Source organism: Buteo buteo, chromosome Z, assembly GCF_964188355.1.
Source record: "Buteo buteo chromosome Z, bButBut1.hap1.1, whole genome shotgun sequence".
NCBI lineage: Eukaryota > Metazoa > Chordata > Aves > Accipitriformes > Accipitridae > Buteo > Buteo buteo.
The window spans coordinates 40,714,679-40,858,857 of NC_134204.1; the positions used below are offsets into that span (position 1 = coordinate 40,714,679).

A 144,179-nucleotide genomic window follows, 5' to 3' on the forward strand; every position below is an offset into this window, starting at 1 on the left:
TTACAAGACCACATCAAATAGTAGAACAACAAAGAAGCCCTTGGGTACAAAGTGCCTTCTCCATGCCACCTGCTGGTTGCCTGTTCTCAGACTTGATCACAAGTAAGGGGAAACAATCACAGTCAAAGTAATAATAAGGAGGTTGAGGAGAGGAGCACTCCCAGCTCATATACCCAAATTCCATCTCCACAAAAAGCCCAACATACAGGTTCTTTGTTAGTTTCCCTTTATGACATCTAATGTGCAATGGGAAAAGCAGTGAGTTTTCCACTACTTCATCCTCCTTCTTTTGATGCACATACTCCCTTGTGCTCCATGGCTGCCTCTCTGTTAACACCTACATAAAGGAGTTGTTTAATATGAAACTAACTTGCTATGTTGAATGCCATAATAATTTCAATATGATTGAGCAAAACAATTGTGGAGTTATTTATATGGACAATTAGCCATGGCACTATAGAAATGGGCAAAAAAACCAGTCCTCTCTATAGAGCTAAAGAAATTTCACAGTCTAATAAACAACATGTTTCATATCTTCTATTTTGCTGATCTGTTGATGGAAAGGTTAGGTTTCATTACGTTTCTCTCCAGACCTCAGCAAGCAAACAGAAACAATTGGTGCCATTAACACTAAGGAAAGGTCAATCTCCATGAGAAAGTATCCCAGGAACCTAAACCTTACACTTAGCAAAGCACGTGTGTGTTTCATTCACAATATGCTTCCTCAGCCTGTGCTCAGTTACTGTAGTCCTCTTCAGAGAGGTCTTAATTATCTTTAACAAAAGGAAAAATGCCCATGCATTACACTATTCACTGATACAAACTACTTATTTAGTATTTGTCAGACATATGTCAGACAGATCATGTCTGACAATATGTCGCTATCTCCTACTGTTTTCTTCTCTGTATGTGATGTTTTAGCCCCCAGTAAACAAGGGAGCTCTTGCAAAACCATCAACATTTTATCTGTCACTTTTCCCTGCCTCCATTAATATGTAGGCTTAATAGTTAACCTCCACTGGCTTATTCACTGCTAGAAATTAGGCTACTTAAGTATGTGGCTTTATGGACACTTGAAGACACTTTTTAAACTTTATTTAACCAAGTGATTAATTTTTTATGAGATCTATTTGTTGCACATGTTTACTGCCTATTTGCTTCCTTCTTATTTTTTTCTGTAAACACTTTGCTCACAAAAAACTACATTTAAGTACTAATCTTGTGCAAATGATATAGAAATATAAGCTTATATGTAAAACATTGTATTATGGAATATATTTACCAGAACAGAACATGGCAGAATTTGGTTCATAAAAGGAGATTATGAAAGTTTAAAACTTTGACATACTGGATGTATAAGACAAATACATATGCCTTCTCCTTCACACCAAACATACCTGTCAAGACCAAGGTCATAGCACTTTCTTTGCTGACTTCTGTGCCTACCTCCCTAGCACACAAGCAGCTGCCTGGGAAGAGAGTGGGGTGAGTCAGTTTGACTCAGATTTTTGTGTGGTTTTATGTCACTATTGCAGCTGGAAAGAAGAGATTCACAGCTCATTAGGAGTTCCTTCATGTCATATGAAGAACTGTATAGGAGAAGCTACCTGTGTGTTAAAGTGATCGATTCCTAACAGGCGGAAACTTTCCACAATCACCAAATCTAGAAGAGTCTGATGTAATTTTTGACTGTTAAATCAAGCACTCTGCATTGTCCATGCTGGCACTGACTTGTCAACGACAGAGACCAGCCTGCATACTCTATAGCCTGTACAAAAACTTCAGTATCATCCATGAAGAGACTAAACTGAAGATTTCTAGTGGTGTCAGTTGTCACTAGCATTAATTTTGACAGGTCCGGATATCCAAGTGATTCAGGTAAACATCTCCTGTGAGCATTGCTATGCTCTGAATAGAAGAACCAGTTATTCATTGTGGTCTGGTGCTTTACTGCCTCAGGGCTGCTTGCATGTTGTTACTGCTTTAACTTCCAAAAGCATGTTTTATCTGAAAGATGCATTTTAGCTCTTTAATTTTTAAACAAACCAAATGGACATCTTTAAAACTAATCTTTCTCCTGAACGCTGCATAGAATAAATTATTTTGAAGGTGAGACTTTTAATAATGGTATTCAACCAGGGAAATGTATAACATATGTGATGACAGAAAAAAGAGTACACCAGTTGAGAGAATCCAGAAACAAGTTAAATATTTAAAACTAAAATTCTCATTGTATAAATAAGACACTACATTATTAAACAGAAAATATCTGTTTACTTTTTAGTCATTGCTCTCTCTGTGAGAAAACCCGCTGGTCTAAAGTACTGATGCAAAAATCCATGAGTGTGAGTGGCAGCGAACTACAACCACCTAGCAAAATCTATAATGCCAAGGTCAAATCTTGTTCATAATAACCAGCTGAAGGCAGAGGGGTTCCATTGAATATGATGGACAAGATTTTATCTCCCCAAACCTTTATGGACTTAAAAAGTAAAGCTCGAAGAAACAATCAAAGCAAAGCTACAAAGTAAATTAAGAAAGCTTACTGAGAAAGGAGAAAATATATGCCCACAGAAAAGTCGATAGGGATTTGATACAGAAAAACACACTGAACCTTTTGCAGAGATAGAAAGATAATGTTTCATATTATGTAATAGGCTGGAAAATTAAGGCAATTAAGATATTTTAACATTTGTAAGAATGAACTTCTGGTTACAACATTTGAAAGTGACAATAAATTAAACATTCCACCCTATGATATTTTTCTGTCATCTTCGAAGAAGTCCATCTCTTAAGCTTTATAGCACTTTCTTATATATTTCCTTAAGAAATACATATCTCAGAAGGCTAGAGATCAGCATATATAGGAAGCATTCAGAACTGAGAAAAAGAATTACGTAGAACAAACTCAGCATAATAGGCAGATTCAGAGAATTCATAGCTAAGCTTAGACTTAAAAGAAATGCAAGTACGTAAGGCAAAAAAGTCACAATGTAGCCCTTGGATATCAGTAATATTTAGAGTGATATTCTGTAGTTAGCAAAGGAGAAGAAGCCGTTTGAGAGCCTATGTAGCCAAGTTAGAGGAACTGATTTATTTAATTTAATTTATGTTTCAGCTTTTTATATTTTTCTCCCTTCTCCTCAAGGGGAGAAAATTGTTAAGAAATAGCTGTGTAAAAGAGTGGAGTCATCCACAGATAACCTACTAATGTGTAGGATGCCATTCAGCCCAATCTTTGATGTAGTTATTAATGTAGATCTCAAGAAGGTTTTGAACAATGCCTTATCTGTGAAATCTGATTCTATTGCTATGACATTTGTGACAGATGGGTCTTGTTTGCTCTTCACAGTAAATACGTTTTTCCTTTGCCATAATGCAATACAAACACTTCCTCAACAAAAAAAAAAATATATCTGTATATGAACAAAAATCATCTGTCAAAAGAATACCTGCAGAAAGTTTTATATAAAGGAAATGTTCTTAGCCTCAAGGAGTTGATGGCACAACATTACTTTAACTTGCCTGGTCTGTCAGTGAAATAAGAAACACATGAATGAACAATGATATAGTTACTGCAGAACCAGAAATGATCCTATTTTAACCTAGGATTGAAATATTCTTTATTTCATTGTCTGCCTGAGAGAAAATGGTACTTTTTATGCCACAATCCCATATAAATTATGTGTAGTGCTTCACTACAATTAAATTAAAACTTAAAAAAACCCCAACTTTCTTCATTGAAATCCCTCCTAGAACACACTTGTGAACTCCTAGGAGACTGACAAAACAGCACAGAATTTCCCATGCTCAGGGCTGCTGTCTAACTAGAAGGCACCATGCTGCCCATTAACATTTCCAGGAGGTGCCCTGAGCTCTCAGTATCCAAGTGCGCATATTAAGAAAATCGAAATGAAATCTGCAAAATCTTGTATGTTAAGCACTGAGCTAACAATTGCCAAACAGTCAAGAGTAATGGGACAACTAAACATAGTACAGACTAAGGGCCAGCTTCCTGCATTTGTAAAGAATATTCAGTATAATTACTAGGCTCTGAAGTCATATTGGCTCAATCTCTGGCACAAGGATGCTTTGTTGCAAGTGAAACAGGAGAAAAGGAGAAAGTGCCACCTACGGAGCAAGTCGCCGTATTGGCGTGTCCTGGAGAGAGAAAAGACTGGGAAAAGTCTGGTACCAGGCATTTGAAACTGGAGTCCTGCACATCAAAACCCATTTACCACCAGGACCCTTGTACAGAAAAAAGGAAGCGCTGGCCTGACTGTTCACACAGTGTTAGTCACACTCTGCAATGGTTACACACTTAAAGCTGGTAGGGTTTAAACATGAATCTGAGTTTTTTACTCTCAGTATAATTTAGGCATATGCTGGGTGACCTGGCTTTTGGCACTTGTAACAGTCAAGTTTTAAGCAGGTCTATGCATGTCCTAGTAGACATTTGTGTACCAGGGTAACTTTGCTGGTGGAAAGATGTTTTCACAGAAAATTCAGATAACTTCAGGCAAGGCAGCAAGAAAGGGAAATTTTTTTATTCTGTAATTCTGAATACACACAATGAAAGTGCAAGTTAAACGCCTGTCTTTGTGGATTCAGCTACTGCTCCTTACTTTGTATCTCTCAGCTAGGAGCAGCTGACACAGGAAAAGTATCCACTAATTCCTTGACCATCCAGCAGAGGGGTCTCAACTGAGTCACTTTGGATGGCTGTGTATTTGTTTGCAGACAAATCCTGGAAAGAGAGGCCAAACTAAAAGAGCAGTTTCAAGCAGCAGAGTCTCCTGCAGCCTTGCTGGGATGTAACCAAAGTTCACCTCATGTGCAGAGATGGTACCATCACTTAAAATGTAGCGTAAGCATTTCTGCTGTGTATCTTTGGCACATCATAAAACATTACAGAAAAAATACCATACATAAGTAATAAAATATTGATAGCAATGAATACAGTGCAGAAAATTATCCTGATGATGCTGGGGTTTGTATTCATACTTCCCTGGAGTTAGCTTTCCTTGTTACTTGCTGTGAGATTCCCATACTATTTTAGCTTGCCTGTGACCCTTAGGAGACAGAAAGTACTTACTCCACATTGTGAAGTGATAGCTGGAGTTAAGGTGATATTTCTCTTTTCTAGGGCAATGCTAGAGGTTTTCCAGGGGCAGTATTGTTTGCTGCTGTACATTTATTTGTTGTAGTTAACTGAAATACAAAGTGGGGACTGGATATACCACTGCTGTGCACAGAACCTGGCTGCCCAGCAGCCTTATATTACATTGGAAATAAGATCCTTCCTGTACCTTCATACTTGTTTTGTGTTAGGGAACAGAAAGGTGTAGTCTGAGGTTTTCCTGATCCTGTTCATTCATGATGTGGAAAAGAAGGGATAGGTACCTGTAACCTCCTGCGATGGATGTTTCAGCATTTGAAGCTGTGTTGTACTTACCTACATGGACAGTTTGTGCGAGGCAGGACCATCTCTCCCTCCACCCTATTTTGTCACAGTTTATAAAGGCCGTGGCTTTTTCTTTAATCCTATCTCTGCATGTGATTTCTCATTATTGTGGTGTTTGGGCCATTACAGATGCTCTGTGATATGGAGTAGTGCTGGTTTCTTTGCAGAGCTATTTGCTACCTGCACCGAGGGAATAACAATTTAGAGTTTTTCCAAACATCTTTGCTTTACAAAAATGTTTCCCAAATTATTCTGGAAAAGGCTTTTCTATTTGAATGTTTCCACATATCTATGCATTTGTCCAGCAAAATGAAAATCATTACTCAGTTACTTTAAACACAACATGCAAGACAGTAGGTATTACTTTTCCTTCCCAAATAGAAGCTCCTGAAATGAAAACTCACTTTGATGAGTTTAAAGTTTGCCTTTTTCTATGTACTTATAAATAATGTTTAAAACTGGCTTTTTGAACAAGCGTTACGTATTGTCATGTTTGAAATGAGAGAATAGATGGACTATTTTGGCCTGCAAAATACCTATGGGTGAGACTATATGATTCAGCAATGCTGCTTTTAAAAACAGAAACCAACAGACTTATTCCCAAGCAGTTATACTGCCTGTTATTATATCTGAAAAACACACTAATGTTGGAAAGATGATTTTTTTCACTTAATTTTCCCATGCACTATTTCAGACGGCCTATTAAATTCTTTGTTCCCTTTAGATAACAACAGCACAGAAAATCTTGGACTTTAGTCCAAACATCGCATCAGCAAACTTCTGGTGTTCTCACGAATTCCTAGTTGATCTGAAACCCTACTAGCAGCCTTAGTTCTGTCAACTTTTAAGGGATCAAATAGTAAAGATTTATCCTTCCCTAAGGCAGTTGCTCACGTGGATACAGAGCAATATCTTATGTTGTTGTGACCTCTGCTGGAGAAAAGACCAAGGCACCTGTAATTTTTTTTTGGGGGGGAGACAACTGGAAAGGAAAGGAAAAAGGCACTTTTTACTTCACTGTAAGCTTTAAAACCATGTATTATGCATTTAGGTAATAGATTAATTCATATCTGATGGCACATTTCAATGTGAAACTAATGGTTAAGTACTTACACACCTAGATGTTCACTGTACTAGTAGCACTCAAAGATGCTAGTCAGATTTGGAACAGCTCTGCAGTGGGAGCCTCACAAACAGATAAAAAGGCCAAGCTACGCCAAAGGGTTTATATGGGACATGATGCAGCCTGTAAGTTTGACAAAGAAAAATAGCTGAAAAGGAAGTGGCTAGGCAGATTAAGGCAAGAGTAATATTTCTTTTTTCATGAGTTAACATTAACTTAAATTCAGCAGTTACTAAAGTGAGTACACAAGCCATCCTTCTGCAGTCAGTGAACTATTTACTACTTAAATGCTGGATTATGATCTCTCTATCTATAGCTTGCAGTGGTGGAGTGAATAAGGTAGAAGGTAAACTACAAGTGATGTCCACAGTTAGCAAGGAGAAAGGGCAAGGAGCAGGATTTCAGGAGAGGGTTGAAGGTTGAGAGAAAGACAGGGAAGAATTCAGGGACACAATTTCATTAAGTTCAGATACTGACAAGAAAAATGTGACATATTTGTCTTTCTTCAGTTAAAGCTGATGAAGTACTGAGACAAACTATCTCCTAGTGCTTGGAATATAAAAATGCAGACTCTGGAATATAAAAATGCAGAAGGGATTTTACCAACCTAATTTAATTTGGTTTAGGGGCACAGAAACAGGCTAAATATTAGAGTCATGTTGGAGATATCATATAGGCTTTAAAAGTAAATCTAAGCAGCCTGGGCTTGCTCAGATAAAGGCCTAAATAACCCCACATAAAACCAGCGGCTTTTTTTCTAATGGTATCCTGCAAAATTGCAGCATAGAAGTGAGTATGGGAAGTATAAGGCAATGCAGTAAACTCATACATTAAGTAAGCAAATATAATTTTAGCCTCTGACTCAGTTAGATTCTGCTCTGAACTGTAAAGTGAAACAGTAGAAAAAGAGTAAGCACAAGAGTACTGGGCCTTCTCTCAGCAGTTCATCAAAAGAGGAATGAAATGCTGGAGTCTCCCACGTGGGAATGACTTGGAGAAGACTGCAAGCAAAGAAACCACTATCTAGATGTGGTGAAGAAAAAGAAAAAAGTAATTTTGAATTGTCAGGGTTTTTTCATCAAAATGCAGTTCAAAAGAAACTTTCTCTACTGAATAAATCATACACATCGTATACAAAAGAGGGAACAAAAAAGAGACCTACACGAAATTATGTAAACAAAACATTGAGCCCTGAGAGCTGATCCCATGTGTGAAAGAAGGAGGACTTCTGATGTCAGAAAAAGACTGCCTGGCAGGGCTGCTTTTTCAAAAGCATTAGTTAAAAATAGGGAACCTCCCCTCCTGCCTCAGCACCATCCTAGCATAGTGCCACTAGTGTAATATGGATAGCCTAATACACAGGGATTGCCAGTCTCGTGTTTCACAGAAGTAGACGATTATGCAGCATGAACAGAGAAGAAACATGAACATACCTCCCCTATCCCAGCTACGGGGCTGAGCTGTGGCATAAGGGAGTAGTAGCTGCAGGGCTGGGAAAGGTGGGAAGCCTCTTGCCATGCTGCAGGCAGATTGTGGCAGTCTCAGAAAAAAGAGATCCTGCTTCTGCTGGGCCGGGGTAGTCCCACAGCACATGGCTGAACCACCTTGTCACTAGGGTGCTGGGGCTACAGCCAGAGCTGCACCACCACAATACTGTACAAAGAAGGGAAAGCAATTTACTTCCCTGTTCTTGTTAGTGTCTGTCTGCTCTTCATTGTGCCTGCTGCATCCCTCCACTAAATTCTCATCAAAATCCTTGTGCAAAGTGCAACCAAACCAGAGACCAAGCAAAGGTTAGAGGCAGCTCTGTATGGACAGTGATGCATTCGTATATTCACTGAACAAATCTGCCAGGAGGCAGACCAGCAATAAACAAAAGAATGTTCCTTGTGGCTTAGTTTCTATTAATTTAACTCATTCTTCCACAAATTACTGAACAAAGCAGGACAGAGAGATATGTCCTGTGTTGATGCTCACTTTGCTGAATCAGATCAGGCTCCCTCTCTGATTTAAGGCAATATTTAGAAGAGAGGGGCCCACAAGCTGATGACAAGGATTCCTAGTGCTATCAGCACCCTGATGTGGAGGGGATGGCTGGGGTAGAGGGCAGCTGCCTTTACAACCTGCCTTAATCACAGGTGATTCGGAAAACCCCAGGGAGACAATACTGAAGCAGGAGAGGAAATCAGATGTTAACACGTAATGTGCTTTGTGTTCTTTATTATGTCCTATTTTCTAAGCTGTCACAGAACCTTGGACACAGGCTGTTAATAGGTAGGCAAACAGATAAATAGATAGATAGATTTATTCCTAGTCTTGCAGCGTGATGAAAGTAACTTGGTATTATACAGGCAGACACTGGGCACTCAATTTCTCTGAAAACTGCTATTTATACTAATTTGTTACCATGCCCCAGAGTATCTCACTTCCAATGCACGTTTGTCATGGTTTAACCCCAGCCAGAAACTAAGCACCACACAGCCGCTCACTCCCTCCCACCCCCATCCAGTGGGATGGGGGAGAAAATCAGGAAAAGACGCAAAACTCGTGGGTTGAGATAAGAACGGTTTAATAGAACAGAAAAGAAGAAACTAATAGTGATAATGATAACACTAATAAAATGACAACAGCAGTAATGAAAGGATTGGAATGTCCAAATGATGCACAGTGCAATTGCTCACCCCCCGCCGACCGACACCCAGTCAGTCCCCCAGCGGCGATTCCCCCTGCCCCCACTCCCCCCAGTTCCTATACTGGATGTGACGTCCCATGGTATGGAATACCCTGTTGGCCAGTTTGGGTCAGCTGCCCTGGCTGTGTCCTGTGCCAACTTCTTGTGCCCCTCTGGCTTTCTCACTGGCTGGGCTTGAGAAGCTGAAACATCCTTGACTTTAGTCTAAACACTACTGAGCAACAACTGAAAACATCAGTGTGTTATCAACATTATTCTCATACTGAACTCAAAACACAGCACTGTATCAGCTACTAGGAAGACAATTAACTCTATCCCAGCTGAAACCAGAACAACGTTACACCGCTTTCCTGTGTGTGGAAATGACAGAGTATTTGCTTTCCACTGTGCAGCAAAGTTCATTTTGGGAAAGGAAATGCCAAGTGCCAAGGAGCTTATCTTAGCAGACAAAATTAGTGAGAGCACAGTTTACCATCTGAGAATACCCATCTCTATGATGCTAATCCAGCACATGAGAGCAGCAGTGGCACAGACAGGGCTGTCAGTCTGCTTTTGCACACTACGTAGCACTGGGGCTGATCTTGACAAAAAGAAACTGCTTATTAAAAAAAAAAATACACTTCCATATTTTTAATGTGGTTGCAGCTGGAGCATAAGCTGATTTATGGTCCACTGGCATCATTGCTATGTGTGGTCATCAGAGATACTTGAAGGTGCCAGACTGGTGCTATACACTGGTGACAAGAATAGGCCTTTAGAATGGTATAAGAGATTTTAGAGGTTTTCAGACAGTTGTTTACAAGGAATAACAAAGCTTACAAGGTGTTTGGAAAAATGTCCTCAGTGTTTCAAATGGTTCCTTTAAACATATGAATTTAGCTTGAAGACTTTCTAAAAACATCCTTTGTGCAAGGTACCTGGAGCTGTGGCTCTGTCTGTGGAGTGGTCATTGAGTGATTTAAAAAAAAAAAAAGAAAAGAAAAAAAAAGGAAGGGAATGGTCTTGACAAAAAACAGTACAACACTGAGAATACATTTGCTTCATCCTTCTAGCAAAAAGGAAGAGCGAAAGAAAGGTAAAAGTTTTGAAATATCACGTTTATCTTCAGCTAGCAAGAAATTAATCCCATATTGATTACAATGAAATTGTGCTTCATACTGTAACACTATAAGGATTGAATTGTTACTTTATATAAGATATGTATTAGATTGATATCTTCTTACTGGTGGATATTGGTGTTTTGCTGAAGATTTGGCCATCATACTTTGAGAACCTCTGAAAGTATTTTAGATTTTTTTTCCTACATTTATTACATAACACTTTTTCTTCTATTCACTTTTCCAGGTCTTAAAAAAGGCTTTTTCTAGTGGAAAAACCAAGACTTATCCCTTCTCAGAGATGCAAACTAATGGTTTTAATGATCTGTTAGCCATTTGACTCTCTTTTGCTTAGCTCATTGCATAAAAGTAGCTTTTAGCTTTTAGCTTTGTGAGTCAATCACTTGGGATAAGCACAGGTACAGTTTTGTAGTCAGGAAGTTCAAAATTTTAAATTAATAGTTTTCATGAGTAGAATTTATATTGACTGAAAACTATCTGCTCTAAGAATTGTGCAATTTAAATTTCTCCAACATAATTGTTTTGTTTCCTGCTCCAGTCTTTTGAGATAATGGGTTGTAACTATTATTGACAACAGATTACATATTGGAATTTTTTCCTGATCTAATTCCAAGGGAAAAAAATGTTCTGATTCTATTTTTTAGGAAGTTCTTCACAATGGGTTAAGAGTTTGAAATATTAAAGCTTTCCCCACAGCTATGGAGAGCAGGCAAGGACACAGACAAAAGAGTCAAAAGGTAACTGGTAAATATAATTTACTGCAAACCTCATTAGTTATTGTATGGTAGCAATGTGCATATGATAAGAAAGGATTTAAGAAAGAAATCTACCACAAGTTTTAGAAATTCTCTTTTCTTGTGCAATTTCAAAATTAAATAACCAACATTTTTTCAAAATATACTTAACTGTGACGTTAACTGCACAGAGTAGTATGTACAAATACACGAATAATCTTTTTCATGACCTGACCAGCACACTACCCTGGGTAGTGTGGAGGTCATGGAAAGCTTGAAATCCCCTCGGAGTAGATTAAGGCAAAATGTTGCCAAACAACCAATCAAATTGTTTATTGAGCACAAACATAAACAAAACCCAAACAATCGTGCGATAACTCAAGAAATTGCTGTCTGCCAAGCAAGTCACAAAATCAAAGGGAAAGGGGATGGGAGAAGTTTGCCTGATTTTACCAAAATGATTCAACATGAAACTTAAACTATGGATGAACTATTAAGATGACTAACAACATCAAACTATGTACAGAAAGTGAGATAAACACGGCGAAAAAGAGCAAGAGCAAAATAAGGTGCTGGCCGCAAAGAGAAAAAGAAGAGCAAAGTAGGAAAGAGAAAGAGAGAGAGGCAGTGGTAAAAGGTATCAGCACCCTAGGATCCAGAGGTGTTCTGTTGGTCCTGTTGATTGCTGGTGTCCTGGTCTTCTCAGCTGGGTGGTGGTGGGGTCTCCCTGTGTGTCGACTTGGTGATGGAAGTCTCCCCGTGTGTGGGTATCAGAGATCTCCCCACTTCTGTTCCCGATGGTGCCCTTTTATGCAGTCCAAGTCCCCAAAATCTCCGCCCAGTTATAACTTGACTAGTCAAGGTAATGGAGATCCATGCAAAGATCGTGTCGTGTCTCCAGTCCAACACGCATGTCTCTGCAACTACCCACCGAACTTTGTTGCACCTGCACTGTCAAGATTGTGACAGATTGCGCCAGGCTGTGGGTATCATTGTTGGGGTACAGGTAGACTGCTCTGTCCCTATGGTTTCCTTCATACCAAGAAATGTTTATACAGTCTGGTGGTTTCCTCAGTACCAAGAAGACAAATGTCTGACACCTGTCCCTTACAATCTTCCAACAAAAAGTCAAGGACAAAAATAAGCCTCAGATAAATTCTGCAATACTCTTTTATTATTATTTTGCTAACACTTCAGCAGATGTGGTTCACAGCTTTCTATGACTATGCACTGCAGCTGAGAAGTTATGTCTCAAAGGAAAGAAAAAATTCTGATGTGGTATACAAGCTCCTTTCTTTAGATCTTCATGTTAAGCAGCATAAAAGAATCAGACCCCTGAAGTGCAGGTCAGTATATTCAGGTGTACCCCAGACATGTAGGGAGGTGATATTTATTCCTACCTTGAATTATTATTAATGCCAAACATCTTTCAGCTCTTTACACTAAACTAAAATCTTCTAATAAAATAAACACAAGCAAATATTCCACTGAGAATGTTTATACCCAAATATGATACTGGTAGTACATTTGAATCCCAGCCTTAGCAACATTTCTATTTGCAAGCTGTCAATAGGATCTGTAATTTCTGACACAGTGTCCTCCCACAGCATTTAGGCAATAAGACAAAAACTTACTGTGGTAAAAATATCTTGGTTCTGTGGCTTTTGTTAATACAGACACATGTGAATTCCCTGGATAACCTTGCTATTTAAGGAAATGGCCACCTGTCATGTACAGTATGTAGACAGGAGCTGTGTGTAGGACTTGGTGGCTGCATGTGATGGAGTATGACCATGGAGAGACAGCTTCTTGCTTGTGGTACTGAGTGAAAGAAGCTAAACTAAAAGGGGACAGGAAAGAGGGGGACAAGGTGGTGACTTGTTTCCTTTGCTGAGACCCTGGGAGACCAGCTGCCTGGGACCAAGATGTGACAGCCCTCATTCAGAGACACTGCTCCTTTCCAAAGCAGTTACTACAGTGGCCAAAGCCCTGCTGTTTCACACAGTCCAGTTTCACCCAGGAAAATGTCTTAGTAAGTATCTGACAAGCAACCATGATGGCATTTGAATCTCACAAACCATTACCACAGCATCCTAGTGACTCTGACCTTGTCTCCTTTCCCTTGCGCACAGTTTTAGTGTCACTGCATGAATCGGCTGTGTGAGAAAGAGCTCATCTGCACACAGCTGTGGCCCAAGGACCTGAGTCTCCCACTCCAGCACTGCAGGGCAGCATCACTGAGCTGTCAGAGGAAGCTCTCTGAGTCTCCTCCTGTGGCTTGCAAAGCCCTCTGCTCTATGATCCTCTGGAAGAAGCTTGCTGCTGAAATCACCTCCATGTTCTCTTGAGCCAGCAGGCTGAGCCACAGCCGAACTACCAGGGAGTCGCACCTTTCCACCTTGCTGTTTCCTCTGACACAATGCCCTGGAAACACCTTTACTTGCACCCACCGGGCAGAACAATAAAAGTGAAAAAGTTTCTCCCAGTGGTAGCTGATGCACCACAACGGTGTAGCAGTGTCTCTCCATGGACTATGACAGTCTCCCTGTGGAAGGAGAATGAGAACTGCATCCTTTCCCTCACACCTACAAGTTGGGCAGCGGGTGCTTATGTGTTTTGTCTCTCCAAACTATGCTATAGTTTGGTCCCACATCCGTAACGTAACCACAGACCACAATGGTGAGTGCTGCTTCCTGATTACCAGGTGATAACTAGGCTCATGAATGCATTAGAAACACTAGCTGATCAGAAATAGAGGGAGAAAACGGGCAACTCACAGAAAAGTATACATTACACTATTAACCTGACTTTCATATCTTGAAGCACAGCTACCACTGAGTATGGTTATAATCTGGTAGGTAGCATCAATTATACAGCACAATCACACACTGATATTTTTATAGTCTAGTGTTTATGGACTGTAAACAGCATGTTTGCCACATCCATACAGAAACTTCTGTCACAACCCCCAGGTCACTGTTTAGTTTAGGGAAATACTGGTTTTCATAGCTTTCTTATAACCACTAGGCATGGGTGCTCTTCGGATTATAATGACCTTTTCTACAGGAGGTAGGGGAATATTGTTTGTGTCAACATATTGTTATGATTCTTTTTTTTTTTTTTTTTTTTTGTCCATTCAGTGATTTCAAGGAATTAATACAGACTGGTTATGTGGCTTGGACAGCAAATAGCTCATAGTGAGCTCACAGCTTCATTTTTTAACAAAAGACAGAGCAGATGTTACCTGTTTTTGAAGTTAATCTCTAACCATAATGAGTTTAACAGCCTGGGTTTTCACAGAGGACTAGAAAGTGAAGCGAAACACAGCTAAAAACTGCACCTAATTTTCCAGTGAGCATTTTGTGGTTTTTTTAAACAATGTAAGGTAATAAAATGATTCCTTTAATTTAAATCTCTATCAGCTTTACAACAGCTCTAAATTTCCACAGATCTCCGTGGATGTTATTATTGCATGTATTATACTTGTTATTTTCAGGTCCCAGCTACCACAAATCTAGTGTTGAAAAGGCTATGTTATAAAACGTCCTGTCTCTCACTTGTTGTGAATTCAGTCAAGACAGGACTTGTCATCCTTATGCTTCCTGTTCATCTGAGAGCATTGCACACTCCCAGGGTAGGACTTTGTCACTGAGTAAAAATATTTAATTCAACAGCAGAAAAAAAGACAAATAGGAGAAGGGATATATGTTCAATAACCATCATTTCACAGTAATAATAATTTTCACAGATCAGTAAGAAATTAAATCTTTGGCAGGGACTTCAAAATATTTTGAAGGTCCCTCTGTACCAGTACATTAATATAGTGAATTGCGCTTTTATTACACAGAACATTATACTAAATGCTCAGCCAAATGTTATGAACATGGCATGTAAATTGTGCAGATGAAGATGTGGGACATGGTAAGATGCTCTGAGTCCTGATTTCACTGAAAATAAATGCATAATAGAGCTCAATTTGCAGGTCTAAAAACATAGAAGAAAGAAAATGGTATAGGTGTCACCAATGAAAACAAAATATATTTCATTTCCATAAGTAAGACCATTTGCCATGATTTGAATCACAGTAAGTATTATTCCCACTGTCAGGAGTATTTGTTACCTGTTCAGCACAGTACAAGAATCAAACAGAGGAGTAGCTGTGTGAGTAAGCAAATGAAGGTTGCTTGAGGCACTTTTTCAAAAAAAAGCAGAGACAAAAAAATTTAACTGAAAGACTTAAAATTTAGGAGAGATAGAGAAAGGTTGTACAGAAAGGAAATGTGACTTGAAATTTGATCATGCAAAATTATTGTAACAATCTCAAAATTACTTTTACCAAGTAAGCAGCATGTTTTCCTAAAGGTAGACTTAGAATAGAACATTAAAATGTATAAGATCACATTTTGTCAGCTAACTCAATGTTATGTTATCAATAAGATTGCAGACAATGAAGCAGAACTAAGCTAGGAAGCATTGAAAGCACAGCTTCATGAAACACAGTGATGAAAGGCCTTTACTTAGAAGTACCAAAGAATAAGAATAAATATTTCATTTTCAGTCACAGCAGTCTGATGTTGATCACAGTGCATGAGCAACTGTGTCTTGTTGTTGTTATTCATTTTGGCTATTAATGATCATCACTGCATATACAGGTGCATTCTGAGAACACTTTTATTGTTGAAAATCAATACAGCATACAGATCTAACAAAAAGTTCCTCAGAATAATTTCAGCTGGTGGATTCCTTACTGTGTCGTTCTCCCATTCATGATGTAAAGCAATCCCACAGAATGAAATACTAAGCTTGCTAATAATGAGAAAGCCTTTAATACCCACAGAAAATTTTCACTCCTAACAGAACAAGGAATCCTTACTAAGATCTGTGTACATAGCATAAAATTCCCTCTACATTTCAGGGAACCAGACTGCATCAAAACCAGTTTACAACTCCAATTCATTCCAACACCCCTTGAAAAAATCAGATGGATCACCAAGCCACAAAACATCTTTAAAATCAGTTTCTTCACTTCTATAAACAATATTCCTTTTCCTAAGGAATACACTTTTTTTTTTTGTTATTATGAAATATTAACAAACAATGAGCTAAAAACTCTATGCAAATCAGTGTCTCATGACAGATCAATCCCAGCTTCTAGAAAAAGTTTACCTTAAAAACATGGACACGCTAGACCACTGGGGCCCATGCTTAACTTCAGTAAGACTACTGATAATCTTATGTTTCTGGGCTAAAAACATAGGCAGTTTAAAAATTAATCATGTTAGAAGAAGATTTCAGATTAATAGACAGTTTGTATTACTGTACTTTTTCCACGTCTGAAGTCCATAGATTAGAAATCTTATCTGAGAAAGATGAAACAACTTACACTGCACTTAGCTGTACTTTCTCTAACATAAAATGCAAGGCTCGCTGCACCCCGGATGCAGACATGTCTTGGGATCCAGTCTTAACTCATTTGTCCTCTCCCCTGGTAATAACAAATTTCCAGTCTGTCAGCTGGAAAAGGCCCTCCCTTGTAGCTGTTGCAATACACTTATCTCTTGACTTCATTATCAGTGCTTAGTGTTTACATGCAGAACAGCCATGCTGGTCCCCACTAAGGTCTGACTGATCTAATATCTTCTCTCCAGCTGATAGCAGATGCTTATGGAAGCAGTACAGAGTTAAGTCAAGTATAAAGTGAACTTTCCCTTGCTTTACCCATCCAGGTTCTGGCAATTGTTAAAGACTGCTGGAGCTGTAAATTGCATCTGGATCATTGTGTTTTATGGGGATACATAGTATATACTGTAAGCCTTTTTCAGTAAGTTCCACAATTTAGTTACATGGAGGTTGTTTTGTGATGTCACAGACTGGTTTTATACTGAGATATGGTTAAAGTTTTTCCACTGTACAAAATGGACCTCTATTTTACAGAAGGCCCCCAATGGAATTACATTTCTTTTTTAGAAAAGAGTCAGTTACCTAAATTTGTTTTTATTAATCTTGTGAGTCTTAAAAATAATTATCAAAGCCCAAATTCTGGACAAGGACATAAAATCAGACATAAAAATAAAGCTATCTCATTGGAAAAAGTAACATCAGCTTGTGCATGGGCTCATAGCTATCCTGTGTTTCCACAAGACCTATCAGACTAAGGACCTTTTCCAACATGGACTCCATAGAGGTCAATGCAAGTATACAATGATAAATTCCCAGAGTAGATTATACAGCACATAATCTTACGCAATAATATGAGTCTCTGTGCTATAACACAATCCTGCAGAGTACTTGGGGGAGATTATTGCATAACTGTCTTACCTCTAATCTTCAAATACGTTTTTCTGCACAGGAGAGATTTCTTCACCACTTTGATTTTTTTAAATTTATTTTTAGTCTTTCAGAATGTGATAAAACTTATTAGCTAAAAATGGTACTGTAATAGGAGTTAAATTTACTTCATAACAACAGGCAGAATATTGGTTTTCTTTTTCCTTTTTAATACTTTCTCAAAGACTTTAGAGGTGATCATCCAGCTTTTGGAAAGATCCTAGTTTTCCCATGTAAAATCTGAAATCTTTGGGTAAGCATATCTGACGTGCACAAGACAAGCTGTATGCAGTGTTTAAATATAACTGACTCTCACACACTTTGTAGGAAGCTATGTTGTCAGTGAACTGTGCTTCTAAGAAAAAAGAAAAGATGTTAGGGACACACTTTCAGGCTTTTAAGAAAATAATCAACTGAATACAAAATTTTTTTCATTCTTCTAATAAATATCTTCCAATAAAAATCCCTGTTTAGTAACCTATTGACACAGATAACACATTTTTACAATGCCTTCAAATGCAAGAAGATATATGCAACGTTTTCTTCTGAAGCCTCCAATCCTGCAAAAACTGAAGCTCATGGGTAACTTCTATGAAGCACATGAAGATTTAGAATAAACACAGCAGGGTTCTGCACTTGCAGGAGTGTGTTTGGGTTTAGGATGACTCTTCTGTCCCTCAGCATCCTTCATCATATCACAATGTGCTTGAGGCTTCTTATCTGTAGTTGGCAGAGCCCCTGGGCATTCCTGGCTGCACCCCTGGGAAGCGTGGGTTTCCGGGTGGATAACCCATCATTCCATATCCCCTGGGCCCCGGTGGCCTTGTCACAGCTATGGATGGGGGAGGAAGATTTCCTCCTCTGCTCTGGGGGGGATAGTGGCCGTTTGGGGCAGGGCCTGGATGCTGGAGTGCCTCAGAGGAGCTGGCTTCAGGTGGCTGGCCTGTCTTCTTCGCCTCGTTGCCACCCTGTCCTTTCTTGTTGTCTGAAATGTGTTTGGAGAACAGAATTAAAAAATTAACATGCAAACCAGAAATCCCCTGAGACAAAAATCCTGCAGCCACCTGTCCACTCCAGAGTGTGCTGGAAAGTCTGGTGCCTCCCCTGCTAGCAGCCTGAAGTCTGTGTTAATGGACCTTCACGATCTTTGCACCAGTATTTTCTCTCCAGTCCTTTCTTCAAGGTCCCAGTGTAGGAAAGTGGAGGCTTTTCCCAAGTAGCTAGCACTTAGATATCATCTATAAATGATGGTAAAGGTAGCTGTTTCAGAGTTAAGTGGTCAGGTTTTGATGCTGAAGATGTGCCTTGCACGTGGTTCTTCCAAAGACAGTCATCTCTACTCTTGTGTTTCTCTGCTAGGTGTGAGCTTATACTGGCTGTATGACATGCATGCATGATGGGGAATCTCTAGCAGTGTCCAGGGGAAAGGAAACAGCCTGCAAAATCCTTCAGGACAGACTGAAACCTGCCTGACCAAGCTAGGCTTTCTGATAAGGGTTGCTACCAGTCTGTGTTCTCACTATACCTTCTCCCAGTGAATCTGGCACAGAGGACAAACATTGTCCTGAGCAGTCTTGGATCAACAAAATATAATAGGAGGGTGCAAGATTTGGTTTGTGATAGGTAAGAGGGATCACTGACATTCAGACCAGGCTTTAAGTGGTTTTTTTATGGGACTGGGACCTTGCGATTCATTATAGCTGTATTACAGGTTTTTTTATTTTGGTGTTTGGTGTTGCCTGGTATGGAATAATGTTACAGTATTTCTTAAATGAGCCGAAGAAAGAAAAATGGACTGGAGATTAGGCTAATACTTGTGATTCAGTATTGTGAATCTCTTTCAGGAGATTATGGCAAAGGAAACAGTCAAGGCGGTGAGGAACACTATGGTCTGGCATACATTAATTCCTCATCCTGAGGAGTTCAAAACAGTCTTTACCTTGGTTTGGAGTGGGTTCATCTTGCTCGCCTCCTTTTTGCTTTGGCTGCGGTGGTTCTGTCTCAAATGGATTTTCCTCCTGTTCATTTGATTTTTGTGCCTTTTGTTTATTTCTTCTTTTATTTTCTTCTGCTTGCTAATGGTGGGGGGAGAGAGAAGGCATCTTTCAGTGACCTGAACAACTTCTCTGATATTTAGTAAAACTGAAAACCAGTAATTCTCTATTTCTTACACTTTGTAGCTTCTTTTTAAGTTCCAAGTTAGCTTCCTTGTAGGATTTGGATGTAGCGTTGAGATAATAAATACTCAAGCTAAATTTAAAGAAAAATAATTTATTGTTATGTAATGATTTAAATATAAAGACTCTTACAACTTTCCTATAGCAACAACTACAGTTGTGCTAATATAAAGTCTGTATATTTTCCTCATTTATCGTGCCTAATCAGTAGTAGTATTTTGACAGCGAACAATGTGCTTCCTTACAGTATGAAGACGACACTGTTATTTCAGGGTCAAAAAAAGCTGAAAGAAATTATTCTGTCTATTAATACTCTACATGCAATCTTACAGTAGTTAAGGAAGATGTTCCAGAAAGCTATGACTCACTATGAAGTGTGTTCTAAAGAATAACTTATAAAAGTTAATTAACTTGTATGACATACCTCAAAAATGAGTAAATCATATTTATAAAAGCATTTGAACTAATACAATAGGCAAACTCAAGTACTGCCAAGAAAGCAGCCAAAAGCATAAGTTTTCATTTTTGTATTAAATTATGACCTACACCTTCTACTGAATAAAAACATAACTGCATAATGCAATTTTCATTTTTCAGTGTATTGTATTACTTCTTTGATAACTCTATGAAATTAATATTTTTCACCATGCTGACTTAATTAGAGAAATTCTGATATGAAGTCTTTTACTGATGTAAGCTGTAAATAATTAATCTGCATATGTTTTTTTCTCTGTTTTGCCTGATTTTGCCTTGTATTTTCCTTCTTTTTTTTTTTTTTTTCTTTCTTTATTTTCAGTATCTTTGCCTTGGACCATTCCAAGAAGAGAATAGTGCTCAAAAAAATATTTCTAGGAGCTGATGATGTATTTCAGAGGACAGCCTCGATTCTTTGTTTTTCTAGCCAAGAGTTAAAATAGAATTTCATGTTAAGTGAACCTTGGAAAAATTTCATCTCAAATTTCATTTTGCTCATGTAAAATCCTTCTGCAGTTTCTATTGTATTCTGTAATCTTCTCTATATTTATTGGCAGTTCTACAATGGAGGGTTAAATCCCAGCTCACCTCTACATAGAATTAACTTTTAGTTCAGCAGTATGCTAAATAATCCGATATACGTATACAGCAGTTTAAATGCCTTTATAAAACAGGACTCAATACAGTCTCTGAGAAAGACTATTCTGGGGTCATTATTCTTTACCAGGTACTGACTTACAAAAAATCTTTACTAGGCCTATGTCATAAAGTCTCCAACACCCTGTCTCACACTTCTGTCCCAACACCATAGAGTACTTCGTTTATCAAGGAAAGGCCAAGGCACTGAAGATCACTCACCGAAAGTTACTGACAAATAACTCTGCTTCTTGGTGGTCATGTTTCTATTAAACTTGCTAAGGATTTATGATACGTTGTTCTGCCTACTGGACAAGCTGATAAAAGTCACAGTATTTCAGATCCCCTATAGGCTTTTGCATTTTAATAGCTTTGCCGTTATTGTGGCAACAACAACATTTTTTAAAAGCAATAACAAGACCAAAAAGAAAGCTATTGAACAAAAAAGAGATATTACCCCTTGTTCAAAGGCATATTAATCATCATGAAATAAAAGGCTTGTGAATTTTTTAGGTCCCTCACCATAGAGCAATCAGGACTGTATTTAATTAAATATTCACACAATGAAGATTCAGAGTGAAAGATACTTAACAGACCTTAGATTAAGCAAGCTTTGAGTTAATATTGTATACGTACACCATCAGCAATATAAAAGGTAGGATGAGTCCAGGGTTAGAGGCATAACCAAATACCTTCCCGAACCAGGAAGGGAAGTCATGCTCCAGAGTTTCTGATATGACTTCAAACATTCTAGTCTTCCCACTATTAAACAGAAAAGTTGACAATATATCACACACAAATATTATGACATTGTCAATGTAGTAGTAAGAATATATAAGTTAATCACATCACATCAAACCTGGGTATAGGTCAATGAACTATATGTTTACATTATTTAAAACTTGACAGTTTGAAAGGAATATTATTTAAAAGAGTATTTATGTATTTTAAGGGGGGAAATGGACACCAATATTTTTATCGTATGCTAATAGATTTTGCCTGCAGTTACCACCAAGATTACTCCTCAAAGAATCAGTGTACCGTGTTGTGAACTTCATGCCACCAACCAAAGAGTGAAATGCAATTTGTGCTCTATGAATTCCTGGTGAAAAATTCAAATCCCACCTTTTTATGGTTGATGAGCAAAAACTGGTCTGCTTGCAATTAGTTTCCATCCAGGAGTGTTCAGTCTAATTCTCCTCTCTCTGCCATATACCAATGCTATAGAAGCCAGTGGCTGTGGTTTAGGAGATTTTTGTTATTGTTACAGCAATCTAATAACCTTCATGCATAATTGTTCCATGGCCAGTTTATCTAGAAAGTATTTTCTCCCTAGACTATTAACATTAAGTTTTTCTTGCAGAAGCATTTTAATGGATGTTCCAAAAGTCGCTTCCTGTTTATTTTGCTTTTGGCTGTGCATCACAATATAGAGTTTGAAGTTTTTTACCTGAACAATACCAGCAAAATAGGTCTTTATATGTATTGATACTAATTGGTAGTTTTAATTGGTTGAAGGAATTGTCACAAAATTGCCACCTGATATTTCAGTCATTGAGGTGTCCTGTCACCTCTTTTCAGTTCTTGTAAAGCATTTCTGACAACCTTCCTGGTAATCTAAAATGGCTGCAGGGAGAATTCTTCAGACCAATTCTTTCTCTCCACTTCCCCTACCCACCCATGGTAGATGAGAAAATCCACTCTGTGCTCTCCTTATCTTTTCCCCAGCACATACAAAGCTTCTTCTGTTGCAACTTTGCTAATTCTGTCCCGGCTTCCCTACTCCTGGCAAGTCTCTGTTGATTTGTGTATGTTGCCTTTAATGACAGATTAAAAAAAAAAAAAAAAAAAAAAAAAAAGAAGGAAAAATAACCCCCAAAGAATCAGAAGTTTCATAATAGATGAGACAGCGAGTTACCAACAGGAAAGTGGTTTTGTTTTGGTTTTTTTTTTTAATATAAAGCCATGCACTACCAATATTTATCTACTGGCTGTTCAATAGTAATATTACCTATACTCAGCTTGAATGAACCTTCATTAGTTTCAAATCCTCCCCTATTAAAAGTTACATTGAATATTTCACACTTTTTATGAAGAACAGAGTATCTCTGCATTTGACAGAGAAAAAGTTGCAGGCACTATTATCTTTCTCGTTTTCAACAGTAATCCTGCCATTTCAGTAATATTCAATTAGTAACTGCAGCTACTCAGATCTGACTCCAGATGTCTCCCTCTGTACTTTGTTTGCTATGACTCAAAAAAACCCTTACTTTGCATCACTTGCTTTGTTATCATGCTTCCATAAATAAAGTAATTTTCTGTCTCATCAGAAATTTTGGCATGTCATGCAATTCTCCCTCTTAGGCGACTGCACTATTGCAGGTGGCTGGAAACTATCTCCCGGATATTTTGCCTTTGGCCAAAGCTAATGTGGCAAGACTTCTGCTCATTTACAAAGTGCACTGGGGATTATGCAGATATCATTTTACTCACAACAGTAATGTATTATTCAAACCTTTTATTGGAATCAGGATGTCTCTTTTACTATTCTCCTACTCTTTCTTTGCTAATACTTTGTTCAAAACCAAAGACAAAAGTCTTTAAAAATTTTTAATTTCATATATTGAGTGTTGTTGTGTATTCATTATAGTTGTATGTCATGCTACCTGCCAAGTAAAGATGATAGAAATGGCCCTGGACTTTCCAGGTAGTGTGCACAGAAGGAGAAAATGTGGCAACATCTAAACTAGCTTGAATGTAAGGCACATGTTTCCACAGGCAAGGCAGGCCTAAGTTTTTAGAAGGGACTAATGAATGTTGAGGTCTTGAAGACTGAAGAAACAGAATCATCATCACAGTGGTAATACAGATGCATGGAATACTGTGTCAGCTGGAGAGAGTCACAGCAGTCAAAGACTACACCACCATATATTTAGCACACCACCATACGTTCTGATATGCCCTTCCTACAAGGCATGTGCAGACATTTCTTGAAAGTCACCGCTCTCAAGCCAGCAGACCAGAGATGCATAACAGGTCACTGGTCTACTTCTTAAGAATAATTTCTGGCTTAATTACAGCAGTAATGACAATTTTTTTACATTACAACTAAGTAAAAGAAAATATATTCTACTCTACACTTCAGATAAATCTTTCCAAAGAATTACTGAGTTTTCTAGGATTCCAGCTTCAGGAATTATCCATAATTAAACACTTAGCTTATCAGGTGCTAACACTCTTTTTCATTACTGCATCATTCACTGTGATGTGATGATGCAGTACATTACACCAACAACAAAAGATGGATGTAAAATGCAAAAAACCTGAAAGGACCACAGTCAAAAGACGGTGGGATGGAAACAATGGTGTACACAGCAGGAAGTGTAGAGAGAAAGAGGATGAAAAGCAGCATGGCCATGTAGAAGTTATTGGATCTGGAAGCTTTGAAGACCCTCTCTTGGGGGACGTTGCAGCACATCACTGCCCAGCACTGCAAGTACATCGAAGTGTGGAGGCGGAACACATTGATTGCTGGGAGACATGGAGCATAAAAAGATCCCATCCTAGAAAAGAAGCAACAAAAAAAATAACCACTTTTTTGTAGCATTTCTGTCTTCCTAGATATGCCAGCCATTCCCTATGTCAATGTGCTTTACAGCCATACACACTGTGCACTCAGAAATCAAGTTCATAAAACCATCTTTATACTTTTTTACTGGTCTTGTCTCTTCAGTCTTGCTTTAAGAAGAGCAGAACATGTATGGAGAGAAGCTACAAAGACCTATTTGTCTGCAAATTAAATGATCATCTGATGAAATGTTATCCACTCTTACTTCGTCCCTTTAGTTCAGGTAGCATCTCACTTGTGTTTTATAAACAAGGATAGTCCTAAAGCTAGGTATTACCAAAATAATCTAGTTTATTCTTTATTATTTTTTTTAATATACTAGCACCATTTTAGGAAGGATATTTTTGCTTAGTTGACAATTGTTTTACTTCTGTTATCATGATTGTTTAGTGCTTCATTCCAACAAACTGTTTATTGATCCTGCTAAATATTGGGTTTTTCCTTATTATGTATGGTTGCATGGTTATGACACTGAAACAGTTGGGACCATTTTATTTTTATCACACCTTGTTTCTTGTGCCCTGCTGATTGAAGAGCAATTACTTTCATTTGCCTGGCCAAATGATCCAGAATGTAAGAGATCAGGAATCTACTTTTTCTTTAATCATTGTCTGGGTGACAAAGGGTTGAGCTGCTTTGCCTCTGAGTACCTCAGTTTCTCTGTTATATTAATATCTCTTCTGTCTCTTTTCATATATCTTCAGTGATAAGACAAAGGGTTTGCTAGTCTTACAGTCAAAGGGAGAGAGCACCTCATGGCTCTGTTCCTTACTCTCATGGAAATCAGTTGCTAAATACCCCTCAATTTCAACAAGTTCAGAATCTGGGTAACTTATGGCCATTATCATATTTCAGTATAACATTTATTATATGGTAAACAAATTCTTGCCAAAGCTTATTAATATGAAGAAGACTTGCAAATGATTTGCATCCCCCTTGCTTTGTGAAAACAGAGAGGGAGAAGAGAGGAGTTTTCCTAACCACGTGGTCTCTCTCTTGTACACAAAAATAAATGCACATATACATGCCTTTTGTATCCTTTCTAGCTGTGTGATAGTGCCAGCTTACCAGCTGCACCTTAAACATTTTTTTAGTCCATTTCAGATGAGCATGAACATGTGCACTAGAATTTGTAAAGCTCAGATGAAACAGAAACTGATTTATCCTTTGTATGTATTAATGATAAACATGGTTTTGGCACTGTATGTTTATTATAAGTCAATCTACCCTTTTTTACTCATCTGATGTATTTGGTTCAGTTTAAATCATCAGACATTATTTTGAAAAACACTACACCTCTAGTGCCTTACTCAGCCCGGCAAATATCAGTTAGCGTATAAATGTGGTCCCAACCCTGCAATAAGCAGTAAACCAAAGGATGCTGTATCTAAATAGCATCACAAAAGCACAAGTCACAGTTTCTGTGCCAGAATGTGCCTATTGGGTCATGGCAGCTTATAAGTGCACAGAGTCTGTACATGTAATGAAGTATAAAAATGATAAGTAGGTATAGAAGTTTCATTAGAGAATAATCAGGAATTGACTCCCTCACCCAGTCCTCAACATCTCTCAGGTAGAGAATGATTTCCAACCTATCTTCCAAAGTGTTAATTACAGCAGTAGAAAGTATGAGTGCCATCAGTTGTGTATAAAATTGCAAGGAGAGTTTATGCTGCAGCCTCATCATTTTGATGAACAGCAGCCTTAGAAATGTTTCTCATCAGAAATTAAAATGCCAGTCCTAAGGCAGATAGCAAGACGTGAATTGCAAAGCTAAGCAGCTTTTCTAAGTTGCAGCACACAATATAGGTGCTCCACGTGCCAGCAGCAGGTCTGGACTCCCTCCAGCCACACTCTTATGGCATGCCATCACTACAAAGCCATAGGTGGTGCCATGCTCAACCCCAGCGATATACCCTCCTTCTGAGCAAGGCCAGAGTGCTGCTGTTGGGCCCCTCAGTGCATCCCCCCAATAGGGTTTGGTTGTGGGGACTCTAAGATATTTGCAGCCTCTTTCTTTGCCATATTTCTGCTGCATTTGTCATGCACAGAGCACACAACCTTTGGCTTTACAGAAGAGAGGACATTCATGAAGCAGAAAGTCAGATCAGCAAAGTCATATTAAAGGTGAAAAATTAGGCCTTAGCAACAATTTACTTTGAGAAGTCAACAGTGCTTGAGGAGGACAGTTCCTGAGGAAGACTGAGCGTCTTGCATGAGGACTCTACACACTGATATTCTTTACCTCTGGTGTAAAGTCCAAAAATGGGATGAAACAGACCTCTTCTCTAGAGCTAAGGGCTAACAGTGCAGCAGAAGCATTTTATGCACGTTCACATGCCTGCACAGATAAGTGTACATACTTTTGTTTTAAGGCCTTTTTTCACAGGACGTGTGGGAAAAGAGTGGTAAAGTATTTTGAAAGGCTGAAATTCAAAGCAAAACAGGACAGGACAGGTGCTTGCTCTAGCAAGCAGTCAGTCAAAAAAAGGTAAGTCATCTATACAGCTTTTTATTGATTGGTCTTACCAGCTTATTGCAAAATCCTGATGCATCTGGTCTCATAATCTTAGCCCAGAACTAGTTTTGAAGTAGTCCCACTGATTGCAGCGTACCAGAGTTTGATATATATTGGATTACACTTCCATCAAACTAAAGCAATGGGACAGGATCAGAATTTCAGAAGAATCTTTCACAGATACAGCTAAATCCTGCAGTCCTGCAGATGCAACATGCTTTGCCACACCTACCAGATCATGCCTTGGTTAAAGATCAGTCCCAGCACATTTCCACTTATATCAAACTCAGAATATGATGGCTGAAAGAAATAATACAGATACTTTCATTAAGTTTGCACAAAGGGTTTTAAGATGACTTACAGTAAGTTAAAATCGTTGCTTCCAACAGCAGCAGCATACTGGCATTGTGTTGTAAGGCCTTTTGTCACATTGTATCAGTGAATCATGAAACAAATTAATATGACTAAAGGCCAACAGGCAGACTTTAATACAGCTTGCTGTATTTTACTGAAAATCTTTCTGAGATTTGTTCTAAGGAGGGTGCTAATGGAGACTTAAAAATAGTTCTGGATACTAGGTAACTTTTAAAACAAACAGTTAATAAATTTTCCATTGAAGTGGCTAGTGGTGGTCATCTAATGTGTCCTCTAATACAATACCAGCCATAAGGCTGCTGTGATTTAATTCCTGTTTGAACTATAACACTGTCTTTCATATTTTAAGAGTTACTGTTGAAAGATTCTTTTTGAGCAGTGATAGATATTGCCAATCATTGTCTTCCCTCCTTAATATGAATATCTTATTTCTAATTTAATTGTGTTTGATTCTAATTTTTACTTCAAGATTGAGCCATGGTGTCTCATTATCACTTTGTCTGCTGAAGAAAGCACTGTATCATAATTTTTTGTTTCCAGTACAGACACATACATAATGTAAACAAATAAATCTTTAGTCTTATATTTCTGAACTATTCATCTGACTCTTTTATTCTTGTTTTCCAAATCTTTAATCATTTCCACATTTTCTCTTTTACCCTACTAATTAGTCTCTAATTCATGAACACTTCCATCTGCAAACACTGAATACAATGTATGTGAGCGTTGATTGAAATACACATATACATGTTTGTTTGTGTGCGTATGCACCAGAACAAAACTTTCTTGATAAGAAATTGCGGCTGTAAACTTTTGGGTTACACCTAAATGTCTGATTCGTGCATATTATTCAAATGGTTTTGCATCATCACAAGATTTTGTTTAATCAGCTTTCTGATAAAAAAGAATTTTGCTACACCATAGCCAGTGACTTGCATGATTCACCATAGTGGGTGGACAAAAAGATGATGAATAATGTGTGTCTTGCAGGTATTAATTACATAGATGACTGATAGATGGAGAAAGGAATATGAGATACAAAAATAACTATTCCTATATGGCTGAACCAAGACAAAGTTGTTCTATTAAAATCACCAATTAAAGTCACAATTTTGAATTGTACTATGTTATAATGTCAGAATATTTGGAGCCCCTACACTCTTTCTGTGTAGTTTTGTGTATATACGTAAACGTTTACAGCAACCTTCTATATTTATCTTGCATGTATTTATGAATCTGCTTCCATATGAGGAAAGATTAAATAGATTACTAGTATTCAACTTGCAAAGCAGTTGACTAAGGAGGGCTGTATAGAGGGATAGTATTTCATAAGTGTCATGGAGAGATGAACAGGATCATATGGAATCAAATAATGTGTGACTGTTCTTCCTAACATAGGGGCTAGCATTAAGAAATAAAATAATTTGAATTTTAATTTTTAAACAAACAAAATGAAGTGTTTTTCCACACAACATGCAATTTAACTTCTGGAATTCTTTGTCAAAGGACATTTTGGTTGTCAAAAATATTTAGGGTATTAAAAAAGTTTAAAAATTAATGGATGATAAGTATATCATGGCCACTAACCACAGAGACACAGGTACAGCCACTTCCTAGGGAAGATTTTAAGCTCAGATATTTCCAGAAATTCAGTGATTTCCGGTTTGCATATCCACTTCTGGCTGTTGTTTCAGGCAGCCTACTGGACCTGAGGACAATATTTGACCAGACCATTATAGCCTTCTTATATACTGCCAAATAAAAATGTCAATAATAAATTGGTTTTAGCATCCTCTACCAGCAGATGTGTTGTTGACAGTTTGAGAACAATAATTGATCATGGAAATAAGTGTACCCTCATTGCTGGATAAACATGCCACAGCTTCCATTAACAGTGTTGAAGCCCTTGTGTGTGGTCTGTGAGGTTCACTCTCACTGCTTATCACGTCTCTCTATGTTCTTTACTTTTTATATGGGTAAATGGCTAGAAAGAAGGATGGTATCTGTGCAGCTCTTTAGTCCAGACCCTTCATTAAAGCTCCTTCCTTTATAGGCTCTGTTCTATTGATTGAATTACTGTTTATATTCCATTAACATCCATACTGGTAACAAAAAAACAAAGAGCAAAAATTAAGTCTGAAGTGTTAATGGATGAATGTATGCATCTTCACTTGACAGCTGGCACTCCCAGTTCAAGTCAAGCTGTCCTACAGTTCACTGTTTGGCTCCCAACACTGGGAGACTTGCAGGTATCTCACAAAAAAATACATTTAGCAGCCCCAGCCAGCTATTCTGGATACCCAGGATCATTCAAACAGCACTAGACACCTGTGGTTGGGCAGATCATGCAACAAAAAGTCCCTGCATAAGAGACAGCTGATTCAGAGTAAGTAGCAAGACAGAAGAGGCTTCAGGAAGCCCAAATGGAAGCCATATCATCCTAGGTAAAGAGTCTGTCCTACAGTCTTCAGAGTTGGTTTCAGTCTTACATGCATTCAGGCTCTTTCATTGATCATGGATATCCTGACAGGGAAAAGATCCAAGCTATCACTTCAACATCTTTGGAAAATACAATGTCTGAGCTATTTCCTGTCAGATGTAGCACTGGCTACAATGATTCATGTGTTCCCCACATCCAGCCTTAGCTATTGCGATGGCTGTGGAACATCTGAAAATGTGAGGAAGCTCCAGATGCCACTTAAGTATATGAAAATAGATGGTTCCACAGTTGTACTGGCTCTCTGCCCATGCTGTATTCAACTTCCTACATTTGATTTTGATATTGCAAGGGTTACAGCTTGTTTTTCCACAGCCTGGCCAGCTGGTAGTCTTTGTCTTCAGGCCTACACCAGTCCTGTTTGAGACACACCGTGGAATTAACAGGTAGAAACCTGAACCTTGCTATAAAGGCCAAAACTCCATAGGAGCCAGCCAGTAGCAATGAAATTGCTATACCAGAAAAGTGGTTTTCTATAGCAAACACCAAAACTTTCTCTTCCTCTGGAAAACTATCATTTCCTGAGAGGGTCTTTTTAGTAAAACAAGAAACTTGTACAAATATGAAGGTAAAATTTTGAGGAAAGGAGGACAAAAGAATGGCAGAACAGCTACAATGGCTGTTTATGCAGGTGTACCCAAGACAGCTTTAAATGGCTTAGCTCTTTTCCATACCTCTCAGTAAGTATAAGAGAGGCTTCAGGAGCTTCACAAGCTTTGCCAGAATGCTGACTACTACTTAACAGGTGAAAAAGTAACATCAGACTTTACAGTGTAGGTATCTTAGCTGGCTAAGTTAAACTAGCTCAGACCTGTGTAAAAGAGTGAAAGTGTCAACTCCCAAGTGAAGAGCTCTACACCCGCTTAAGTTATGGGAATTACTAACTTTATTTCAGCTAAACTAATTCTAGCAAAAAATATATAAATAATAAGATTTCTAGAACAAGTTATTTCCTATTTTTCTCCACAAACACTGTGTGCTAGAAGACCCTGTCCAAAATCCTGTAGAAATCAATGAGATTGTATTCTGTGGAACAGGGAATGAGTCTTCAAATTGGAAATGTGTGAAAAATGTGTACCCAGTTTTCTTATACAATCAAATGAGAAAAAAACAAAACAAACATTTCCTGAAGTTACCAAAGTCTAAAGAATAAGACACATATTAAGACATAAGGAAATTCTGAGAAAAACTAACACAATGTTGTTCACGGATTTTGAAGGTGATGTGTCTAGCTAACTGTTAACTCTGTAGGATTGAAAAGAAAATGTAACTTATTACAAAAATATGAAGTGATAATCTGAAAAAGACATTTAAAATAGCAAACAAGATACTTACAAATCCATACTCCAGGTCCCAGCACCAGCAGTAATTGAAAAACCTAACAAAGACAGCTCTCAAGAAATCGCCAATTAGAATTGTGATGTATGTTGTCATCGTGTCGGAGACTGTCAGCCGCACAAATTCCTGTTAGAGCAATATTTTCTTTTAAGAATATGTTTAAGCAATTAATAATTATACTAGTAGTGAAATACTGGACTAGATCCCTAATTATGCTTACCCTGCTTCAACATGGAAGACTCTGCTCCTCCTTTACATTCACCGATTCTGAAAAATGCCAGGAGAAAAACTGCCCCTCATTTGCTAGAGGTATTCTTTGCTCTAATTTGTGCTCATATTATCAGATGAGACTTCCAGGGTGTGATTACACTGGGAAAGGCTTCCAGCCAAGATTGCTGCTGTAACAGAAATCTGAGCTGATATCTTAAACTGCTTTTGATCCCTTTGACTTTGGGAAGATTAAAAAAAAAAAAAAAGTGAATGGTTTTCTTTCTCAAGGAGCACCACCTCCCAATGAATATGAAAAAAAAAAGAAGAAAATCCTAATGGAAACCCTCACTCCTCTAGTTTAGCAAGTCCCACTAAACTCTACTGTAACAGGCCTTACCCCAATAGCCCAAAAGGCTATTACTCTCCCTAATCTGAAATTAAAGAGAAGGTTAGTGCAGTGATGAGCTCTTAGTGTTCTTAGCTTATTATTCCACATCAGTGAAAAGAATAGAGGGGCTGTTTTTCTTGCCTGTCTGCTCCCTGCTGGTGATTTATTCAGTCAGAAGGTGAGATTGTCAGAGTGATGGAGCAATAGCAAAAGTTGTGATTCAGTGGTGAATTCATTCTCGTGCACAAAACAAGAACAAAGGGGTATGAACAAATAGAGGAAACGGGGATCTTAGAAAATTCTTTGGAAATTATATTATATATTAATAGGTCAATAAGAATAAATGTTCAACTAAATCAAATAAAATGACTGAGCAGATTTACCATTAAACCGTGACTGTTCTTTTGCATCATGTTACTTAGCTAAAGATGGAGCTGCTTTCTCAAAATCACACTTCTGTAAGAGCTATCTTATACCCACTTCCTTGTCGAGGTACTCTTTTTTTTAATCTTTTCTATAGGTCTGTTGTAGCTACAAACTGATATTGCCTGATCAAAATTCTAATAACAATTACCACATTTATTAGGGGTTGTAATGAACCCAACTTTTCAAAATTGCTAAACATGTTTTGCAATACAAAGATAGGATGAGGAAGAGGAAAGTAAATGAAGAAAATAGCAAAAGGGAGCAGAAAAAAAGAAATACTTTCAATGCTGTCAACTACCAGGAGAAAGAATTCTTGGCTAGACAAGGTCCAAAGAAATGGTATAATTTTTTCTTAACTTTTTAGCTTAAGAAAAAGTCCCACATCTGCTTTCCCTCACATTTTCCCACCTTAATGCCACTTATTAGCAGAAATAAAGATGGTTTAGATATCATATCTTGTAACAGACTATGACCTGTTTTCAAATATGAATTCAAAGCAGTTACATTACCTGTCCTACCATTGTTTCCCAGCATGGCCCTCTGGGGACATCTGCAGGGTCTACCTGTATTGGAGGAGCAGTCGAATTTTCTGGAATAGTACCATTGTACAGATTGGCTTCCCATATTGACATGTTATACTTGACTATCTTTTCTTCTTCCAACTAAGTAAAGAAATAATTTGGGGGAAAAAAAACCAACATAAGCTTGTTACCAACTCAACCTTTTCTACTCCAAGAATCCCATTACCAGCTCAGGCATGGACATGATTTACAGTACTGAAAGAAAAGAACATCTTTCACTGACATGTCTGTGACTAGCTGGAAATCCTCATCCTTGCCCAGCTACATGTTAAAAATAGTGAAGGGAAGTAAATAGCTTGCCTTGAGATTGATTTCATCCATTAGGGCAATAATGAAAGTGTAGAGATTGCCAAGAAAAAGAGCAAAGATTCGTCCCAGCTGCCATCTTAGAGCTATTCGAGGGTGGTAGTTTTCCAGAGAACTGATTACATCAAATAAAGTTGGACAGAACATTCCTAAAAGTGACATAACCATGTTCACCTGAGAGGGGGAAAAGAAAATAAAAAGTTCACAATTAAATATTGGAGGCAAGTTCTTTTGTTGTTATTAATTTGGGCGGAGGGTGTACTTCCATTACTACTTTTTATATGTTTTTTGATTTAATGAAAAACAAAATTCACTTTGGGAGTCACAAGATGTTTTCACAAAGGAAGAAAGGGCTGAAAAGCCAGTTGCAATCTACTGCAGATGGATATATGAGATAAGCCATACTAAGCCATATGATTAAGACTGTTGTCCAGACACTCCTTGAACTCTGACAGGCTTGGGGCCGTGACCACTTCCCTGGGGAGCCTGTTCCACTGACCAACCACCCTCTCAGTGAAGACCTTTTCCTAATGTCCAATCTGAACTTGCCCTGACACAGTTTCATTCCTTCTCCTCGTGTCCAGAGAGAGGACATCAGCAGCTCCCCCTCCTCTGTCCCCCTATGAGGAAGTTGTAGACTGTGAGGAGGTCACCCCTCAGCCTTCTCTTCTCCAAGGTGAACTAGCCAAATGACCTCAGTCGCTCCTCAGAAATTTTGCACTCAAGGCCTTTCACCATCTTGGTCTCCCTCCTCTGGACATGCTCTTAATAGTCTTCTTATATTGAGGTGCCCAAAACTGCCCACAGAACTCGAGGTGGGGCCTCACCAGTGAGGTGTAGAGTGGGACAATCACCTCCCTCGACTGGCTAGCGATGCTGTGCTTGATGCACCCCAGGACACGGTTGGCCCTTTTGGCTGCCAGGGCACACTGTTAACTCATATTCAACTTGCCATCAACCCAAACCACCAGATCTATTTCTGTGGAGCTGCTCTCCAGCCTCTCATCCCCTAGTTTGTACATATAACTAGGATTGCCCTGTCCCAGGTGGAGAATCCAGCACTTGCTCTTGTTAAATTTTGCATGGTTGGTGATTGCCCAGCTCTCTAGTCTATCTCAGATCTCATATCCTCACTGCATAAGCAAATTCAGATCAACCATGCTTCTTTCTGTATGATTTTCTTAGAAACCTCTAGTAAGATTAACTCATCATCTTAGCAATATGGAAATGGAACAAGTTTACTGAAAGCAAACTGAGAAATACAGATAACTAGCTTTTATAGAAAGTTTGAAATACAACATAGCCTATAAATTCTACAAAGTGAGGCATTCTAGTAATGTAACATTCCTAAATGATTGCTGAAAATTATTTCAAGTCTACCTGAACCTTTTGGTTCTAATTCATTGTGTCAGCCAAAAATGAAAATAATTGAAAAAGTTTAAGAGTGCAGCTATTCAATTTAAATTTAAAATAAAATTGCATTACAAAAAGTGTGCCTTTAAGGAACTAAAAATAACAAAAAAGAAACAGAAACAATTGGCTCAGTCTAAGTCACAAAGGTTGTTGGAAAACACAAAGATGTTTATTTGAGATGGCTCATATTAAAACAATTAAGTAAAAATAATTTATTTGGTCACAAAAAAATGTAATTGTTCACACAAGTCTGGTCTTCCAGTTGGTCTGAAACTAGCATTTCTCAACCATGCTGGAATCCATTTTGCTAGAACTATTATAAATTTTAATAAATTTCTAAATTCCTGCTGCTGAGAGAGTTAGGACTGCTCTTGCTTCTCAGAATTAATATGGCAGAAGAAAGGCACTATGCCAACAAATAAATTCACTCACTTACAAATATGTACATTCCCACTCTTAAAAAGTTTCATCTATGTGACTGGTGTTCTTAAAGCAAAGAAATAAATGGCTTGCTTTCTGCTGGTTTTCTATTCTTGGTTTTTAATGAGTTCTAGAGCTAATTACTGGATTTTTGCATTTGTAAGCAATCAGTATTGCATCCTGTGCATGGCTTGTGGCACCCTGTAAAATGGGGGGGGGGGGGTGTGTGTGTTAAATGAGTACAGGAATTCACTGATGTTTCCCATGTATTTAGAAAGTGTTATTTGTAACAAGGATTACCTTGTTAAAATAACAAGAAGTCATTGTTACCTCGTAACACTCAAAAAAGAAACAACCAACCAAAAACTTGTAGCTATCATCTCTTGCAGCACTTGGGTTTATAACAGAAAAGGGCAGAATTTATATTTGAATCTTCTGCCATCTTTTACCTCATTTTATTAACAGCTGTGTTGGGTTTCATACATTAATGCTTTGAATAAATTTTTTCTTATGAGAATTGTGGATATTCCTACTTTTTGGTACTTCCAGAATGTGATGAGATGTTGGTGACCAAAATATTGGTTATTTTTTCTTCATAATGAACTGTGTAAACTTTTTTATCTTGAAGTCTTTGATGTATCTAACATAGTTTATAACACATATTGTCTCAGTCACCATCAAACCAAAGACTTTATGCTCAATATGGCCCAAGATGGTAAAGCTGCAGGAGTCACCTACAGCCAACATGACCAATCCTGAACTCTCAAAATTCAAACTTATTGGAACAGGCTGTACATTCTGTTTTTCAATAGAAACATTCAGTCCTGTTGGGATACTGCTGAATCTCAAATCAGAATCCTCACTTGCTCTGGTGTGTCATATCCGCCTGAGGCAGCAAGTTCCAAACACAAATATGTGCATAAGAGGAAATATCCTGGGTCACCCCAATGGTTGGCCTAGCCCAACAGATGCCCAGGGATGAACAACAGGGCAAACATACATGAATAATAAGTCCTAGACTCCAACTATATTCAGTTTGGGTACTTGTCAGTCAGGTGTGTTTTTTATGTATTTAGCAACCCCCAGAGGATTTCTTTTTCATGCCTTAGATCAGTCTTCCTTCAGTCAGATGTGCACTGGCACCCACCATCTACCATTCCCTCTCTTTTGCTTTTTCTGAACCTGGCTTTTACTCAATTCATTTGATGTCCTTAGTTCTCATACTGGAAGACATACTGAATATGAATTTTGGAAGAAAAGTTATGTTCTTTGGGCAGTTTTAAATATAGCACCTGGTAACTTTATTAAAAGTTTCCTTGTTGCTGCATGGGAGAGGCAGGACAGAAGTCACTGCTTTTCTTTCTCCTGAACATTCAATATCTTCTGTATTTGTGTTATGTTCTGCCTTTTTTACCACTTATCTGATGCAAGCATATTCTTTCTGATTTGCTTTCTATCTGCATTTTTCCATGCCTTGACTATTCATGCTCCCCATCTCAAGAGCATTTCTAATTCTGGTGGAAAGATATTATTAAGATAAGAGGTGAAATGAGGCACAGAAACTTGCAAAGCTGAAAAGTGAGAAATAATTACAAGGAAAAATGCAATGTTTTACTGAGACAAAATATAGCACATTGAGTTTTCAAAATCCAAAAATTATGATGGGTTCTATATTTCAAAAGCATAAACATTTCTCATATAGTTTCATAGATATATTATCTTTATACTTTTTAGTTTCTTGTGAAGGATTTTGCCATTGTGCATTGAATCATACTTTGAACAGTCTATTGAATTTTAGCCACTTTAATCTAGTCTGATTTCAGAAAGGAGCTGATTTATATTCTGGACTTCTTGTTAACTTGAAGCTCAGGTGCTGGAGCTGATTTTCTTCCCCTGTTTTTATCAGTGACAAATTCACTGTTCTGTGTTGACTTACAAATTGTAGAATGATATGCCAGAAGAGGGGCAGCATGCCAGCATGCATACATGGTGGAGTCATGGCTGATAACCAATGTGGTCTTATATTCACTATCTGCTGAGTGAATCTCAAAAGTCCTCTCTGCCCTACTGAGATAGAATTTCCCCTAAGTAAGCAACAACAATCAAGAGGCACCCAATAATTACTAAAACTCTTGTTCAAAACACAGATTTTTATCTCTCTGTGACATTAACTACTCCACATACTAAGTTTCTGCATTACACTCTGAAAGCTAGAAAATTACTGCTTACACAAGCTTTTCCAGCTGCTATGAATCTGGTAAGAAATCCTGTCACTGCAATCGCATCTAAACACTAGCCCCCCTGGCATATTAAACTCTGTCAACACAACATTAAATATTGAACACTGACCCCTTGTTGGTTAAATGATAAGTTCATCAAGTGTAAGTAGTCTAGCTGAAATATATCTTCCACTAAAAATTATTGCAATAGTCATAGATTTGTCTAGCATCTGCTGCAGAAAGGACTGATAAAGACCTGTTTTTCCAGTAAATGCAGTTTCATTTTTTAAAAAGAAATTAGAGTGAAAAATTATATTTCATACTAATAAAAGTTGCCTGATGATTTCTAAAATTAAACAGAGCATTGACAACATGGCTTAATAACTTCCATATAAATGTACTCCATAGCCACTACTAGCAACATTAAACTAAACAGCAGGATGTTTTTCGCAAAAGACCTATGGGTTTGTTTCAGCTTGCAAGACCTGAAATGTTAAAACTATACCTTTTTTGTTCCTGGGGAAAAAAAAAATGATGGGTAAAACTTATCTCCTTTTTGCCCAAATGTTGTTAATGATTCTGTCTCAAAGAAATCAGTCTGTCTCCTCATAAGTTTCCTCTGCTTTAAGTACCTTTCTTTTTAAACAGTACAGGAATATATTTGAGAAAACATGGTACCTCTGTACCAGAGAGATGTTCATACTACTATATAGCTCTGCAAACTATCCCCTGTCAAATGAGAAAAGTAAATTTTGTTCAGCAATTTTCATCCAATTTCAGAATTTTAACATGGGAATCAGTGGCATTATTCTCCATTTTACCAAAATTTCCACAGTCATGGGGAAATTGTCACATGATGCAGAACCATCATTCATCCATGAACAACCACCAGGCCACAGCCATGTATGAGGAGCAATGCAAACGCTGATTAAATCCCTTAACAGTCCTAGTCTGCCTGTTTCCACTAATTTCCTGCTTTCCATGACACACTAGACAGCTTTGTCTGAACTGTGATCTGACAGAACTAGGTACTGCCAATATGGAGAGGGAGTTTAAAAATTTACAATGCTATGACAGAGGAGGATAGTCAGAAAAAGGTCTTGTCCACAAAGTCACTAGTGCCACTTCATTAGGCTGTGAACTTCAGGAACAGATGATATAAAATGTATTTACTTCAGGTTGCTCCAAGGACACCATAACTACATGTAATAATTTTTTAATCCCTTAATACATTCACTGTGATGAAAAGAAATTTCTTACAAAAGGAGCTTAATATTTTTATGAAGAATGTCGAATTTTACATACTGTTGCTTGAATTGTATATAAAAGCTGCACTTTCATTTACTCTAAGTAGTACATTAAGTGTTTATGGGGTTTTCTTGCAATCAAAATCTCAATTCAGTTATTATTGATAAAAACATAAGAGAGCTTGATCTAGAAAATAAGAAAAATGTTTAAATGGCTATTACATAGCAGCCAAATATATTTATGTAACTAAATGTTAATATCCAATCAAGGGCAATATTTTGTGCCTCACAAATATGTTCATTACTTGTCAATAAGAAAAATTCTTTTACAAAATAATGGCAATGTTGCTTTATCCACTCTCCTTTAGAGACAGACTTGCTCCAGATCTTAGTTCTGTGATACAGAGTCTGCTTACCAGTTTATTTTTGTAAAGCAAACAAAAGTAAAACAATGAATGTAAACATGCATATGTTTAACTACTTTCCAGGTTGCAGCATAAGCTAATATAACAGCTTTTGGTAGCACAGTTCTTGTTAGTACAAATCTGTTACCACACCTTTCAACTGAGAGAAAGCTGAATTCCTCCTGAACTGTCTTCATCTGCTAGTCTGTTACCACACTTAAAGCTCATGTTGCTTTAATCTAAGCAGCTTTGTACACAAATTTTCTTTCCCTTCAGATCAAAATATAATAACTTTTATAAGTAATTTAACCCAATCTCTATAGACCCATTTCTCTGGATTCCAGAGGTTGATTGCTGGAGTTTTTTGTGTTACTTTCTCAGTCAGGTTTTGGTGCTGAAAATTAGGGATTGACTTTCCTCATTCCATTGTCACCCATCCCAGCAGCTTTTTGAGGCTAGCATCTTTTTGCCTTACCTTAAATCAGGTATCTACTTCACACTCCAGCTCAGAAGATGAGCTTTAAGTAACAAACAGCTAGTTTTACAACATACACAGCAGCATCTTCACTAAGAAAGTCAAACCTGCCCAGGTTTTCATATAGCAACACTGACTTCAGGTGCTTACTGCACACTATTACAGCAAACACAGTCACTACCAGTATACACCTCTATCAGCCAGGGCTGCATCTGCTCTAGAAGGAAGCAGATTAAGCACAAAAAAATTGGTATTGGACTGGGCAGCTGGATCAGGAAGGCATGACTTTCACCCTGTTGCTACACTGCAGAGTCGTATCCGTGAGGCCCCATATAACTTTGAATATGCCCACACACCGGTCACTTTGCTTCAGCCAGTGCCAGGAGGAAAGCAATAAGAGAGCAGGCTCCTTGAAGACATCTTGTGAGTCCACAGAATGGCTGGAAAACAGTCTTAAGAGCACAGAGGAGGAAAGGTAAAGGCCTCAAATGAAAACTAAATACAAAGGGACATTTGAAAGAACCAACCAAGGAACAACCATTTTAATGAAGCAGGAAGCAGACACAAGAACAATTCTTTTGTTAGACTTTTACCATCCACACTCAGAGTATTTAAATTCTCAGGAAAAAAAGGCAACATGCAAAGTAGAGAAACATAGTTTCAAACCACATCTATTTTAGAAATGTGATAGCACGAACTTCATTTCTTTCCCACCACCCGTAGTTCTCCAGACCTTCCAGGGCAAATTTCTGGGATCTTCTGACAACAAAAAAGATGAGGTAGCCACTTCCAGCAAGTGTGCATAGGGCTAAGAAGTTAGCAAGAACCCTCAGGAATCGAGTCAAGTGAATATTTTCCTCTTTTCGGCTCTCCTGCTCCTCCACGATAGCTTCCTGCACTTGTTAGAAAGAAAATAATATTATGAGTATTTTAATGGTCAAGACTCCACCTTGCTTCCCCAGTTGTTAGAAGTCAGTTAAATAAATTATGAAGACATGAATGGACACCTGGTCATCATGTTTCGAGAAGACTTTAAATTGTCTCATAAAATCTGTTTTGGAGCCTCGTGGACCCTGAGATTTTGACTCCCCAGAGTTCACTTTGCTTCAATGGAGTGTGTCCTCACTGAGTCTCATTACATCTGCACTTGTGTGCCGAAAAGAAACTAGCATTTTCTGTCAGCTTGCAAGGTGCTCTGAGGCTGAGTGACCCAGTAGGATAAATGTGTGATTAGCTGCCAGAAAAAGAACTGTCATACTTTAAAAATGTGCATTTGTGAGAAAAAGGTAAAAGGTTTTATTCTGAAAGTCAGCAGTTCAGAAGGAATGAAAAGACAGTTCAGTTGTAGGAAGCCCAGAAAAGGCAAACAGTGCACAGCTTCAGACTGCAGAATAAAATGTTTGTCCCACATTTAACCTTGGCCAGGACTGATAAATACTAAGGCTCTGGTGTAGCTATAATGTCCAGCTCCCATTTTTGACAGCAGAAAGAGCTTTGCTCTGATGTGTCCTTGTGAAAAGAGAGTTCGGTTACAGCTTCTCACTTTGGTATAGAGATGAGTTGCCCAGAGGGGAAGCTGAGCTCCAGCACTGTAATAATTACTCTGCATTGCTCTGCTTTTCTTACAACTTGTGTTTGTTACATAAATGAAAGGAGATTGCAGCAGGTCTTGAGCAAAACTCCCATGACCTCACCCAAGCCAAGATTCACACTTTCTCACAGAGGTTCCTTGCTCATTTGCAAAGATCACTGTAAAGCTTCATGAGTTTATTTCTCAAAATTCAGTCTCTGTCCCAAATGATTTGTGTTCCTCTCCCAATAACTTTCAGCAACTGGCCTTAGTAGGCAGGCAGGGAAACTTCACACAGTTTCAGTGCTTTCAGTCAGTATTTCTTCAATATTTGTTTTCCTTGGACCTTTTCTTTCTACTGACTTTGAGTGTAGTTATCTTTTATGCCTGCAGTTGGGATGGTAGGTTGGGTGAGATGCTATATTGGCTATATCACCACTGTAGAAAGGAAGGGTGTTGTGTGTGATTGGATGGTGCAGCTAGTGCTTGGTCCTCCAGCTCCCATCCTACATATTGTCAGTGTGACTGCAAGACTAGCATCTTGTTCATCATGTGGCAACGCCTTGCCAGTGTATTCCCTGTACATTACTACATTGAAAATTAGATTTTCCTTTACATGCTGCACTGGCATGTCCCAGTGACCGCAGTGTGGAAACACACTCTTTAACATTCAACAGATACAATATATCCCTTTCACTCTTTTCACAGCAGTGCATTTTACATCCTGCACAGATTCCTCATACAACGACTCTTGAAATCAACATACCCTATAAACTGAAAAGAGGCCTAAGAACACCTTGTATTTCCTTGCAAACTGGGCTACATTTTGTAATTAATTCAAAAATAAAAACTTCATATTAAGCAAGGTAAGTAACATTTTTCTTACTGAAAAATGAGTTTACACTCAAAATTATGAGGCCAAGTCTTCTGACATGATGAATAGCCCTTTATAGATGATCCTATTGCTTTATCTTATGATATGTCTTCAGTGTAGCAAGAGAAGATGATAACGTGAGGTTGGCAAAATGTCACCAGCATTTTAAAAATAAGTTTTTCAGACAAGCACCATAGAAACTGGAAGCCATCAGAGATGAGAAAAGGGAAAAGATTATTTTTACAGTAGAATTATTTTTCTAAAACTAGTAGTGTAGTCACAGAGGACACAAAAAGATGTCATTAATGCTTTTTCTTCCACAATCAAAAGGAAAAAGTTAAGATGGCAAGGCAGAAAGTCCCAGACTCAAAAGAGTATAGAGCTGCCAATTTTAGTTTAAGTTTCTAGGCCCCAAGCACAGCTAATACTTAACCTTGGAGTTCCATTTGATTCACAGCAGTGTGAAAGACAAATCAGGTTACCTCTCCTTAGTGAGCTCTATTTTACCTTAAAGCTTGTTGTGATGGAGGCAAACTTATTATCTGCTGTCTCAGGATTGCCAATCAGGTAGTCCCAGCTTGTGAACATTTTCCAGCTGAAATTAAAACTAGTATCATCCCCACCACCTTCTTCATTTGCATTCCTTGCCATTCTACAAAAGCCAGAAAGACACAGGAAGACCTCATTAGAACTAGTTCTGCTATGTAAGCATGATTTTTAAATTGTTCCTAAATTCTAACATTGTTCTGAAAAAACCCCTGTATTGTTATTACAGTCAGTCATGTTATACTAAATCTGGAAAGCTCAGTCTGAAACAAGAGAGGAAGATGGAGATTTTCATATTTAGACAATTTATGAGCTCACAACACACATTTTGATGAGAAAGAATGAATTTATTTCATTAATATCTCAGAGAAACTCTGCTGGAGAAGAAACTCTATGGGTAAACAACATCAAGAAGATCTCTCAAATAGAAAGCTGCAGAGCATCCTGACCTGCAGTAGATTTTATTACAGACTTCACAAAGAGAAAAAAAGAGTTCTAAAATAACCAAATAAACAACAACAAAAGCCAAAACAAACCCTGGTTATGCCATAGAAAAGTATCACTAATACAGCTTTCTATCTTCATTTTAATCTCTTATGCACTTATAAACAAGATTTCTAACAGTATCCAGAAACATCAAATTATTTCTTCAGTGATCTGACTTAATCTTGACTACTAATGTCTCTATTTCAAAGTGTTGTCACTTTTGTAATAATAGTGGTCTTGCTTCTGCATACTATCACTTAATTCAAACAATTAAGCACCAGGATGGTGTATATTGGTAGGGTAAAAACCATTTATCCTTCAGTATTGTATTGATTTCTTGGTCAGGGAAAGGCAACACCTATTTTAAAGCTCACTAATGCAGCAGAGTTATGTTATTAGTGTCAATATGTTCTACATACCACATCTTTAACAGTTCAGTAAAATACACACTCTCAAATCTAAGAAGAGAATAGTAAGTAAATAATACAGAAAAATCTTCTGACCTGTCATAAACCAATACCAGGGTTTGTGGGTTTTTTTTGCTTTTCCTTCTATATATACAGAAGGGACAGAGATCATGAAAGGTTCTTAGTAGGATCTGCCCTGATGCTGTTTTCTAGACTAAGATAATTCCTTCTCAAGGGTTCCTAATGAAATAGTGAACAGTCTTGTGGTTGGAATATAATTTCTTTGAGACCAGAAATGTTTCCATTTTATGTTATGGACTGGAAGACCTGTAGAGAGGAGCCCTAAATCTAAATACTTCCCCTAAATAAAATAATAATGCTTATAATCCTCACTAACTCTTTCACGTAGACATTCCCTTTTCCGGATCTCAGTCAAAAGAAGAAAAATTGTTGCACCTCCTGTTGCACTTCTTTTAGTTGCTGTGCCCACTGTGTTGCTTTCTGGAGAAACAGCAAAGAGCAGAAGATTGCAGGAGCTGCTCATAAGGTTATAAAAATATTGATCAGCATTAGTGTTATGTGGCTGGATAGGAGGTCAACATGTACAAAGTATTTTTTCCTCAAGGATATTCTTCTGTTTGGGCCACAGGCATTTTCTGCTAGAAGGATTTTTTTTTTATTATTTTTTGTTGTTGTTGTTCTGGGTGTCAGTCACTGAAATACAATTGTCTGATACTAAGACTTTTCTAATCTTCACAGCTACATTATCAAAAAATATTTTAAAATATATTTTCAAGGTAAACCAATTACTTTTTTATTGCAGTAGTCTGTTCCTTCTCCAGAAATATATATATATGTATCTGAAGACTTTTTTTTTTTCTTTTGAAATGCTTCTTGCCCTATGCAGGAAACCACGTAATATTTGAAAAACAGAACATGAACTAATCTAGTGCTCATGCACTCATTCACTGTAGGGATCTTTTAAAGCTACCAATATAGCTAGCTGTATTGTGGTAGGTAGTCACCTTGCTTCAGTCAAGAGTATTAAAGATTATATTTATTGGTGGCCGATGTCCTTAGAAACTATCAGAATTATCACATTTTATTCCAACAGTGAATTATTGTGAATAACAGTTTTATAACTGTGTTTAATAATAGTGAATAATAATTTTATTTCATTTAAATTCTGACCCTAAGACAAAATTCAAGTCCAGAATTTGAAAGCAAAAAGCTACTATATCACCAGCTGAACTGCATAAACCCTGTTTCACTGACCCCTGTGCTTCCTAATGCTTAAATGTTATGTTCTTAACATTGTAGTAAGCATAGTTTTCACACTGCTGGAGATTATTTTGTGTTCCACAGAATATTAAACCCTTGCTATGGCCAGTAGCATTAATTCTTCCCTCTACACCACTGTGCAAATGTGACCTAACCACCATAGTCTTGCTGAGGATCATTTACTGCTGACTGTGAGCTACACACAGAATTATTTGCCATGTTTCTTTCTTTCTTGTCTTCTTCTTTCACAGAAGAATTTAACTCACATAAGGTATCATTAAAGGTAGAACAATTGAATTTCCTGGATGTTAGCTGACATTCTGCTAGATGCAGAGTATTATGAAAAGATGGGCTGACAGCTCTGTTCCTTACTTTATGCATTCATTTTTCATTTTGAAGTTGCAGCAAGGAAGTGTTATGTTATTTCAGTAAGGATTTTTTCCCACTTCCACAACACTGCAACGCAGCTGCTGGTGCAGAACAGTAGATGAATAAATACAGGCTGAAGGAATCTTGCCTGACTTTGACCTTGCACTTGATCTAGCATTGTCCTGCCCTTACAATAATCATATTTTTAAAAAGATAGTCTCAGTGGTCAAGAGAGGAATTATCTGCCTTTCTGAATGTACTGTACTCCAGAGCCAAGGAAAACTTACGTTCGAATGACAATCATAAAGCTGTAGCCAATAGTCCCAACTCCGACAAGGAAATATGAAAGAGGCATCCTGAACTTGAGCCATCCAATTGTCCTCTGGTTATTGTAATAACCATAAAAGAGTACAGAATACTGTGCAAAGCCCTGTAAAGTCAGCAAAAATTATAATGTCACATCTGTTAAATATGCACATATTCAGAAATTGTACCAGTAACAATGTACAGAAACATTCATTTCAATGCATTCAAAACAGTTGTAAGCATCACTATAATAAATATCACAGGATGGAAAATCTCTCCTTTCATTTAGAAAGACCTACATATTTCATGTCAACTTTCAAATCTTTTATATTTAAAACTCTTCATGGGCACTCCATCTACGATTTAATGAGTCAAAATTTTTCATCTTTACTTCTTGTAAAGAAAAAAACATTTCATTTTACAAAATTTGTTTTACAAATTACTTGCAGATAAAATGCCAGATTCTTAACTTAATTTTCATGTTTCTAAAATTTATTTGCATAGCCTATTTGATATAAAATTTTCATACACCTTCTCTGTCTAGCAATGTTGTCTGCTGTTCATTGGGTGATCATTCTATATAGATTAACCATTAGTTAACTGCATTTTATGGATCATTATTCAGTATGCAGTGGTTTTTAATGCTTAGACTCCAAGGCTAGAAAAAGTGCAATGTAAGTGTACTTTCCTTCTCAGCAATTCAAAGTATATCTCCTTTTCTAAAAATCTTAATGAGAATTACCCTCTCTTCTATGGGTTGGATTGCTGATTTTTTGAAATAATTCAATGGTACATTATTAAATGTAAGCAATTGCTGGTATCTAAAATGATTCAAATACCTAAAACTTCCTGATAATCATCAGGTTAGAGCAAGAACTTGCTTCCTAGAAGAAGACTGTATCCAGAGCCTTTGCAAGGAGATCTCAGCACATGCACAGCAGTGGCAAACCTCCAGCTGGGTGTAATGACTTCAAGTCAAATACAGAGTATTTGACCATGTAATTAGTGGTTAGACCATGTATTATTTTGACACTAGTACAGTAAGCTGAGGGTTTTGTGAATTAAAAAAGCCATTTACTTCCCTTCTGCTTTTCATTTGCTCAGTTTACTTAAAATAAATAATATCTTTCTCACATATTATTGCAAAACATGCACTTAACTTATTTTAGCCCTCATTATATATGAAATGAGTCATGGTGTTATCTGGAAAACCTAATTCACAGTTCTAAGATGAAAATGAAATATTAATATATGATAAACAGAAATATTATTCAAACTGTCTTGCTTTGATAATCAGCATATCTCATTTTTCCTCCTATCAGACTAGGTTTGAGAGATGTGCCTAGACATAACAGATAGTAGTATGTTCTTCTCTGATAAGGGAATTATTGTTATAGAACATATTTATAACTAATTACTGGTAAAACGTCTATAGCAGTCAGGACACATTCAAATTCAATAGTATGTCTTTTGCATCCTTTTGCTCATTAAAGCATCCTATAATTCTGTCTTAGCCCAGGTTTCAATACAGCCTAACACAGTTCTGGAGAGCCTTTTGGATCCCTCAGATTATTAAAATGCTTTTTAAGTTACTGTGTTCTGAAAAGTCAGAGATAATTCCTCCACTGCCTGTCATTCAGTATGTTGTTCCCTGGGGTTTGCCTACTGCATTTCACTGTGAGACTTGAATATCTTTAGCTGTGTAAAGGCAAGCATGCATGGAAGATCTCTCTCACTCCTTTCTGAGCCTAACATAAAAGAGGGGTGAGATAAGAATATTGGTCAAATGCTTTATCGTAATGACCCTTGAGAGTCTGATTTTTTTTAAGTTTGAATTAATATCTGAACTGTGAAATACACAATGTTAAAGCTGAATTCTAATTAAAATACATCAAAATCCAAAACTGTTTCTCTTTGCCATGTCAGTAAAATGAGTACAATTTTAAGCACAAAAAAGCAAAAGATATGTTGAGCTCATCTTTTCTTTACTGTCTTAAAGATTGGTGGGGTTTGGGGCTTTTTTTAGGATGAAATAATGTTTGCACATGTGGGTTCATTTATTTGTAACTTACTTGGTAGCATACAAGAACTGCTAGCAGATGAAGGGTACTATTTCCTGTGCTGCTTAATTAAAGATGATATTGTCTTCAGCGAGTATTTGTCAATCTGACACACCTCAAGAAAATTTTTTTTTTCCCCTCAGTATTTCACAGGATCCATCTCTTTCACTGCCCTATTCTGTGTTTATTACCTTTGCATTTGCTCCTTGTGTTAACTGCTACTCTCTTATTTATGAAACTTTCTTCTTCAGAGCTGTCTGATCCTGTTTCTGACAGTTATTATAAACTTTCTCTCTCTTTCCACCATCTGTCGTCATTCATCTTTTCTCAGATATGTTTCTCTTTAAACCTTATTCCCATTTGCTGTGTAAAGCTCTTCAGTCTCTACTCTTTTTACAAAATATCCAAGTTAATATGGTTCCTTTTTCTCTGGTATCTCACGGATATTTTAATTTCTTATTTTGTAATGTCATGATCTAACTTCCCAGCTACATGTCTAGATGTATTCTTACTGTCACTCAAATACACAAGTCCTGATGAACCAGACACAATGTTATTTTATGCAGCAGTCATTGCAAAATGTTACATGTGTGGCCTTTTAGAAAGATCTTTTTATCCTTTTGTATCCAAAGAGGGTCCATCACTTTATGTGGCAAAATAAAGAAATAATCTGTTCACTTTGCATACCTTTATAGTCAAAAGACAAACATTGTAATTTCTACCTATTATTTTATTATTTTCTTTTAATTTGGTTTTCTATAGTTAATAAACCTGAAAGATTTGCTTATAAATGAGAAAATGGGTATATCCAGCCAAGTTTTTTCTGATGTTCTGTCATCTTACAACATGATTCTTCCTCCACTGATAGCTGAAGATTGAAAATAGAGCTAGGGAAGCTAAAAAAAGGACCAAAATCTGGCATCATCTGAGTCTCCACATGAAGGTATTAAGCCACAAACCAAGGGATCCTGTTTGAGATCTGCAAGTCACAAGGTTAGGGGTCTCTCCACCCCTTAACCATACTAAAAAATGGCAATATTAATGAGAAGCATAGACGCTGTACCCTTTTCATCGTTTTTTCAGAAGAGATCAGAGCTGGCCTCCTGTTGGAAAAGGGACAGGTATGAAAATCTGCCTGTGCCCCTCCAGGGATTGCCTGTGTAGAGCTTCACAGCCTGCACTGTTCTCCCCACTGGCACAGCTGGAATGAGACCTCACATGGTCCAAAGCTACATGGAGACGCCACTTTAGATGAGTCATTCTGCAGACAGCTGGAGAGTCTGAACTGTAAACTGGAGGAACCTGCGCCTGAGTTTATTTTTCCAAGAAATGGGTCTGCTTTCAACATCATATTCATGTTTGCTGTTGCTAAAACAACTCAAGTGCTAAAACATACGTGTATTCATAACTCTTTAAAAGTAAAACTCTTGGTACTTCTTACAGAAGGGAAAGAGTGCAGGAGATTGAGGGAGAAATCACACTTAGTTCAATGGATGCTGCTTTGATTAATCTGAAGGAAAACCTTAACTAGATCGTTGCACCCTTTCACAGGTGAAGAGTACCTTTTGATGACATTGACTGCATGCTGTAGAGAAACCTAAGAGCCTTCTAAGCAACATACTGTAATACCAAATTTATAATCAGCTGACTTTATGCAAAGTTGTATCATCTTTATATAAAGAGGCCGACTATAGAGACGTGTCACATGCAAAATTAGATAAAACTGTTGTTTTCAGGAAGAAAAAGCAGTATGACATATACCGTTAGCTTGTCAGCACAGGAGGTATAGATCCACAGGATAGACTGGGCATCGCATCAACGGTAAAGAATTAAGACATGCTTCTCAATACAGCTAAAATATCTGCATATTCTATAAGACTAAGAAAAACTAAAGATAGAATTCTTTGTTTTAGAAAAAGCCTACAGAGCACATTATTGGAATTTCTTTTCTTTTTTCTAATTCACACTACATCCTCAAATTTGGAACCATAATCATGTAAAAACAGAGGACCAAATTTACCCATAAGAAATGGAAAGTCAGTGCCCAGGGATCTGAATCCAGCTTTGAGACTTTTTCCTATGTGTCTTTGGATTGCTACATATACTGAAAGTGTGTGTGGACATTGAGCTTCATTATATGTTTTGTCTGAAGGAAGTATCTATACTCAGAACTTGTGAAAAATATATGTAAATTAATTCTATTGCCATTTCCTCCTGAAATATTTCATATAAAATTTCTGAATATTAAATAATGAAATAAAAGCCCATAATAATCAAATAGTCATGTGAATATACAATATTGCAAGTTTATGCACTTACACTAAAATCCCAGAGAGTAGCAAAGTTCATAGCACTTGCTTCTTCAGCTCTTGGGACAGTTTTTCTAGGTAAAGAGCCATATGGCTTTCCCATCAAAGCCTGGAACCAAAAAAATGAGAGCAATTTACATTTTAAAGCAAAATACCAACAAAGGGAAGGGACAGTGATCTGTCATTTCTTAGGAAGACTTCTTTTACGCTCCTGAACTCCTTAGTGAGGATGACCTACTTCTCCAATTCTTTTGATCGCTTCTCACATTAATGATTGAAACTATGCTTAAAGTATGCATTTATGGTGTTTTCTAAATTTAAAGTGATGTTCCGCTAGTATCAATGGATTGTCAAACTACATTCAAAGGCAACACAGAGGTCCAAATTCCTCTGATTAGTGGTGTTTGTCTTACAGACAAGACCAGAACATTCATTTTTCTTGCTTTATGAATTTTATTGGGTTTTTAATTGAAATGTATGTGAAGATGTTAGGGATTCAGGTTTTGGATTCTAAGAGTCCCATTGGTGCTGGTGAGATGCTTGCTCAGCCACAGTATATGTCCTCACAAGGTTCTTTCCAGGCTTTACCCTGAAAACTCTTGAGCATTTTCTCTGTTTTGGCTTCAGTGGAAGATGGGTCATACTATTGAAATGCTGTACTAGGATGCTGTTGGAAATTCCTACCTGTTTCGCATCTGCTTACTAGAAGATAAATAAGAGGATGTGGAATAGTGAAATCAAGGAGATGGCACAATACTTTTAATTCCATATAAGCCCTCTTTTTAGAAAGACAATATGGTGGCTCAAAGGAACTAGAAAAATATTATATTTCACAGAAGTGATGTCTACCTGAATTACACCTTCTCTGAGCAGCAATATTAACAGTTATGCTGCACACAGTGCAAAACCTAAGAGTCCCCTCTCATGATTTTACAGCCCTGTTGGGCCTTATCAGCATGTGAGTATTAAAGCAGCTGAAAAGGATTCATGGTGCCTCAGAGGCCTGGAGTGTATCTTTCTATTGCAATGCACATTTCAGTCAAGATACTCCACTTGGTTGCTTCTTAGTCTCAGATCCTCTCCTTCTTTTCTACACAGGAAAAAAAAGTTTAGCACCATCCCAGACCATGGACAAATATTTTCAGGACACAAGCCTATATACTTTTTTCTGTTGTGTCTATTTGAAGACACCTCTCTGTATAGACAACTGTCCACAATCAAAGCACATTTTGACAGCCTTAGTATACATTATTACTTTAAAATGGAGCATAAAGAGATTACAAATTTATTTAAAAGTCCAGTCCTATGAAATCTCACTGCAAAGACAGAAATTCACATAAGAATTTTTAATGAAATTTAAAAGATTCCCACCTCAGGCACCATTACAAGTCCAAAGGTCAGTCCAAAGAGAATCATGTTTATCCCATACATCCAGCGCAAGAATATGAAATAAGATGCTACTGATGAGCCAAAGTGACCTATGAAAACATGAGATGTGAAGAAAGGGCAGATAAGTTAGTACTCTTATGTTATTTTACCTTAAGATGAAGATGCTCAAAGTTTATTCAAAATAAATAAAATCAGGGGAGGCTTTTCATTTTCTTTGTTACCATAATTCTAATAACTTTTTTCTAGATTGCATATTAACATTGACTGACCTGGCAGATAAAATAAAAACAAAAAATAAAGTATTATTTATACAGAGTATTTAGGGTCATGTAAAAGCTGTGATATTTACTAATATTAAATCCTCTAACAGCAGGATTCAAAGCAAATTACTTCTCCCCCCACCCCGCCGTGGGGATAGTCTTTCCAAGGGCACAAAATACTTCTAAGTGCTGTTGCCAGAGTGCTCACCAGAGTTGTTCACCAGGGGACAACAAAAAGATCTGCAAGTGTTTGTACCTTTTCTTTCTCTTACTCTGCTATTTATGTGTTCCACCTGCACCCAGGCGTGGAGGCAGTCCCATCACCAGGTGCACAGATGAAACCTTGGACTCCACTCAGTCTAGACCCCTGATCTAGACCTGTGCGAAGAAGAGGAGGCTGCAGAGGAAGCAGTGAGCACTAAGTGCCTGATTTGACCAACACTCTGCAAGTCAGGCCAAACAGAAATAACAGTCCAAATTCAACGCCATCTTGCTGCAGCACAGCTCTGCTGAATATCAAATGGCTGGCAGTCATGCTCATCTGTCTGCCAAAGTTAGCAAAATACCAGATTTCAATTCCATTACCAGTCAGTCACAGGAAAAAAAAGTGACCTTTCAACAGATTTTTCACACACAGTCTAGTTAAGTAGCCTGATGGCAAATAATGAGAAGAAAATCTCTTTGTTCAGAGGAGTTTACGTTGGTATTTCCACACTGTTTTGCAAGCCTTGTATTAGATTCTTCCATTCTGTAAAATGACATTAACATGACTGGTGCTATTTGGGGCATATACTTATGCAGAATTTACTATAACAACAAAATCAGTAGAAAATGTAATACACTTAAACTGGTATAACCTCAGAGTATAAAGAGAGACTAACTAGTAAGAGGTTTTTATCAGGCCTGTGCAAAGGGAGGAACAAACCATTCTGTCAAGGATTTCAGCATTTCAAAATCTGCTTTATTCACAGTTCAGAGTGGAACCAAAATTTTGAAATTGTTCATGAAGAAGTGGCCAATCTTAGTGACCTACATACTGGGAAGTCTAGGTAGAGGCATAAAGCAAGAGACTTTGAGTTAGTTAATCTGGCTGTGATATGCTGATTACCCAATTACAACCCAGCTACAGCCTGCAGGGATACTATGGACTCAAAAAAATGAAGTGCAGGAAATTAGGAAGATTTCTGATTTCAATACGCTTTTGATACTGTAGACATCTCCATACCGCATTAGTTTTTTTGCTCAAATCCTAATATCCCAATTCTTTTGGGAATGGCTTCTTTTCATGCATTGAGTTATAGTTCTTGTATCAGTTAACCTGATGAAATTACTGCCATGCATCCATCTGGAACATCTGCATTAAGGCAGTGTATTGGAATTACATGCATCAGTATAGTTATTGCAAGTCACAATGCACAGACTGTACATGGGCTTCATTCCTTTTCACCAATGAGGCAAGAACAGCAATCTCAAGTGAAAAAGCTTAGCTGGGGATGAGGATAATTTAGCTGTGGATGCCCTTAAACACATTTCCAGAGTGGGCAGGTCCAAACAGGGGGGAAAACAGGGAACATGGAAAATGGTACAAACAGCCTGCACCATCTGTGGACAAAACCAGTCCAAGTTTCACCAGCGTCTTGAATCCACTCTGGGGTGCAACATGTTCCAGGTATGAAGGAAAGAGTAATACTTTAAAGTAGACTTCACCATCTTTTCCCACATCCACAGCCTTACCATATTATGCATTGGCATGCAGATTGGCATGCACAGTGTAAATTTCAGCAGTGGAATGAGGAGGTTCGCCCTGTTGCAACACAGCAATGGGTGTTCCCATAAGGTCTTGTTGTACAGATATTACTGAATGTCTATTCCGTAATGAAAAGAATCATCTCTTTTCTAAATACAAATACTTCACATATTTATCAACTTCTGTCTCTCTTAAAATCAAAACCCCAGCAGCAGATTCACCAGTTTCCATCACAAGGATGCAGCACAGCAGAGCTTGATGCCTGTTATTCTGAAGCTGAGCTCCCTGTGCTAGAAAGGACTCTCATCTTGAAGCAGGGAGCCTATCTGAGAAAGCCCAGCACTTCATGTTGATACCTGTTCTTTCTAGATAGCTAGCGGCTGGGAAAAGTCAGACCCAACTGAAGAGGGCTGTGGTAAGAAGGGCCCTATTTATTATAATAGGGACCATTATGAAACTAAGCAGAGATTGAAGATGAGTTTTCTTGGAGGGTTTAGATGTAGTTAATACTTTCCTTTTTTCTTCTTTCTATTACTCTCTTTATTTCTTTATTCTTTTATTTATTATTATTAAATGACATTGTTGATTATAATTTTCACAGGAAGGAAAACTCTTTCAAGAATTTTAGTATCTAAACATTAACAACCGCCTGCTGCCAGTCCATAGGCCCATCAGAAATGATCTCTGTATAAAGTTTAAATGTGTCATTAATGCAAGTTTGTAGTTTAGGACCCAGTATGAAAAATTTAAAACAGGGATGTGGCTTCTCATGCCAATGTTAATAATGATTAATAGTTAATAATATTTATTTATTTTTCCTATACCTTTCTATAGCACATCTAAGGCACAGTAGTGTGACTGTTGAATTATCTGACTTGATGTGGTGAGGGTGGTTCTTGGGTCTTGAAATAAAATCAGAATTGGTTTTTCAAAGCAGACCAGAGCTCTTAGGTTTACCTATAACATTAGCTGGTCACCTTAGATTAGTCCAACCTGTCCTAAAGAAGCCCTTTGTTTATCAAAAGTATCTTCTTGAAGTCTGTTTAAACTTTCCCATCAAGCCAAAACTATGGTAACAAAAAAAGCTTGATAAAACTTGTGATACACCTTGGGAGTTCCCAAGCACACCAGCACAACTCCAGATACAGACAGTTTGTTCAGTATGAAGCTCTTTCTTCCCAGGTCTTTCTAGGATAGAAGTAATAACCCAAGGAACTTTTCAGTTCAGTAGCACTGCCAGGCATGTGTGCCACTTGCCCCAGTCCAACACATTCTTCATTTGACCTCTTTTTTGCCAAAGCTATACTATTTCTATTGACTTTATGTGAATTATCAGTTCTGTTGTTCTCATAAAGTGTGTTTATTTCAATGTTGCTTTTCCCATTAAGTTTCCTGCATCAGTTGGCAGTGGTTGGCACAGCTACCTATCCTCTTCAGTTTGTGTGAGAGAAAACTTTCTATGTATCTTACATTGTTTTACCAGTACAGTATTTTCTTTTGAGTCAAAGAAATCTTCCCCAGTACTACCTAACTGATCTTTTACCTCTATACAGGACCTCAATTCACTTTTCATTTGCAATCTGTGCACAACCCTGGCTTCGAGAATGGACCAACACGTAACAACACTACAGTATAAACATCAAGTTTTCTAAAAAAGAGCCTCTATTACATGTTAACTCCTGAACTGCATCACAAAGAAGACAGATCTTTGCCATTCTATTAATATATGGCTTGATTTCCTTTGGTTTGTTGATCCTTTAGATTTTAAGGTAGGTATCATGGTAGTCCTGCATTAATTCTAATTTATAGGGCAAAAATTGTTAGTGCTCTGAAAGTGTCTTCTTTTGGATGAGTCATGCTAGGTTGCTCAGATGCAGTTTTTTAGAAGGACTGAAGAATAAACATCAGTGTTTCTCAGCAGTCAGAAAATTAAATTTACTTCCCCCATTTTCTACTGTAAACAGCTACTGCCTTGTTTGCTTGGGATTTTTTTACAAAGAGCTCACTTTAAGATCAGAAAATGCAAATCATCTTCATATAAGAACACAGACATGACTTATGCTGACAATTTAATTGGTTGGAAGCTAACAACTGTAAAGGTTTGCCAGGCATAAACTATTCCCTCACACAAAGGTATTTAGCCAAATGAAGAGGTTACCTATACAGAGTACTCTGCACATAAGTGTTAGGCTTTTGTTCCATTCATGCTTCTGCTGCTTACAACTTCTTTTAGCCAGGATCACGCAAGATTCAAACAGAACTTGAAATTTTATAAATTCTTGCCTCTCTTTTAGGTGCTATTGGCGTGACATCTTCTTATGCCCTGTTAATACTTACACTTCTGTGCTTAGTGCCTGTCTTTGGAAAGAAAATAGCTCATAGCATAGTATTAGCAGTGATCATGGAGGATTATATAAAGGTTTTACCCCTAGGTTTTGGGGGGCTAAAAGGCTGTTCATCTGACTATAATCTTGTCTGTTGGAAGGAGCAGAAGCTACCCATGAACATTTCATTTTCAAACATGTTTAACTGGTGAATTAAATATACCAGATACTTACCTGTGTGTATGCATGTGTTCTGGTGGAAAAATTACCACAAAAGAAACATTAGTTTAAAAACACTAAGCTATGTAGTGACATGGAAAGCAGTTGTACAGACCCAACTCTGTGGTGGAGAACTGGGCAAGCATATTTTGCATCATCAGATTTCCAGGAGTGGTCCAAACAGCCTACTTTACCTGTTACAATCTTACATAATTTGCTGCTTGTGTCACTGTACTGTCTTCTCAAAAAATGACCTGTCACGTAGACAGTGCTCCCTCCAATTTCCTTTATGCAATCATATTTTGCCACATGAAACTGCAGCCTGTGGGAACTGACATCACTAAGGATGGACCACAAACAATGCTGTCCAACAACAGTATCTTTTTAAATATTGATCCTGGTGTCCAAGTCCAGTGTTCAACCACTTTCTTCAAACACTCCTCAGTATTTTGGGTGGACTGAAGGATCCAGTGGCCACATGCAAGTATTGGGTCTGGCTGAGATGGAGTCAATTATCCCCACAGCAGCCCTCCTAGTGCTGTGCTCTGTATTGGTAGGTAGAAAGGTGTTGGTAACACACCAGTGTTTTGGCTACGCCTGAGCAGTGCTCGCACAGCATCAAGGCTCTCACCAACATTTGCCCCCCTCACCAGTAGGTTGGGGGTGGGTGAGATCTTGGGAGGGGACACAGCCAGAACAGAAATGGAGGATAACTCTTTACCATTTACTAAACTTGATACAATATGACCAATGTAGTACACGTCCTAGCCACACATAAATTCAGATGACAACTAGGTTTCTAGAAAAAGTTGAAGCAGCAGTCTTTTTGTCTCTGTAACTCAATGTGTCTTAATCTCTACTCTTCCATTATACACAGACTAGCTTTTTTCCATTTCAATTTCCCTCACTTCCACTTTTTTAATGTCTAAAACCCCCTTTTTTCTGGGACTTGGCATCTTAGCAGTGTCATCATTAAGGTGACCTTGATCTTAGTACTACAAATTCACTAATATGAGGTACACACTAAAAGCTACTGCTTGGATTAACCAGAATCAAATATATTGTGACTTAAAATTATTTTCCTTAGCAATATTTCAGAGCTGTTCCCTTAAAATCAAGCCTTATTCTAGACTACAAATTTCTGGACCAAACCATGGTTTAACTTCTTAAATTACTAATATTCAGACAGAGCATTGTTTCTGCAAGTAAAAGCAACTGCAGCTTGCCTTAGCAATACTCTGAACAGAACAAAAAATAATAGAAAAAGAGTAAACTTCACAATTTTACCTCCTGAGATTATAAAAAGCTACTATCTCACTGTGATTTTTGGACCTTCCAGGTGACAGCAAAAAAAGTCATTCATTTCAAAAGAAAAAATAAATAGATATAAAGGCAGGACTGGAAAAATTATCCTGTTCTATTTTTGCATTCTGATTTTATAAGGAAAGAAATGTGTCTGTTGGAAGCTATTACTAGCAGAACAGCTTGTGCCAGGACTAGTCCTTTACAGAGGCTTGCAGAAATGTTGCTCCCATGAAACCTCAAGTCTGTTATGTATACCGACCAATAAAATACCACATGCATCTTGCTACTGAGTTTGATTTTAACTACACATATGCAGCAGCTTCTTTCTAAACTCCACCTCAAGTGAGTAGATCATCTGTTCAGCAGTCTGTAGACCATATGTTTAAGGACATTATGTAAGTTCTATTCAATGGTTATTTTGCAGTCCGAAACTCCACAATTCATCATTTTCCTGTTCTTCTACTGTTCTCGTTATTGTCTTTTGTTGCAATCCACAGCTTCTTCCAATGGCAACTTCTCTAAAATCAGTTTCCATTGCGCTTTCATCTGCATTTCATCAGTGGCAGAGCCTCACTCAGGTACCCATGCAGTTAAGCCAAATTTCCTTCAAAGAAAGGGCTGCAGTTTGAATTCATCACTGGAACTGAAACATAAAACTGACTTGTGCCCAAAACCTACTCTCAAACATACCCATAGTACTTACTACACTGTTTTGTTTATATTTATGCCTAATATAAGGGGATATCCGAGACCAGTATTGTTTTCTTTGTGTTGTATTACACAGTTGAAAATGAGAGAAATAACACTAAATTACCTCTTAAGTAAGGCTCAAGATGATGCAAAAACATCACAGAAATAATTATAGTATGAATACAGACAAAATAAACTGAAGGTAGGCAATAGCTAAATCCCAATTCTGCTTTTCTAGGATTAATTTAAACACTGGTTCCTGACCTGTTACCTGTGTATTGAGGATTTTCATCTGTAACTAACTAACTAACTAGTATAACTAACACTCAAGGATATTTTCAACTAGCTATAATATCAAGCTCAATAAATATTAATGAAAAATAAATAGTCATTGGTTTTATACTACACATTGAATACAGACATGTATTTCTAAAGTATCAGAAGTAATTTACCATTTTGGCATGCGTCAAGAATATGATACTAGAGACTATTCTTTATTACCTTCCATAAGTACTTACTTTCAATCTCCTTAATTTTCATTTCCCAGGGTATGCAGGCTGTCTTAAAATTCTCAAAATCTCTTTGAAATTTCATCCATTTCTGAAAAGGGTCAAGATTAAGAAAAACCACCATCATCTCAGTGCCCAGATGCTCAGTTTCCCCTTGAGCTAATGTAACCCCTCAATCATTCACAGTATCCTTTGGCAGAGCCCACTGCAATAGAAGCACTAGCTTATGAAAAACCTTCTCCTTTTGTTTTTTCTGAATGTGTCTCCTACTGGCTTTGTGTGAAGTCCCTATTTCTTCCACAGGAAGAATGACTAAAAAATCCCTTCCTTTCATGCCATTAATTTTTTTTACAATTGTTTCTGAGAATTTATTTAGTTATTTCCTTTGCTATTCAAAATTCAGATCTGGAGCTCAAGCTCTGTCATTTAATAACAATTTCTCTACCCAGTAGTTTACCTATTGGATAAGTATAAATTCTGTAATTGAGCTTCCTGTGCTCAGCTGAGTTTGAAAGCCTAATTATTTTTTTGTAAACATTAGTGTTTATGAGATGTGACTACACAAATGCTTGCAGAAAATCCAGTCTAAGTAAGGGTAAACCTGGCCATAGCAAGTAGTCCTGCCAAACTTTCTTAGCATCATTCTGCATCAGCATTTTAGTTTGGGGCAAAAGTGTGCTTTTGAAGTGAATCTCCCAAACCATCCCAATTTACCACACTACATTTGCACTGTAAAGCAGTGTCAGAGCAAAAAAATAAGTCAAAAGATGTACTTGAGGAATGTACTAATCCACATCCTCCGCTACTGGGTATTTAGTCTTTGGGGCCACACAGGACTTAGCTCAAAGAAAGACCTGCCAGAACACATATTGTGTGGACATTAGGTCCTCAGCAAACACTGTTTGGCCTTTCAGTCACAATCCTACAGAGCCGTATTGCTTGCTAGGATATACGTATCCCTAGAGTCTTGGCTCAGTGGAGATGCCTACAGTATTTTTGCTGTGGGGCAAAAGACACTTTTTGATCCTTCGCAGAGGGCTGTCTGAAGGGAAGGACTGAGTTTTGGATTCGGTCCACAGAAAAACCCAGTCCACACCAAGAGAAATGAACTTTCACAAGATAATCTCTTGCAAACTCTTGCAAAACAGTCAATTTTTGTTTTGATGACAACTCAATCAAGCTGTGAGCTTTCATTAGAAATCTTTTCATGTGAGACCAGTGGAAATAAAAGTGCTAAAATGCAAAGAAAGATAAGGAACTCTATTTTGGAAGATGGGTACATACAGCAATAATCTGCAAAAGGCTCTCCATTTGCATTACATGAAGTTCGTGAAATAATAAATTTACCTTGGTCATCATCACTTTGTATGCATAGAATTTTTTTCCTTTTCCTTTTCCAAGAGCACCTTCAAACTTTTCAACAAAAAGCTGGGCTTCCCTGGAAAATGAGGGCAAAAGAGAGATGTAGATAATGCTATGGTAAATTTGTTTTTGTCTCTACCATAGCAATGTAATTTTTTATGTCTTCTAACTCATCATAGTTTTGTATAATCTTGTTCCCTTAGTAATGTTTAGAAAGAAAAGCTCTGAGATTTTGTATTTCACAGAAGACTAATCATATGTAGTGAAAACAGAACAAGCAGCTTCAGTCATTTGCTCTAATCCAAATGCATCTGGAGCTCTGAGATCTGCCTACATCCAGTTAATATTACCAAATATTTTTGGTCACAGTGACTTTGTCTTGCAGTTCAGCTGCTGCCCATTTGTGCCACTCACAAACTGTTATTCCTTCTGGTTCCAGCTAATATAAATTTTTGTCTAGCTACCTAAGGGAAATTTATTTTCATTTTTTTATTTTGGAGGTATGCATACACTAGAACCTTGGTTCCCCTGTGCCTACCTTTGTCAAGACTAGATTTAGTTCAACTCCTCAGAATTTCTGCATATATCACCTCTAACTATACCATTCTCAGAATCATTTCTCAGAAGTCTAGCTTCAGTGCTCACAGAAAGACTAAAATTTTGCTTATGAATTTACAGAAGTTAAATAATACCCTGGTGATATAAATATGCAAGGAAGATTTTTAAATAGCTTTAAAAAGGCATAATGTCCAAGGATTAAACAATAAACAGATGAGATCAAGAGCATATGAATATTTTCTCCATTTCACCTAATTTTCATTTATAAGTATGACTTTTGTATGTGTCTCTATTGAAAAAATGTGCCCTAAAGGCTAAATGCCTAATCTAAAACACTGGAAAGTAGAGTAAGAATTCTTAGCTCTAAGTGTATGCACAAGACAGTATAACTATTTTGTCCTCACATTAGATGACTGCGAAGCATTGTATATTATATTAGGTATTACACTAAGCACTTGGGAAAAGGTAGACTGTTGGGAAAATGTTAATTGTGATGCAAGTCTCTCCAGAAGTGCTGCAGATAAGTTCACAGAATGAAATTAATTATCATGTTTATATCTTCTGCTCACATATTTTATGTGTGCAAGCAAAAAAATTGTGTTAAACTGCAAATTCTGACAGTGGCATTGCCAGAATAGTGGTGTAGCTGTGATAAAGGAGAATTAAAATTATGTGTGAAGAAGGCTATTAGCTGTATCAGAATTTCTCTTAACTCATGGTTAAAAATCTCAACATCTTTAAAAATATTGTGTATTTTTAGTAACTGCAAATGCTTAGGGTGATCTTCATACTATCATGTGAAGACCTATCAAAACATTTCTCCACTAGACACCCACTGCACCAATCTCTTTAGCTCTCAGTACCAAGGCTCCGAACAGCCTTTTGTTTCTGTGCTTCCCAAGACAGTGCAAAATTGAGCTACTGAACTTGGCTTTTGCTCTTTGAGAGCTGTCTCTCTTTGAGAGCCCTCTGAGCACTCTCGCCTTCCGAGTGTTCACACCTAAACCCAGCTGGTGAGGCATCAGGACCAGTGCCAGCTCACCTGAACTCCCCAAGAGTTCAGCATGCATTTTGCCACCATCTGAGAACCTGTTTTCTCCTTCGAAGTCACAAGTTGGCAGAAGCAAAAAGCTACACACAGTGACATGAATCCCAATCCAATCACTTTTTTTTTTTCTTTTCCCTCTAGCACAAGGCATGCAAAGATTCCAATAAAAAAAGATAAAATACCCAGCCAGGACCCCAGCCACACATCCCACCTATTCACCACTTCAAAGTGTTCCTCAGGGACACAGGTCAGTGTCTTTTTAAGGCTCTAGATCCCTCATTCTCAGTTCTGTGCTTCTGGATCACATCTGTGTTCTGCATTTTGGAGTCTGATCTTTCTGTACTTTAGCTAGCTTTGATACTCACTGGGCCTTCTTTATTTTCCAAGCCACTTCAAGTCCTTCAGAGATTTGCTGGTTCAGCACTCACATCTCATTATTTCATTTTTATTCTCAAAAAAAATCTGCTCTTAAATTTCAGCCCTCTCAAATAAGCCAGTGAAAACAGTTTCAGCTTCAGGAAACCAGTGTCCAAGAGGATTTAAAATCTTGTTGCACTGTCAGGAGATATAAGGCAGTCTTAACAGCAGATGGCAGTTTTCTCATAAACTCAGCAGTCAGTACTGGAGCGCTACCAGAAAAGCAGTCAGAATCAATAAACTGGACGTGTACCAGTCTCCCAAGTCAGTATATGACATTCTGGACTTAAGAGGAAAACCTTCTACCACCACTTCTATCACTAGGTAATTCAAGCACTGGGGCTTGTTCATGAAACAGTACTGAAATCAAAACCTGCAGAGCTGTAGAGAACCTGTGCTTTCAGTCACTAATTATGCGCAGTTATGTTGCAGAATATGAAGATTTCAAATTATAGTGGGGGTTTTTTACAGTGAGGTTAGAAATTTAAAGGGATAATATGAAAACAACCATTAACACATAAAAAATCCTCCACAGCAGATATGAACATATTTTGCATCTGTAGCTGAACACAAAAGTTCTCCACAACCATGTTCTGCTATAAAATTAAGCTAAGCCAAAACAAGAAGGAACTTTCCACAACGAAAGTCATAAAAAGATTTATTTTACACTCTCAATCTAAGCCTTCTGTTCATTTGCTTGAAATGTCTTTTTACAAGGCTTTCTACAAAAAATAGTATTTCTTATCCCTCTCTGCCTCTTGGACTGTCCGTCAAGTAATCTTTTAAGTTACAGTGTTAACAGTATTTAAGTTTGTTCTCCAGGACAAACCAAAACATTGCTTTTCGAAGCTGGTGATTGGGATCTGCAGGTTTAACACTGTTGACTCTCCTGAATGCCTCCCTGTTTCTTACTTTGCCAGTGGCTGAGGTTTCCTTTCTCCCTTCATCCCTTCTTCCCCAATACTGCCCCACTCCAGTGTGTGCTGGTTACAGAACTGTTATAAACCACCCCTAAATGTTACTGCTTTATAATCTGTTTTTCTCAGATTTTCACTCTGTTGGCCTGCATTGGTCTGAGTTCATCATTGCAACACAAACAAACCAGACAATAATCTGATAGCAGTTAAACTTCTTACTGGGTGGTTACACATGCAGTCAACTGAGTTACACGTGCAAGACCAGAGCAAAAAGTCAATTGGATCCATGCATGCACAATATTTGTGAAGCTACTTTTGTGTTTCATGAAAGACGTATGAAGCAACTCTGTTCATTTTTTATATATTGCTTTCCTGTACTTAAAATTTGGTTGTATAAATCTTGAAAAAAATCAACTAAGTCCAAATGGTGGACTTAACAATATTATTTTCATTTTCCATTTGTACTGTATTTGGATTCTAGTCTAGTTACGATATACTGTGATTTTTGGAATTAATAGGACTTTTGGCATTAATGCATATTTCACACTGACCATAACAAGAAGGTGTTTCAAACATGCATTAAAAACTGTGACTATTAATATTTCCCATTCTTGTGAAGTAATAGCCAAAATCGTGGCAAAGTCAATAATCATCACATAGTTAATAAAAGTTGTGGTGAATGGAGTTAAATCCAGTTGGCAACCAGTTACAAGTGGTGTTCCCCAGGCCTCAGTACTGGGGCCAGTTCTGTTTAATATCTTTATCAATGATCTGGATGAGGGTATCAAGTGCACCAGTTCTGTTTAATATCTTTATCAATGATCTGGATGAGGGTATCAAGTGCACCCTCAATAAGTTTGCAGATGACACCAAGTTGGGAGGGAGTGTTGATCTGCTCAAGGGTAGGAAGGCTCTACAGAGGGATCTGGACAGGCTGGATTAAGGGACCGAGGCCAATTGTATGAGGTTCAACATGGCCAAGTGCCGGGTCCTGCACTTGGGTCACAACAACCCCATGCAGCGCTACAGGCTTGGGGAAGAGTGGCTGGAAAGCTGCCTGGTGGAAAAAGACCTGGGGGTACTGGGTGACAGCCGGGTGAATAGGAGCCAGCAGTGTGACCAGGTGGCCAAGAAGGCCAACAGCATCCTGGCTTGTATCAGAAATAGTGTGGCCAGCAGGAGCAGGAGCACCATACAGGTGGTTGTTCCCCTGTACTCGGCACTGGTGAGGCTGCACCTCGAGTACTGTGTTCAGTTTTGGGCCCCTCACTACAGGAAAGACATTGAGGTGCTGGAGCGTGTCCAGAGAAGGGCAACCAAGCTGGTGAGGGGCCTGGAGCACAAGTCTTATGAGGAGCAGCTGAGGGAGCTGGGGTTGTTTAGCCTGGAGAAGAGGAGGCTGAGGGGAGACCTTATTGCTCTCTACAACTACCTGAAGGGGGGTTGTAGTGAGGTGGGTGTTGGTCTCTTCTGTCAGGTGGCTGGAGATAGGACAAGAGGAAATGGCCTCTTGTTGAGGCAAGGGAGATTTAGGTTAGATAATAGGAAAAATTTTTTTACTAAGAGGGTTGTCAAACATTGGAATGGGCTGCCCAGGGAAGTGGTTGAGTGATCATCTCTGGAGGTATTTAAAAGATGTGTAGAAGTGGTGCTTAGGGACATGGTTTAGTGGTGGACTTGGCAGTGTTAGGTTAACGTTTGGACTTGATGATCTTGCGGGTCTTTTGCAACCTAAATGATTCTATGATTATTATGTAGTTGAAAGAAATTAAATTCTTTTCTTAAAAAAAAAGAAATTATTTTGTGAAAGAAAAGAGTGAAAGTTTTTCTTCCACTCTTGGAATACATGAAACCAAGTTACCTTTGATGTTCTACAAGCATGTCTTACCTTTTGGTGTGTGGTGGATTTTACCAATAACATTCTAAGAGACACTAAGTCTTACAAGGGAACCCCACCACACGCAAATATACAGAGGAGTTATTAAGTGCCCCACAGCAGCCTATCTGTTAGCTGCATCCATGAATATTTGCATGACTTAAAGATCTTACTTAATTGGTATTTAAATGCAAACCTCAGTAACAACTTGATTCTATGAAAAATTCCCACCAGGGTTTTAATGAAATATCTGAAAAGCAAATTAACTGCAGAAGCAGAACTTGAAAGAGGGCCTATGGGTAATGAGGCAGAAACATGTGTGTAGTTACGTACAAGGAAGTAATACAGAAACCTTAACTACCAGACTATGCTGGAGCTGTCAAACAGAACATGTTTTCCTTCTCTCCCTCAGCTTTTCTTCCCTCAGCAGCTCTGCAGCACGTTAGTCCCACTGGGTTACTCCTGACCTCTGCAATTTGTAGGTTAGGGAGACCTTTCCTTGACTTCTACTTAAGCTTCCTGGCTTTAAAAGTTCAGCCTGAACTTGGCACCATTCAGTCAGGGAACAGGCTAGCAATGTCATTTCCATGTCTGTGACACATGCTCGCTTTTGTTAAATATAATCCAATATGTTACTTAATTCAGGTTTCTACCTTGAGGTCTAAACTGTCTTGCTGAAAGACCTCTATTTGCACACCCCTGAAGATTTTTGCCACACTTTGTCCTACCCTCCATCTCTTTTGTGCCAAAAATAAAACATGAGGACAGGAAGAATGATCAAGCAGTAAAAAGTAGTCCTAAACCCATAGAACTGTTTTAGAAACCACAACAACAACCAAAACCACGTACGTATATATGCACGCCTACTTGGAAGTAATGCAACTTCACTAACATGAGGATGTGTCAAAAACAACACAGAGCGACAAAACTGAGCTTTGTAATCACTGGTATCATGTGTTATAGGTAAATTATCTATATCACAGGACAGGCCAAAGTGTGCCCCGTTAGCCTACTGTGAATTTAAAGAAGCTTCAGAGAAACATTATTAATTGAATTACAGACACAAGGAACTAATAAATGTTGCATGGGGCTGGGCATTATTATCCCAGAGAAGCCTGAGTTCATTATTAATACTAGGTGTGGAGTTACAGCTTCCAAAGTGCTAGGTGTACGGTACTTCAGCCACTTCAGCGTTGCAGAGAGAGGATGAATTACAGCTCTCAGAGGTTGCTGCTAATGAATAGGATTCAAGTGCATTGCTCACATTTTTCAGTAACAGTTCAGGAAGGTTTCAGTCTCTAAGATCTAAAAACTCATTAAAAAGAAATGTCGTATTAACATTGATCACCCAGGACTTCTCCAAGTCTTAAAAAGATTGGCTAAAAACTGACTGCAAAACAACTGTTGTCAGGCACAGTTCACTTGAAAAGCAGTTCGGCAGTAATAATGGGCAAATTATAGTGTTATTTAATACCCAGCTGGCTTCCAGGACATCCAGGCTGGCCTCCAGGACTGCCAGTATGTCCACAGTAAGAGAGGTGAAATACTGATTCACTGGCGTACAAAGAGCACATCCAAAGTTGAAAAAATTTCCACCATCCCACACAGGCACCTTATGTATCTTTGGGTTTTGTATAGTTATAAAATATTCTGTTTCCAATTCATCTGTCTTGATGGGTGATCTAAGTCCTGTAATAAAATAAATGATGCTAAAAAAATACTGGAAAATCGCCACATTATATTCTGTCTCTGGCAGGTGAAGAGGTGTCTGTTCTGCTCTGTTTTTCTTAGAAAGACCAAAAAGTTTGTCACGGCTCTCTTTATGGTCTGTATTTAATTGGAAGTCCTTTAAAAAGCCTAAGCTTGACATTTGACTGCCTTTTTTTTTTTTTTTTTTTTTTAATGTTGTCATTTCATTTGTTTTGAGAGTTTGCTAACTGGCTTGTGGTACAGCTTTAAAGTGAGACCACTGTTGGCACATTTCTGGATTCCTGTGCTCAATTCTCTGATTATATGGTACCATAATAGGCTTTGCTAGTGGATATAAACTACATAGCTGTTAATAGCCTTTGCTATTTTATAGCACAAAACTTTGGCTATCTGAAGTGTTATGTGCACTAACAAGGGGAATGAGATTAGTATACCAGAGCCAAACACAGCAGCACAGCTTTTAAAGCTTCCCCTTTCCTTCATAACTCTGCAAAACCCAACCAGGAGAATGCACAGGTAGGGATTGCAAGTCCCCAAAATCAGACACTCAGAGGTAAATTGGAATAGCTTTCCCTGGACATTTTCCAATTTGCAACAGCTGAAGCTATTGCCCATGAGGGTTTATTTTATTTTGTTCCTTTTTCTAATCCAAAAATCTTTTCAATAGTTTACCCCCCTCTGTAAATCTCACTCTTGTAAGTAATGATTGATGGTCATTATCATCTGATGGCTCTTCAAATAATTTTGTGCTGGCCTGAGTAGGCAGTGTCAAGAGGAAATGTGCACAAATTATTGTCTCCAATAGAAAAGGCAAAACAAAAGTACTCACAAAGAATGTAAACCAGTGGAAAGAAAACAGAAAAAAAAAAAAACCAAGAAAACTTCTGAAGGAGAATATTTGTCTTGGAAATGAGAAAAAGTCTGGTCTCCAGCCACACCCATGCTCTCAACAGCACAGACCACTGTGTCCCCAGTCTGCAGCCTAACATGTCTATTGCTTAGAGCCTGAGAGAGTGGTGGTGCCCTTTCCTGCATAACATCTGTTCATTCCCCTCCGTGCTTCTTCCTCACTTTTTTCACATCTCCAGACCTGTAAAGATCTGACCATCAAGTCTCAAGGTGAGGTTAGGGTCTGACAATGCCGGTACAATTCAACTTCAAACTGCAGATGGATACTGCAGCAGGGCAGTATCCTTAGTCATGGTTCTTCAGATAATAATCAGGGCCTGTTTGAATTGCATCTTTCCAGACACAGCAACGTAAATTAGAAATTAGAGCTGATCTAATTTACCAGTGCAGCTCTATTAAGAATGCTATTTCAGCAATGAGTATCTCAGCCAGGTTTTGACAGAAGGCATATTCTACAGAGCAACCAGTTCTGCATCTGTGTTCTAAAGTTTTTGTTCATTTATACATTTTCAGAACAAAAAGAATGAAGAAGATTAACTATTTTACAAAGTAGTCACTAGAGCTAAGCAGAAATCATCTTTCCAACCCTATACTTTTTAAGCTATGAAACAACGCTCCCTCAGGACAAACTGATTTTGAATTATCAAAGTGAGGGTGTTGTTTGGCCTTGAAAATGCTTAAACAAAATGTTTCAGCCATTTAAGATTTCTTTTCACTTTTTTGAAACACAAAATTTAGTGGAAACTAAATCTTTCCCCAAAAATAGTTTGTTCTGAGAAATTTACACATCTTTTAAAAAAAATATTTAGAAAGAAAAGTCCTAATCAAGCCTAACATAAATTTTTCAAAATAATATGAAAGAAATATAATTTTTTGTATTATTTTGTCATGAATATGTAACAAATCCTTGAGCATTCCTGGCAAGCATTTTTTCCACTCTTGAAAAAAAATAGGTCCTACTACAGAACAAACGTGGAAATGGGGTTTGGCACACAGTAAAAACATTTCTCATAATGCTGAGAAGAAATTGCCAATGAAGTATCTCTCTGTTGTGGAAGCTGGAAGACAAAGAATAAGGAAATATCTTCTTCTACCTCTAAGAAGATAGGCTTTTTTTTCCCCCATACATTCCATAATACTCTAAAGTCTGCACAGGGGAAGAAGTAGATGACATAGGAAAATACCCGCTAATAATAACTGTTGACCAAAAGTTTCAACAGCAAGATATGCTAATACAAGGGCATTCAAAAGTCACATTATTGATTTACAAGTTTAAGGCACATAAAGCCAGTGTGTGTCCATTTTCCACGTATACAAGAATAATGCCAATCTATCAGACTAATGATTCTGGTATAAATTTTAAATTACTTGCTAAAATACAAAACAAATACATAGATACCCTAAAATGTGCTGATATAGACACTTCCGTATTGTTATAACTACAATCATAATAAAGCATCCATTGATAAGATATTATTTCTTATTTTAAGCAGCATAATAACACCAGGTCTTCCATTACAACTCAGTTGAATTTAGGCTTCAAAGAGCCAATTACAAAAACAGGACTCTAGAAAACAGTCTATGACTGTATTTTGGAGTGTAAACAATTGGGTTTGATTTTTTCAAAGGTACTGAGTGCTTCCAAATTCCATCATTTTCATCTAAGATGCTAAACACAGATTGAAGTGCCTAATTCTTAGCACACACATTTAAAAATGTGACCAAATATTAGGTTTTAGCTTTTATTTTTTATTCTAGCTTTTTGCTGGGTTTATGTGTTTTGTCTACTGAGATATGCACAACTGTGCACAGAACTGTAAAAATCTGAATGGGATTGCCTGGAATAAAAAGTAACTATTTTTTAAATCTTTTTTGACAGAGAAACATAGTAATAAACTTAATTCTTCAGTTAATAAAGGTAGATTCAAAATAAATAAGCTAATCTGAAGAACTGTCATTTGCTCTTGGAGTACACCATTTTCTAGGGCAAATAAACTGATAACATGCTTCCAAGCCTACTTCAGAGAGAGCTGTAGCAAAGCATATAAAAAAAAAACATTGTTGCAAACTGCCGTAAGAGCACATTGATGCATATCTTTTACTAAAATAAACCTTCTGATGTTGGCAAATAAAATTGAATACATGTCTAGTCTTCCAGTCTAGATTGTTGATAAACTAATGTTGAAAATTGATAAACTCAATGAAATTTTAGGTAGAATTGCTGCCCATGCTGAATGTACAAGGACCACCTCACCCTGAATATTAAAAAAAGAAATTGTTAAGATAAAAAGGCAGCTAACAAGGGTGGGATTTTGAAAACTCATTATTAGCTTAATTGAGAAAGCCCACCTCAAAGAATAAAAAAAGTGCAGAAATTTAGCATTCACTGAGGATGACTAGAAGCACTCATCCAATTACAAACATTTCATAGTAACATAGATTTTTAAGGCTGGAAAGGATTGACATTCCCACTCCCTCTGACATGGAAAGGAGGACAGAGGCTACAGATGTTCATTGAGGGGCTCCTGATTCAAACCCACAACTAGTGGCTGAGCTAAAACATATCATGCAAAAAATTACACATCTGATTTAGGGGCTTCTATTTGTAGTTAATCATTTACCCTCACTGCAAATACGTTTGCCAGTTGTCTTGAAACACATCTCTTTTACAATGTCATATAAGCAGACTGAAAGAAGCAGCTGATGTTAATCATCAAATCAGGACGGTTTGGGCTGGAAGGGACCTTTAAATGCCATCTAGTCCAACCCCCTTCCAATGAGCAGGGACATCTTCAACTAGATCAGTTTGCTCAGAGTCCCATCCAATCTGATCTTGAATGTTTACAGGGATGGGGCATCTACAACCTCTCTGGGCAACCTGTTCCTGTGCCTCACCACCCTCATCATAAAAAATTTCTTCCTTGTACCTACTTTGAATCTATCTTCTTTTAGTTCAGAACCATTACCATTTGTCCTATTGCTGCACTCCATACTAAAAAGTTTGTCCCTATCTTTCTTATAAGCCCCCTTTAAGTATTGAAAGGCTGCAATAAGGTCTCCCCAGAGCCTTTTCTTCTCCAGGCTGAACAACCCTAACTCTCTCAGCCTTTACTTAAGCCTTACTTATCGCAGCCTTCTCCTTGTCACTTGTTACCAATGTGCCAGTCGTGTTCATTGGGGGTACACTTTCTTTGACCTTCCTTTTCTGGCTGACATACCTATAGAAACCCTTCTTATTATTCTTTGCATCCCTTGCCAAGTTCAGCTCCAGCTGGCCCTTGGTCTTTCTGACCCCATCCCTACACATGTATGTCCCTATACTCTTCCTGGGATACCTCTCCCTGCTTCAACTGCCTGCCTGTGCATTTCCCTCTTGCTCTTTAGTTTGACCAGCAGGCCTTGACTCATCCATGCCAGTCTCTTACTGTCCTTTCCTGATTTCTTACACATGGGGATCAAGAGTTTTTGTGTTCTATGGAAAGCATCCTTAGATCTTCCAGCTCTGTTCTTCTGTGTCCCTGAGTGCAATTTCCCAGGGGGTCCCATTGACTAACTCCTTGAACAGCTGGAATTTTGCTTTCCTAAAATTCAGGGTCCTGACTTTATTCTTTGCCTGTCCCATATCCCTCAGGACTACAAACTCCAGGAGTGCATGATCACTACAGCCCAGGCTGCCTCCAATCTTGACGTCTCTGATTAGCTCACGTGCATTGGTGTCCAACAGGTCCAGTATCACATCCCCTCTGGTCCTTAGGCCTGTCCGTAAGATGTGGCCTAAGAAATTATCCTCAACGCACACCAGGAGTCTCCTGGATTGCCTACAGCGCTCCATGCTACTTTTCCAGCAGTTGTCAGGGTGATTGAAGTCCCACAGCAGGATGAGAGCCTACAAGCACGATGCCTCCTGCAGCTGGAGTAAGAAGGCTTTGTGAGTACATTCCCCTTGATCAGGCAGCCCTGCTACCTCATGAGGGAAGACCCTCTTCCTCCTCCTTCAAGAGAAGAATCCCATCTAACACCAGCAGGCCTCGTGCCATGTAGACCATCCTGTTATCGAAAAATGAAAAATTCTGTCAGTGACACCAGACATGGAGCCATGTATTGATAGGCTGAGTCTGTCTGTTTCTTCCAGTATCACTGCCCACAACTGGAAGGATAGAGGAAAAAGCTAGCTGTGCCCCAGATCCCCTTACCAACTGTCCTAAGGTCCAGAAGTCTCTTTTGATTGCCCTTGGACTACCTGTTGCAGCTTCACTGCCACCCACATGGAAGAGCAATAATGGGTCGTACCAGGCTAGGAAGTTTCCTAGGAAATAGAAATTGCTAGGAATGCTAGGATATAAGATTGGGTATAAAAATAGAAGCTCTGTTCAGAGTAAGAATACAACAAATTTTAACTTTATGTATATGGGGATTCTTCAATTATAGATTGTGCAAAATAAAGTAATTGTTATCTGATTATCTAATCTGCTCATCTATTTTTTTCTGAAATTTCACTCACCTTCACAATGCTTCCACTTTACATCTCCTAGGTCCTCTGTTCTCTTTTACCCCCTTTCTTGTCACCTTCTTTCACAACATACCTTCCATTTCCTCTTTGCAACTGTATCCTTCCCAAAATGACCTTACCTTCTAGAAGGAAAAAATTGTAGACGTTCCACACCATATTTCATATGCTCTTTCCTACCATTATGTCTGTGTTTTCTATCCATATCAAAAACAGTCTGCAGGAGAGACCATATTTTCTCTGTTAGATGTGTCTAATGAAACAGGACCATAGTTTTTGTTGGTATTTGGGCAGTACTGCAGTGAATGAGTTATTCAAAAGAGAGGAGCCTAACAGTTTTGGCAAAAGAATAAAGTTCTCTGTGTTTACCCAGTTACCTGTGCTTGGTGGACATTTAACTCTAAATAAAAAGTAAACTTTTAGCCTTAATGAAAATGTAGTAACAGGTTGGCAGGGGCAAAATGCAATTTTATATGTGGCATACCTAAAAATCAATGAAAATGCAAGTTCAGTTTCCAATCAGTTTGTTTTTCATAAGTTAAAAAAAAAAATAAATCTGTTCTTCCTTCCAAAAAGTAAGAATAGAAAGATAAACCCTTTCTTCCCACCCTAGTAATCTTGAGGTATTCCTGAAATTGCATCATACTTACTGAATAAGATATTAAACTTATCAATGGAAGAATTTACCAACATTAGCCTAACTGATGAAAATGAAAGATTTTGCAGGGGCGTGTAATGGAAACTTAAAAAAGAAAAAGACCTGAGTTGTTCGTATTTGATTTCAGGTCTACAGAGACAAGAAAGTATTGATCTGCAATGCCATTTACTTCCACTTCCTGTGAAAACACATGCTGGGAAAGAGAGATTAGGGATGGTTTGAAGTCAATTGTGTCAGTAGGTCTAGAAATAAAGTGAAAGTTCAGAAAAACAGTGCAAAGTGCAAAGGAGGATGGCAGATATTCATTATGGAAATCAAACCATACTTCAGGACAGACAACTTCTTTTTCATCTTCCATGGCTTGTTTCGTAGCGTGGCGATTAGCTTCTTTTTTTCTTCCACTTCTTCTTTCAGCTTGGCCAATTCCTCCTCTGTAATTGGCTCCTCCTCAGAGTCGGAATCAGAGCTTCAAATAAAAGCAGGAACAAAAACCATCACCAAAACTCAGAAAGGACAGAAGTTTGCACTGAAGCACATACTTGGTGTTAATTCTTGTTAACTTTGAGACCTAGATAAATGCCTTCACTGTTGCACAGAAGGGAGGACACAGTTCACTTAGACTTGTTATTAATTTTAGTATGAAAGGCAAAGCCTGTGCAAAAAGTGCAGAGCTGCAGCTGAAGCAGCACTACACCCAGAGCATCCCATGGAGAGTGGACAGCACTCCTGGGGAAATGTTTGACAGCCACTGATTGTTCCTGCAGGAATAACCAGCCTCCTCAGAGTCCAACCCAAACTCACAACAGACAAGTGAGAACACTATAACTGCAGTCATAAAAATGAACTTGTTCACCCCACTTCAGTGTGCCACAGGAGAGAGAGAAGAGACACCACAGCCACGGCAAAGACAAGTGTAAACACCAGATGACAGCCCATCAACTGATCAAGGCAGTAACATTTCAGAGATGGGAAAGATTCAACGCCACATCGCAGCAAGGCTGTGATGTGTCCTAGCACTGGGAGTAAGCAGATGCAATAGTAATGGCATATCCAGATGTGTTGTGTGGTAATCTGAACTTCTTATTCATGCTTCTGTTAGTAGTATCTTTGGAAAGCACTGCTGATTAAGACAATGTCCACTTTCCTAAAACCTGCATAGATATCCTTTCCTTTGAGCAATCTTACATCTCATATAATGGCACATAGCAAACCATTAGCAACAGGTGTTACCTTTTCTTACGCCAGCAAACAGGAAAATGATAAAAAGGCAATCATTAGACTCTGACTTCCTGCCCTAAAAGGCTGACAGTGACAACTACCACTAAGTGAGCGCCTAGTAAAAGCAGTTTAATGCATTTCTATTTGTTTCTTGTTGTGTTTTCTTTTGCTTTTTTTTTCCTGTTTTGAATATTTGAAAATGTACTGGAGGGGTTTTTTTAAATAGTTTTCTGGTTTGTTTTGGGAACAGTTCATTCAGGCTTTACCAGGCAAGCAGTTTTCAGACTGTTTTGCTTATAATTCACCTTTCTGAGTGTTTGATATTTGACATCTGATGTCAGAGCTGAATGATTTTTTACCTAAGCCACCTAATTCTATAGTTTCTATCTTCTGGACAACTAAAGAATTATAAACTTTTTCTTCTACCAAAACAGATAACACAGGTGTCATTAAAGATTTGTGTGACATGAAGGTCAAAGGGTTTACTTGTGTGACATAAAGGATAAAAGGTTTTATCAGTAAGAATATTTATGAAAAGTTTCAAAACAAACAAATACAATAAAAGAAAAATTCTTTTTGCAACACAGCAAAATACAAATTTCTCATGGGTCATCTACCTTTAGTTTTCATGAAATACACATCATTATAGCAAAAGCTATAGCGGATCAGTTAAAAAAATTCAGACACACAGGAGTAAGTTGGCAAAGGAAAGAAAAAAGCTCTCATAGTTATCAGGTACCCTGCTATTAAAGACTCACATGCTATTTATTGAAAAGACTGTCACATTAGAGAGTTGAAGCCATCAGCCATAATATTTCAGACTTCATGTGATAAAAAAACAGTGCCGCAGAAAATATAAATCTACAGAAAGGAACACAGCTACTGAACACGAGGCATACTTATAGTTATTCCAGTATTGCTAAGAGCAAGGGAAGAACTATATGAAAACTTAAGTCAAATGGATGAAGGTCAAGAAAAATATTTGTGCATACAATTTTAAGGCATTGTAATGCAAAATGAGCCATGTCTTTAAGAAGAACAGAAGGATTAAAGGAGTCTGGTTTTGAGAGTGCTTTAAATCTGTAGCTGTTACAATCAGCTGGTTTGCATTTTACAAAGGAGACAGCAACATGCCCAATATTGATGATTTCCTTTGACGGAAGATTGCTGTGTTATGCAAAATTGAAATACGCAGTTTTATGAGATCGTAGTGAGAGTGGTGGGAAATATGAATGGTAAGTGCTAATGCAGTGACCTTACTGAGGAAAGGAAGCTGAGCAGAACACAAGAGGTAAAGTAGGGATAATGTTGGCTCTGGTGCCCATTGCCCACTACTGCTTTGTCTTTGCAAACACATCTCATCTTTCATTTTTCACTTTCCTTTGGAACCAGGAAAACAATAAAAATTCCAAATTTCTAAGCACCTTTAAGAAATCAGTATTTTCAAGAGTGTTGACACTACACAGTCAAACTTTACGCAATTACAGCAGATTTTTCCTTTAGCTCAAGTGGTTGAACACTATGAGATTTAAGCCAGGAAATCAGAATTCCATCTTCTGCAACTGAAAGTCTTAGCCTTTCATGAAAGGTTGCAATTCCTACAGTTGAAGGCCAGAAGGCTTCACTGTGACTTTCAGACTAATACAGAGCACGAAGCATCACTAAATAATTTCACATCAAGCCCCCACCTTCTCTGGCTCCGGTTCAATGCACACAATGCATCATTTCCTAAGTCGGTAGAGCTTTTGAAATCAATGGTGCTTCCTTAAATCACACACATAATGAACTTGTTCATAATATTCATCTGTGTTTTGGTTTTATGCCCATATCGTACATCTGTGTTTTGATGCTAGTTTCATCTCCTTTTTATGGATGTAATCTACTTTTCTCACAATTTTTGTAAAAGCCATTTTATAAAGGTAAAAATTAAGATGAAAATGTTTTCTTGGAGATTGGATGTTTTCAGCAAAAAGACTGGTAGGACTTTAAGAGTTTACAGTGATGAGTGAATAAATTTGACTATATTTCTTCCTAGTTTTTTGTGAAAATTCTATTGTTTATTGATAATCCCTGTAACATCCCCTGGCAGTTAGTGCTCTTCAGCAATCTTCCTGCTAGCAAAAAGATGCAGTGTCTGTACTGCCTTAATCTTCCATGTACCCATGGACTTTTGCATAAGCTTTATACTCTTCAGTAATCCTACTAAAAATCAGTTGATTTGCTCACATGTAGAGCTATACAGTAAAAAGAGAAAGTGCATAGGCTAGGCAGAATATAAGATTCCTTCTCTGAGGATTTGTAGCTCAAGTGACTGCACATGGTTTCTGCCTAAGAATAGAAGATTTAAAACTCACCCAGAAATAACTTCTTTCACCATGGAATTATCCTGTGAAACTCACTACCACCAATTAGCAGAGATCAAAATAATCAGGTTAAAAAAAAAAAAAAAAAAAAAAAGGGATCAACACATAGTTCATCTAGGATTCCTGTATGTCCATTATGTAGAATAACTAGGGCATAAAGATGTTGTCCTGATTTAGGTGAAAAGTAGAGGGGAGGAAGAGGGTAACAGCAGCAGATTCTACTGACTTGTAATGTGACCTAGCTAGAAAGGCAAGTGTTTGTACTGCTTAGCAAAATCCACAATGACAGCAGCAAATACAGTATTATCTCTCTGTGAAATAATATCACATTTAATTTTACTTTTCTTTTTGTTACAGATTTTTTGTTGGTTTTTTTTTTTTCTTTCTCAACTTACTTTACTCCTTTCATGCTTTTTCATGCTGAAATGTCTTGGCAATTAAAAAACTAGATCAGTAAGATGTACATTTAAACAGTACATAGCATTTGTTGTGGTAGGTCTTAATGGATGTGCTAGGGAGGCTGTATTTCTATGCTGCCACCTTTCTCTGCTGTCCTGAAGATTTGCAAGTCCTTTATCTGAATCACAGCTGAACTGATCACCAGCCTATTTTCCTTTATTCTTACATTATTTTTGTTTTTCTTTTAAAAATCTTTTAAAATATTCTTATATTTATTACTTTGTAATCTTGTCAGATGGTGCCCTAAAAGTCTAAAAATATAAAGATCTTCAGGTATCTTCCAGAACATCCTCAGTTCTTCCTCAACTGTTATGCTTACCACCTCCAGAACAAAGTCTTGATCCAGATAGCAATTTCTAATTATTTAGCCCAAATGTATGTATTTTAATATTAAGATCTTTGAAAGACAATGAAAAATATTGTGCCCTCATTCAATTTTATATTTTCAGTGATTTTTTTTAAATAACGCTCAATAAATGCTTACAGTGGAAGACAATTATAAGCAAAGGAACATGGATTCACACATTTAGGACTGTTGCTATATGCATACAGAAATTGCACAGAGGGGTATAATTGGCATGTCAGTGAAGACCCAGCATGAAGAAAGATTTTAGGCACTTCTGTAGGAACGGGAAATGAAGTAGAGGTATATTGAAATGGGATCATGAACAAATTAATGCAACAGCACTTCCCACTGTATTTTTTTCTTTCCTTTGACTCCTGCTGTGCTCTCCAGTGATGCCTTTGGGAACACAAACAGCTGTAGCAAGTGCTGAATGGGGGAAGGGGAATCTCTCTCCCTCTCCACTGAGATAAACATGCCTAGCTGCATTTGCTCCATTATACACCATTCCCAGGGGTTGTTTCCTTTCAATAGCACAAGCAGGGACAGGGAGCAAGAGAAGGCCAGGGTGGCAGAAAAATATAAAATAATTTGCTGAAGTGCTCCAGAGCCAGTGTCAGTGAGGTCTTCCAAAGACCCCAGGTTGCATTAAATGCTTTGGGAAACTGAACAGTAATATTTCAGGGGAAGTGAGTAGGAGATAGACTGGAAAATCCCATGTCAGTCCTTGGTTCTGGGTTCTTGAAATTTTGGCACTGTTCTTTTACAAAAAGCTGGCTCAAACCTGATTGGGAAAAAAAGAACTTGATCTTGTGAAAAGTGTCAAGATTTTAGTTCTGGACTGGAAATGAAACTAGACCTTGGGGTTTTGGAGGATTACCAGCTTAGGGTTTGGGAGATTTTAGTTTTGGGGAAAGGAAAAAGCAGGAGAGATCTTACATGTTACAACCTCTCTGTGTCATTTGCTCCCCTCCTCTGTCACTTTCACTCCCTTTCTCCAGAGAACAGCTCATAAACTTAGGGTCTTTAACTACAATAAGGGTGAGCCTGGCTTGAGCTCCCATTCCACCAGACCAGCTTTAACCTGATCCTCAGGGTACCAGCAGCCCCAGAAGGGCCTGGCTGGTCATTTCCCAAGGTCCCACCCTGGACCTGTGACAAACCCGACTTCATTCCACTGAAGTGGATATGGCTTTGTGGAAAGTTTCCATTTCACTCAGCCAGCATTTCCTCACTGCAGGAAAAAAATAAAATCTGCCCAGCTCTATTTGGGCTGTAATGAGTAAGCGAGTCATACTGATTGTTGGTATTTCACAGCTATAAATGAAAGCAGGTTTTATGTAAGATAACTATGGGTTTATATTTAAAAAATAATTTACTGAATTACCCAGATCCTGATTTCTTTTTGTCTTTTTTCTTCTTGTTGGCCTTCTCTTTTTTCCCTTTCTTATCAGGCTTTTTGTCCTGTTTCTTCTCCTTTTTGCCTTTACCACTTTTACCTCCTTTCTCATCTTCTTCTTCATCGCCTTCCTTGGATTTCTGATTTGCCTCATTCTTCCTGGCTTTTGTAGGGTCCCCATCAGAATCACTGCCCTCCTTTCCAGCTGCTCGTCCCTGTCCTCTACGGTTTCTGTGCCTGCGATGCCCAGCTCTCCTTGTCCCATCTTCGTCATCCTCATCCTCCTCACCACCACGCCTGGCTCTCCCTCTTGCATGTCCCCTTCTGGTTCTTGGTGTTGCTCTCTTCCCTGCTTTATCAGTGATGGAGAAAAACAGACACATGAGAGAAGGCAGTATGTCAGATGGAGAAATTTCCTCCACCTTTATTCATACAGATAATCAGAAAACATCTGAGTGTGGCCTCAAAGTAATCCACACTACTTACCTGTTCCTTTGACATTTTCTTCATTCTCAGCTGCACTGCCTTCTTCATTGTCAACATCACTACCATCTGTGGAGTGAAAACAAAGGCCAGTGCATGTGAAGTGTGTATCAGTCATTAGGAATGCAGGGGTTTTAAGAAATTCTTGGCAGTTACTGTATTGTACTCTTTTATGCCATTTCACAAACCCAGCTTTTTGGAACAGAGCAAATAGTTTTCAAGAAATAAGTTGAAGACAATAAAAATAGTTACATTTTCCTTCAGCACTCAAATAAATAAGCCCCAAAGTGATGCCATGAAGAACTCCCTCTTATGGAAGAAATATGTAGGATAGGAAGACCCTGAAAAAGAAACACAATAGCAATATCCTACAATTTGGGGAAAAGAACAAGGAACATGAAAATGCTTCTCAGGCAATTCTCAGAGATTTTCTTAAACATATGAAGGATAAGCACTGACTGAGATTAAAGAAGATTGTAAGAATAATTTTCTGATTGCCTTACTGGAGGGCATGAAGCTTCATAGCCGCAGCATGGCTGAAGACCACATTCCCAGAAGAAAGAGGAGACTTACTCAGTTCCAGCAACAAAATCTCTAAGCATAGTGACAAAAGTTGACCCAGCTCATTCATATGCTGTACCACAGTCCTTTTCTACCACTCAGGAGATGATAAAAACATTGGAGACTCTAGAGAGAGATCCTATTTACAGAAGCAAGTAGTGTTTCTGTTCAGAAACATCTGGTTTGGGGTAGATCTCTTGCTTAAGTTTTTCAGTCTCAATAAGTTCAATAAGAGATGCTGTCTGTACTACCCATCAATAACCAGGAAAGTATCCAATTTATTTGCCTGGTACATTTTGAAACTGGGGTCATGCATATATAGAGAAGAAAGAAAAATACTTTAATATGCATTACATCCATAATAATATTTAGTTAATATGCCGTCTGCAAATATTGGTATGAACATAGTACTTAACAGGTCACTCCTGAAACTGCTAGTGGTATTCACCAGCAATGTTTCTTCAGAAGCAATCCAACTAATACCTGAGAAGCCAGCAGCTAATAGGTTCTCCTAAGGTATCTTTGAGCTTGTACATGTAAGACAGCACTTGAGACACATCAGTGAAATATATAAAAATACATAGTAGTAAGAGATTTAGGAGAAGACTCAGAAATATTACCATGAATAGAAATAGGCAGCTGTCATTCCACTCCTATATATCATGTATGGTCCAGATGTATGTTGTCTAATTTCCCCTCTGTACAGACAGGACAGGTGACATGTCATGATACCTGTATTTGTATTTTTCGGGTGAGAAGATATCTTCCTTCTTCACTCATGGGTGATACTGCTGAATTTTATTTTTTTTTTCTCCATCCATTCCCTAGTTCCCTAGTTCTTTTTAGAAATTTTATTAAGCCACTAGTGATTATCAAAAATTTATACACAAATTTATTTATCTAGGGACTGCTGTAGCTAACTATCAGGCACAACTTCTTAGCTTTACCTAGTATCAAAGAAAAGCAGTAAAATATGTAAGGCTGCAAACAAGAAGGAATCTAGGGTCTTGTTTCACTGTGTCCAATAATGGACAGAGGGTTATTACACAGAATTTGACAGGTGTTTTAAAGCTTGGATATATGTAGAGAGTCTAAGTTCCCTCCACAAAACACTTAATTGTAATTACATTTTCTAACATTTCCTCAGCGTCTGCACAATAATTTTTTAAGACTATGCAAAAATATTAACATTCAATATCACCAGTGGAATGGGAAAATAAGTGTTCCTTTGTTCTGTCTGGACATATGCCTTCTGCTGCTGACAGTAACAGGATCTCCATTTGACAAAGATCATTACATTGCTATTGAAAGCTTGCAAAGATGAAGACAGACACTTCTAAAGAGATACTTTGCATGCAACAATAGGTCACGGTCTTTTATTGCAACTAATGCTTTTGCTGATCTCCTCCAGTCAGACAGAAATTCCCAGGAAAGCACTTTAATGGTATAAGATTGACCTCACTACAGATTCTGATGAGCCCATACAACAAGCAAACAGCCGGAAGTTTATCATATATACTGAAATATGTATTAGCAGTGAAAGTGTATCATGCTCAAGTTCACATCATACTGACATAATAGTGAAAGTGACAATGGACTAATACAGAGGCTTAAGCAGGGCAAGAGGTAGCTGTTGGGGTTTAATTAATTCTAATAGCATAAAGGTAACAAATGCACAAATGCACTATTCTGAATCCAACATTTCAGGTAAAATAAAGTGTTAAAATAATTAATAGATTTCAGGCTGCTTGAAGAAAGTACTGGGAACACTAGTAGAAGGGAGTGTATCTGAATAGTGACTCCTGTGTGTTTATATCTTTTTTTCATCTAAATGCTCAGGCATGTGAGTGGTAACAAAGTTTTTAAAGAAATGAAGAAAAAGAATAAAATCAAACAGAAGTATATAATGCCACAAAACAAGTCTAGAAAACGTGATCAGTGATTACATGGAATCATGCAGCTAGAAAAGTAGTGAGTACTCCAGACATACCTAACAATGACAAGTGCAGCTTCAAAAGCTATTTCTGCAAAAATTTAAAATTATAGCTCCAAACTGAACTTCACAGCATTCCTGCCTCCACAGCCCCATGGTTACATAGAGATGAAACGTGTTCATATGAAGAATGTTAGAGGTTTGTCCTTCTCATTCTGGTGTATCCACAGAATAAGAGATCTCTCCCAGGTCTTGGGGTATGATGCAGAAAGCATTGTACTAGAATTTATTTTTAAAAGAAGCTGGAAGCCAAGGAGGACTCTCTGATCCTCCAGTTTCCTTGCTCTCTTCTTTATGTCATGAGCTGTGTCACTAGCATAAAATCTGAAGCTCAGGGTACAACTAAAAGTTATTCACTTGAGTCAGCTGTGATAGCAGTTGGTGCTGTTCAGGAGGAACAAAATCACTGAGGAGGGGGGATGAAAGAGCTTTACCACCCCTGAGGTCTGTCCTGAACAACATATGCACTCATGTAAGCTACGTAGCCACCCCAAACCGCACCCACATTACAGCTATCCCTGGAGACTGGTAATTCAGACAAGCTGTTGCATCATCTTTTTGTGTTTGGGGTTTTTGAACATATCATTAAAAGACCAATGTTGACAGTTGGGTATTTGAGCAATAAGAGAGATAAATAATCATTACTGTGCTTAACATTATTATTACTAGAAAGCTATTTCAGGTCATTAACTCTGTAATATTTTTCAAAGAAGAAAGCAAGAGGCTAGGCAGCTCATAACTCAGCACTTCATGTACTTGTGGCAAACCATGTCTTACTGAATTATTGGAGAAACCTTTCAATGATAAACAAATTACATTTTATGGTGACACTAAATCTAGATGTAGTTTAGCACTACATTTAAATGTTCTTCTATAAACCACAACACAGAGAAACAGTAGAGTGCATTCCACAGGCACTGTATTATCATCCTACAGGAAAACTGAAGAGCATTTCTGATGCTCTGGTTTGTTAATATAAAATGCATAGTCTTTGATGCAGGAACAAAATCATCACTATGTGGGATCCTTTTAGGTAGATATACTTGTCTTCTACTTTTGTAAACAGATCTTCGTGTGATCCCACTTATCAAAAGTGTAGTGAATCCTCCACTAAAATCAACTATATCTTACTAAAGCACTACCTAGAATTACTCATTGTTCCAGAAAAGGGTTGATAGGACCTCATTTCTTCACAGTATTAATATTCATAGGGCTAATATCAGATTATTAGGTTTTGAGTCAGCTAACTTGAGTTTATGTGACCCAGAGCAAATGATTGCTCAGCTGTTACACCTTCCAGGATGAATCATCCTGCCCTAATGACACATACATCACTAGGTATATTTGGAGCTATAGTCCATAACTCCTTATGCTCTTGGAAATCCAATCACTTTCTGGGGGTTTTTTTCCCCAGAGTAGTTTAAGGGAAACTTTCTCATCCTTCTAGACTAAGGGCAAGGAAAGTGTAATCTGAGTAAGCTATCATTTTACCTGAAGTCTTATTTATGTTTTAGACTATAGCCACAAATGAGCCAACAAGACTAAAAGAGGACATCTTGAATATGGGCTCAGACTAACTTGCAAGTCAGAGACTGCAGTGAAGGCAGAACATCAGACAGCTCAGGAGAGAGTTCAAAATGTTGACATGTTGCCTGGTGAGGAAATTAAGGACAGAAAAAAATGTATAAAACCATAGGAGTCTTTGCTGTATGGGATGGCCATTTAGCAGATTATGGAGGCTGTTGTATCCTTACATTATTTTCCCAAGTTGTTTGTACCCCACTTATCAGAGGGTACTACTCAGGTTTCATGTTTTGGATTTTTTTTCTAAATTTATTTTATACTGACATAATTTCCTTAATTTTTCACTGAGAGGGATAATGATTCTTGGAACTACACCATAAAATATGGCCCACTGTGTAGTATTACTGCTCATATTACTATTACATTAAACTGACGGCTGCTAAGCAATTCTGCGTGCTGGTGCCATAAAAAATTTCACTGGTATGCAAAGTAATCTGTAATTCAAAAAATTCTATCAGACTTTTTGTATATGTTACAAAATAAATTTTTACTTTGTTAATTCATTATCAAGCCACTGAAATGGATCATATGCAGATAGAGCCCTGCAAGCAATTATTGTGTCTTCCTCTGGACTGGACCGTGCTGGGATTTTTTCAGTGCCGGAAAGTCATCAGGCTAAATAGCTAATAAACTGGGTGCTGAACATGTAGAACTGTCAGCAATGCAAGATCATATTAGACAACAAATGCATATGAAGTACTAGTCAAAAAGAGAGGAAGAGTTGTATAATATTAAATTCTAGATATTTACATATGTTTCCATACTATTCTTTCTGATCATGTAAATATGAGAGTGTCTCACAACACTTCTGTGAGGAAAAATATCACTAGAAGTAACAGCTGTGAAACACGCCAGAAATAATAGACCAATGTCTCACAGAAAGTCTTTGGCAAGAGTGAGTTGGTGCAGACTTCAACATCCAAGATTTGAGACCTTAACACTATAGACCCCATCTGCTTAGTGTATGAGGGGAAACCATACCTTGGGAAAAACAGCTTGGCTGACCTTGGGCACAGGAGAAGGGGACTTGAAACACAGAAATTACAAATAAAAATTACATTTATACAACAACTGGTACACTTAGTATTTGAGACCATGTTTGATTTTTCTTTCATGTTTTTCTCAGTTAGTGTCACAGTTTTTTCTTCCAATGGACTAAAATTAAAATCACAATGCTCAGAAAATATCCTGTCCAGCAATAGCTATGAATTTGTGAAGTAAAATAATAATTCCTATTCAGTTACAGTCACACTAGCAAATATACTGCTTATTTTTCTGCACCTGAATTGGTAAGGTTGTAAATACTAAAGTAGGCAGAACATTTATACTATAATGTCATAAAGCCACTAGTGTCTTGGAAGCCTTATTAGTCTTAATGTACATGCTGTGGCCTGCAGACTTCTACACCCATAGAGTTTCCAGAAGTTGCCTGAAGGGCAATAAGGTTTCCCTCTCTGCAGATTGCCAATAAAGACAATTTGCCCAACTAATTGTAGCCCACTCAACAACTAAAAATTACAGATGGGACCACAGGGAACAAACGGAATCCATTCAATTCACATCCATAAATTGCTCATTTGTTTTCCATCAGTAAGGAAAAATTACAAATGTTCTACTAAAACAACAGAGACTGAGCTCACATAGATCAAGTTGGCACTGTGGCTGGCATTGGGCATATCATCTGATTACATTCTCCTCTTTCCAATTTCTTCCTGGGCTGTACTTACACACCATGAAGTTTGAGTGTTGTCTCTCAGTTTGTGGGTCAGGACTTCTCTTAGGCAAAGTTTCCTTTCAGGAATAAATAAGTTTATTGCACAATTTCAGTACAAGAATTTTAGGCCAAATCTGATTTTGCTATTATAAAATCTTCAGAAGGTAGAGGAGGAAGATAATTCAGTGAGAAAGCCCTTAGTATTTTATCCCCTTCAGAAAAGCATGGATAAAAGTTTCCAGGACTCCATGTCTTACACTATCTCTGTGGATGCACCCACATTTCCCTACCTATGCCAGACAAAGACCTAACTACGTAGTGCTTTGTCCTACACAAGACTAGAGATCTGACAAGCTTGCAGGACCTGGTGGTTACTGTAATAAAGCAGTCAGGAGAAGCCACATTTACTTTGTGTCTTCATCACACAGTTGGCTTGATGGTGGGCAGTTTTTTATTTTCATCTAGTCTTTACTGCAAGAATTAGAATCAGAATATTAAGTGTCCAATGCATTCTAGGAAGTGTGAGACTGCAGTAAATCATACCAATCTGACCTTTTCAGGTTCTGAAATGTGATTTACTTAGCTTATTGTTATTCATTCATATTACTGTTAACATGGGAAAAACACATTTTAATATGGAGAAAACAGTTTATGTTCAAGTTACAAAAGTAGCATTCTTAGTGGATCTGAAGTCAACTGTACTTTTTACTACTTTGTGAGAAGACAGCTCTTTTAAGGTTGATACTTAGAGCTGAGCAGCTCACCACATATTCTCTTTATTATTTTTAGATGATAATAGGCACTTTCCATCTGATCTCTTTTAAACATCCACTCTGAAGATTTGTGCCCTAAGTCTTCTTTTCCTATATGAGAAGCCTAGAACAATGAATTCACATTCATGAACTTAGCTTAATGAACCATACATGTCCTACTAACAGATTTTGCAGAAGACATGCTAAGAAACAAGAATGGCCAAACCAGGGCTTCACTAGAGCTAAAGATATCAAAAAGCAAAAATGTATGGCCCTAGATTGCATTTTTGCAACTGTTGGGGTCATCCATTCTTTGCAAGAATATTCCTCAGGACTGTCAACAATGGTGAAACAAAACCTCCTGTAAAGAAATTGCAACCAGATTAGTGCCTGAGCTCTGTGCTGACTAACTCCAGCCCTTGGAACATTTTAAGTCAAAAGTTGACTGAGAACCACATTCTGAAAGTGTCTCATAGTTACTTGAAGTGGAGCTCCAGCTTTTTAAGTCTTCTTAAATCTAGATGGAGTCTTGAATTTACTCGCAAGATCTCATCTCCCAATATACTGATAACTGTCATTAAGGTAGTTAGATTTTATTATAAATTACATACACAATAAATTTTCATGCAAAATGTGTCATAGTGATCATGTTTCTGCAACCTAAAGATCTCAGCCTTCTCCAGTTATAAAGATGTGTGGGTTTTGTTCACCATGGGAATGCTAACCTATGTACTTTGAATGAATAATAAAGTCACTGGATAAGAAGGTAAGTTAATTTAGTCAGATATCTGCAAGCAGAAGGCAGACATTTAGGATAAACTTAGAACTTTGATATTCTAAGAATTTTTTAATTAGAAATTATTATAAAAATATGTATGTTCTATATTCATGCTCATTTTTTTAATTCAGATAAAAATTCTGCTGAAGTTGGTAAGTATTTTGCCTATGCTACATTAAATTCTGTGCTTCGCTCATGTTAAAATGAACTCCATCAACATGTGCTGCTTGAAAATTAAATTGGTCAATAAAGGGACTTGTAGAAAAAACTGGCAGAAAAAAAACAATGAAGGTGCTCAAACAAAAAAAGGAAAGAAAATAGGATGGACTCTTAAAATGAACTGCTTGTTATATTCTGCCAAAATGCCAAGCAGTCCCTCCTGATGTTTTCTATGGAAGCAGAACCCATTTTATTATTATGGCACATTACGAGTGTGAATTAAAAATATAGAAAGTACTTTTTAGTAGTACCAGCCCTGGTACTTAGAAAGACCTAATGAATTCATTCAGAAACCAGTCTAGAATAAGGTCCCTTGCAATTTTCCTCCATGCTGAAGGTAAGAAATGTCATGCCTGTTCTGTACAAAAAAGATCCATATTTTGGAAAGAGTAGTATTGTCCATGAGAACTGAAAGTACTTCCTGTATCAAAGAGTTGCCTTGCATTTTGCCAGAGTAAGCCATTAGGCATTACCAGCCTACAAAAACGTTTTTTACATCCAGAACAGCGCAGTAGCAGTATAGAAATATTGTTAATCTTATTATGAAGAATGTTTGACATTTCACACCAAATACTCAAAGCGATAAGTAAAGGAGGCATTGCCTTTATGCAATTTACAGAAGCCACAAAACAGCCTTGTTTTCTCAATCTTCCCTCTAAACTACATATAAATGCAAGACAAGTAACCGGGCTGTGGTTGTACCCTTTTGATTTACTAACCAGTGGAAAGCCACACTGCCATGCTACAACTAGCCAACTTACACAGCAAGGCTGCTTTCAAAAGCCAAGTAAAATAAATTTCTGAACAAAAGGTAATGAATTGTGACAAAGAAGATTTTGTATTAGAAAGAACAAGAAGAAAACAAAACTTGCACACTGTTGAGCTACATGCAGAAAATGAATATGTGCTTAAGATGCATAATTGTAGTTGTAATTACCATTTCCTTCAATGGTGGTTGGCTTTTCATGTTTAGGCATCGTGGCTATTTCACAGGGCTGCTCCAGCTGTTACCTATATAAGAGATCTTCTGAAGGTTGAATGGTTCAAGATGAAGTGTACCACATCAACATCGTCCTGTCTGTCACTAAATGGATGGCGCTGGTGAAGTTTCACTGACTGAAATATAAGAAGATACTAATTTCCTAAGTGATTAATCTTTCATGAATGTTTAGTTTACTATTTAGGGTTGGCATGCTAGGGTCAAAAGAATGGAAGAAGTTGTTCACCTTCTTTAGTATTATTACTGAAAAAAGACAAACTCCCCTGCAGTGTACTTATGACTAACACTGTTTAAATGCTTAAGTGCCTTACTGAGCAAGGATGTTGCACATTGTCCACAGAGGCATGCTCTGATGCTGCATAAAGGTCTATGCTTCAGCATGTGGAGGGAGTTACATGGATTTTTTTTTTTTCTTCCTCACGAAAGACAGCTTTTACCTTAAACGTATTTGACTTGCATAGCTTTAACAGCCTGACACTGATTTAAAACATCTTAAAAAAAGGAGCAAGATGCTGATATATCTGCTGGTTTAGATTTGCATCTTCTTGCAGATCTGTTATGACTCCTTGCTTCTGCTTTTATGCAGATATTACATCTTAAGTTTACCAGCTCTATCCTGATTCACCTTGTATCTGCAACACCAGACAAGCTTAATAGTGAAACAAAACAAAAATTTAATTAATAAAACAGATCAGGTTTGGAAGCAAAAGATTTTAAACCACTTGTTACAAATAAAACAACATAAAATGCAATTCTTGATCTGTATTTAACTAGAGAATTCCTTCACAGCATCCCTAGTATTCCTCATCTGGAATTCTTTCAGTGGGACCCAGCTTGAAAAAAAGGGGTAAGCACATGCAGAATACCCCACATTCTCAGATGCTCCTGAGTGGTTTTTGGATCCTCTTACTCACATGACTACAAAAGCCGTTCAGGGTTTTTTTGGAGCTGTCATTCAGATGTCTGAAGGAAGCTTATCTGGAAGTTTATCCAGTGATGCTGGCAACCTTACCTTTTCATTTTCAAATTTTAGCATCAGTGGGTTTTTTGGAAATGCTGAAGATGTTTGTGGAGGTTGTTTGCACTGACTTGAAATTCAGTTTACAGACAAGACACATCCAGCTGTTTAATCCTGTTTCTGTTAGAACATTAACATCTTATGTTTCAAATATTCCCAAAGAGATTAAGTCTACATGTACAATTATAAGAGGCCCTACGCCTTTGTCTATAAAGCATGTTTTCTGAACTACTATTATTTACTTTACTGCATTCTCACATTAATCATTATATAATATCATAGTTCCTCTGCATTTATATACTTGGAAAGACTTCTAATGCAAAAAAGAAGTGCAAGAAAACACTCAATCTCTGAAAATCCATAGTTAGACCATGTGTAATAAGCCTTGGTTTAAAGAACTCAGAAAAAGAATAATCATGGTCTAAAAATTCAGTTGGTAGACTTCTGTACTCCTTTAATAACAGAAAGAACAATTTGGGAGGAATGATGAGCATGGCATTCAAGTTAATGATTCTGCAAGTACTCGCAAAAAGCAGCAGTGAAAGAGTTGTAACGAGATGTTTCACAATTGCAGTGAAATCAGGACCATAGCCTTGAAGGAACTGTGTAAGACTTCATCAGAAATTTAAGTTAATAACATTTCACTTTTATTTATTAGCCACATTGGAAAATATTTCACTGGATATATAAAAAGGCAAGGCACATACATTGAGGGCTGATTTATTAATCTTACCAATAAAGATGACATTACATTAATATCAAAGATGCAAAGGTAGAATTCAAAAAGATAGATAAGTAAAAGAATTAAGTTCATATTCACAGTCTGAATGTGGTCTCTGGGTGAACATTTGCTATGATATAGGTGAATTGCACACTCCTTTTTATTTGTTTCTCAAATTTTGTTTGTTACTCAAGTTTTATTTGTTTCTCCTCACTGGGTCAGGATGGGGCTTTGAGCAATCTGGTCTGTGGAAGGTGTCCCTGCCCATGGCAGGGGGGTTGGAAGTACATGATCTTTAAGGTCCCTTCCAACACAAACCATTCTATGATTCTATGAGTTTGTGACTCACACAGTGATCAGATTTAGTTAAATACTTTTACCACAGTGCAACTTTTTACTGTAGACAAGCCAGATCCAGTCTGGTTTGTGGTTTACTTTTGTGGCTGCAGGACTTAACTGTCTCCATGAGGTCCACCACTTGCTGCCCTCATCAGTGTACCATTAAAACTGTCCATGGGGCTGCCCTGTAAAATGGGTCATTAATCAAAGCAAATAATAATTTCCTTAAGTCAGCTTAGTGCAGTGATCCCATCCACAGCACGGTTCCACAAATGAATGTATTAGCACAGAAGGGGGAGTCAAATTGTGACATGATGTGGGAAAGGGCAGCCAGGGTCAGGAGGCATAAAGAGGGTGCAAACCTTTGAAGACAGACTTCCCACTGGAGATAATATAGCGCCGGGCTACATCATCTATTTCTTAAACATTAAAAATTTGGAGACCAAATACTACGCAGAGATTGAGGACAAACTGTACCAATTTAACTTCATAGCATCCTACTGCTTCTCTAGTACAAATATAAAGGACTGCATGGAAAGCATGGACAGTCTTCATTTACACAAGGTTCTCTTTACAGCACACCAGTCTTGCAAAAAAAAGGCCTTTAATTTTATTTAGCTCTGTTTAATAGCAATAAAATCTGAACAACACAGAGTGGTTTTAATATATAATAAATGATGAAAATGACCCCAGTGCAGACAGGTTCAGAGAACTGGGCTCATTCCTAAAAAAGTTTATTGAACACTACAAAAATTTCTGTTGTTAGCAAACACGCCACATTTTTGTTTCTTCCTTCAAATGTGTACCTCCTTGTCAGAGACACTTACTAGATATTCAAAGTCCTGAAGCATGCTTGGTACACAAAAGATAAGGATGGAAATACACAATTATCCCTTTACCACAGCTGAAATTCATGGGAAAATGTGTAATGAAGGAGAAATGGAAAGTATTGGTCCACATACCTTCCTCATACCACTAAACTGATAACTTACTTGATAGCCATCTGCCAACCAGATAAATCCATCCAAGGGAAATAAAGATGACACCAAAGAATGATGACATAACTATGTTTGGTACAAACATTAGTGCCTCAGTAAATCTGCAAGCATCAATTTTGCTTGTAATCAGCATTTAAGTTACAGTGCCACAACCTATTCACAAAGAAATAACCACTTTAATTTCTTTCCTGCCACTTCTGCGTATCAGCTGTGAACTCCTTCTACCACAATGAAATGCCCTGAATGTTGATTTTTCCACGTTTCAAGGTGCATTTTCCCTCGGTTTCTAAACATACTGCAAAACCTAAGGCAATAAATTATTTTCTGTCAGACTTCGTTGCTAAAGGTGACTCTTTTCACAAGGGGGTTTTAAAATGCCATTTTGTTTTGAGGCACGCAAAATGTATATTCTGCCCTGCTGAAGGACATCATAAAATCAAGCAGTTCTGGAAGTAGATACAAAAACAAGCTGAAGTCATGGCGCTGCAGCTGTGCTAGTGAAAATGCCTTTTTCTATGTAATGTAATACTTACATCGATCTGTCCCTAACCTGCTGCATTTAAATAAGTCAGATGAGCCTGAACAGCATTAACTGGAAAGTCTGTGCCTACCACCCTCATTATCCCACATCTTTTCACAGCTGAGTGGATCATTATGCCGATCATGTCTGGGAGCAGCAGGAGGCTGCACCAGGAGGGGGCCAAGGCAGGACTGGGGTCAAAACCTCCCCGAGGGGCACCATCCCTCAGCAGTGCAAGCAGAGCAGGGTGGTTACACTGGCACCGGGGGGACCCAGACGAGGGTGGGAAGTAAGTCAGATGACAAATCAGATTGATTAATTTCATGCACGAAACTTTCAAAAGTTGATTTGCAATCCTTTTCAAATATTAACTCTGAAGTCAACACGTTCTGCTCTTGAACACCAATTAGAGAATGCCGTGTAACAGAAACACAAGTAACTTTGCTCTGATGCCACTTTGGTATTCACAGAGAAAACAGCTACAGCTGAAATCTACTTGCAGACAAAACCTTATTTGGGTAGAGGTCTCTGAGCAGCTCGTGAAAAGGAAATCTAACAGCTAAGTCAAAAAACTACACAAAATTCCAACAGACTTCTGGAATTATTGTTTATGAAGCTATCTGTAGCTTTTCTGATATTTCTGAAATACTGTATTTCAAGTTTCTCTGAAAACCTGGCAGTTAAGCTAAAAGTACAGCGGGATGTATTTTTCATTATACTTGGGTGCTTTACACTCTCCTGGTAGGCCTGATCACTAGGTTCAGAGGAAAAACATCAGAAGTCTCATGAAGAAGTAATTTTTTTACATTTCCTAGTCAATTTATGTGGATCACAAGAAATTAAGGTGATATATATGATTTAGAGGAACTTATCCAAATTGCTCTTGATCACTGAATCTATCCTGCTCCATCTTTAAACAGAATGTTTTATTAAAAGCTCAAAACCAGCTTTAAATTCCTAACATTCATTAGAATTCTGCCACGTTAATTTTTTATTAGAAAGGGAAATATTTAGGAGACTTTCTACATCTCCATATGCTCTGTTCTTTAGACTACTTCTGAAAATTTGTAGCCATAAGCATTTGGGAAGTTCATCTGAAGATATGCGTATATATATTTCCTCTAATGATAATGCTACTTAGATAATTCTACTCAGAATCATATTCTTGTCTTTATCCTAGCCAAAATGAATGGATGACTGAATGATCGTTAATACAGCTGCTTTCTTTAATAACATCTGATATCACACTGCTGGCTATGTCTGACTGCTTGCAGCACCTGCTATGCTGATGAATGGGCACGCTGCTCAGATAGTTGCATTCACTGTTTAGTTGTGTCTGCGCTCAATGGAGGGACTCCTGATTTACATCTTGGTGAAACCCTTTATTGCTTAATTGTTCTAAAATGATATTTGAAAATACCACTAATTGTTACATGTCTTGAAGTACTTATTTGTATAGTAAGTGCAGCTGGAGCAGCCAAAAAGGGGTGAACAAAAGTCTTAGCCTGCACAGGCTGGTTGAGGCAGGATGTACTTCAGAGTACTAAAATACTGAAACTTTGTGGCTCCACAGCCATCAATGTCCCATGTAAATCACAGATCAGGTCCTCCTAAATGCCATGTCCACTTTAATGTACTCTACTACACCAGATAACACTTGCACAGAGAACATAACATTCAACAGTGACTACTTTCGACTCCAAGGTTTCATTGCATTTTTCAGGCAGGCAGTTCGCAAAAGACTTAGCAGGCACAGATGGACAGCTCAAAACTATCCTCACTACTGCACATGCCAGAGGAAGTGGAAAGGCTGTAATTATCTTCAGGGACTCCTCTCTTTTTGAACTTTGACCACTGCATGTTCTTGGAGCTGACCTGTCTATATCTCATGAAGGCACTAGGATCAGAACGAGCTCCACATATTCCCTAGCTAGCATCTGTACCCCAATCTGGTTCCTCTGCTGTCATGGCAAGTGGCAAATGCTATAAAACCAATGATTCCTCTTTTTTTTTTCTTTTTCTTTTTTGCAGGGCAATCAGAGAGCAAAGAGCACCAGAACCAGGTTTCATCATGGTCAGGAGTTAAAAAGTAAAGTCTTGTGAAGCTTCAGCAAAATAACAAAACTCTGACTTCTGTGAGTGAATTCTGAAAAAGTGAATTCTGAAAAAGTGAATTCTGCAGAATGACTGAGGGCATGGTGCCTTTAGCCAGAGGAACTGGTCTATTCCTACCTCCTACTTCCACATTGCCTGTAAAATCAAGTGAATACAATACAGATGAAAGGCAGGATTGCAGGGAAGAACAGTGCAACAAGTAGTCAATTCAATGACAAATTCCTTAGCCACTGAACGAATGATTAACACCACCTGTAGCCCTCCAATGCACTCAATCAGTGCCTGCTCCTAGGAGCTAGTAAGTATCCTGAAAGGACAATAACCAGCTAAGCACACCAGCATTGTTTATTGTAGTACTGGGAAAAGTCTAGTACTAGAAGAATATAAAGAAAATTGTTTTCAAGAAGGGGAAAAAAACCAAAACCATATTACTTACAGTGTTTTCAACTACTCACATGGCAAGCTTCCCACAAAACCTATTTTCATCAGGGTTGTTAGGAGAATAGGAACATATGAGTGAAAAGTTAAAAAAATAACTTCCATACCCATTCAGCCTTAGTTTTGTGAGTTGATGTTCCAGAATGTATGCCAGTCAGTGACAGTGACAATATCAGTCTTTGAGACATGGACATCCCTTCATTAGGAAAGATTTTGGAACTATTAACTCATTCTCAACTGACCTGTTGAACAGCTGCTAAACAGTGATAAGTTTTATTATTTGGCAAAGCTGGGCAAACCCATACAATAGGTTAAAATTTTAACAAGTTAACTGCAGGCTAAGGGTTTCCTAGACTATTAATGATCTCCTGAGACACAAATCCAGCAATTCAGCTGATGAAGGAAATAAACATGCTTGTATCAAGTGAAGGCAGAACAAACCAAGGATAAAATAAGATAAAATGTTTTGAAAACAAAACATGAAGGCCTGCAAAAATACACACATGTGTACAAGCCAACAATGACTGGAAAAATACTAGTAGTCTCCAACCCTGGACACACAAACCAAGGCTTGAAATATATGCTTGAAGCTATAAAATCACATTCTCTTTAAAACCAAAGCTATAAAATTAAGCACCCTTGAAGGAATTATTTTCAACATCAAAGATCCTTTGGAAAAACATCAGTAAATGTAGCAGAGACTAAAGCTTGTCTTAAAATTACATTGATTTGGGCAAAATGTAGATCATCAGCTACTGAAAACATTACAGAAAACTACACCATTATGACCTGCAAGTGAGCTCTTCTTCAGGTAAGCTTTGGTAGTTGCTGAAAGACAAAGGCGATTTTGCAAAAGCTTTTTCAGAATACCCTTGTCTTTGTTCCTGAACACGGCAGCATTGTGTCATCATTTATCGAGGGAATATCTTTGGGAAAAACACAGCTCTGCATTCCTGAGGAGAGACAACTCCAGCACTGTCATAATAAGATGCTACAATCAAAGGTTTAATATCAGTGACATTCCTGGTACTCCAAACCCTGCGTCAGCCTTCCAGCCGTGCTCAAGAGGAGGCAAGGCAGCTGAGCATGAAGCATGGAAAGAGCTTTCTCTTTTTTTTCTTTTCTTTCTTTTCTTTCTTTTCTTTCTTTTCTTTTCTTTTCTTTTCTTTTCTTTTCTTTTCTTTTCTTTTCTTTTCTTTTCTCTTTTCTTCTCCTTTCTTTTCTTTTCTTTTCTTTTCTTTTCTTCTCTTTTCTTCTCTTTTATTCTCTTTTATTCTCTTCTCTCTTTTCTCTTCTCTTTTCTCTTCTTTTCTTTTCTTTTCTTTCCGTTTCTTTCCTTTTCTTTTCCTCTCTTCTCTTCTCTTCGCTTCTCTTCTCTTCTCTTTTCTTCTCTTCTCTTTTCTTCTCTTCTCTTCTCTTTTCCTCCTAATGTTTCTTAATGCCTTGGAGGTTTCAGTATCCACTTTCTGTGCCTAACGTCATGTCATACAGTCCTGGACAAGGCCACTGTGCCAAATTCTGGGAAATAATATGACAGTTTTATTAGCACATACTTGTTTTCATTATGTGATGCAACACTCACCCATTTATTTCACCTCTCCACATACACACGTGCATATCTGTCAAATTATATTAATTGACTTAATAATACCCCTAATTTTTACAGAAGTAGAAAAAGATGATCAGTTTATTATTTCTGTCGTTCTTTGACTATCACAATAATGAAAAGTGTCAGGAAAGAGCCTTCATACATCTTCAAAACTTATCGCTCAGTTTGTAAAAATATGCAAAGCTAGAAACATAGGCAGTGCTGATGAATGGTATGTCATATCTCTAGCTTCTAGATAGATGTAGATAGATAGATAGATAGATAGATAAATAGGGGTTTGTTAAACTATTTGGATTACAGTTTGCTGTGAGAAACTCCAGGTCATGAGGACCCCTCCCGAGAAGCTGCAGTTCCAGCTGCCATCAGCAGATGGCAATGCATATCTCTAGCTTCTAGATAGATGTAGATAGATAGATAGCGGTTTGTTAAACTATTTGGATTACAGTTTGCTGCGAGAAACTCCAGGTCATGAGGACCCCTCCCGAGAAGCTGCAGTTCCAGCTGCCATCAGCAGATGGCAATGCATGTGAGTTAGTGGCACCTTAATGCAAGGGCTCCATCCACAACAAAAACTGCACTTAAAGAAAAATCACGGTCTCATTACTTCAGAAAGCAGAAGACCACCCAACAGAGGTTTTGCTTAGAAGCAGCAAAAGAGAGAGCATGAAATTAAACCACATTAATCTTTCATCATGTCAGTTATGTCCCTACTTTGCATGACCTGTTAGATTTAAATTGATCGATCATTTGGATGGCAGAGATAAAACAAGATTCTTGGTCAAGTTGGCAGTGACATAAACAATGTTCTCTTCTGTTTCAGTGTGCTTGTATGGTTTAAGTGAAACAACTTAAGAACAACACCCAAATTACAGAGATAAAGGCTCTGGAAATAGTCCACTTTTGGTATTACACGCAAACCTCATTTCTTTGGCTGTTTGTAACAGTAAATCGATGCTGATGTGCACAAAATGCACGACTCAACAATGAAAACTAGAAAGAAAAGCAAGAAGATATATGATTTTTATACCATCTTTTCTTCCATCTGGGAGAAGAAGCGGGTTCGGAAACAAAATTCTATCTCCACGTATTCAGAAGGCACATGAATCAAAAACCTAAATGTGGCTGTAAGACTTAAATATCTACAAATAATTTTGTGAACTCATCCTTACAGGAACAATATGTACCAACAATCTGATACAGACAAGACAGACATAAATACAGAGCCAGGAAGGTGGACAGGTCTAAATGAGTATTTTCAAATATACTTACCTTTCATTCACCTGTCCCCTCTTCTTAAATAAAGTCCAGTTTTCCTCCAATAATCAGTCACATAAATTTATTTAACTGTATCATCCCTCCAAATCTATGTCTATTATTCCCATCCTCACCATTACATTTGAAGATTTCTATTCAAAGTATACGAAGATATACAAGGAACAAGCAAGGTGAACTAGAAGCTTTGGCCTAGTCCCAGAGCTACAACACCACTGGCATAAGCAAAACCTGGTGGGGTGAGTGCTGTGACCAAGGTGCCATGATGGATGGTTATAGGGTCTTCAGGAGGGATAGGCAGGGCAGGCAAGGCTGGGGGGCAGTGCTGTATGTAAGGGAAGGGCTGGCCTGTATGGCACTTGCAGCTGGTGGTGACATGGTTGAGAGTCTCTGGGTAAGGACGAAGGGGAAAGCAAATAAAGAGGATGTTGTTGAGGGCATCTACTAATCGACCACCCAGCCAGGATGATGACACCGATGAATTACTCTACAGGGAATTAAGGGATATCTCTACATCAACTGCCCTTGTCCTTATGGGTTGTTTTAACTTCCCAGCTGTCAACTGGGAATATCATATAGTGGACACAAACAGGTCCAGGAAATTTCTGAAGCATGTTGAAGATAACTGCTTGGTGCAGGTACTAAGGGAGCCAGCTAAGAAAGGTGCCTTCCTAGATTTGTTGTTTGTAAACAGAGAGGGGCTCAAGGGCAGAATGGTGATTGGTGGCTGTCTTGGTCACAGTTACCACAAAGTAGTTGAGTTTCAAATTGTTGGCAATAGGAGAGAAACTGCCAGCAAAACTTCAACCCTGGATATGGGAAAAGCAGACTTCAGGCTGCTGAAGGAGCTAGTTAGGAAGGTCCCCTGGGAATGTGCTTCTGAATGTATCAGGGTACATGAATGCTAGTCACTTTTTAAGAGCCACCTCTTAAGAAAGCAAGACCAGGTAATTTCAAAGTGTCAGAAGTCAAGCAAGTGGGGCAGAAGACTGGCTTGGCTGAGCAGGGATCTTCTTCTAGAACTTAGGCAGAAAAGGAAGGTGTACAGACATTGGAAGCAAGGACGGGTGACAGAAGAGGACTACAGAGATGCTGTTTGCCGCTGTAGGCAGAAAATGTATGTGGCCAAAGCCGAATTAGAGTTTAAGCTGGCCAGCTCTGTGAAGGACAATGAAAAGAGCTTTTTAAATAAGTTAATAGCAAAAGGAGAATCAGAGATAACATTGGTTCATTGCCTGATGAGGTTGGTGACCTCATGTCCTGGGTTCAGCTGGGATAGAGTTAATTTTTACAGGAACCTGGGAGGTGGGGGGCATAGCCGGGGCAGCTGACCTGAACTAGCCAAGAAGCTATTCCATACCAAGTGACATCATGCTCAGTATATATATAGGGAGCGGGCCGGGGGGTGGATCCTTCTTTCGGTGGGGGAAGTGGCGGGGTCCCGGGTGGTGAGCAGTTGCACTGTGCATCACTCTTTTTGTATACTCGTTCATTAGTACCGTTGTTGTTGTTGTAATTCCTTTGTGTTGTCCCAGTAAACTGCCTTTATCTCAACCCTCGAGGTTCCAGGTTTTTTTTCTTTTCTCTCCTCCATCTTCCCCCCATCCCACCGGAGGGGGGAGGGAGGAGTGAGCGAGCGGCCGTGTGGTTCTTTGTTACTGGCTGGGCTAAAACCACGACACCTCACAAATAGGGATATAGACAAAGAAGAGATATTTAGTGCTGCCTTTGCCTCTGTCTTCAACACCAATGATGGGCCCTGGGACCTCCGGAGCCCTGTGTTGGAAGACCATGACTAGGCAGATGATAAACTCCAGCCGACCCTGAACTTGTTCAAGACTTGCTGCTCCAGTTGGATGTGCATAAATCTCTGGGGCCCAATGGGATTCATCCCAGGGTACAGAAAGAGCTGGCCAATGTTATCATGGAACCTCTCTCCATTACTTTCAATGGTCTGGGGAGTCTGGAGAGGTCCCAGTCAACTGGAAGCTGGCAAACATTATCCCAATTTTCAAGAAGGGAAAGAAGGAACACCTGGTAATTACAGGCCTGTCAGTCTCACTTCAGTGCCTGGCAAAATTATGGGGAAGGTTATTCTCGGAGTTACTGAAAAATGCTTGAGAGACAGTGCAGTCATTGGTCACAGCCAGCATGGGTTCACACGGGGAAAGTCCTGCTTAACCAACTTAATTTTCTTTTCTAACAAGATCACTCATCTAGTTGACCAAAGGAAGCCGGTAGATGTTGGGTTTTTTGCATGCTAGCAAAGCTTTTGATACTGTCTCTCACAGTATCCTTCTGGGCAAAACATCCAGCACACATCTAGGCAAGTCCATAACACATTGGCTGAGCAATTGGCTGATGGGTCAGGCTCATATTGTTTTAGTAAATGGGGTTACATTGGGCTGGTGGCCAGTCACAAGTGGGGTTCCCCAGGGCTCAATCTTAGGGCCAGTTCTCTTCAATGTTTTTATAAATGCTCTGGACACAAGAATCAAATGCATATTCAGTAAGTTTGCTGACAATACTGAACTGTGACTCCCTCAAGGGTAGAGAGGCCTTACAGAGAGATCTGGATAGACTAGAGAGCTGGGCAATCACCAACCATAGGAAATTAGTATGAGCAAGTGCCAGATTCTCCACCTGGGACAGGGCAATCCTGATTATATATACAAACTAGGGCATGAGAAGCTGGAGAACAGCCCCATGGAAATAGATCTGGTGGTTTGGGTTGATGGCAAGTTGAATATGAGTCAAGAGTGTGCCCTGGCAATGAAAAGGGTCAACTGTGTGCTGGGGTGCATCAAGCACAGCATCGCTAGCCAGTTGAGGGAGGTGATTGTTCCACTCTACAATGAACTGGTAAGGCCCTACCTCGAGTACTCTGTGCAGTTTTGGGCACCTCAATATAAGAAGGACATCAGACTACTAGACTGTGTCCAGAGGAGGGCAACCAAGATGGTGAAAGGTCTCACAGGCAAGATTTATGAGGAATGGCTGAGGTCACTTGGTTTCTTCACCTTGGAGAAGAGAAGGCTGAGGGGTGACCTCCTTACAGTTTACAACTTCCTTACTGCGGGGCAGAAAGGGGGAACTGCTGATCTCTTCTCTCCAGTGACCAGTGATAGGACTTGAAGAAATGGAATTAAGCTGCATCAGGAGAAGCTCAGACTGGACATTAAGAAAAGGTTCTTCACTGAGAGGGTGGTCAGTCACTGGAACAGGCTTCCCAGAGAAGTGGCCGCAGCACCAAGCCTGTTAGAGTTCAAGGATCATCTGGACAACAGTCTTAGCCATATGGCTTAGTTTTAGCTAGTCCTGTGAGGGACAGGGCATTGGACCTGATGACCCTTATGGGTTCCTTCCAACCTGAGATATTCTAGGATCATATGATCTATAATTAGCTGTTTTATTATTAGCTAACTATGTGTACATTGTTTATATGCCTCAATGGAGGCACTTGAGCTTCTGTCCCAAGATACCTTCAAAGGCAGCAGAAAGGATAAAGAGAGGGAAGAACCATCACGAGTGAAGAACTAGGGTGCTGAGGTATGCATGCTGTTTGTCTGAGGACCAGCATGAAGACTGCAGGTCTAGGAGCTGGGTGCAGGTCTCTGGGAGTCTGGGTCCTGGATACAGTGGGACATGCAAGGGTCCTCCTTGGGATGTGTGGTGAAGAACTTACCCTGTAGTCCTGGATACCCACCAGCAAAACTGGCAGTGAGAGCTATTATGAAGGAGCAAATATGAAAGTGCTTGTTAAGTATGACTTTATAAATGACGTAGGGAAAGTGCCAGTAGGTGGCACTCAAGAATACGTAGCACTAGCACTCTTCCTGGGATTGTCAAGGACGATAAAACTTGCCGTTGTACATGCCTACGGGTTGCTCTGTGCTGCTTTTTACACGCAGGGGGTAATCTGAATCTCTTAGGGATGTAGTAAATGCAGGTGCAGGAATGAAGGGTCTCCATACCAGACCATACGAGTCTGTTCCTGGAGGCCTCCACAGTCCCCAAGGTGCTGGAGGCCACTACGCTGAATCACCAAAGTTTCACCGCTCAGCTGGGCAAGCTGCAAAAGTCAGTTAGTCAAAGTCAATATGCAAATCAAAGTAAGTGTCAACTTAACAGAGGAAAGTGTTTTAGAAAAATAACCAGCAGAGGATAGCTGAGCTTTGAATGCACAGACCCTTCTTGTATTCTGACAGGATCCAGCTTTTTGTAGCGCTTCTTTAAAGGGTGTTCTTTTACCAACAGTAGTGAGTTCAAAATTACAGCTGACCATGCTTTTTCTCCCTTGGGGCAGCAGTGGTCAGGCTGTACCAAAATAGCTCAATGGGCAGAAGCGATGGACTGAGGATGCAGCCTGCAGAGGCTGGCCACATACCTACCTGTAGGTGGAGAGGTAGCACTGGAGCAGCCCCAGGCTTCACTGGATCCTTCCAGTGAGCTCTGATATCTTCAGCAAAGAAACTGACACTAAAATGCTCATAAAATCCAAGTATTTGTTTAATTTTGTGCTTCATGTAGCAGCTAAATAAAAAAATTGGGGAGGGGATCAGTTTTTCTATCAAGTATCATGTTTCTTCCATAAGGTCCTTTACAAAACGTTTCATGTCATGTCCTTTTTATTATTTTTTTTTAATAATGAGGTCTTGCTGAAGGCTTAAATGTCCTTTAACTTTTCGTTTTGTTCTAATTATGAAGAATATTTTTCATTGTCTTCATGTAAACACAATACATGAATTTAAGACGGAGAAGCTGAGCGGGGGTGTGGAGACAAAGCTTTTTTCTGGAGATTTCTGGAAAGGTTTTACAAGTGAAGCAGACTTAAATTGTCCTCTCTTCTAACACAGAGCAGAATAGAAGTAATTTAAATGAGTCTGTGTTTGAAACAGGGTCAAAATCTATCAGGGATTGAAGGTATGAGATCTAGGGAACTTAATTTCATATTCACTGGTGTAAATCCTACGTAACTTAAAGAACATACTCTAGTAAACTGTGCAAATGAGATCAGACTTTTGTCATAAGAAGGAAAAACATGAAGTTCATTACTGCATTGAAGCCTCACTAAAATTTTTATGATGTTCAAATTCAGGAGTTTCATTTAAGTCTGCCTTGGGGATATGCATGTATATTTATGGGTCATGTTCTGCTCTCTGCAGTATCACCCGTATAGAAAGCAGTCTTCAGTTTCAGTACTGTAAATGAAAGCACATTTAACCCAGATGACGGTCTCACAGATCCTTTAATATAGACACTAACACCAACCACAGTAACCACAAACAAAAAGTCAGTCTGCCAAACACAGCCTTTTTCACAGCCATGTTAGCAATAGCCATAGTCAGTTGTAGACGTTTCCAACTCACTTAGCAAATACTATTTAAGGATATTCTCCTCGTAAATCATAAAGGATCTTTTCATTGTGGGGTTTCAGCACATTTCTATTTCTAACAGATCATGGCCAAGTTCTTTAAAAGTTGTTTTGAAAATTTAAAAAGATGCAGGTTTCGCTTGTCCCTTCTGCAGAACAGAACCGCAAACTGAAGGGAGATAATGAAGAGCCTCTGCCTTGTTGGCCTTAAAACCATTAAGGCAACCCGTGGAAAGTGTTCGCTCCCCAACGGACAGAGGCTGGCCTGTCACTGGACTGCACACAGAGAGATAGCTTTAAATAAAAACATCTATGTCTACCCCAAAGTTCAATCATGTTTTATGATGTCCCAGTGTCTTTCCCTCGTCATATTTTAAATGCAACAGTAAATGAGGCTACATGTTCCCCATTACACACAAACCTAAAGACCTGTAACACTATGAAAAAGTGCAATTACCAGAAAACAAGCATTTTTCCTACAGAATTAATCTGTCACACCTATACCTGCATATGGTGGAACTCACTTGTACAGCTGATATAAATAAAAGGGGTCACTTTCTTATTTCTAGCTCAGGGAGCAGCTGCATTTCAAATTGTACATCCTCCATACTGTAAGTTGACATAATATCTGTAAATTTTTAAGTCACTTTGGTTCACTATTCAAACTTAACAGTAACGGTGAAGACAAAAGTCCTGAACTGGTGCCTTTTTTTAAACTAAACAAGACCCTTGCATCAGCAAAGAAACCTTAAATGCTGCAAGAACAGATAAATTTATAAGGTCTCCAAACCTTCAAGCCAGGCCAGAAACTTACTTTTACTATATTAGCATTTCTTTATTCTGATCAGGCAAAATTGGGAATGCAAATAAAACTGAACAGCAATTCTGTATTTTGGAACTCAGAAGATATATATACTTGATTCAGTTTTGGCATAGACACAAATTATTTTGTATTTCATTCCTCTTCTTTCTTCCATGCCTACCCCTTAACTAGTAGAAAACAATAACATTGCTACACTGGCAACTTATTTTGAAGTTTCACAATATTTAGTGTTTCTTCTTAAAATCATTGATCTTCAGTCATCTGAACATAGCATCTCTTTCAAAAGAATAGCCCTCATAACAAGCTTATAAATATGATCTGAAAACTGCAAGTGCTAGAAGGTATATGTAAACATTCTATATGTTGCTGTTGAGACTTACGATTTCAGTACAGTTGTGGCTGACATGCATTAATGAGATGATGATGCTTATTTTTAATTGAGAGCATATCAGACTCTGAGCTTCCAAGAATTCTAGATGTGTCTAAGTTATCACTTCTGCTTTTTTTTTCAACTTGCTACTGTTTGCTGCTTCTTACTCTTTTTCTCATCTGGAGAGAAATCCTGCTAGATTATCTATTTGTTTATACAGAACCCTGAATGTATTTCGGAGTGACTCTGGCCTGCTATATGGACAAGGGACTGCTAATGGTGGGAGACTTGGATCTAATATTGAAATGCTGGGTGACTTTAGGCAGAACATCTCACCTCTCTGTGCTCTTCCTTCCTCATTTGCTACAAGGGAATATCACCACCTTGAGACCTAGCGATAGAAAACTGCATCTGTAGCAGGTTGTAGTACTCAAGCTATAGGCAGCATTCTTCCTCCGGTGAATTTGCAGCCTGGCTACACTGATACAGGGTAAGACAATGATGCAATCTTTCTGTTTCTTCTTTTATTTCAACTTCCACATCTTCTATTATTATTTCACAGTTGTTTTTTAGGAATTAACTGAAGCATACAGTAATGAGACTCTGTGAACATGAAATGAAACCTTCAGAAAGTGTAGACACCTTCCCATGGGCTACAAAGAGTCATTGTCGACCAGACTCAGCAGACTGCAGTAGAGGTTGCCCAGATGACTATTGGAGACCCTGGCTCAGGTGAACATTGAAGCACATGCTTACCCTGAAGCATGTGAGCAGTCTCATCCAGGAAAACAATTAGCCATCAGATGTTTAAGTGACTAATCTTTTTCCTACTTACCAAATGGCATAAGCATGAGGTGTTTGATTCTCAGCAAAGCCAACGAAAAACCCCTCATGAAGAACAGACCATGTCAAGGTCAGTGACTAGGGATCAGCCCAACCACATGCTCCAAAGAGTGCCCAGATCAGACCACGGAGATTTGTGGGAGTCTTCCCACAGATGGCAGGGCACTGTTGCAATTCACCATTTCATTATTCTGGTTTTGGACACGTAACTCCATTGAAAACCAGTTTCAAACCTGTAAAAGTGATGTAATTCAGCAGTAAGCAATTCTCAAATCTTTTGTGGGAATTATTTTTTCCTCATCTTAACATTTTACTCAGTCAGGATTAATGATGAACCTAACATAAATTTCTCTATTACCTTCTTTTCAGCTTATTCTCTTATAAGAGAGTGGTCTCTCCTTTGCTCCTTTTGTTTTCACTCCTTTATCTTATCCTCATACTTTATTTTTTAAAAAAATTCTACAGGGATCACATATTTTCAATCAAAAAGCTTGATTTTTGGTAAGATGAAATATGGATAGATTTCATTAATGAAAGATCTGAAGAAGTTGCACAGTAGAGCCTGTTCAATCATAAACTGCACCAGGGGAATGTTGCAAATTTGTAGTGTTGTGTTTTATGTGTAAGGCCTACCACATTTGCTCAGGCAGGACAATGGACATGGACAGACAAGCAATGCAAAAAGAGTATCAGTATATCAGATTATTTTCACAGCTAGAATTCTAAACTGACCCAGACTAATACAAAAGCTACTTTTGAACTAATATGATACTTTTTGATTGGATTTCATTTTTAAAGTCAAAATTTCATTGACATAATTATATAATGCAGAAGAGAAAAAAAAATCATACAAAATCCCATTTTTGTGGATGACACCATTTATATACTGTGGGTATATATTTCATTCAAATTTCAGTATCTATATTAATGAACTAACATGATTAGTTTATCTCCCTAGGTTCTTTCTGAAGGAGAGAGAACAGAGATGATCCTCCAAAAGCAGAAGCCTAACTGTTATGCTTTAAATTGGTCAGATTTAGTATAACTATTGGCGATTGTTTCTCACTAACCGTTAAAAAAGAACTTATTCATATACACACACCATTTGCAAGGGTATGCACCTGGATTCTGTATCTCTCAGAGTAACTAAATCACTACTGTTAATAAGTCAATCAAACCAGTGTAGGGCACACAGATAGTGTAATATTGCCAGCAATGACATTATACCAACTCTCAGTTGCTTTTATAGAGGGCATGCTCAAGAAAAAGCAATGTATTCCTAATTGGCAGAAAGCCCCAGAAGAAAATTGTAACCAGGAGTTACCATTTGTGCTCTGCCTCCAGTTTCTTATGATTTAGACAGCAAACAATCCAGCATGTGAGTTTTGTTTTGTCGCAACAAAAAATATTAATTTTATATCATGGCTCTCTCATTATTTGTGCTGATTTATTGTGAGTCAATATAAAGAGCACAACCATAGTAAAACGTGCTTCAGGCTAATTACCAGTTTGTGACTTTATGCCAGTTACATTAATTAACTGCACTGATCAGTGCTAGCTATAAAAAGCTCACATGTGCTGTTGTTTATACAGCACCCTTCCATGACTTAAAAATGGAAGTCGTCCTTCCTGTTTTTGACCACACTGATCTGTCATGTGAGAGTTGTGCCACTCTTGTAGACAATGACAAGTCTAGCTAGGTTACTCATTGCCTCATGAGCTAAGAAAACATTGTGCTGGACTATAAATGCCCTCCCAAAAATCTCAGCTAAGACAATTTTTGGTGAGCAAAAGTTATGGGGATCTTCTAAGGACAGTTTCCATAGCAGAGGCATGTGTGACAGAAAATAAAGTCTTCCAGACACCTTTGTTTGTCCCTGGGACAGAACACAGAGCACGAAGGAAGATATTCACTAAAATGCAGAAGAATAGCCAGTGAGATTCACAAGGGTTGTTTATGCAGTTGGGCACTTAACACCCACTGAAGCTAGTGGGACTTAGTTTGAGGCAGTTCCCAATAACGTCTTCATTTGAGCACCCAAACATTGAGCCACACTAAATCAATGAGCTCTCATAAAAGCACTGGCACTAACAATTAAAATCAGCCTCTACAGTGAGTCACAGGTGCTAAAATGTGTGTGGGAACACTTGTTGCAAAGGCAGACACTGCCTCTCAAAACCATTCCACCTACATGTTGTATTGTGATTTCCTTCTAACTCACAGAATTCCTTAAAAATGTACAACTATACACTCATGACTTATGCTAAAAGCCTATACAAAAATTCTGAGTTAAAATGTTTCCCTCTAACAAAGGCCAATCCCTATCCATGATAGACAACCTCCCCCAGCAATGTAATTATTCCTTGTCTACATATGAACATTTTAGAAATGCTTTAGATGACCGAGTGAGAGAACAATGTTTTAAAAAATCATCAGGGAAATCTAGATCCTCCGTCATTTTTTTCATCTTCAAGAATATTCCTAGGGCATTTTTCAAAGTAACACTCCACTCTTTAATGGCTTGTTATTTCAAAATAGGTTGTGTTCTTTTGCTTATAAATGGATAAGAACAGCTTTTCTGGACCAGACCAAAGGTCCATCCTGCCTGAAACAGTGGCCATAAGCACCAGCTATGGAAGACGGGCATCTCTGACTCTTTCCTCTAGTGCCCTCCTCGCAGCCTCTAACCCTCTTCAGTTCACAGACCTCCTGAGCCTGACATGGTTCCTGTGCTCAGGACACTTCTCTTCCATTAATTTGTCCCACAGACCATGTATGATTTTGGTGCCCTTCCACACCCTGACCCCTATCAGCCTGATGAACCAGCATCTCTGCTCGTGCCGAATCCAGCCCCAATTTGGTTCCCCTGAACACTCATATTGGAAGAGAACACAAATGAATGACCCTGCCTGATCCACTGCATTCATGATTTGATAGAGCCCTGAGGACAAGCCACACTGGCCTGGTATCTCAGACATAGCCAGCCTCTGCCAAGTCCTGCCACATGCCGTGCCTTGCACAGGCCACCTGAAATTTTTCCATTGAGTTGCAACAGAGCTCAGTGGCAACACTAACATGGCAGGGTGGTTTTCTGAGCTCTTCACAAAAATTAGCTTTCTGAAAGTTTTTTTATTTTCTAAGAGGCTTATTTAATTTGCATGTAGAACTGGTAAGAGCTAGATAATAGCTATCAGCACAGATGTGAAACAATTTCAAACATTTTATTTTTTGAAGATTCAATTTGAGTTTATTTTGTGTGCCAGGCAATGAATCAACAAAATTATTTTATTTCAGTAGAAGAAATATTCTGAAGCCAGTCCTTTGATGGGACTGATACCACTGACATGTAGCACGGTATGAGTAAGAAGGAGCTACTGCTAATTTTTCCTGAGGCAGTAACAGCAAGATCCTGTGGGGACACACTAGGGTAAATCACCATAAGTTACAGTCAGAGATGCCTACTAAAAAGTGGAGCAGGGGATATTTGGACCCTTGGGATCTTTGTATGGAGGCAAGCATGGTTACCAGAGCAAAAGCCACACATTGTCACTGGGAATTAAAAGGCTGGCTCTTGTTTGGTTTTTTCGTTTATTTATTCATTCTTGCTACCTTATTTCTTTCACTGATCGCTAAAAAGAGAAGAAAAAATCCCAGCACCTACTGATCCTAATGAACAATGCTCTTTTCTTTTACAAGGGGCATGGGGGAGTTTGGATTTCTACATGCCAAAAGAATGACTAAAGCAATCTGCTTCAGACTGCGACATTCATCTGTGCTGGCAATGTGATTTTTTAAATCTCACTTCTAATGCCCTGAGTCAGAGCATGCAAACTGGAAAAGCTTCTGCTGCCAGGGCCTCTGTTTGCAGTCCCACACATTTTCTTCCCCTCCCATTCCTATGCCTCTCTCCTGACCTTGGATTGTGTCCGTGGCTGAGACTCAGAGGCACAGGTACAGAGGCTCAGGTTTAATTAAGCATTTTGTGAAGTCTCGTTGACTCCAAGGAGTTGGGTAGGTGTCCTCAGCTAAGACTTACCAGGTGGGGATGGGGCTGAGAACCTCCCACCCCTGAAGGGCTATATCCCAACAATCCTGACTATGGTCTAACAGTGCTCATGCTATATGCATGCTGCAGCATGGGGATGGAAATTGATGTCCTTACACAAGTGCTGTTACTGAAGCATGGCCTCACCCTGTATGTCCTGTCTTAGCTCTCTCCCTTTTTCAAATATCCTGTACCACATGGCTAATCTTTACCTATCCTTTCCCCTTCCCCCCCTCCCACCCTGCCTTCAGTTCCTCTCTCCTTTCCTTACGTTGCAATAAGTGATTCCTCTGTCACAGACCTCTGATCTGCACGTGTCTCTCCTCCAAGTTCAGCAAGTCTTCGTCACTCTTTTATGTTCACCTGGCCAGTGTTTTTTGTGTAAAAGTCACAGGTCGACTCAGGGAAAGAAGCAGGAGACACTGGAATTGCTCGGTGCACTCAGGGAACATCTGCGATCTTTTGCTTTAGGCAGCCCCTATGGGACAGCTGAGTTCTTCACTCCAGGGCCATATTCCAGAAAATTTACTCACTCTCTGTTTGCAGATCATAAAACCTTTCAAGACACAGTCCTGCAAGCAGAAAACAGAATGGTGCAGTTTTAAATAGGGTTTCTATACCCTTTGAGCACATTCACACATCTATGATAAATGTAGCTTGGAGCACCAAAGCCCATGATTCATGGTGTTGTAGCATGCACCAGATTTGTTCACCTTCTTAAAGGAAGCTATAGCTACTGATTGGGGTAATTAGAAAGTATCAATCCACTGCAAGACAAATACAGGCAAAGCCATACCAGTGACTACTTTTTCCTTCTGGGGTCAGCCACATTTTGCCGACAGGGCAGAAACTGTGTTACCACATAAGCGTCCATCCCCTTTGTGGGCAGTCTTGGGAAACCACAGAGCTTGCCTCAGCTGTCCTGAACAGCCACCCTTCAGCAGGAAGAAGTAGGCCTAGCAAGTTTAACAACACAACAAACCCTGTTCTGTTACTAAAGGTCACAGACACCTGCCTTTCCTCTAATCCTCTTCCCTTGGGCTGCCAGGGCTTGCTGAGGGGCACTGAAAAGAGGATGGTGGCAGCTGTCGCCACTCCTGAAGTCCACACAGGGAAGCACGTCACAGATGCCAAACAGCTGTGAGGGTTGTCCTGAACTGGACATGCCAGCTGCTAGCATCTTGTGACTGTTACATCCATCATCTCGTATCACCTGCTTCTAGTGCAGGCAGGGGGGAGAGAGAGGGGAAGTAATCTGAGATGGAGGAGTCAGCTCTGAGAAAGCTCAGAAGACAGGGAGGAAAAGGCTGACCCTAATCTGTAGACTTTTAAACCATCTTTTGGTGGGTGCAGCTCCATTTTTATTATGGCCTTTGTGCACAGTAGGTTGAACTCTGTTCCTTTTCCTATTATGTAGAAGATAGGTGGGTAGCCCTGAGGACGTGGGGTTTGAAACATTGCAAGACTTCCAAAATCACTTGCTGATGCCTAACTATTTTAAGAAAGCACTTGTTGCAATGCCCAAGTAGGTAAGTGTATGTTGTCACATCCCAAAGTTGGAGCGACTCAGGTCATGGATTTCCTTTGTCAGAATTAAGGTGAAACGACACCAGGGGAGTTCAAACAACAATCAACATTTATTCAACCTAGCTAACCTTGCCCAAGTACAAGTGAACTTATCAATATGAACCTTGCAACATGTCATTAAGCTGCTGCTTGAAAAGAGAAGGGAGGTGTAGAAAAAGAAATAGAAAAAGGAACATGAAATGTATGAGAAGGAGAGCCCTCCCATTGAGTCACGAGGTTCAGGGCAGACCCCCTTGCTTTCTGGACTCCTTCTCAAAGAGGAGCCCGGGGGTGGCTGGATCCACTCCAAGTCTCAGACTTGGTCAACGGTTTATGTTTAAAAGGATGAGGTGTAGGGACTGTGGAAAAGAGAGAAGGAAAAGAGGGAGAGAAAGAGAGAAAGAAAGGAAGAAAGAGAGAAGAAAAGGGTTTCACCAGTCCTGGGTCCAGCGTTGGTCCAGCCAACATAGAGATCCAGTTCCAGAGGGCGCACGCTGAGAACTTGTCCCTTCTTTTATTTTTACAGAGGCTGTTTTCCCCACCAAAGTTCTTTAACAAATGTTTGAGACATTGACTATAATTTGTCAGACCGTCACATATGTGTATAAAAACAAGTTCCCTTCCTGTTTCTGTGCATGGATGCTGTAGCTCTGTGTGCCTGGAGGCCACAAAACTCTTCTTTTTGAGACTCCATCCAGAGCATCACTCCTGCGTATGCTGCACCACACACAAAAAAATCCTCAAGCTGTCCGAGAGACTAACCCTACTCTCAAATATACAGAAGCATGCTCCTGTTTGATCAGGGCTGTTGCCTGTTTTAACTCCTTAAACCAAGTGTTCAACGATTCTGCATTTGTTTTTAAAAACAAGTCATCGTGGAAGAAGGAGTAGCCTGGTGCTCAAATCTGCATCAGAATCTCAGAGCAAATATTAAGCAACATAAGAAATTGCTCATTCATATTATTACAGGATTTTTCACTGGGGCAAGTGGATGAAGTGAACAAAAACATAAAGAGAAGCACCAGCTGCTTTTGGATGACTTTTTCAATCCAGTGACGATAGGAGTGTCTGCTGAGTCACCCCTGAAGCTGTCATCACAGCCACACCTCACAATATCTCCCCAGCCAGTAAGAAACAATCCTCTCCAGCCAGCCACTTCCCCTCTCTGCTCTGGATTACCCAGAAATTAATCAGACACTTACAACACTGTAGCTGCAAAGCCTGAGAGTCATTTGTTCTCGGGAAAAAATAAGAGGACAAAGCTGAAACCGATAAATTAATTTAGCAGAGTAAGGACTCTCAGCCCCTTTGACACCTTTTTTTATTTCTCATTCCCAGAAGATATTCTGAGTAGGGCTGCCTGGACTGGCAAACACAGCAATCAGGTATTCAAGGAAATGTCAGGTTTTCTCCTGACCTATTTTAAAACAAGAGAAATATCTTTTCCTGGAGCTGTTATCAGGTGATACTTCCAATTAGTCTGCATATTAAGTAAACATGATGGGGGGGCACTCAGAATGTCTGCTTTTGATGCTGCTACTCTGGCTTTAAACCTATTGCCTAACAGCCAAAACATTCCTATTTACGAATGACTGCAAAAGCTATATGCCAGTGCTCCTCAGCAAAGCAGTTATATACCTCTTTAAAGAGAGGGCCTGATTCTCCTTTCCATTACACCAGCTTTACATCCACGTAGTTCTGCTGATTTCAACCAAGGCAATGCAAGGATTCTTGATTCCAACAAGAAAACCATATCTGCAGTTTGGATGGACAGCATTAAAATCATGAGCAGTTTGCAGTCTTTCATTACCTATTAAGCCTTTGCTAGCAAAATACATCTTCTCATGCTCTAAATTACAAAAGCTGAGCTCCATGTTGACCTGAGGTAAATCATGGTAACTGCTGTCACCCCTCCCTCGCCCACTGCACCACATCACACTGGCTGCAGGCACTCGGGGAGCATCGAAAGGAGGCAGCGCTGCTGGACAGGGTAAGGCAAAGATGCCGCTTTGTGTCAGGGGTTGGGCAGGAAGGAAAGCTGAATGATGAATGCTGAGCCCCCTCTAAAACAGGTTATTCATTTGCAGCTGAAATAAGGGGAGAGGCTAAGACGTGGACATGAAGAGGGCTTTGCTGAAGTCAGTAATTTTGTGGTGATTTAGATGAGATGAAAAATGAGGCCAGCTGAATTCAGCAAAACCATGTCATTTTGCAGGGGCTGAAGATGCTGTGCATACAGCTAAATGTCACTCATTCCACTGAGCCTGGTCCCGCAGGACAGGACACCACAGGCAACCAGGGCTCAGGCACTAGTTCTCAGTCTCGATACAGCTGTGCCTGAAAAGTCTACACCATTAAAAGGCTGTTCTCAGTTCCCTCCTTTTTAAGTATTCATGCTGAATATGGCTAATACATCTGTGATCATCTGATGCATCTTTTGGTTCTTGTGTCCTGTTTGGTGCAACCTTTTTAGACTAGCAGTTTTGATTTGGAGGCCTGATACCATTTAATATATGATTTTTATAATGTCCAAAGAACCGACATGCTTTTGGTTTTGTTCAGTAGATCTTCAGCTATCTGATTTAAGCACTCTCTCTGCTAAGATAAAGGAGGGATAGTAGTTTGTAATGTGCCTGATGTTAGGCACAGAAAACTTCAGTTAAAAATCTGCCTGAAGCAAGCCTTCTCATAATGTTCTTAAAATACTCTCTGCTTTCACTGAGATAAAACCTTTAATTCTTAGGCAGAAGACTGACTGCTAGGATTTTACACTGTAGTGTTACATATAAGAAATCCCCACCTACACACTAGATGCAAAAAACCCCAAAAGATAGGGATAAGCCAAGACCTTTACCATATTGTTGAGATATTGTTGTGATGCAAAGAATATAAATTGAAAAGTATAGCAAAATGGCATGTGGTGGTCAGCCACAGGCATGAGGGGCACACAGATATGTCCTAGAGACCTGTATAGCTTGGAGTCCACCCTATCCTTCAGACAGTTTCTAGTTGTCCCTCATCAGCTGTGTAGGAAGAGCTGACAGTGAGAACAGTGATTGGCATTCTTGAGCCTGCAAAAATGATATGAAGAGTTTCACCTCACACTGTCCTCCTCCTTCCCTTTCAATAAAAGAAAGAAAATTTGGAAATTATCACACTATACTACTTTGCAGCTTCAAATTAGTAAATAGAGTTAGGCTTCTGCTTTCCAGTCACTCACATCATTCTCCTGAGGAAAGTATTCCTTCTATTAGTCGAAAAAACTTTTGTCTTTTTTGTGTCTTATCCTTAAAGGAAATATTGTACCTATACACAAAACTGCTCCACCCACTGACTCAGATATCACAGACCAAAGCTGTGTCTTTGTTTTCTTGTCTTTACTGAGTCTGAGTTAATGCAGGAGAAATTACCCCCAAATTGTAAGCCTGTTTTAAAACTGGTTATAGCTGCAGCTCACAGAAACCTCCAGTGTGTGAAAATATTCATACAAACAACTTGTCAAATTTACCCAAAGTGTATTTCACTGAAATCACAGTAATCATTAAAGCTTTATCTATTTTGTAATGCCATCCACACAAGGCACACTTCACTAGGACACTGGCAGAGTGGGGAAGTGGTACATGTCTGACTGTACAGTGCACCTGAGGAATACTGCATAATAATTGCAACTCGCTGTGCCACTAATGCACAACACAAGCAAGGAAGCTTATCACACCTCACAGTATGCTTATTTAATATCAAAGACCCTGATCTCTTTGCTATCATAGTCCCACTGCGAAAGCAGTCTCATCAAATGGGACCCAGAACTATGCATTTCACCTAACTGCAGTTAAAAAATGAAACACAGAATGAAAAAGGAACAGATCATAACCATTGTTTAGTGAAGAGCAGTGCTGGATGAAGTTCTATATACTTAGCTATTCTTTTAAGCCAGCAGAGAAGAATAGTTATAAATAAAAGGTATTCTTCTGAATTATAAAGCACAGCAAATTTCCCATCTTCCATCATCAAGAGCCATCTGAAATGCCTTCTTGTGAATATAGCTTCCAGAAAGAATACCTTTAGAAAGCTTTTGTTTCAAGAACAGGATTAACTTCTGTCAGTGAACAGGTTTTCAGCTACTCTCCAGGCTTTAGAGTTGCTACATGGCTGTGATGGTAAGAATCTGTTCACAGTTTCCTGAAAGAGTAGACAGACTGTGATTCAGACTACTTGTACCCTTTGTATTGTTGGATGTTTACAAACTTTCATCTTACAAAATGTTCTCTCAGTTATGTGTTTGGAAACACTAGACTTCACATTTCTGACTGATTTTCTTTTCATCAGACAGACACATCTCCTGAGAGGTGAAGTAAAATTTGTTTGAAATAGAAACAGAAATATTTGATAAATACTGTCTGAGCAGGACATAGAAGGAAAACCATAAGAGGAAGTGAACTATTACAAGATAAAGTGCAACTTCTAAATATTAAATATTGACTGAATATTAGCTACCCAAAAAAAAACCAAAACCCAAAACCCTCTCAAAAGCCTATTTGTTCATGTTTGTCCAGACAAAACCACTGGTGGTTCCCACCACTCCTTTCCCACTCCCAGACATCGGGGAGGGGGGGTGGTAGTATAGCTAGTTCCCACACTTTGTGAATCCTGCCCAAAATCTAGAGTAGTCAAGCCAAGGACAGAAGACAGACTTTTGCAATCCAGGCTGAAATCTGCCTCTGATAACTTTGCATACCGAGTTGCAAACAGTTATGTACCACGTGTCTCTTTTTTAGCTAACAGAAACTCCATACTCTGATTTACAACCTGAGGGAACAGGTTGGCACCACTCACTGAAATGCCTGCTCAGAAAGGAGGGATTGCTGTCCACTTGTAGGAACACAACCTTCTGGACCCTGTTAATACCAGTAAGAGCCAAGGCAGAGCTACAAACTGCTTCAGCACCTCACCTCCGCATCCTCCTCCCTGTAATTTCTGTACAGTAGTCAAGGTGAAAATTAATATGACACTGAGCTCCAGTAATTCTTCAAAACCTGCGCTGAACAGCTGCAGAGATGCTAACTGATGTCCAAAGCCATGCTGCCATGGTGGGTAGAGCACAGGCAGACAGGAAGCAGAGTAGGAAGCTTTTCATTTGAACCTAGGAGGTCTTACACAGCAAATCCTTAGTTCCTGCTGTGTTTAGAGGTTTCACAATCTGCCAAGGCGGTATGACTCTCAGATGGCAGTTTGAGGCGACTTTCCTTGGTAGCCCCCCTCAGGAGTTTCTCTGGACTGCAGAATGATTTCTGGTTATTATGGCTGGAACCACTTAGCGATCTCAGTCATTAAAAATGGGGATACAGATCTGTGTCTCTCTCAGCATGCACCAAAATGAGCAAAAAATTTTCTCAAGGAGTTGTACACTGTGTCCGTGATGTGCAATGATCTCACAATCAAATCTGAATAAATCCAGCCTAAATGCAATGCTGCATGACATTGTATGCCTGCCAAAATAGACTTATTAATCATGGAACAGAAGAATTCTTGGCAGGGTTTCAAAGCTACTTCAGAAGTTTATTAGAATGAGGCATTAAGTCATGGGAGGGAGAAAAAGTCAGAGACAACAACAGCACTACTCATTCTTTTAGTATGTTACATGGCAGACTGAAATGGCAAAGAGGATGGGGTAAAATGAAGGTGCTGCAGGACTTCTGGCAGAGCAGGTCCCATTTTGTAGCTTGCTGAGCATATATTACAGTGGATGCAACTTTTTTAGGCTTTATTTTTCACTGGAAAAGGGATAAGCAAGTTATGAAGACACATTACAGAATGTTAAGGTTTACCTGGTATCAGTAGTCTTCATTAATAGATTGAGAATAGCTATATTTTCTCCTATTTCTTTAGTATCTTCCAACCAAGGATCACAAAGCAAATGATAAAATTAGTATATTGAAATATAAAATTAAAATAATTGAAGTGTGTCAGCATAATATCCTTTGTCTCCATCATGCTAGTCCGGCACACTATTTGCCTATGCTTGTGGCACTGAGGAGTAGCACCGTATTTATTGGCCTGAATCAGCTTCAGGAGGACACAAATCACAAGCAGACCTGCAAGAAGGGAAAGAACATGGGCTTCCCGAGCAGGTAGGACTCTGTGATCTCTCTGTCCTGTCCTCACGGACATAAAAGTACTCAGGCCCCTGTGAAGGATACCTCCCTTCCAAAGACAGCATGGAAGCAGTGGGATGCATTGGGACAGGGTTTTTTGGGGGAAGGTCCCATTCACCCTTGCTTACACCAGAATTTTCTGCTGAAATCTTGTGAAGTGTGTGTTGTCCACTACCTTCACTGGGCAGGCAAGCAAAAGGGTGCCAAGGAAATTGCATGACCATATATGTCAAAACATTGCCAATTACTATTTCAACAGAAGCACCTTAAGCTTCCAGGCAGTACCCAATACCCGTTGGGTACTCTTACCATACTTCACCACAGAAGCAGAAATTATGCCAACCACTGTATGAAACGGGTTGGCAATGCACTTAAGCCCCCTTACTGAAGTATTGAGGCAAAATTCAGCCACAGGGAAATTAACCTGCTGAAGGACCTTAAAAAAATATCAATTTATTTATTTATTTATTGGAAACATCCTTGTTTCAGCTCTTCAGCTGTTACAGTTCATGGAGCTGATTTGCCTGTGAAATATTTTTTTTCTGACTTTCTTCAAGCTTTTGTCCCAGATGAGCTCTCTAATCCAACACACTGTATAAACTCACAGCTTGTATCTTTACAACTGAGAGTGTATGTAGCTGTGTTGAACTAAACCCATTCATAAAGGCACATTTGGGTTGGATACTCATTTCACTTGTGACAATGAAGGGCAGAGTTAAGGTTATTCAAGCATACCAGGATAAGAATACATCCAAGGGATAAGACCCTCTAACAACAGCACCACTGCTAAAAGAAATGCTCATCAAGTCACAGTTGAATTTCCTTATGAAAACTACCTTTTGTTAAATGATATTTTTTCCTTCATTTCCAAGGACTATTTTTGAAAAGTTTTTGCTATGCAAATGTAGTCATGATCAACTGGCTAAAGAACTACAATATTTTTTCTATTGTTTACTTGAGGTCTGTAACAGGTGGTATAAAAAATCAGTACAAAACTTGAAAAGTAATCTTACTACGTGCAAAAAACAACTGCAGTTATAATCAGTTCCAATCAACAACCCTGAAAATTGTTCCGCATGTCTTCTGAAAATGTGTACATGTTTTCCAAAGTGGCAAAACTGAATATCCTCAAGGATTTCAAGGAAATGACTCCCTGAAAACCTAGGTTGTTTTTTAACTTAAAAAAAAAGTGTAAAGTTATTGAGATGTTTAAGCTTCTTCTGAATATTACACATAGGACAGGGAGGGAAAACATAATCTCCAGAGGATCTATTATTTACCCTGCAGGAAAGAGAACTGTTAAAGCAAAAGCGTGAGGCTCACAGTAGGAAAGCAATAAAGCAATGAGTAGCACCTTAAAGAGAAAAAAAGCCACACAAACTGGCACTACAAATTGAGGGTTTGACCTCAATTACTGTCTATCTACTGTTCAGAAACAGAACCTCATGTCATATTGCAGAGAAAATGGGTGCTTCTTATAACTAGTAACCAAAAAATGTAACAATGTAAATTGTTTACAAATATGAATTGTTTTCATATTGTCTGGCATCCAGTGAAATCATCTACAGCAGTTAAAAATACCCTTCTGCCTTACACCTATTTTTTCCCAAGATACCATCAAATAAAGAAGTTTTTCCAAGCAAAACCTCCCTTATGGTGGTTAACTTCTGAGACACAAACTTCTGAGAGAAGGTTAACATGGAACAAAGAGAGGTGTAACAACTATCGCTGCTTTCTCCATGAAGTAATGCCTTTGTGTAGTACTGGATTGCAACAGTTATGATTATGGGACTTTTTTTTCCCCAGTGTTTTAAGAAATATTTTAAAGTCACAACTAAGAAAGTGCAGCAAAGCAAAAAAACCCAGCAGACCTAAGCAGAATGAAACAGGCTAATACTGGTAACAAAAGGCCATGCTTTGCCCAGAGCAATATGCTGTACAGTGGAAGTGCAGTGACGACAGCCACCAGCCACATTGCCCTTCCTGCTCTAGATGAATCATCTTTATCTTCCTTGCCTTTACTCATACTTTCAATACCAGCTCCTTCTTATGGTAGCCTACTTATCAGGGCTATTGTTCAATGCATCTGCTTATTAACATTGACAAAAAAAGCAATGGTAACAGAAAGGGCCCCAAGGTCAAACTCAGAATGGCCAGTTTGGGTGCTGACTGAAACTATTGCTTCTGCCACTTGTTCCTCTGTCTGGACTCTCAGCAAACCCACCCTTGAGTGTGATGGTCTTTCGGTAAGTAGCTGCTTGATAAAAAAAGCTCTTACATCACTGTTTCCAGCATTGTTCTATGATTTCAAGGGCATGAATTATTAGCCTGTATTTAATTTATGCAAGCATTGTGTTGGCAAGCAAATCCATCATGAGCTACTTGAGCATTTACCTGAAGTTTCTTTCTCAGTGTGGCTGAATATGGCAAATGCAATTAGGTGTGATTAAGCTATCATGAAGTCTTCAGAAAACACACGTCATATGGGGATAGTTCATATACAGAAGGCTGTTGTTTGGTATACCTGACTCATAGAACCCTCAGGGAAAGCAAAAAACCCAAACAAATTAAATATTTGGGGGGCTAGACAGAAGCTTAGCTAGCAAATGGGTGTTCTGGTTGATGATTGGTTGTTACCATTCTCTGCCAGCCATAATCAATGCTAGAAAAGCGATTACAGGAGCAATCCCTTATCCATTTCAAAATTGGTTTATCTAGCCAGGTGGTTTGAGTTGACCTACCTGACTTTTCCTGATGTGGATAACTCACAGCTCATGGGATCCTTTCACTGCAACAAGCTTTTGGATGGTAACCTTTGCTTGGCAGATGGTAGCAAAAGGCTAGTAATGACAATCTCAACTGGCAGAGAGTTCACAATTGGTAAGTCCCTGTTTTAGATGACTCAGAGTATCTGCGGATGATAGACCCCAGGAGGTGCTGGCCAAAGCACTCTACCTACCACAAATGTCAAGAGAAAGCACTGACAGAAAAAAGACCCTCCCCAATAATATAAACCCCTTTCTTTCTGGTCTTTATATATTAGCCAAGTTCTTGAACATGCATCTTGAAATTAAGAGGACATTATACAGCAAGCACCTCCAGAGAGTCACTCACTATCAAGTAAAGCTGGTCAGAGCACTACCATAAAATACAACAATGTAAAAACACAAGGAGGTAGTGTTAGCAGTTATTGTTTTCCATTATCCATTGTTTGGTGGAAGATAAAATAGTTGCAGTCCTCAAGGCTGTGAATCCTGAACACTGAATTCACTACAGAAAAGAAAAAGTACTCCCCAGAGTAGGATATATTTATAAGGTACCTCAGTCATTTAATAGCCAGAAGTCTTTGATGAAAAAACATTCACTAAGCTATAAAGAGACGATTATTTATAAGCATTTCAGTAGCACCACAGGTGAACATGTTACTTGACAACGGCTTCTTTAGGCAAGCACAGCATAAGCCACAAAATGCCTGCCCTGAGGAGAATGCAGTCTAAGCTCATTTATTCTTGAAAACAATTGTGGTACACTACTGTTCTTTACACTGCTTAAAATATGTGTATCCTACTAAACATGGACAATAAATTACTGATTCAGCAATCCTTTCTCGTCCAGAAAGCAATAGAGTTGACCATTAGGATATATAGCTTAGTGATATAACGGGGTGCACAAAAACACTACTAAATATTTTCACACAAGTGTAAGACTCTTATTAGGATTCAGTTAGTTAGAACTAGTTTGTTGGGGTTTTTTTTCCTCATTCTCTCTCTCTCTCCCCCCAACAACTTCATAATTATTTGTTCCAAAAGAATCACTCCATTCAGCAGATATTTGTAAGAATATCTTAATACTTCTAGCAGAATCTATGATAAAAAAATTTAAAACATGAGGCTAGTTATACATGCAATCAGTTAATCCAGGCATCCCTTTCTGCAGTACTTTTGAAATAGGTGGAACTAAGTCCACTGTGGCAAGATGCAGTGAAGTTACTGCAATGATTCTTCAGTAGGTCCTCTTCCCCCTTCCTCTCCCACTCTCACTGAGGCACCAAAGGGTTTCCAGTTTTCTTTTTTAGTCAGTGCTTCTCACCTACTGACATGATTTCCACTTCCATCTCTCTGCTGATCTCCCATGACTGTTAGTCCTACTCAGACTCACTTTTCTATGTCTTGAGCTATTGTCTTGTGCCACAGGAGGAAGGCAGACAACTATACTGTTGTCTTTATTATAGTCATGTCTGAAGAGCAAACCTGTTCCAAGCCTCTCACCCACGTTGTCTTTCATCGCTGCAGAATTGTTTCCCTGGGCTTTTATCTTGGTGTTACATTTGTTTGAAACATTCCATCTTTGCTGTGTGATGTTCAAGTGCTTGCAGCCCTCACATACTGCTCCTTTTTCAAATTTGCTTTTGCCCCATTGCTTAATCTCCTCTCCTGCAGAGGGAGATTACTACTATGATAGCTCTTGTTTCCTCTTCCGGCTGCACAAAACACTTTATCTCACAGAAAATCTTTACTCTTTCATCCATGGTAGTCATCTGTTGAATAACTTCTTGAATTGATTCACATGCTTACCTTCTATGACTTTGCACTTCTCTTCACAACTCACATCCATGATTGTGGCCTTATTAAAAAACAAAAAGAAAAAAACAAACCAAAGAAACAAAACACGATTTATAAGGTTTAGACCACAGAGGAATTACTTTCCATGCATGCTGTCAATTTTCTTTGTCAAAGTGCCATATGCAGTCATGATAACACAAGAGATAGAAGTGTACAGGCTGCAAGACTGGCTTTACCTGCTAGAGTTTCTATGGCAATGCGCATGGTAACATGGAGTTACAGAAGCTGGAAGGACTTTTTTTTTCTTCAGGTAACTCTGCTACACGTGTTCATTGATAAGTGAGAAGTGAACTGCTCTGTCCATTTTGTCTGTGCAGTTGTATCGGGTTTGCGTGGCAAGGTTTTGGTAGCATGGGGGGCTACAGGGTGGCTTCTGTGAGAAGCTGCCAGAAGCTTCCCCCATGTCCAACAGAGCCAAGGCCAACCAGCTCCAAGACGGACCCGCTGCTGGCCAAGGCCGAGCCCATCAGTGACAGCGGTAGTGCCTCTGGGAGAACAGATTTAAGAAGGAAAAAAAGTTGTGGCGGCACAGAAACTGCAGGCACAGAGAGGAATGATAACATGTTAAGAGAAACAGCCCTGCAGACACCAAGGTCAGTGAAGAAGGAGGGGGAGGAGGTGCTCCAGGCACCGGAGCAGAGATTTCCCTGCAGCCTGTGGTGAAGACCATGGTGAGGCAGGCTGTCCACCTGAAGCCCATGGAGGTCCACGGTGGAGCAGATCTCCACCTGCAGCCCATGGAGGACCCCACACTGGAGCAGGTGGGTTCCCAAAGGAGGCTGTGACCCCGTGGGAAGCCTGCGCTGGAGCAGGCTCCTGGCAGGACCTGTGGACCCATGGAGAGAGGAGCCCATGCTGGAGCAGGTTTTCTGGCAGGACTTGTGACCCCGTGGGGGACCCACACTGGAGCAGTCTGTGCCTGAAGGACTGCACCCCATGGAAGGGACCCATGCTGGAGCAGTTTGTGAAGAACTGCAGCCCATGGGAAGGACCCACATTGGAGACATCTTGGAGAACTGTCTCCTGTGGGATGGACCCCACGCTGAAGCAGGGGAAGGGTGTGATGAGTCCTGCCCCTGAGGAGGATGAAGTAGCAGAGACAACATGTGATGAACTGACCACAACCCCCATTCCCCATCCCCCTGTGCCACTGGGGTAAGCTAGGGGATAGGTAGAGAATACAGGAGTTAAGCTGTGCCTGGGAAGAAGGGAGGGGTGGAGGGAAGGTGTTTTGAGATTTGGTTTTATTTCTCATTACCCTACTCTGACTGACTGGCAATAAATTAATTTTCCCCAAGTTGAGTCTGTTTTGCCCATGGTGGTAATTGGTGAGTGATCTCTCCTGTCCTTAACCTCGACCCACGAGCCCTTTGTTATATTTTCTCTCCCCTGTCCAGCTGACAGGGGGTGTGATAGAGTGGCTTTGGTAGGCACTGGCATCCAGCCAGTGTCAAGCCACCACAGCAGTCTTCTGAGATCTCTTTACAGAGTTATGTAAAAAGCCAAGTGATGCTGAAATACAGCACTTTGTTTCCTGCGGGGGTCTGGGTTAATTTTTTTTTTCTGCACCTCCACTGCTTTAACAATCCAAGTTTAGGTACTGTTTGATATAAAGGGGAAGGAACAAAGCCATATGAAAAATGGGCTGCCAAGGTCACAAAGACAAAGGAACATCAACTAATGCACTTACTTCACTATTCCATGGACACATAGTTATGGGCCAAATAGCACTGCTGCTGCTGCTGCTGCTGCTTACACCGAGGAGTACCTATATCCCACTGAACTCATGACAAAGCATGTGGAATAAAGTAGCAGGACTAATAGGGCAGAAATAAACTCTGTTCCAGCAGCTCTGTAGTCCACAGGGAATGGGACCAAAGCAGCCAAACACTGAAGTGGTTCATACTCCTTCCAGGCTGCACCTCACTCTAGATAAACTAAGACTTATTTCAAAAAGAAATAAGTAAGGATGCAAAATGGAAGGAGGAAAAAGTAGACTGGAGACACCCTAAGAGTACATTTAACAGCCTCAGCTTTTGGAACAATTTAAGATCCTTGTCCCTAGTTGTTTGACTGGAACATCTTTCCCCTGTAGGCAAGGTCTTCACAGAATCACCTGTAAAGATGAGGAAGACAAAGATGATTCACCTGTAATAGAAAGAGCAATGTGGCTAGTGACTTGATTATTTCTCTTTATGACTTCCTGCCCCTTTTTTATTCCAGGGCCTCTCTAGGTCCTCCCACCACACCATCCACCTCTTTTCACATCTGTGTACCCTATGTGAAGGTGATTTTCCTCTGAGAATAAGCAAGAATTTGGGGGCAATTTTGGTGGTGCATTATTTGTGTTAGTGTTCTCACTATTGCTGTTACTGGTGAGACAGGACTGCAAAATGGAAATGTGTCATAGCACAGAAGAAATGAACATGTAGGCCCTGCATTCTAGATTTTATTTGCTATTTATCTTTCCAATGTGCCTTGCTCTTCTTTCCCAGGTTTCTCTCTCCTTCCTGAAATTACAGGATTGTTTGGGTTTGGTTTTTTTTTCATTTTCAAGCATCTGTAAATGTGTCTCTCTGCATTCATTGTCTTTCATGTCACACCGCTCTGCTAAGCAATCACCCATGTCTCTGTGACTGCCAGTTTCTCACAGTCATTTCTATGCCATCATTGATAGCCCTGCCCCAGCCCATGCATTAATTTCTCCACAGGCCATTATTATTTCCACTTTTAATTCTGTCTTCAGCACCCCCACACACACACACACAAACACACTACTGGGGTCTTTCGTGGTTTTTGTTTCTTTTGTTTTGCCTTGTGGAGAATCTTGTTTGTTTCAACAGCAGTTAGCTTTTACTATTCTACTTCTGTCTCCTCTGTCACTTTGTCTTCCCCTTAGATGATGACCCCTTGCACTAGAGACTCTTCTGGTGTGTTTGGAAAGTACCTAGCATGTCATTGCCACTGCTGTAAGAAAAAAATCTTCTTAATTTATTCCCCATGCAATATCATGCCATGTTATTTCCTGAAATTTGTACAATCATGTGGTCACCTAACTCTTACCAGTCAGCCTTCTAAAACATTTCAGGGGACACACATAAAGAACAAATTACATTTGTAACAAGTTCAGTCACAGTCCAATAAAAATCTTAGTATCATAACCATCTGCACTTGAAATCAAGACTCTACTCTTTAAAACTTCACTTTTAAGTTTAGAGTATCCAAACAGGAAAAGTACTAGGAAACATCAACAGTTCTATAGGGACATACCCTAATCTTTCATTTTTTATTTTATACAGATTTATTCACACATAAGATCCAAGAAATGGTGACTAACTGTTTCTTTAGTGGAAACACAGTAGGTGCCTGTCAGTCAGAGTTGAGTTTACTGAAGAATTTTGGCTTGGGGTTAGGAGGGTGTTGTGGGCCCTCAGTTTCCTTCTGACAAAAAAGCTTTCCCTTATTCAATGACTTGGATCATCCTTGGTGTGAACATCCCCTGCTAATAACATGCAGTAATATCCCAACTCCCCACTGCCTCACTCCATGTTATTCTTCTACAGGAATGCTCTTTATAAGAAATTCATTGAAAAGTCACCTGTTCTTCTGTCAACCTTTTTATGTGTCTGAGTAAATCATGTCAGGTGTCTGAGCTTGTTGACCCTACACCAGGAAATATGAAATTTTCTGACTCTCCCAGTCTTTGAATTTGTCTGGCTAATTATCATGTCTGCTTAGCTGGCATATCTGTGCAATTTGCTTTTCCCTTTGGGATTTGCAACCAGCCATGAATTCCCTCTGGCTTCTCATACCTTAAGTAGTTGAACCAGGAGAGACAAGACATTTTGAGAAAGGGAATCCTCAAACAATAAAAATATCTGCCCTCATCTCTTTTCACTTAAACTCCTACTGGCAGTGACCTCGCAGAAACATAGGTTAGAGCTCAAGGAAAGGTCACCGGACTGCAGTTTGAGAAACCTTTGATTGAAATCCAGGTGCCATCTCCTGTCACACTACCACTGTCTAAAGCCAGATCAAGCTTCTTAAGAAACCCAGCAAGTGCTTCTCATCAACTGAGTAAGTTCCTGGAGACCTGTTTCTAATGAGAATAGGAGTCCTTTTACTGCTTATGTCCCAAGCTCCTGCCAGTTCCCCAGCTATTACCGGCTGGACAGCAATGGCCCCACATGTTCAGTAGGAGCTCAAGCTGGACTCCTAGCAGCCAGCAGCTCTGGGGCAGACTACAGTGCCCACCCAGTGCCTCCTATCACGTCATTTATAGCCCATTTTTGTCTGAGTAGCTTACTCAGTTTAACTTTACATGGAAAATACTGTAGGGATTTTGTGGGAGTCCCATGGGGAAGTCCCTGTCTACCTGGGCATTACTTGCTCCTCATACACATAGTGCTGAAGATTCACTCAAGAGCTCAGCAAAAGGTTACTCATAGACGACTCCAACTTGTCTATACTCATATTTGATGGGATTTGGGAACTGTTTGCACTTCATCTTTCCATGTGCAAATGTGTGCTAATCAGAGGACGAATGTGCCGGATAAGGATACAGACGGTAACTGATGAGCACATTGAGTCCAGTGCGGGTACATCTTATCCTTGCCACAAACATAAAAAGCCACTGTGACTGATTGAGTCTTTTTTTGTTGTTTTTTTTTTCTCTTTGTCTTTTTTCTTTTCTTTTTTTTTTTTTTTTTTTAAATAATGCTTGGGTATATAAAAGGCAAAAACTCCCTGCACAATTTTTCTTTACCAAAGTACCACACAGGGCTTCAGCAGCAGCATGTACTAGTTTTACTTTAGCACATTACATTGCAGAATATGTACTTCCTTTGCTGTTGAACATGTGCAATTTAATGGAGGAAGTCTTAAAAAAAGATGAGATTTTAAATGCCAGTTGAAACATACAAACAAGCAGCAAAATTCTTTCCCCTGACAAGGGAAATGCTACAATAACAACTACCTCCAAATTAATCTAAAACAGAGGAGTATCAAAAGCAGTAGGCAGGCTTGAAAATATCTTGGGGGTGACTTTCAAATATAAAATGTCATCTAATTAATAGCAAGCAAAGCATCTAGTTTACTTTTTTTTTTAAAGTGATATAACTCTGCTATCAGCATCTGAAGTACAAACTAGGTTAGATGTGACAGAGACATTACTATAGTTCCTTTTTTGTGAACACTGGCTTTCAGTACGTTTTTTTGGAGAAAGCAATTGAAGCTTCACTTCATATTACCAGTGTTCTTTACTTACCAGCTCTATGACGTCTGCGAAGCAAGAACTGAAAAGCTTAGCCAATTAAGGCTTGTCAATTGCAATATAAAAATTGGAAGGAATTTACCTGCTTATATCTGGGAATGACAACTGATAAAACAGCAGCTGCAATAAAGGAGGTAGAACAGTAAACACTCTTGGTGTAATTGCTTTCTGATCTTTTTGGATCTCAGCAGTAGCAGAAGTGTGCTTTTTGTTAATTACATGGATTACTGTAGTCTTTAAAAAAGGTTAGAACTTAGGAAACTGTGAGAACAGCTCTTGCACAAAACCAATTTATGTGCCTGGAAATCCAGCAAAGGCTTAGGACCTTCCTAGATGATCACCCATCTTACCATCAGCCTGCATGCATGAGGCTGTCGGTCTTCCTGTAGGGGAAGTGGCACCCTTTCCTCCCAGCTGAGGTTCCAGACTCAGTCAGTTTCTCTCCCATGCTCATCAGATCCTCTCTGGAGTATTGCATTTGCCTATACTGTGAGATTAAAGAGAAGAGACGCAAAAGTCCTGTGTCCTGGTTTTGGCTGGGACAGAGTTAATTTTCTTCCTGGTAGCTAGTATCGTGCTGTATTTTGCTTTTAGTATGAGAATTATGTTGATAATACACTGATGTTTCAGCTGTTGCTAAGTAGTGCTCATCCTAAGGAGGTGTACAAGCTGGGAGGGAGCACAGCCAGGAGAGCTGATTGGAACTAGCCAGAGGGATATTCCATACCATAGAATGTCATGCTCAGTATATAAACTAGGGGGAGTTGGCTGGGAGGGGTGGATCGCTGCTTGGGGACTGGATGAGCATGGGCCAGTGGATGGTGCGAAACTGCGTTGTACATCACTTGTCTTTCTTGGGTTTCATCTCTCTTTTTGTTACTTTCCTTTTCATTACTATTATTATTATTAATTATTATTATTATCATCACCATCATCATTATCATTATCATCATCATTATCATTACTGTATTTTATTTTATTTCAATTATTAAACTGTTCTTACCTCAACCCATGAGTTTTACTTTTTTTCCCAATTCTCCTCCCCATCCCACTGGGGCAGGGAGAATTGAGAGAGCAGCTGTGTGGTGCTTAGTTGCCAGTTGGGGTTAAACCATGACATCCTGTTAGTAGACTGTGCCCACCTGCTTTTTCAGCTGGATAGATCACTTTCCACACATTACTCATTTATGTTGAAATTAATTAATTTTTCCACAAGTTTTTGGGTTGCTCATATTGTCAGCACAGTATCTTGATCATGACATTGTGGGCCTCCATGCAATCATGTTAATGATTGTGTCTCTGTGAACAACTCAGCAAGGTCTCAATGTCTTTTGGGGTGACAGAGCACAGCAAGAATACAAATATTCATGCACAAGCTGAATGGAGAAAGATTCTCACTTCAGCCAAGTACAAGAGAGTAGAGGAGGAAGAATATAAAGTGTCCCAGTGACCTTTCCAGTCCCTGGTCCTGAACTCCACCCACCACCCCATATCCACAGGAACCTCTCCAAGGATTAGAGGGAGCTCAAGAGTTCCTTTACACTTCCCCAGATGCCTCCTACAAACTACTAACCCCTGCCAGTTCCCAGCCTCCCCTTTCTGTTGGAGGCACATGGGAGACACGCTGCTGGCCACTTTCCAGTGTTTGCAGCTTCTCTTCTGTGTCTCTTTGGGGTAGCTTTCCTGCACCGCCTGTCACCCAGTTTACCAGACAGAATTCAATGGTATTTAAACCAGGGCTAGGACTGGTTAAATAACATCATTTCTCCTACACTATAAAGCTTGAGTCTCACTGTAATGAAGCTATAACAGTGGTAGATCTCTTGATAAATGCTGGCCTAGACAAGTCTAAATGAAACAACACAAAGTGTTCATGACTGTTCTGATGACCAATTTGCATTCACTGGCAGAAGGGTACGGTCTTTCATTTTAAATCTTAATACCACCATTCTTTAATCTCATTCATTGTTTATGTAGTTGAGCTCTTATCTTGATGCCCATCACCAAAGCATCTGATGTCTCACAAGGATTAAATTAACAATAATAAATCTCTCATCTTTCCCATCAAGTAGGAGTTGGAACTTGATTAGGAATAATTTCAGCCATTGTTACTCCTGTGTTTCCCCCAGGCAGCAAACAACTGTTGTTGACTGAAACATTAGTAAACAGGAGTATGATGAAACAAATCATCAAAGTAAAAGAATTGTGGTGTGAAACCCAAAGCATTTATAGAAATACATTAGTCATACCTTGGAAATCAATCAAGAATTTGGGGAAGGGGGAGGGCAGAAGGCTAGAGAGGCCAAGAGGTAGGCAGAACTAGCTGTAAATAACTTCCCTCAAGATAGCTGACTAACATACAGTGCATGAGTTGAAACTTGTTTATTTGAACCCTGCGAACCCCATACAGGTTTCTACTGGTCAAATGTTTTGGAACTAGAGGCAGATGCAAGTGGCAAAGGTTACTCCCTAGTTACCACCACCAAAAAGCAATGTGCTCTCCCACACTTTTCCACCTGGGACTGGCACAGGAACAGCCAAGGCAAGAGACCTGTCCCTTAACCCCTGGGAAACACATGGGTGGCAGGTGGGAACAGTCCTGGAGAACAGCCTGCACATTCCCATCAGGTCATGTTTATGCACCAGACATTGGGTATGGCCCAGGAGTAAGACAAGAAGAGGAGGATGGGACAGGCTGGTTTAGGGTTTCCAATTTATTTACTTACTTCCTGCAAGTTCACAGCTATTGAAGGGGAAAGAAACAAGGGGAATTGGAAAGGTGCTTATCTCCCTCAGCACCTCTCCTCTCTCCCTTGTTTGCCTTCTCTGCCCATGTTGCTTTACGGTCTTGTCACTGATGACTTTGTTGCTGGAAATGAGTACTTCAGCGAAAACTGCAGAAAAACTAGCACTGTGCCCAGTGAAACTGCCCTGCATAAATGTAAAAAAAAAGAAAAAACAAACAAACAAACAAACAAAAAAAACCCAACCAAAACACAAAACTTCTTAGAAGGAATGCTTTAAAAAGTTTCTAAAACTGTAGGATCTAATGATTTTATCAGGTTTTTTGCCAGTTGACTTCTGGGTAGTGGGAATTCAAATATCTCATCAATGAGATTCATTACTCTGCAGATATTATCTCTCTTTTAACATGTCTTCATTATGAATTTTAAGGAGGGCAACACTAGAAGTGGGCACAAACAGAGAATTATTTCACAGCATTAATAAACCTTTCACATCCCAGTACTAAAGATGAGCTGTAATGAACACGTCAAATTACTTAAGACTGCTGTAAGGCTCAAAGCCCACCTCATGGTCTGCTCCTGCTGCAGCACAGGTCACCTAGAATCAGCCTGCTGATGTTCGCCCCACTTCACAACTGAACTCAGAAGCTAATTGAAGTTAATAGCTGAATGAATTTGGTTCCAGCTACCCAAGACAGATTTCTTCTTCTTGAGACCAGAACATCTCAAGACATCCCTGTTCCACTGTTAGAGTGGAAATATTTATTCATGCAGGTAAAATCATGTCCCAGTTTTTAATGGGAAGAGGATGAAGGCTGTACCAAATTGCCAGCTGAAGTGAGAATAGCTTTTGAGTTCAGTGCACAGCAAGAACAATGCAAAACCACCTTTTCACACAAACACTCCTATTGTTATGGTAGTGCCTCCTTTCCTTTACTCTTATACTTATGTATATCACTGAAAGGAAATAAATGCTCCCTGATGGCCATTCCTTACTGGAAGGGAAGGAGAAAAATAATAATTTTGTCATTTTTACAGCTGGTCCAAATTTCCTGCTGAAAACCTCCTAGATTAAGTATGTAAATTCAATGAAAATGACATTTTCTTCAAATAAAAATATGAATGCCTGATTTTTCCAGAAGAAATGCCGAAATGGCATTATTCTGTTTGAACTGTTATTTTGTCTTGAAATATCATTTGAGTATATCCAAATAGCAACTCGCAGGAGTTTCTGTACTGCAAAAGCAATAAAGCCAACTATGAAAAAAGAAGCTGTTTTGGACAGTGAACTGGTTCTTCAACATCAATTGCAAATCAACATTCATCACAAGACCGGAACTTTGTTATTGTTATTCCAAGGGATGATATGAGTATTAGAGAAATAACAGGTTAGTATCTATAATGCAGGATAATTCAATGGGCTGCTCCAGGAGGAATATGATAAGGCATAAACAAGTTTTGACTAATTATTAACTAGGTTAACATGACATAGTGTGTGTGTGTCCACGCGCGTGCGTTGGATGGAGATAATACTCTTACAAAGTATTATGAATGTGTCATATTTGCAACACTGATTACTCATCCCTGCTTGCAGACAGACTGAAAGTCCTTGCCATTAAGTATACGTACCAATTTAGTCAGTGCTCTCTAATGGATTAAGTGGAGAATACTGTCACACAGGGCACTGGTGATTCAAATATTGCAGCTCAGTGAACAAATTCTGTTTGGGTTTTTTTTAATCATCTTCTATTCCCTTGTGTTACAGTAGCTTCACCATCTTAAGAAACTGGAGCATGAGCTGGAAAACCATGTCCACAATTTTGCTAGTATTAGCCCAGTGTTACATCACAGGACTCCTGAGTTTCTCCCCACTGCTTTTTGTACAAAGTTCACAGAATAAATAGCCTTGACAGCTCTCTGAGCCCACAATAGCTCCTCCATTTGTACTTTCTGGTGTTTATCCCACAAAGGTCAAGTGACGTCATGTGGCTGTGCTTGCCCTTGCTCATTGTGTAGCTGTGTCATCCTCTTCTGCAGTTACTAAGCTAAACCTAAGTCCCACGTGCAGCACCACCCTGCTCCCCCAGTCATATCCTGGTGACAGTCCTAATTCCTTGCCTAGCACCACTGTCAGTCAGGAGCTATAACTGGATACACACCATTACAAATGCTTTCCACTCAACTTCCACTAACAGAGGAACCACAGCAGCAGGTTAGTAGGATGTTTTTATATTTCCTGTGGCAGGGAAACATCCACACTTCTATAATATTGTTTCAAAACAACTGTAACATTTTGTTTAGAGGAATTCTGCACAAAATTAAAGCAGCAACCCTAAGGATCCTCAAAGCCATGGGTGCCAGAGTCTGTTGCCTTTCCTCTTCTTGACAGTCTTATAGAAGTGAAAAAAAAGTCAGATTTTTTTAAAAATACTGGTAGCTATGGATGAATTAGCAGGCTAAAAGTTTTGAGACCCTCAGGTTTATACCTGAAAAACAAGAGTCTGAGGGCTTACCCAAAGACACCATTCCCCGGACATCCACTTCTTCCAAAGAAGTCCTGAGAGTTGCCAGAATCAGGTCTCAGGAAAAACGTTTTCCTCACCCCTGCTGATGCCTTGCACCTGGCTGAGGCAAGCCACGGCAAGAAGCTGAGGTGTCCCAACTCCAGAGCCACATCCCAGGAAATGGCTGTCTGGTGCCTTGGGATTCCCAGCCCTCGGACCACCTGCACACATGGTCAGCCTAGTCTAGATCATCATTTTACTACACCTATTCAAATAGGAAAACTGCTAGTCTAACTTGCTGAAGATGGCAAATAGTTCCTACCGAGCAGTGAGCTCTGTTGGTTCATAAGGTTGTTTTAAAGGGGTACAACCTTGCTTTTACTTTCAATAGAAAAGCTTTGGATTTGAGCAGACTTCCAAAATATTTAGGACCTTAAGGGCTACTTACACTCATTGAAAATGTTCTCTGAAAATCCAAGTTTTGTTGTGGATGTATTCCAAAAGAAGTGCTCCAAATTTAAAAGTGGAAAGAGATGACCAAAGAGGTTTTCTTGCAAATTTTATAATCCTTTTCAGTGTAGGCAAAATGCTGCAAAAAAATGGTTGCTGAACTAATGTTTTGCTTTTCCACACCCTGTTGTGTTAGGGCCCAGTAAAGGTCAGGAAAAAATAAAAAAATAAAAAAGAATCCAAAGAACCTCTGTCCCATTTTCAAACCTCAAAGGGATACAGCTTTATGGGGATTAAACTGGCTTTTGCTTCATGCTAACCAGAACCTGTTCAGAGCAGGACTTAAGACTGCACAACTGCAAAACCCATGCACAGAGCACAGTCCGTAGACAGCATCATGACCCTACTTTATTCATGCAAGTTATCCCATTAACTTCAATGGGACAACTCATTTTCTAGGTTGATCTATATTCTCAAGTATTGGCAGAGTTTGTGTTAAAAATAGTTATCAAGGGAGAAATATATTATTAATGAATAATCAACTTCAATATGCCTTCTATGTTCTACAAGGAGAGATGGGTTTAAAGATTTAGCCTTCCACTCTGCTTATGAATAAAGTGTATCCAGGACTGTAGCACGTGGAAAGAAAGCCTCCCACTGAAGGAGGTTAGAAGGGTGAGGAAAAAAATCCACTACTTTGCAAAAAAGGAAATAACATTAACACAGATCTTAGCTAGTGATTTAATGAGATGTTTTGTCTCCTGTGCAGTAGTTTCCTCATGTGATTATTTCCTATTATCACCTTTCTCCAGATGAATTTAATGATGAGATTACAATTTTAAATGCCTGGAAGGTATACCTAACATCCAGACCAGTTCAGCCTGGAATCAGTATGCATAGGAAACTGGAAAATTTTGACACATGTATCTGCTCCAAGATGAATAGAAGAGATAATCCATGGACATTGGGGCTTATAGAAGAGTCAGTAAACAAATCTATTTCAAAACCTGAAAAGCTGGGAGCTTGATGGAAGGGTAGGACAGGAGTCATCTCCACCTTAGTGACCCAGATGGCTTTGCTTACTTCCTTGCCTGCTGTTTGTCCACTTAAACCCTGTCATTGCAAGATTATTTGCAACAGAGGAACCTTGGACCTGCCAAGAAAGTAAACACTGGTCAAACATGCACATTTCCTGAATATTAACAGGCCAGACACGAGTGAGAGGCATCACAATGGAGACAATAAATTATTGTAATGCACTTACCCATGTCTTCTTTTGTCTCAAAAGATGCAACACTACCTGTCTGCCTGGCACTTCATGTTAATAGACTGAGAAGCAAGCTGTTGATGCTGGGCCTAGGATTTAGCCACCCAGGCAGACATGACCCAAGCCATGTCGCACAGTGCCTACTACAACAGGACCGCATTCCCAGTTGACCCTGAGGAGTCTTTCTAACAGGTCATTAGGGAGCTGTGGTTAGACTCCCAGTCCCATGAGGTATCATGCTGATTAGTGTGGGGTGACAATGGCTTCTCTTCTTTGAAGTCTAGCAGCCAGGTGTACAAATGCCAACTAACTCTGCACACCCCCGCAGAGTCTCATCCCATCCAGTGACATAATTCTTTCCTCCCCATCCCTGGATTGGCTTCGTTGATCCAGAATAATGCTGTTCCTTGCCATGAGCACAGGTTAAAATACAAGGACTGAACAGATTGCCAGGAGACCATGCTCAAAACTACAGCTCTTATTCTGCATTTCCAAGTCCTGTGAAAGCCTACACCAGGGCCTAGTTTGGTAAGTATCATTTTTGTGATTGAGGTACATGAATTGTACACCCAGAATCATGTCCAATTTTACAATGGATATTTAGTTCCCAGTGTGTGCATTTATTATGGGGATCCTTGCTATTTCTAAAAGAGTTTAGCCTTTGTTGCTACTGAAGAATAAAAAAATAATAATACTGTGAATACTAAAAGTTCAAAGCTAGAATGAACATTCAAAGAAGCCAAAGTATGTTACAGTTGCACAACTGCTTAGCGGTCCTGTGATTTTTGAGTGCAAGGAGTCAGTCCTACAGGGCTGGTACAACCAATTTGCTTACAAAGCGCAGCACCACTGTTCAGGAAGGAGAACGACAAGTTCTGGGAAGGGTGGATTGTTTTTTCCGTTAGTATCAATGAGGCGCTGCATGCTGAAATGTGCCCGTGTTTGATGGGTTAAGGACTTTATGCAAGTGGCTCTTGGCAGACATGAACTAACTGCTGAAAACAATCCCCTCTGTAAAACTGCACCAATGTGGTTGGCACCGAGTTTCCTCTCCTTATACCATGTGCTGACTGATGGAACAGGAATCACAAGAATTAAAGATAGAAAAGATCTATTAGCTTATCTATCCTTCTACTGCCAGGCCAGTCTTATTCCCTGCCATATATTCAGCACTGCTTTCAAGTCCTTTTATAAAAGTTGCTTACAGTCTTCCACCATTTTTTTGGCATTGCACAAGCCTAATGGCTCCCAAATTAGAAAGATTTCTTCATGTGTAGCTTTTGCCTAATTTCATGCCATTACCTCCTTGGCATGCCCTTGGCAACTTCGCTATATGTTTAGCTCTCTTTCCAACTGTTTCCACTCCTGCCACATCATTCCTGCCAAATGCCACAGAAAAGGAGCAGATTCACAAAGGTGACAGTTTTTAGCATCCTCAAAAATTTTCACAGCAGCTCTACATAGAACAGCGTGGCTGCTGGGGTGGATGATGAGCAGCTAGTAAAAGGAAAGGGAGAATTACACAAAAGTACAGGGACAGACTTCTGCTAGTGGAGGCATGACTGAACCATTACTGAGGAACAACAGGCTTTCCTGAATATTGCTACCTCTCATGCAGTCTGTTTATGAAACGCTAACAAGAATTTACAAAGAAAGTACTGCAAGTCAAAATCTGAGGTTTCCTCTTGCTGGTTAAACCTTCCTGTAATGGAAACTGAAAGATTTCTCTAACTGGGCAATTCTTCCGCATTCTTAAAATGTCACGTTCATCCATGGATAATTGTATGTGTTGGTCACAAGTACACAGGTAGCTTCCTGATGCAGTCTTTCTGTATAATGTATTTTCTACTATGATTTCTATGCATACTTCAGACTTAAGTTGCAGGTCCTGCAATAAATATCGCACTTTAGAGCATGCCAGTGGCTCAGTACGCCAGAAGCCAAGTTTAAAAGACCAGACAGCATACTTGTATTCACTACCTTCCTACCTGCACTCCTTTCCTTCCACTACAAAGGTGACAATGCCATAGAAATTAGAAGTACTTGTGTGGCTTATCATTTGCCCTGAGGTGATTCAGCATTTGATTTAACTGAAATCTTCATTTGCCTCCATCCTCTTTCTTCACAGAAAATGTTGCCCTACCTGGCACACAGGAAGGTGAGAAAATCTTACTACTCTAGCAGTTATCTCCTAAATTACATGGTGGCCTTGGGGCGAGGCTCAGAAGAGTGGTTTATCATCTTCTGACAGTCTGACAGTGTCAGATCACAGCACACCCACTAGTGCCAGGCAGCAGTCTGAGCATGAGTAATACTCCTCGTTTTGCTGTTACTGACTGTAAGGCTGGAAATTGATGGTGAGCACTCAAAGCTTATTTTAATGGGTTAACAACACATAGTATAGGGTCACAGAATCAGAAAAGTAAAAGATAGGAAAGCCATCTAGTCTTGTGCTAGCTTGTTCCCTAAAACGTATTTTCTAGACTGTGGCTGTCTCAAATCAGTTTCTTCCACTTTCTTTGAAGTGTCATATCCAATCTATTATCATCACCAAAGCTCTGTCAGTACAGCAGTCATCACTAGTACTGAGCAGTGCCGGGAATTAAGTTTTATGAAGAATTTTCACTTTTTATCCCTTTGTACAGCCAACAACCAAAAAATTTCAAAATTCTTCAGGAAGGAAATTCCAGGACCTGGGGAGAAAAGGGAAGTGCTGGAATGGTCAAAACATCTTAAAATCATCCTGTATTAATGTCAGTTTTTCAACTGTTATATTGCATTATATGTATTATAAGGTATATTGTACACATACTTAATACTTGAAAAGTCATTTATTAAACACTGTAGATTTTCAGCTTAAATATTTATTGGGAAGTCTTCATATGGTTCAAATATTTTCGTGTTCACTTTTTTAACAGAAGTTCCAGAGAGCAAAATAGGCTTGATTTCTTCAGTATTTTGATAGTTGAACACTTTTACTGCACATTTTCCACCAGAAAACTTGTCAGAAATGTAGTCTTGCGCATTTTGTTTTGTTCAGCCATAGTAAATGCCAGTGTAGATATATGGTAAATACATTCCTATTTTGTTCCTTTCATGTATACCAAAGTATGTAGAGTGTATGCCCCTGAGTTAACTCCAACATGTTCTGAATGTAAGTGTAAATATTTTCCAATTCAGCACATGCATAAACCTGTTGCACACACCTCCTTAAAATAAATTTTATTCAAGAGAGAGAAAAGCACATCATGTTCTAGTTTAAAAGCAGGGAAGAGTTGTGGGAGGGAGTTTTCTAATCAATCCTGAATGGAAGAAAGAGGGATGCTCTGCTGTCATTTAAAAGACACTTGTGCAAAACCGCCTGGAATTTTATAGTTCCACAGAGACTTACCACGGTTCTAAGTATTAAGCAATGCTTACGTTTTAGTTACAATTCCCCAAGGGACTATGACAACTGCTACGGTTTAGAGAAGAACTGCACTGTCAACTCTAAGAAAAGTTCAGCATTAGCAGAGAGTCAAACAGTGCTGATGGGGTAGGTCAGGCTCCACCTTTAATTGTTTATACTTACAATACTATTTTTAAAACAGTCCAAGCAAATCATATGATCCCGAGGGAACAGAGAGAGGCTATAGCAGCCTTGGAGAAGTAAAATTGCCCAGGGTTTCGTTTTCTCATGTTGTCAGTTCAAGGGTGGACACTAAAGGGCCCTGAACTTTGAAAATGTGTTCAGATTTAAATAAATGAACAAGTATTTTCAGAATTAGAGCTAATGTTTAACATTAACCAGATACTGCAAGTTTCTAATTGCTCTATTTCTCTCCACTCCTCTAATGGAGCCACTCATTACTGCAAGATCCTAATTGTTATACCTGCTCCCTCTTACCCAGGGAGATACATGGGGAAGATACATGGCATCTTTACATTTTGCAAAATTAAATAATATGGCATCATCATACAACATAGCTTACAGAAAGCTTTGTGTCAAGACACTGCAGGACAAAGCTTTAAAGCTTGGGCTGCTAAGCTGCACCAATACAATCTGCATGCACACCCCCTGCATATGTAAAATAGATTAATGCATATTACATTATTTTTATTCATTTGCATTTTGGTAATGATGACAAGGTGCTCTCACCACACACAGAGAAAAGACAGTTTGAACACACGCACATGCACACACACGTAGTCTTTCATGCAGTTTGGGAGAGGATTCAAATTGTGGCCTTATAAAATGTATAGCAAATAAGTAAGAAGCAGTATAGCAAATAAGTAAGCAGCAAGTAATTCTATCTACAATAGTCAAACTCAGCAAATGTGGCTCCTCTTTATTAAATTTTGGTTTTCATTACAAAGAAAGCTGGACAATTAAATGAACACAAGAAAATTATGAACAGAAGAAATCAGTTTGCTCCCAGTTGTTACTCTCATCTCAGCATTGGCTCTACCAGTGTTCACAGTGGCAGCCTGGTTTTATTTTCATGTGCTTAAATTACTGTTTTCCTCACAGGGCTGCTGAGGAAAAAGAACTGTGGCATTTGTGCAGCAATAATGAAGTGGTGAGATAAATTTACTGCATTTTCCAGCCATTTGCTGATAAGTTTTCTGAAATAGTGTTAAGGGGATTTGCAGTCTCTTGGCCCAGCAGCATCTCTGAGTACCGTGATGGTGCTCAGCGGGCTTGGCAGCTCAGCATCCATACCCTGACATAGTCGTAACTCTGGTCTGTGGCATTTTATGGCAATATACAAATCTTGCCATTCTGTAGTTAGGCTGTAACTTGGAACAGAACTGGGAAGACAACACAATTTTTATTTAGCATAATTAGTCTGTGATTGGTAGCTAATTCTAGGTAGTTTTTTTCCCAGGTATTGTGGTAATGAAATAATGTCAGACTTCACCACCAGCTTATGCTTGGTGCATAAAGGCAGGAGTACTCCCAGACTGTTGAATGCCTATACAATTTTATTTGCTAAAGAGAAGATAAATTCTAGTGTTGTGGCCAGAGTTTTTCTAGCTTTGGGATCACATCAAAACAAGTCAACACCTCTCTAAAAAGCAGTCTAGAGCAGCTGCAATGAATAAATACAGCTCACTTGCACAAGCCCATTTATTTCAGTGATATCAACCTAAGCCAGCCCAATACAGAAAAAGATTTAGAGTTTGTCTGCTTTCTTTAGGTTACATCAAGATGATGTACTTCATTTTAAACATACCATCTGAGCAGGCAGCATCCTAATAGCTTTCATTTTACAGTGAGTTACTGCTTCCAGACAAGGAAGGTTTCTTCTGATGGCTTCACTTCCTTATAACAATGCTGACCTCCATTCACAGTGGCATTTTTCTAGCAATTGGATGTGGGCCATGAAGCAACTGAAAACTGCTGTGCCCCACCTCAGGATCACACAACAAAAATCCTGGGAAGGTCTCCTGCCACCTCGTGATCTGACGCTTTTGAACAGCCAGCACCAGTGAACAGTCACAACTACCACAAAGGCTTCAGTCTGATAGTCAGGCAGACATGCTACACACACAGCGTGTGTACATCTGACCTGACGCCGATCGCTGCAAGCTGACCACAAGCCAAGCACTGTGCTCGTCAACAGCTGTGACAGTGGCTTGAGTGGCCACAATCACATGTTCCTCTGTGTCATCTGCAGCTGCCCAGGAAAGAGAACAAGCATGAGGCCAAGAGAAGAAGCCTGGGTAGCTGCTTCAGCGAGGACAACACAGAATATCTTCATTTAGCACTTTGTTCTTCTGGGAACAATAAAGAGGCATTGTCAGGGAAAAGAGAGCAACCTGTGGCTGCAGAAGACAGAGATCTGTGCACTTCAGCAACAGGAACATACACACAGGAGACCTCCTGCAAGCACCTAGAGCACCTGGAAGTTTGTGATGTTCCATTGCTGCCTACAGATGCTAACCAATACACTGCTGACAGCCTGACAAGCAGAGCTGTTGTGATGAACGCAGGCACATCCCTTGAATTACAGATATTGCCACTGCCTTGCCCTCAGCTACTGACTGTTTAGATGCACGGACATTACTGTGTGTTTTCCTGTCATCTTATGAATCTTCATGTTTTCTTCCAGCTACCACAATTGATGAAAACTTGCTTTTACCAGGAACTGTCTAACAGTCACCAAAGCAGGGTAACCACAGCAAGTGCTTTTGGGAAACAGTGATGCCTGGTGTGCAATATCAACCTCAGAACCCAATTCAGATGTGTTGGCTGCAATAGTGTCTGGAGCAGTATCAGAAGCTGTGGGGGGTTGACCCTGGCTGAACGCCAGGTGCCCGCTAAAGCTGCTCTATCTCTCCCCCCCTCACTGGACAGGGGAGAGAAAATATAACAAAGGCCTCGTGGGTCAAGACAAGGACAAGGAGAGATCATTCAACCACTTACTGTCACGGGCAAAACAGACTCAACTTAGGGAGAATTAACTTGATTTATTACCAATCAACCAGAGTAGGGTAACGAGAAATAAAACCAAATCTTAAAACACCTTCACCCCACCCCTCCGTTCTTCCTGTGCACAGCTTCATTCCCAAATCCTCTACCTACCCCCCACACCAGCGGTGCAGGGGGATGGGGAATGGGGGTTGTGGTCAGTTCATCACATGTTCTCTCTGCTACTTCATCGTCCTCAGGGGGAGGACTCATCACACTCTTCCCCTGCTCCAGCGTGGGGTCCCTCCCACGAGAGACAGTCCTCTATGAACTTCTCCAGCTTGAGTCCTTCCCACGGGCTGCAGTTCTTCACAAACTGCTCCAGCATGGGTCCTTTCCGCAGGCTGCAGCCCTTCAGGCACAGACTGCTCCAGCGTGGGTCCCCCACGGGGTCACAAGTCCTGCCAGAAAACCTGCTCCAGCGTGGGCTCCTCTCGCCACAGATCCACAGGTCCTGCCAGGAGCCTGCTCCAGTGCGAGCTTCCCACAGGGTCACAGCCTCCTTTGGGAACCCACCTGCTCCAGCGTGGGGTCCTCCCTGGGCTGCAGGTGGAGATCTGCTCCACCGTGGACCTCCACGGGCTGCAGGGGGACAGCCTGCCTCACCATGGTCTTCACCACAGGCTGCAGGGGAATCTCTGCTCCGGTGCCTGGAGCATCTCCTCCTCCTCCTTCTTCACTGACCTTGGTGTCTGCAGGGCTGTTTCTCTTAACATGTTATCATTCCTCTCTGTGCCTGCAGTTTCTGTGCCGCCACAACTTTTTTTCCTTCTTAAATCTGTTCTCCCAGAGGCACTACCGCTGTCACTGATGGGCTCGGCCTTGGCCGGCAGCGGGTCCGTCTTGGAGCTGGTTGGCCTTGGCTCTGTCAGACATGGGGGAAGCTTCTGGCAGCTTCTCACAGAAGCCACCCCTGTAACACCCCTGCTACCGAAACCTTGCCATGCAAACCTGATGCAGAAGCACTGAAGAGAGAGAAAGACACCAATTTTCCAGGCAGTCTGAGTGCACTAGGAGATGCCTCCTCCTTAAGGAGAACTGCTGGGGATACAGTATCAGGGATATCTCACATAGACAGGTAGACATCCATTTAGCAAAAGAGGCTTTGACTAACATATTGGGTCACTTGTCCTAGCTCGTGGGGTGTGACACCACTAGCCAAGTCCCATGCTCTCCTGGGCCCGTGCTTTTGCTGCACCTGCAGTGTACCCTATTGAAGGTACAGTGGTACGAGACACACTTACTGACAAGAAGGTGATAAGCGTACCTTTGCTATGTGATCCGTTTAAGCATTTTGGCCTATTGGCTCAAAAGAAACAGTGGCTACTCTCTGTGGAATACCTCCTCAAATGCTTTGTAAAATGGTATTTTCTTAAAAGAATGGGAGAAGAACTCTCTCTAGCCAGAAGCATTTGGTTTAATGGGCAAACAGGGAAAATGAAATCACGTTTGAACAAACAATATATCTGTTTTCCTTAAACTGCAGCTGCTTACGTGCTGTGCACACAGTGGGGGCTTGAACTGTAGAATCAGAGAGGTCTCAGTTTGGAAACTTTAACCTTTGGGTTCAAGATTCCTCGTTGCCTCTTGAAGCCCCCTCGAGAACCCCAGAGGCTGAAGGAGTTCATGAAGGACCAGCTTCACCTCCAGAGGAATCAAAGCAACTCAGCTTCCATGGGCCACTGTCCTCACTATATAAGAAACCACTACCTGAAGGGTTATGACACTTCAAGGTATGTTCCTTGCAGGAGGCACTCATTCATGCCTGTCAAAGGGAAATCCTCACCAAAATTCACTGCCCAGCAGCACCAGCCCTTGTACTGATCCGTTGCAGAGCAGCAGGAAGTATCTCGCCAACCCCTAAGTTTGCTGAACACTTCCCAGCATCCAGGTCTGGGAAGACTGCCTACATACACATCTGATTTGCTATTTCCTTTGAAGCACTGCACCATATAGCTTCACCCTGATCCACTTTGGTTTTCCACTCTCATTGCCTCCACTTCCTCACTTTTCATGTTATAAAGAAAGGAAGGTTCATTAGGTGGAACAATGTCAATATACAAGATAAATATTTCTAATTTAAGAAAATGCAAATGCAAACCTGATTCATATTTAGCAACAGGGATATTTCTTAGCTGCTTCAGTACTCTTTGCCTATAATCTATCAGCCAGGCCCAGATGTGACAGTGGGGATCAGGGTTTGATCATGCTCTGACTGTATTGTGGGGCCCTGGATCCTTTGCAGGAGTGTAGGTGAACACCCAGCTGCAAGGCAATGCTGTGTCAGGATGAAATACAGCCCACAGCATCCCCTGTGTCCTGCTTTCCACACAAGGGAAGCACAGAGGCCAGAATGAAATCACAGCACTGTCCATGAGCTTCACTGGGCTAAGTGATCATAGGGTCAGGGCCTGGGAGGTAGACCTCAAAGGACGTTTGCTCTGCAGGGTGAACATTACCTGTATAGTGTCCGCAGCTCAGAATGGTGCCCCTTCCACCCAGACTGTCCACTCCATAATCTGCAGCTAGGTGGGACATCCAATACACTTACCACTGAGCTTGTATGCTCTGGAGCTGTATCAGCTGCCTAAAGCGATCACACATAATATATTATTAATATAGATGAAACAAACCCTTCCCTTTGCTTGACAATGCCTCTTCTTTTTCTCAGTTATTTTGGAGTTTCTGAGTCACAGGTTCTAATGGGCAGCTGCTCCTCACTCACAGGGTTTTCAGAGCCTGCTGCTGATGGGCCTTCAGGTTAATGTAAAGGCAGTCAGACACCAAAGAGGAAGAAGTAGAAGAGCAACAAGGAAGCATGCTTTGTTGGTTCATTTATCCACAAGATCTGCTTCTGCAACAGCTTTCCTGTTCCCTGATTATAGCAATTTTCCTTCTTCAGCATTTCTTAAGTTTTGCCTGCTTGCACTGCTGCCTTTTTGATTGTCCTCCATATGTAACCTCTCCAAACCCAAGCCTCTCTCCTTCTTTTCATCATGCTCACATCGGTTACCAAACATTTGTTTACAGATGTTGTGCAGCGTTTAGCAGCAGTGTTCCAGGAAAGGTCTGATGCACTTTGAATGTAAATTTTCTGCTGTTCATCATTCAGATTTTATGATAGCAAAGCCAAACACAAAAACCCCAGCAATATAGCAACTGTCACTTCTGTTAAACTAAGGGAATATGCTGCCTATATGCAGATCCTTTTATATCAATGCAGCTTGAGTTACTACTAAGTAAATTCAACATGCACAAAAGTCTCCAGGTACAATCAATATTGATCCACAAAGTTAATCTTTCCCTGTTGTGCTGTCCATGCTGCTATGACCTGGTCATGCAACACTGAAATTAACTGAAAGTATTTATTAAGAGTTAATGAAGACCAAATTCTATCACAAAATTGCTCTTGTGAAATGGAAAAGGAGGTCAAACATAAATGCAGACCTACAAACCCACTTGAAGTCAATCATGACTTTGCACATAAATCAGCCATCACGCTGTTTGCACATACTGTTACAGTAACTATCCAGCCTCCAGCAGCATGGCCCACAGATTTTTAACCAATTTACATCAAATACACATTGCTCATGTCATTGTTAATGTCCCTGGCCTACAGACATCCCTGAAAATTCCACTTCTCTCCTCCAGACTAAAATTAGCTACAGATGTTTCCCAATTTGTTTTTGCTCAGTGAATGCCATATATTGTGAGGAAAAAACACACTATATTGGACAATATATTATGAAGCATCTATATTGTTTCACTGATGAAGAGCTTTCCCGGATGATGATGATAAGTTTTAACGGTTAGAGCTCAGCAGAGGAACTGATAGATATGTGGGAAAAAAGGGTGGGTAGTTGAGCCACTCTCCAGCACTCCATTGCAGGTAATTCCAAGTCTTGTTATATACTGGATCTGGGTCCATGAGCTAGGCATTTGTGCTAAGCATTTTATCTACACGGAGAAATTTATGGGTCAAACAATGTTGGTATAATTATCTCAGTAGAGCTATGTCAGCATAAATCCTTGCATGAACACTCTCCTTCCTCAGACTGCTCACGTGGGTATTTATTCCAGCATAACTATAGCATTATAATTAGATCAATATAGTTCTACTGGTATAAATTCCCATCTAGAAAGTGCTGTCAAAATTACTAGAAGAAACAATACCAATTTGCCTTCATTTGTTCAGCCACATTTCTTCACTGCTATTTTTATACATAGAGAAAGGAAAATAAATTTATTCTCTATATAGTGCAGGAGGGAGAATTTTTTACATTGTCTGGTATTATATCTTTTGCTATGCCAACAGTAATTGCTATAGAACTTCATATCAAGAATATGGTAGTATAATGTAACTCAGAACCCAGAGAATCAAAAGGCAATACAGACCCCCCAAAAGACTCAATAAAGCTAGGTGAGCTATGATTAAGGGAGAAAATGGCAAATTTCCCATTTGCACCAATTAAATGTAATCAGAGCTGACAAATAACTGTTCCCCCCAGGGGCTTACTGGATCTGTTTGAAAGCTCTAATTCCAAATTAAATCAAAATACAAACAGTTTCAAAAGGCATCAGAGACAGCACGGTCACTACTGGAATATTAAAATATAATATCAGCCATCTGACACAAATCAACTGATTTCTTATCTGGCCAGTTATTGTCGTGATGAAAACCTCTGTTCATCCCAGTTCAATACAATTCTTCTCCTCTGCCTGAACTCAGTAATTTGTTCCTTTCTCCACAGCGAGCAACAAACTGTGGAGGTGGAACAATGAACCCTTTCATGGCAAGAAAGAGAAGAAAATAAAACGCCTTTCACTGGACATCTTTTGCTCTTGGTCTCTCTCTTTTCCTGAGACAATGACTGCCTACACATTTTCAAAAAAGAGAAGGCTAAAGAAGAGATTATTAAAGTTATAATGGTCAAAGAGGACACCCTTTTCATAACACATCTCTTACCTACACAGTTCCAATGTTCAAAGAGCTAGATCCTTATCAGTTAGAAGCAGGCACCTGCTTGTAAATACTGGAGGATCTCTGCAGGCACTCGTGGTTTGACACCGTCTCTCCTTGTAGACTATGAGGACTCCATGCTGCAAGTTGCTGCAGCAGGATGGGCGCCTTTGCCCCTAATGGGGACCGCGGACAGGCTGATGCGGGCGCAGGACCCTACCGTGATGGAGTCCGGGTTTGGGGACTGAAGCCAGCACTCCTCATCTCCGTGCATGCGTGGGAAAACCAGCGTATCCGTGTTGCACAGCGTATGGAGCGATGCATCGATCAGATGTGCTACAGCAGCACACTGCAGGCACCGGGCTGGGCAGAGCTCCTCCTCGTGCTGCAGCACGGTCCATTTGCTTGGCTTGCCAGACCCACTCTAGTGCTGTCACCACCATCATAAAACATCCCCAGCTAACATAAGCCTATGTTGGTAAAACTATAAAGCAGAGACCAAGCCAAGCAGTAAGGTTCCCCAAAGCTGCCAGTTATCTCCCTTTAAGACATTATGCTAATAATTAGTAAAATCAGTGGAGCCTGTGGTGGGTAAACCAGTTTCCCCATGTGGAGCAACTTGTGACACTGGAGCTTGCTTCTCTCTTTCAGTGGTGCACCAAGAGGTTGAATAATGATTTCCATAAGGGTTCCTGGATTTTTTTTTAATAGGATCCCAACAGAAGCTTATGGTTTTAATTACAGCTGGTGGAGCTGAAATCTGTATTCCATCCTCTCAACTCCAAAGATCTTTTTTTATGAGATTTTGATTTTAAAAATGTGTTCTTATTGTTCCTCTGAGTCTTTTCAAATGCCTGCCCTTCTTTAAGAACAGTGTCTTAGGCTGTCTCAAGGGCTTTGTTTAAATATTAATTTAGTTTCTCCTCCAACATATTCTTTTCATTAGAAAAATACTTTGTAATTTACTACATGGTCTGGGTCCTCTGAGAAGTTCACCAGCTCCTGAAAAGTGTGAGTGCTTAGCTTCTCATAG

At 39.3% G+C, this 144,179-nt stretch overlaps 1 protein-coding gene across 1 annotated transcript; it reads right to left on the reverse strand.

Moving 5' to 3' along the window:
* Positions 1-18,174: 18,174 nt before the first annotated feature.
* On the reverse strand, positions 18,175-86,646 carry TMC1 (transmembrane channel like 1). The gene is made up of 20 exons (XM_075020069.1): positions 86,607-86,646; positions 78,072-78,137; positions 77,574-77,937; positions 72,129-72,269; positions 59,189-59,279; positions 57,851-57,932; positions 50,770-50,876; positions 49,409-49,507; positions 45,011-45,153; positions 42,142-42,286; positions 39,889-40,083; positions 33,007-33,186; positions 32,635-32,787; positions 31,099-31,227; positions 27,124-27,191; positions 24,069-24,308; positions 21,382-21,507; positions 19,630-19,708; positions 19,398-19,533; positions 18,175-18,443 (listed from the first exon to the last, which is right to left on the reverse strand). Exons 1-20 carry the CDS (start codon positions 86,644-86,646, stop codon positions 18,175-18,177), a joined length of 2,853 nt encoding a protein of 950 aa, XP_074876170.1.
* Positions 86,647-144,179: the final 57,533 nt, after the last annotated feature.

What these genes read in the sequence shown, in the direction of transcription:
- TMC1 (XM_075020069.1), bottom strand. Translation starts at nt 86,646, where the DNA reads ATGCCTAAACATGAAAAGCCAACCACCATTGAAGGAAATG. An exon ending in AAAAAGAAATCAGGATCTGG is followed by an intron (nt 72,270 to 77,573) that starts GTAATTCAGTAA and finishes TTTTATTTGAAG; the next exon opens with CTCTGATTCCGACTCTGAGG. An exon ending in CCATCACAACAAGCTTTAAG is followed by an intron (nt 40,084 to 42,141) that starts GTAAAATAGAGC and finishes TAACAAGTGCAG; the next exon opens with GAAGCTATCGTGGAGGAGCA.